General features: G+C 37.7%; 9 protein-coding genes across 10 annotated transcripts; 4 read left to right on the top strand and 5 right to left on the bottom strand.

Moving 5' to 3' along the window:
• Positions 1-377: 377 nt before the first annotated feature.
• Positions 378-6,616, bottom strand: LOC133522000 (CDP-diacylglycerol--glycerol-3-phosphate 3-phosphatidyltransferase, mitochondrial). The gene is made up of 7 exons (XM_061857169.1): positions 5,587-6,616; positions 5,069-5,227; positions 4,263-4,483; positions 3,762-3,832; positions 3,289-3,384; positions 3,024-3,150; positions 378-2,161 (listed from the first exon to the last, which is right to left on the bottom strand). Exons 1-7 carry the CDS (start codon positions 6,179-6,181, stop codon positions 2,036-2,038), a joined length of 1,395 nt encoding a protein of 464 aa, XP_061713153.1. The 5' UTR covers positions 6,182-6,616; the 3' UTR covers positions 378-2,035.
• Positions 6,617-7,608: 992 nt separating this feature from the next.
• On the bottom strand, positions 7,609-9,502 carry LOC133522001 (probable isoaspartyl peptidase/L-asparaginase GA20639). 2 transcript variants are annotated; one of them, XM_061857170.1, is made up of 6 exons: positions 8,938-9,502; positions 8,531-8,727; positions 8,330-8,443; positions 8,053-8,221; positions 7,882-7,983; positions 7,609-7,797 (listed from the first exon to the last, which is right to left on the bottom strand). In XM_061857170.1, the coding sequence occupies exons 1-6, from the start codon at positions 9,122-9,124 to the stop codon at positions 7,619-7,621; spliced, it is 948 nt and encodes a 315-aa protein (XP_061713154.1). In that variant the 5' UTR covers positions 9,125-9,502; the 3' UTR covers positions 7,609-7,618. The 2 variants fall into 2 exon arrangements, with proteins under 2 accessions (XP_061713154.1, XP_061713155.1); XM_061857171.1 differs by having other exon boundaries at positions 7,609-7,777.
• Positions 9,503-9,700: 198 nt separating this feature from the next.
• Positions 9,701-23,731, top strand: LOC133522002 (E3 ubiquitin-protein ligase SMURF2). Its single transcript, XM_061857172.1, has 12 exons — positions 9,701-9,890; positions 9,992-10,030; positions 10,294-10,435; positions 11,372-11,472; positions 11,923-12,166; positions 14,555-14,788; positions 15,188-15,306; positions 16,907-17,139; positions 17,478-17,642; positions 19,847-20,086; positions 20,475-20,662; positions 21,427-23,731. The coding sequence occupies exons 1-12, from the start codon at positions 9,836-9,838 to the stop codon at positions 22,073-22,075; spliced, it is 2,409 nt and encodes an 802-aa protein (XP_061713156.1). The 5' UTR covers positions 9,701-9,835; the 3' UTR covers positions 22,076-23,731.
• A 1,623-nt stretch (positions 23,732-25,354) lies between these two features.
• On the top strand, positions 25,355-55,414 carry LOC133522016 (uncharacterized). The gene is made up of 4 exons (XM_061857189.1): positions 25,355-25,802; positions 49,965-50,096; positions 51,922-52,108; positions 53,839-55,414. Exons 1-4 carry the CDS (start codon positions 25,628-25,630, stop codon positions 53,894-53,896), a joined length of 552 nt encoding a protein of 183 aa, XP_061713173.1. The 5' UTR covers positions 25,355-25,627; the 3' UTR covers positions 53,897-55,414.
• Positions 55,415-55,446: 32 nt separating this feature from the next.
• Positions 55,447-60,526, bottom strand: LOC133522015 (uncharacterized). The gene is made up of 7 exons (XM_061857188.1): positions 60,183-60,526; positions 59,908-60,109; positions 59,257-59,574; positions 58,944-59,049; positions 58,035-58,150; positions 56,965-57,026; positions 55,447-55,634 (listed from the first exon to the last, which is right to left on the bottom strand). Exons 2-7 carry the CDS (start codon positions 60,091-60,093, stop codon positions 55,562-55,564), a joined length of 861 nt encoding a protein of 286 aa, XP_061713172.1. The 5' UTR covers positions 60,094-60,109; positions 60,183-60,526; the 3' UTR covers positions 55,447-55,561.
• Positions 60,527-60,597: 71 nt separating this feature from the next.
• LOC133522009 (zinc finger CCCH domain-containing protein 10-like) lies at positions 60,598-63,620 on the top strand. The gene has a single exon (XM_061857183.1). It carries the CDS (start codon positions 60,865-60,867, stop codon positions 62,335-62,337), a length of 1,473 nt encoding a protein of 490 aa, XP_061713167.1. The 5' UTR covers positions 60,598-60,864; the 3' UTR covers positions 62,338-63,620.
• Positions 63,620-67,812, bottom strand: LOC133522014 (uncharacterized). The gene is made up of 2 exons (XM_061857186.1): positions 65,601-67,812; positions 63,620-64,800 (listed from the first exon to the last, which is right to left on the bottom strand). Exons 1-2 carry the CDS (start codon positions 65,857-65,859, stop codon positions 64,196-64,198), a joined length of 864 nt encoding a protein of 287 aa, XP_061713170.1. The 5' UTR covers positions 65,860-67,812; the 3' UTR covers positions 63,620-64,195.
• A 12,250-nt stretch (positions 67,813-80,062) lies between these two features.
• Positions 80,063-86,333, bottom strand: LOC133522013 (zinc finger protein 62 homolog). Its single transcript, XM_061857185.1, has 8 exons — positions 85,925-86,333; positions 85,695-85,833; positions 85,457-85,592; positions 84,923-85,095; positions 84,412-84,548; positions 83,501-83,702; positions 82,484-82,602; positions 80,063-80,653 (listed from the first exon to the last, which is right to left on the bottom strand). Exons 1-8 carry the CDS (start codon positions 86,017-86,019, stop codon positions 80,509-80,511), a joined length of 1,146 nt encoding a protein of 381 aa, XP_061713169.1. The 5' UTR covers positions 86,020-86,333; the 3' UTR covers positions 80,063-80,508.
• A 4-nt stretch (positions 86,334-86,337) lies between these two features.
• Positions 86,338-94,292, top strand: LOC133522012 (zinc finger protein 93-like). The gene is made up of 9 exons (XM_061857184.1): positions 86,338-86,597; positions 86,791-86,920; positions 87,046-87,372; positions 88,575-88,753; positions 89,316-89,511; positions 91,367-91,482; positions 92,560-92,825; positions 93,277-93,304; positions 94,035-94,292. The coding sequence occupies exons 1-9, from the start codon at positions 86,473-86,475 to the stop codon at positions 94,099-94,101; spliced, it is 1,434 nt and encodes a 477-aa protein (XP_061713168.1). The 5' UTR covers positions 86,338-86,472; the 3' UTR covers positions 94,102-94,292.
• The last annotated feature ends 27,604 nt before the right edge of the window (positions 94,293-121,896 follow it).

Raw genomic sequence — 121,896 nt, 5'->3', positions numbered from 1 at the left:
CATAAACAACGCCGGGTCTCAAAAACTGAGCATCACCATTGTCTGTCTGATGGTGATGCCGGACCCGGCATCGCATAAATCACGAAAACCCTTCGTAAACGTCACCGCGGACACAGGGTCGCCCGTATCATTAGCGAGGGCCCTGTGTCTTCAATCGACACTTATAAACCTTTCAAAAAAAAAGAAAAAAAATATGATCTAAGCACACCTTTATTGTTGGGAGAATAAGAGCTCCAGCAGATCATTTTGTATTCTTCGCCCGCTTAGCTAGTTCTACTGCCGACTTCCTACGACTTTTTTATAGACTAGGTACGCTGATAATAAAGTAATAACCGTTAAGTAAGCACAAACAAATCAAAGGGACATTGAAACAACAATTATATCATAACGAAGTCATTCATTTTCTCAACAAATACCACCATATTAAAGCTAAAATACTTTTCAAAACAATCTTAAAACGTAACAAAAACGACTCATTCTGAAAAATGTACAACAATTAAAAATATGAACTAATATATTATATGACTCATACTGACAATCGAGTAGATTTGTGTAAAGAAACACGAGATTTGCTCGTAATTCAATTATAGAATGATCTACCGTTAAATCGTGCCAAAGAGAATTTGAAATAGAGGTGGACTGTCAAAGAAAACTTTGTAGCCACAGTAAATTTACTGCCATCTTTTGACACATTATTAAAACTTTTAGAAAGTCATTTCACTTTGATTCTTATTATTTCACTGATATGTGCTAAATATCAAAAAGTGGCGCCATCTAATAGAAAGGCCCAAGGGAAGGCGGCATCGTTTCGAGCGGTGGCGCCACAACCTTTAGCCAATGCCCGGTAAGATGACGCCACTTTTGGATAAGTGAAAGAATAAGGATCAAAGTCAAATGGCGTTCTAAAAGTTTTAATCATGTGTCAAAAGACGGCAGTAAAATAACCGTGTCTAAAAAGTTTTCTTTGACAATCCGCCTCTATTTCAAATTAACTGTGATCGAGCTAACCTACATACCTATTTATAATTCTATCGTTTGGTTTCATATTTACTAATGCACGAATAATGCCGCCCGTTTCCCATTTTAGTTTAATCGATTCCTAATAGCTATTACACTGGGCACACCATCTCAGTATAACTACATAATTTATCTCAAACTCTTGACGACCGTTATTTGTCTATTCCAGCCGTATCCTCCTAAGGGTCACGGACTTAGCTATAGTACTTATTCAGTACGATGAAATGTAAATCAACTCTATTACCTACACCATAGGTTCAAATTTCAGTAGCTAATTTTGGATATTTCATTCGTGACCCACCATGCAACCCTGCGAAAGATACATAGATACTTAGGTCCTATGTGTGTGTGTAGTTTGAAGTCTAAAACCCAAACAAGTGCGGTCCAAAACAAGAAGAAAAAATCCCGTGTCAAAAGAGTTGAATGAGTAATATAAGTATGCCTGGTCCATTTCATGGATCTTAAAACAAAATTACTAAGCTTAGATGTTCGGCCAATAACATCATTCCATAGATGCAAAATATGAACATACCTCAATTGGCCAAATAAGTGAGTCACGATTTTTGTTTAGTTCTTTTAACATTCACTGCCAGCTGGCCGCTAGACGGGTTCTCTGTTCGTACCTAGTTACTTTTCGCTACATCGTTTTCCCATGCCCATGACGACAAAGACTACAGCGACATCTACCGTGAGTTGTAGGACGCGTGAGATATAGACGGAGCTCTTGCTCTGAATTAGGGTAAGTTGCGCCAAATTGTCTATAAATGTTAACACATTCACTGCCAACAACACTTTAGGTGTGTTAATTTTGTACTGGAAATGAGGCGCCTGGCACTGAGTGTTAAAGCGTTCACTAATAAATATTATTGTATGTAAAATTTCATAATTTTGCCCTTAAAATCTTGTCCAATGAGCGTGCGTTTCGTGGCAGAGTAAGTGTTCAGTTCAGAAGAATCTAGTGTGAGCTGTATAAAGTTTTGTAGTTGTTCTCTGTGAAAGAATGCCTGGCAACCTTAGTTCAGAAATAGGTCCGAAAGAGGCCGACAGTGGCGCGCACCCACAGCGGCGCCGAGCGCTCCTGTAGCTCGCGGCTGCATTCCGTCGCGTGTGCATGTAAGAGAGCGACTTCATTGTGCAGTTTTTCCTGTAGAAAGAGTAGAGAGGGTTATAAATTTGCGGAAGAAATAGCAAAACTATAGTTCGTTTTTTAGCATTAGAAAAAAGGTAAACAATTCTGACATGTCTTTTTATTAAAAACTATTTTTTTTAATCAGTAACTATTAGTTATAAAAGCAAAAGAATGTAAAATATCGTATATGATTTATGATTGATACATATTTGCAGTGACTTATTTTTCAAGTGTTTTTCAATAAAAAGACACGTCAATATTGCTTACCTTCCTTCTAATGGTAAAAAAATGGACTACAAATAACCCTATATGAGGCCGGAACGTCTGGTTGTGTATTAAGCAAGTATAGCTTTTATAGTGAAACTACAACCCCTGGAGTCTCGCGGACAAGATATCGTGTCGGCAGAAAAGGGTACCTTCAAGTCCTGTGCCCAATTGCCACGTCAAAACGGTAGACGTAGGTATCCTAGTAGTAGTAGGTAGGTAGGTTCCTTTCTAAGCTAGATACTGGGCAGCAATAAACCCGACCTAATTAATTAAGTAGGTTGTAAGTAAACACAGTAAACACTTTATTGTACGAGAAAAATTAATATTGATTACATCAGATAGAAAATAATTGGGTAGTACAAAGTTTTTGGTATGTTGTCAGGAATGATAAAACGTGTTTATAATTTCGTCGCATTACCTACGGGCGCACGCATGTGACAACTCGAGTCCTACGGATTTTTCATACAAATTGTATGAAATGCAAAAAAACCGCTGAGAGCGAGGGACTGAACTGTAGGGGAATATGAGTGCGTAGAGGGCAGCACCTACATTTTTTTTGACTCTGTTAGCCGTCAGACATTGAAACACTAACTAGGTAATCAATAATCACCTGTAGTTCCGACGAGACGGTGAAAATAGCAGCCTGCGCCTCGAGGTCGCGTTTAACCGAGCGCTCGCCGAGGTTCGCCGAGCCCACCAGCGTGCCCCACGGCACCCCGCTGCCGGGCGGGTAGTACCTGCGATTGTGTTCCCAGTTATTCGTGTAGTTAGTACTTATAGAAGCGTTCCGGTAGTCTGACGGAAAGCCATGCAATTTCCAAATCTTTCAGCCCTTTTATAGACACGCTAGTATGATGTAGATAATGAAAATTTACCATAAACCCTTTGCGTGGAATGTCCAGTCTGGTCGTTCATACTCCAACATTTGGACCCTGTTCGTTTGATTGGACGCCTCCACTCGGTTCCAGAATCTGAAATATACAGGTAATATTAATAATGTCAACGCAGGGCAGCTTCTGGCTGGCGAGTACCCAAATGATCCTGGGGAGCTCTGTCACTGTGTGGATGAGTGGGGCAGGTGACTCTGCCTTTGGCTTGCCTTAGTCGGCTGGCCAGAGTGGAGTCGCAAGAGCTGCGTTCTCGAGAGTAGATATTTTTAAAGTCCAGTGACACCTCTCTAGCTCTCTAGTCTCTCTACCCCCAGCCCTCACACAGGTGTTGCCCTTCTGCCATCCTGGATGTCGCTTTTTGTCGGCCCATCTTGTAGAGGCGAGTCACCGTCTGCAGGAAGTAAAATTGTGTGTACATCTTACTCGTACGTTTTATTTTAAAACTGTATGAAACTTACTTTCTCGCTATTAGGGAATATGCGTGAGGAATTCCCCCTGCGGGTCCCGCGGCTCCCATGAATCCATTTGCCTGAAAAGTACAAAGTAGATTTACGTTTAAAGATAAAGATAGTTTATTATGCAGTTTAGTAGCAAATGTATGAGCTCGCACTTAACACGAATCAATGTCTAATTCGGGCCCAATACGTACTATATACATATATTTGCAATTTACCTATTTATTTATTTATCATATGGCAAATTTACGCCTGTGTGTTTTTACATGCAAATCAACTAACTTAAATTGCTCATACTTATGCTTGTTATAAATAATTTGACCATTATTTTAGCTTTTATGTGAGAAATTCTGCTCTCACAACTGTGGCATGTGATACCTTTCACAACTTCTCTGTGAATTATAATATTATTAAAAAGCTCAGTAAGTACATCGTTTTAATTTAGAAATAAATATGATCTATAAGGGTAGAGTCGTGGTGAAAACGAATTTGTATGATACTCACATTAGGATGAGCCATCAACAAACTAATGTTTGCTTTACAATCCTTCAGCAGAGTGTCAGCATACTCTCCAGTCAAGTTGAAATAACCAGTGGCTAGTCTGATGAGCGAGTCAGACGGAGTGGAGCCCAGCAAGCCTTGTGTCACTCTTTCATCTTGCCGGATATCAAACTCACCCATTTGGATTAGCGGAAACACCCATGTATCCTTGTTGGGATCTGAAACTGAATATATTAGTGATTAAAACTAATTATAAATTAGACACTTACAGAATAATCTTGCTGTTAAACTAGGAATTCCCTAGTACCAGCTCTACTCAATCAGCACCTATCAGAAGCCTCAAGTTAGTGTGTTATAAAAATTGGTACCCACCTAAGACCTAACTCACTAACTCATCCTAATAAACAAAAATTATTTCCTTTTGTCTGGGTAATGTTTCAAAATGTCTACGAATTCTCTACTTAATACAGCTTTTTTCAGAACTATACATATAATAAACTACAAGTGACCATAACTTTATCTATTTATTAATATTTGTTAGTGGCACTATTACTTACACATTGTTACTTTACAAACTATCAAATCTGTAAAGCTATTTTGCATGATTGAGTAAAAAACACACTGACTTTTATAATATTAGTAAAACTAAACACTTGTCATTGCACCCACCCCACCTTGACATCCTTCCGTTTGTCTTTGTGGTGGTGGTAGAGAATGCCATGTGGCATTTAGTCTGCCCTTTTTGGCAAAAGGTATCTTTTTGATGTACAATAAAGTTTAAAATAAATAAATTAAGGTTTATTTCTTACCACTAGATAAAGTGCTTGAATCTTGTTTATCCTTCCATCTCTGGATGAAATGAATGATCTTCTCATTTACTTCCTGAGTCACTGCTTCTCTTGAAGCATGCTTATTTTCAACATAACCACCATCCTTTACACATCTTTTGCTGTAGTTACTCACTTCATCTGCAATAATTATTTATTTATTTATAGTAAATGGGAGAAAGGAATTGTTTCAATTTATTTTCTTGATTTATCATAACTAACAACTAAAAAAACATGTACCTACTTGAAGCATGACTATTTCCAATTTAAAAAAAACAATCCGACCCTTACTTCAACAGCATCCAAAATTCTGGACACACTTTTGACCCTCTTCTTGCACTTTTTTCGAAGTATTGAGTGCCGAGGAGGTTTGAATTCACACCTTCCGTCTTTTGTGTAGACTTAACGTTTAAATAATTCATAAAAACCATCCATACGCCAGCAAATTATAAGTTGGTAACTAAACAAAAGAAAAAAATAAACAACTTACATAATCATACCTATAAGTTCACAATAAAAATCAGCCAAGTCTGCATCCTGGATTTCAATATACCGGTCCTGTCTTCTCTCAAAGTAATCGTTAGAAAAGTTGGCCCCGCTTAACAGTACTGAGTCATCAGCAATATACAGTTTCATATGTTGTAGACCCACAATCTCATTATACCTGGCTGGCAGAGCTTTGGACCAAGAGCCATGAAGCCGAGGTGTTTGGTATAAAGAAATATTACACTGCTCTGGAATAGCTGTCAAGAATTCTTGTAATAAGCTCCGTGAGTTTACCTCACCTCGTGTTCCTCGCTGATAGTCCAGTAAAACACTAAGTTTCAGCGACTTATTCCCCATCATATTTTGCTTTGTCACTTTCAACAAATTCTTTTCCAGAGCCCCCGTTCCGATATATAAACTAGCCACCGATATCCGACGGTTAGCTGTTTTAAACCTTTCATATAATGATTCGTAGAACTTCCGCGGATCAGTAATTATATTAATTTTGGACGCGTTTACGGCAAAACATGGCGTCACACTATATAACCAGTTGAAGTAATGCAATTCAGCTGCTTTAAATCTTAAAGTTAAGTTACCGTTAACTAACATATTTGTTTAATTTCTTTTTAATATCATAAAGTGAAATAATATATAAAATAAGCAGAGAAAGAATCCTGCCATGAAAATTGAATCTGCTTGTCAAAAACATATGACTGTCACCTCTCTTGACAGCTACTCAATAGGGAGAAAACCGGCATTTAACGTAAAGTAGTATCGATACCTTGATAAATGTTCGGTGAGGTGAGTCATAATGAATGAGCGTATTACATCTTGTAAAATGCAAAATCTGATTTAAAACGTCTCAGTTATAAATGGTAAGATAATTTAACTTACTTCTCGAAGAGCATTTCAAGAAGTCAAGACAAACTATTACAATAAACAACCAAGTTTAAATTGTTATAAACCAAATGAATCAAAATATAAGTTCTCAAAATCAGGTACACTAATTTGAATATTCTGTTATGTAAATATATCAAAATGTATTGCACTTTTGTTTGTACCTACTTATAGAATCTAGAATCAGCAAAGTAAGTCAACATATCGGCCCCGAAGCGATGCTTCTGTGACACCACCGACGTCTCGGGCCTTCACGACACACAGTTTGAGAAGACATCTTAATATTAGGTCATTAGTCATTACCTATGAAATTGGCGTTTTGTATGGAGAACTTTAACGAAATTCGATTTTTCATACAATGAATTTTGCGGATTATTTTGTGATGGCATTTTCAAACCAAACAAATTTTTCCAGTTTTTTTTTATCTGTCCAGTCAGAAAAATATAAGTCATTCAAGTGATTATATGTTCTTTGGTCATTCAAATACTCGAGCCGGCAGCACATGAAAAGAACTGTTTTCAGGGCGGTATTCTGAATACATAAAACAATAAAAGTAGCAAATAATTGTATGTAAAATCGTTGTTATGTAGCGCACAAAGAAATTAAAAAAATACTTCGAAGTTACTATTAAAATAAATAAACTATGACATGACTAATACTTAAGAACAGAAACGCCAATTTCATAGGTAACGACCCAATATATAGTCATTCCACTAGGGCCATCAAATAATTTAAGACTGAGTGGTCCGTCCAGTGGCGCCCTCAGTGGGGGGTTTGTGTTTTCTGATAATTCTAATATACCAATCCATTTCTGTATAATCCAGTATATGAATGTTGTAGTATCTAGTATATTGTAGTATCTATTCCCCAACTTCTGGTCTTTGTCACATAGTTTTATTTAGCTAAATTATTGCTTTCTGGCCTAAGCGGCAAATGGTGGCCTCATTTTTCCGTTTAGGTGATTAAGTCAAAAGTAAGTAATATAAAACTATATTACATAGATCCAAGGAATAAGTAGGACAACAACAACACATTCCGTTATGCCTATTTAGATTACTTTGTGTCGGTACTCAGTAAGGTTGTAATAGAAAGTACAGATTTTTTCAATAATATATTTGAGAATTGTATGTAATATGTAGATATAGAAATTTATTTGCAATCTGGACAATATTTGTCTACAAGCACTTGTCCTGGTTCAATGCCATAATATATTGAATCATCTTTAATATATGCCCATGACATTCGATTTGACGAAAAGTGGACTCCAACATCTCCATTCTTGGACAAAGTTATTGCGCCAGCAGTATTCTTTAAACGAGCGGTCATTTCTGAAATAGGAATATACGCGGTTCATTTTTTTTCAGATACCACTGCCAAAAACAACAATTAATTAGTGTTCAATGAAGCGTTACCATTGACAGCATTCCGCGTTGCCACATCAGCTTGAGTTCCGTCTCTCATTTTGTTTATAATGCTATGAGCGAGGCAAAATTTAAGGATTGTCTCTCCATGTCCTAAAACAGAAAAAAAGTTAGATAGAATACTTTAATATAAACAGGTGTATTCAATATCTGAGTTAATACCTGTGGTGGATACGCCGCCTACGTTGTCGTCGGCGTAAGTTCCACTGCCGATTTGTGGCGTGTCACCAATTCGGCCAACGGCTTTTCCACTCATGCCTCCGGTGCTGGTAGCTACAGCTACGTGACCTTCAGCGTCAATCGCTACGGCTCCGACTGTTCCTACGCCGCCCTGTGAGTGACAAACACTAATTAAAGGAAGGCGCAAAAAAATAATTTTAAGTATAATTTCGGCCAGTTTCATGAAGCATTATAATCATATACAATTTACGGAATGTACCTCATCTGCGACTCCTATTTCTGTCCTGGTATAGTCTCCGTCTTTTAATATTTTCTGTAGAGCAGCTTTAGCATTTTCCGATATAAGAGACTCGGGTGGCACTGTTTCAAAACCCTAGAAAGATAATTCATTATTTAAATTCATAAACATCACGCACTGCGAATTGCTGTGTATATAATAAGATAAAAAATGTTTATTAACCTTCTCTAGAGCGAACAATTTAGCACCTTCAGCACCGAGTAAACTGTGAGGGGAATCCGTCAAAACCCTATGCGCAATGCTTATTGGGTGCAAAAAATCTTTAATCAGAGTAACTGCACCTACATCCAAGTTTTTACCGCACATTATGCTAGCTTCCATCTCCACCTCACCGCGAAGATTTAAAACAGAGCCGTAACCTGAAAAGTTTTTAGAATTATTTTTGTAATAAGATCTTTTTACAATAAAATAAATAGCTGTGTAAAAAAAAGGGTTTCCCGGAAAAGATCCCTTCGTAGTGTCGATCGCATGTTTTGTACGTACTTTGTTTATAACTGTAATCTTTGTTTTGGCGTAATTAAAGCTACTTATTATTAATAAAATAATTCATTATATCGGTTATACTATACCTGCATTAAAGTTCTCATCTAATTCCATAGAAACAACGGCAGCCTCTACGGCCTCAAGAGCGCTGCCACCCCTTTCCAAAACTTTGTGGCCGATTGTGACAGCTACTCTCATCCCGTCTAATTTACCTTGCACCCGATTTTGAGGAATATCCCCAGCTCCACCGTGAACAATGATGATTGGTTTCATTTTAAATATTGTTTTTAGCTAAGATTTAGTTGAGTATTTATTATTATCTTTTATTCTTTAGTATTACAAGTAGGTAGATAGAGGAACAATTTAACAAGATAAATTACACAGTGATATTATATACTCGGCCTATATTGTTATCAATATTGATAACATTAAAGCGCAGTATACAGATGATATTTGTATAAGATAGTAATTGTTGTTAAACAAATAACTATTGTTTACCCGGTTGCATCGATACTTAAGTAAATAAAGATACAGGAAATAGAATTCACTTAAATTGTAACTACTAAATACAAACTTATGGAAAACGTTTATTTATCCGGCGAAAACAACAACTTTCTATTATTTTTATGAATGTACGTACTACGTACTATTCGTGTCACTAATGCACACTAATGTTTGACAACTAAGGCAACTAAGCTTTCTAAACGAGAAACTACACTTTAGCACAACTATCGATATCTATATCTATCGATATTACCAAAATGGTATATATATTTACCGGTATTTTAGGCGTGTAAAAGCAGCTTATGATATAATGAATGAAAAGGTTGTAAACGAATGAATGGTAGTTTGACATAAACTGAATGAAATCTCAGAACAGGAAGAAAAATGGTGGCTTATGGTTTGTGAAACACTTATGCTGAAGTGGTAGAAATACAAAATTAAAATGTTTTAAGTGTTATTATTAGTTAAAATTATGGTAAAATGTCGACTCCTGCATCGGAACGAAAGTATGGAGCTCAAAAGATTCGCCTCACAAGTAAGAACATATTTAAATATTCGAATGACTTCCGCACGTCGGGACGGTGTGAATATTTTACTTTTCGTTACAATTCATCCATTGAATCGTTTTGTTTTCAGTTGTTTGTGCAAGGAATTTGGCGAGGAGAGATCTCTTTCGTAAGTGAAGATTCATATTCCGTCTATTGTTATCAGTATGTAAATGGAGGTCTTCCTCAAGGTCTGAGAAATAGGTGTCTGTGTGCTGTTTGGAGCATATTAACGCGAATTGACGTGCGAACATAATTTGTTCCCAAGAGACTGTCGGTGTTTGGATAAAATATTTCAATATGCTTCCTGCTGGATGCCGTCACTTTTTTATATTGATACTAAGTGTGTTGTTTTTGTTGTGAATACTCATTATGTTGTTGTGCGTATTGCAGGAATGCCAGATCCGTTTGCTAAAATATCAGTCAATGGAAGTGCTCAGGTATACACAACAAATGCTGTGAAAGCAACCCTGGATCCAAAATGGAATACACACTATGATTTGTATCTCACTAAAGCAGATGGAATTACAATCAGGTAACTTAATAAATTGTTCTCTTGTATGTTTATGCTTAATTTTTTATTGTAATCTCTTTGGTGATAGAAATAGAGATTTGGTTATCTTTGTGATAGAGATCTTTGGTGATGCTTAAATTAATTTTTATTTTATGAATTAATCTTTACAAAACCTTCTGTTATTGAATACTGCACTGTTATGGAAAAACAGTGTATTTAGAAAATACATGTTTTATTTTATTTACTTAAATGTAATAATAAAATACTGGTTACTATAATGGGAATGACATCTGATTGGTACCTGAAGTGGTAAAAATATATATAATAACAATGGAATATCTTTTGAATCAATATTGTTTTTGAATAAAGAGTTATTATCTCATAGTGGACTGGAGGATGCTGAAAGAGGGCAACTGCCTTTATAACTGCTTTTACTTTCATAAAACACTGTCATAGTCTCATATTTCTTTTAATAATAATTGATTTCAAAAACAATGATGTCATAGTCTCATATTTACTGTTTTAATAATAATTGATTTCAAAAACAAGTTCAAAAGGACTTCTATGTATCTCTCATATTTTTATCTTATTAAAAATGTTCTTCCTAACAATTTGGATGCTTATATGTACAGTCAAGTGCCAAAATATGTATTGCAAGAATCCTCTCATAAATATGGTACTACGCTCTTATTACACTGGAATAAGATGCTATGGGACATATTTTTGATCAAGATGTGTACACCCATATTTATACACTTGACTGTACTATATTTCAACACAATGTAACTTACTAGCAATTTGTTAAACCTTTACCGCTTACCAAATATGATATTCAACTCTATTGACACCTATTAAAGTTCAAATTTCGACAAATATTTTTTATTACATGCAGTAAGCAGGGGTGCTTTGCAGGACACTTAAAAAATTACTGTATTACTAAATGCTGGTACTTTTCAGTGTATGGAACCAGAGGAAAGTGCAGAAACGACAAGGATCTGGGTTCCTCGGCTGTGTCCGCATCCAGCCGTCAACAGTGCACAAGTTAAAGGACACTGGTTGTGAGTCACTACTTTATAATACTTGTGGTTGATAATTAATATTGTTTTGGTCTTGCTGACGAGTATACTTACATGGAATGCTAAGTTTCAGCTTATTGTTATACCTATTAGTCATGGTAAGTCACAGCTGAAACCAAATGCTTCTTTATTTCACTTATTTAATGTATATTACAATAAGTGCAATAATATTATGCTGTTCTAGTAGTGTTACTACTTAAGCTTTAAATCTTCCATTTTATATATTGTTGGTGGAAAACTAGTACATATGTAGTACAGTTGCTGCTAAGCGGTTATGGTAGCCTATGGAAGCTTACAACACCAGGAATGTGAAACTGAAGCCCTGAGCTCTGTCACCAACTACTGAAATTTACACAACTGAATAAATGTAATTTTCATCAGCATTTTTTGAAATTTGAGATTGAAATAATTATACTTTCGTTTTTATTTAAGATCAATGTCTCGAACTGTGCGAAGATGGATCTGGCGAGACATGTGGTGTCCGAGGTCAAGTGATAGTGTCCCTAATGTCCCGAGACGGGACAAGGGGCGAGCCCGCCTCAGCTGCGGGCGAGGGCTCTCCACTAGCGGTAGTCGGCCCAGCGGGAGATGTCAGAGCTCCAAGGGAACCTGCAGCACACAACACACAGAAGCCGTTGCCACAACATTGGGAGGAGAGGTTCACGGCTAGCGGCAGGTAATTACAAAATGAATGTGGATTCATTTAGTTGTTGAGGCTCATGTGCATGGGGCTTATAACTTGTTCCTGGTCTGCCAAGACGGGATGCAAGGGGAACCCACCTACGCCATGGGCGAGGGCTCTCTCCTGGCGGTCGTAGGCCCAGCAGGAGACATGAGAGTGTCTGAAAACAGGAAAATTCGGATTTGAATTGTAAATTAGATAAAAACTAGGCATTAAATCTGCCATATTTAAGTAGATTTTTGTATTTGGCGCAAAAAAGTTTAAATAAAAAAAATTGTAGGAAAATAGTTAAAGTAGAGGCAGGCAAGATCAAGACATCTATGAACCAAACTAAAGAGAAAGTTAATGTAGTATCATAAGACTGTGGAAGCAGTAATTTTAATTGCTTAATAGTGATTACTTCACAACTAGATCTAGATTCTTTGTTTTATTACAACCATTTTGTTTGATAATTTCATTGGCATACGCTTAATGGGCCTGAGATGGTCGCGCTTTTATTTTATCACGTGTCTTAGACATCGCTTACACGCCAATTCTGGCGTCAGTTCAGTCAAGTCTTATTAGAGTTTTGATTGATGCCAAAATGGTGGAAAATGGACATGGTTACACTATCAGTCAATTAACAACAGACTGATAAAAGTACGACACCGTCGCCGTTTGGGCACAGAACGCAACAGTCATTTAGTCATCTAGTCTAGCATGAATGTTATAACATTATAAAAAAGGGCCTGTGCTATGACAACTATCCTTTTACTGTTGCTACTATCTATCCTTTTTCCAGCCTGTCTTTTCTTTTATATTTATTGCAGTAATGACTATGCGTCTTGTCTCACAAAAGCGACAGTGCCTTCTAAAGTTGTAATGAACTCCTTTTCTGTTTCAATTGGTGGCAGCGGGGGCGGGGGAGGACATAGATAGGGAGGGCGGCAAATTTGCGACGCGTCTTGCTCCATTTTGGTGTGGACGGTGACTGACGCGAGAATGACATAAACAGGTTACACGATCAATCTTCCGTCAGTTTTCTGTCATTCAGAACGCACTGACGAATATAATATTTTAAAATATTTGATTTTCATCAGTCTGTCAGTCCAAGGGATACACGATAATTCTCTCATTCTGACCAGAATGATGGACTGAACCGATACCAGAATTAGTGTGTAACCAATATCATAATGAACACTATTTCGTAAGAAGAATGTGCAAGTATGTGATCCTAGGTCTAGGCTATAAATGTGCAACCATCATTCAACTATGTCTGGAAAGTAAGAGATGTGAGAAGCCTTTAGGGGTTTAACATTTAAAATGTCACACTGTCATTACTATGACATTGAGAAGATTGACGGCTACCAAAGCTAATTACAATTAGTATTCTCATTTTGTCTGACATACCCATTAGCATATCATGTTTGTAAAATGGCTATAAACAGATGCATGATGAAGATTATGCACAATGTAACAACGGTTGGTCACGCTTTTACTGTTATTATGCATAAAGTTACATTGTTATTTTAACTTGCAATCGAAAAATAAAGGTATTGTATTGAAGAAGGACCATGGTCATTGGTCATGCTTCAAGTAAGGTTATTGTTTTCTTCTTAGTCTATAGTCATTATAATAAATCAAGGTGAACGATGATACATAACATTTTAGTTTTGATATCCAAACATAAAATACGTTGTTCTGTAAATTATACACAGATCAATTTCTTCCTAGTCTAGATGGCGCATTTAACGACACGCTTTCATTACACATTGGTACTCCCATAATTTAGTATAATCGAGCAAAGCAATTCCACGTTTACTCATATAAATTACACATCAGCAAAAATTTCGTTCCAACAAATACCATAGACTTTTCTAGTGTAAAATGCTACTGAGTGGTGCGGCTTACGGCGTAGTATTTTACAGGTAAGAAAGCGCCCTTGTGCCGTAACCATGTGACTATAGATCACTATAAAAAGCTGAGCATGATGATAGTAAAAGTTACTTTTTTGTGAAAATTTACAAATCTAATAGCAACGCTAAGGGAACACCCATACTACGTGACTATTTTTTTTGCAATTTTTTATCCCTCTCCCACCCCTTGTTAATAGCCCTTAGTATATGCCGAGACACCAAAGATATCTGAGATGGTGAAATCTTCCACAGTGACGGCGTGTCGAATGTATCAATTATGAAAGCCAGAACTTGTTTGCAAGCTTTATACTAAAGATATGTATGTATGTATGTATATACTTTATTGTACATAGAAATAAAAACACGAAAAACATAGATTAAAGATTTCTTGGATAAAGCGCTCAGTCGTCTCGAAATGTGCCAGCCAGTAGGAAATGAGTTTTACGGACGCCCCGCAACTGATCTTTTACTTCTGTTCTGTTTGTAGGGCGTACTACGTGAACCACGCCCTCCGCCTGACGCAATGGGAGCGGCCCGCGCCCGACCCGCGCGCGCCGCAGTCCCCCGCCTCCCCCGCCCCCGCCCCCGGCCCCGGCTCGCCCCTCACCCCCGCGACGCCCCTCACGTCCCCGCTGGCGTCGCCCCTGACACCCGCCGCCTCCCCGGCCACCTCGCCTACGTCGGACACCGATGTCAACAATGCGACCTCTGTATCCATGAGGTGAGTAAATCTTTATTTCGGGTAAACCACGCACTCCGCCTGGCGCAGTTGAAGCAGTCCCCCCGCACCTGTTCACCCATCACTTCCGCGACTCCCATCACGCCGCTATTGGCGTCGCCTGTGATCGCGACCTCTATATAATGTCCTATGTAATTTTTGTTCCTCTAGAGCGATAGAATAGATAGATTTTTACGAAGGTACTGAATATCATTTTGACGAGTCCTAGATCGGTTCTAAGGTGGGAACCTTAGATGAACTGAGGGCACTTTTCTACAAAAAACTTTCATCTTCCGTTCGTACTATTTGAAGTGACTATACACGAAGTAGAATACATTTTGTAACTGCTTTGATATCCAAATTTTTCTATGCTAAGATTAATTATAATGAACTGTTCAACAGGCCCGAACCGCAGCCGCAGACTGCGACACGCAGGCCGCCGCCCGCGCCCGCGAGCTCCGCTCCGACGTCTCCGTCTACACCTGCAATACCCGTGGCCGCCGATTTACCTCCGGGATACGGTAATAACACTCACAAACTTATTAACAGTACTATTTATACAGCATTTTCACTGTACAAAAAGACATATTGGACAATGGAAGGTCACTTAACACACAACAGACAATTACGTTGTCCCTCCCCTTATACGAGTAGCATGTCATGTTCTCTAACTTAGTCCTCAATTAGATACTGCTCTTGCCAAAAATTATACGAACAATGGGTTAACTATTTTTAAGCATCTATTTAAACGAAAGGCGACGACGTCACATGACAAGCAAACATTCCTTTTTAAGAAGCAAACATTTGGAACATAGAAACATGAAAGTGGACCCGTAGTTAACCTTAAGACTTCGCTTTGTTTAGTCAACTCTAAGTGTAAGGCCTGAGTGGACGCTAAAGTTGTGCGTGCAGCGTGCATGTTAAGCAACGTATAGGAGCGGCCTTAGTGCACGCTCCTCAAATCACTTGCGCGCCCGACGCCACGCTGCACGCCCCGCCCAACGCTGCGCTTCGAGCGTCCACTCAGGCCTCAGTGTAAGGCTTGAGTGGACGCTCGAATTGGGCGTGCAGCGGGGCGGGGCATGCGGCGTGCATGTTAAACAAATGAAATTCATACTGGTGTCCTGAGTCGACGCTGCACAAAGCGAATGCCGGGCGGGCAATGCAGCGTCGAGCGGGGCGTCGCGGAGAGGTTCAAACCTGTGTGTGATTTGCAGCGGCGATAAAAGCGTGCAGTTATATCGTCGTAAACAAATAATTATTGAAATAAATAAATAAACCAGCATTTTGGCTATCATCTCACACTTTATACAAAAATAGACTGTATAAATAAATAGAAGGTAAATTAAAGCATTTAATTTCACTTTTAATCCATTGCATCTTAAGGTTTCGTATAAAGTGGGAAATTGTCCAAACCGTCTTATTTGCTTCACTACGACACTAGGACCTTGTTTTATAGAAAAAGTCACTTCTAAAAAGAAATCAAGAATGTCGTCCAACGTCGATGCCATGGTGAATGCGACTGATTCACACGAGCGGTGAGCATGCACTGAGGCCACTCGTTGGACGCTCTATCTCACACTGCACGCCCCGCTGAACGCTCTGCTCCGAGCGTCAACTCAGGCCTTACACTAAACGGTTAACACTACGTGAGCTGTATGCGCTCGCATATTCATTGCGTGGCCTCTGATGACTAAAATGCACGCAACTCCTATTTGGAGCAATACCTTTCACTCGAGCTGGGTGAACGCACTTTTACGTGTCATTCAGCTTTATCGCTAACGGCGATAACCACCCAATTTCTACAGTTGTCCTGTAGTCTAACCGCCCACCGAACAAAACTTGCCAAACAAATGCAATTTTTTTTAATACAATGGAATGGAAGGCCTTGTCATAAGCCTCTGGGTGTTGGAGTGGAGGAATCCATGACAGATCCTGGTTTCTAGACTTGGCAATAAAACACATGCGCGATGAGGGTAGATTCGGTGCGGACTCTCATTTTACTTGCCATAAATGTGGACGATTATGTCGTTCAAGAATCGGTTTATATGGCCACGAGTGGAAGATTGTCACCAAATATATACTTATTTATATTTAATTATTAGTTTCGTGTTTTCCCAGAAATGCGCACAACAGCCCAAGGGCAAGTGTACTTCTACAACAGCGGCACGGGCGCGTCGACGTGGCACGACCCGCGCGTGCCCTCGCACCTGCGCCACTGCGCCGTGGCGGCGGGCCCGCTGCCGCCCGGCTGGGAGATGCGGCACGCGCCCTCCGGCCGCGCGTACTTCGTGGACCACAACAACAAGACCACGCAGTTCACCGACCCGAGGCTCGCGCTGTCCGCCAGGCCGGTCGGTACCAATACATGTATTACTGATGTTGTTATACAGCCTTTATGTGTGTTATGTCAACTATGGAATTATATACATTTTCAAAAGCAGAGTTGAGACGAAACTTCTCGTTTTTTCATGACTGAAGGTCGAAACCACATAACGTCGTTCAATTGTTTGTGAAAGAGATAATTCGTCTAATACCTCTTTGTTATGTTTAGCATAGCCCTAAATGTAGTTTTCCAATTCCGATCGTAAGCTGATCGTTTTGCCACTATAACTTGAGCCGAAAAGGTGCAAATTAAACGGTTTATCCTTATCAAGCAGATCTTTTAAAGTTCATACACTGTCTCCTCCAGCCGGCACCGGCGCCCGAGCCCCTGGCGGCGCCGGCCGCGGGCGCGCCTCCGGGCGAGGCGGGCGACGAGCTGCCGCGCTACAAGCGCGACCTGGCCGCCAAGGCGCGCGTGCTGCGCGCCGAGCTGCAGGCGCTGCAGCCGCAGACCGGGCACTGCCGGATAGAGGTATTCATCTGTTGCTGTCTGTGTGGCTCACACACTGTCTCCTCCGGCCGGCACCGGCGCCCGAGCCCCTGGCGGCGCCGGCCGCGGGCGCGCCTCCGGGCGAGGCGGGCGACGAGCTGCCGCGCTACAAGCGCGACCTGGCCGCCAAGGCGCGCGTGCTGCGCGCCGAGCTGCAGGCGCTGCAGCCGCAGACCGGGCACTGCCGGATAGAGGTATTCATCTGTTGCTGTCTGTGTGGCTCACACACTGTCTCCTCCGGCCGGCACCGGCGCCCGAGCCCCTGGCGGCGCCGGCCGCGGGCGCGCCTCCGGGCGAGGCGGGCGACGAGCTGCCGCGCTACAAGCGCGACCTGGCCGCCAAGGCGCGCGTGCTGCGCGCCGAGCTGCAGGCGCTGCAGCCGCAGACCGGGCACTGCCGGATAGAGGTATTCATCTGTTGCTGTCTGTGTGGCTCACACACTGTCTCCTCCGGCCGGCACCGGCGCCCGAGCCCCTGGCGGCGCCGGCCGCGGGCGCGCCTCCGGGCGAGGCGGGCGACGAGCTGCCGCGCTACAAGCGCGACCTGGCCGCCAAGGCGCGCGTGCTGCGCGCCGAGCTGCAGGCGCTGCAGCCGCAGACCGGGCACTGCCGGATAGAGGTATTCATCTGTTGCTGTCTGTGTGGCTCACACACTGTCTCCTCCGGCCGGCACCGGCGCCCGAGCCCCTGGCGGCGCCGGCCGCGGGCGCGCCTCCGGGCGAGGCGGGCGACGAGCTGCCGCGCTACAAGCGCGACCTGGCCGCCAAGGCGCGCGTGTTGCGCGCCGAGCTGCAGGCGCTGCAGCCGCAGACCGGGCACTGCCGGATAGAGGTATTCATCTGTTGCTGTCTGTGTGGCTCACACACTGTCTCCTCCGGCCGGCACCGGCGCCCGAGCCCCTGGCGGCGCCGGCCGCGGGCGCGCCTCCGGGCGAGGCGGGCGACGAGCTGCCGCGCTACAAGCGCGACCTGGCCGCCAAGGCGCGCGTGTTGCGCGCCGAGCTGCAGGCGCTGCAGCCGCAGACCGGGCACTGCCGGATAGAGGTATTCATCTGTTGCTGTCTGTGTGGCTCACACACTGTCTCCTCCGGCCGGCACCGGCGCCCGAGCCCCTGGCGGCGCCGGCCGCGGGCGCGCCTCCGGGCGAGGCGGGCGACGAGCTGCCGCGCTACAAGCGCGACCTGGCCGCCAAGGCGCGCGTGTTGCGCGCCGAGCTGCAGGCGCTGCAGCCGCAGACCGGGCACTGCCGGATAGAGGTATTCATCTGTTGCTGTCTGTGTGGCTCACACACTGTCTCCTCCGGCCGGCACCGGCGCCCGAGCCCCTGGCGGCGCCGGCCGCGGGCGCGCCTCCGGGCGAGGCGGGCGACGAGCTGCCGCGCTACAAGCGCGACCTGGCCGCCAAGGCGCGCGTGTTGCGCGCCGAGCTGCAGGCGCTGCAGCCGCAGACCGGGCACTGCCGGATAGAGGTATTCATCTGTTGCTGTCTGTATGGCTCATACACTGATAGCGGTATTCATGTAGATCATTCACAAGGATATCCAAGCATGATAGTTATGGATAATGTTTTGCTAAAGTCCTCGGCAAGCGCCCAAGGAGACTTCGACAAGGTAGTTTGCCGATGATAGCCCAGTGCAGGGGACTCCAAACGTTTTTACCTGAGGGCCATATTGCACCTCAGAAACTTACACGCGGGCCACCATCATTACCACCACCATTTTTGAGGCAGGGGGGGGGGGGGGGGGAGGGGTCTAGTTGTTGTTTAATGGGAACGGAACGGACCGTGTCGGACGGCTGTCGCGTGGGTGTCCGCGGGCCGGATGACCCCTGGCCTAGTGTATAACCATAATTGCTAAAGATGGTATTCCACCTGTACAATTTCTTGGTCCAATGTGTATTTGCATTTCACATTTTGCTTAATGAGAGAGTGAGGTGCAATACACATTGGACAGGTGAAATATCATCCTAATCCGCGAAATCGTGCCAAACGATCAGTGCTAACCAGTTATGCTTCTTTGCGTATTTTTTACATGCCATTACCCTCCAACTGCGTTTCGCATCTACGAGGCATCATCAGGTGATTCTGGAGATCCGGGGTGGGATCCGTTACCAGACGCACATATTATGTATTTATTACAATAACTCTTAACTTACTATCTGTAAAATCTTCCAATAATTGTAATGTCCAGGTTTCACGCACTCAAGTCCTCGAAGAATCTTACCGATTGGTAATGAAGCTCAGAGGCAAGGAGCTCCGCAAACGGCTGCTAGTGAAGTTCCGAGACGAAGAGGGCCTGGACTACGGTGGTGTAGCCAGAGAGTGGCTCCACTTGTTGGGAGGAGAGCTGTTTAACCCCCACTACGGACTGTTCCAGTATGCTAACGCGGGCGATGACCGATACGCATTGCAAATAAATGCTGATTCTGGGGTGAGTAGCAATAGTCATATTAGAGCATAAAAAAATGAATACTAAGACACGTAGTACAAAACGTGGAGTTCTCCGCAAGGTGATGAAGCTCAGAGACAAGCAGCTTCGCAAACGGCTGCTAGTGAAGTTCCGAGACGAAGATGGCCTCGACTACGGCGGTGTAGCCAGAGAGTAGCTTCATTTATTGGGAGGCGAGCGGTTTAACCCTCAATACGGGTTGTTCCAGTACGCGAACACAAGTGATTCTGGGACGAGTTGGAGAGAAACATCTTCAATCGTCATCAGTCTCGTGGATGTAAACAACCTTGGTTATCTTGTGATACTTTTCGTTTCTAATTTGATCTCACATAGTAACTCCAAGCTAAATAAGCATCCCTTTATTTTCCAGGTGAATCCCGAGCATCTCTCCTATTTCCACTTCGCTGGCCGCATCCTCGGCGTAGCTCTGTTCCATGGCCACCAGCTCGACGCGGCCTTCACGGCGCCCTTCTACAAGCAGCTCCTCGGCCGGCCCATCACCCTCCGCGACATCCGGGACGTGGACCCGGAGCTACATCGCTCGCTGTCTTGGATGCTGTGAGTTACAGACACTATTGGCTCGAGCCTTTAGAGCGCTCTTCTACAAACAACTCCTCGACAGGCCCATTCCTCTCCATGACATTCGGGACGTGGACCCGGAGCTACATCGCTTGCTGTATTGAATGCTGTAACAGATTATTGCCTCGAGTCTTCACGGTGCGTACACACAAGCGGTTTCTTGGCCGTTATATCACGCTTCATAACCTAAAATGATGCGGTTTACAAGACTTGAACGAGCTGGATCCTCAGCTGGGATGCACGAGTTTAGTCTTTGAATGCAATTTTTCTATGCATAAAAATATACATAGTTTCTGATTTTAACGAAATACTCATTTGGGCATATTGCACAGACCTCGTAAAGTATAATAATCAATTCATAGTCATTAAATTCAATAGGTACTACTTGTCGATAGGTGACATTGAATATATACGTAATTGCTATCAGTTGACACCAGTTCTTTTAATAACATGATACTCAAAAAAAACTCACGCCTTATTATTAAAACATGAATAAATTGGAGCAATAACTATATACTTAGGTATGAATTGCGTTGAAAGTGCGTAATACTGGTAATACTAATTTTAAACGTAGCAACCTTTGTTTACATTTCAATGGATATTTTTTCGAATATAAAACATGTATTCATCTGTTGCTGTCTGTCACTTTGATTATAGATAATAATTAATTCATCGTCGACTTATCCACATTCGGACGCTGATTTTCACGATCTGTATAATAATATAGTATTAATAATTTCCAGGGAGAACAGCATCGCAGGCGTTATAGACACAACGTTCTCCGTGGAGTGCTCGTCGTTCGGCGCCGTGCGCAGCGTGGAGCTGCGGGCGGGCGGCGCCGCGGAGGCCGTGACGGACGCCAACAAGCGCGAGTACGTGCGCCTGTACGTGGCGCACCGCTTCACGCGCGGCGCCGAGCGCCAGTGGCTGGCGCTGCAGCGCGGGCTGGCCGACGTGGTGCCGCCGCAGCTGCTGCGGCCGCTGTCGCCGCGCGACCTGCAGCCGCTGCTGGCCGGCCGCGCCGACCTCGACCCGGCCGACTGGCGCCGCCACACGCGCCTCAAGCACGTGGCCGCCGACGCGCCCATCGTGGCCTGGTTCTGGGAGGTGGTGGAGCAGTTCGACGCCGAGATGCGCGCGCGCCTGCTCCAGTTCGTGACCGGCTCGCGGCGCGTCCCGCTGGCCGGCTTCCGCGCGCTGCAGGGCTCCACGGGCGCCGCGGCGCCGCGCCTCTTCACGCTGCACCTGGTGGCCGACGCCTCGCCCGACTCGCTGCCCAAGGCCCACACGTGCTTCAACCGCCTCGATCTCCCGCCCTACCCTACGAAGGAGAAGCTTCACGATAAGTTGAAGCAGGCCGTTTTGGAGACGGCCGGTTTTGCTGTCGAGTGACGGCGCAAGCGATATTATTAGTGGCTTGTATATATCGCCGACTCTATAATGAGTCGGGCCCGGGAAAGGCAACGTTAGTGCGGCAGGCGCTCACGTCGTGAAACACTTTAGTGTTGAAGTGCGGATATTGTGAGCGCCCGCCGCACTGACATCCCTTATATTCTTAAAAACGACACATTATTGTAGCCTCTCGAGTCCTAAGCTGTTGCGACTAGTCTGAGTTGTGTTGAATAGAGGATGAGACTGACTGAATTTCTAAATTAGTAAACATGACAAAGATGATATTCCCATAAATTAGATTATTATTATACAAATTTGGGATCGAAAAAAATATGGATAGTTTACAATTGTTACAGATTACCCTAAGCTTCTCATGTGTAAATTTCGAATAATTTTTGCTACAAACTAACCGCGACGTATATTTATTTGCTTTTTGGCCTTGTGATAAAGTCTGTACTTTGACATTTGTACATTTTTACCATCTTTTCAAAATGGCGGACATGTAAGGATTGGCTTTTTACCTTTTGTTATAAAAAGTCTTGGTGGTCACTTATGATTATGACAAGAAGGAAAAAGACATATTCAAGACAACTGAGTTAGTGCTTTAATTTTATAGATTTACTACTATAGGTACTCAATATTATTTTGCTTATTTCTGTTATGATTTTTTTTAGATTAATTTAGTCTAAATTTTATACCCAGTAGGTGTCGGTTGCACAAATTATAACATGTGAGTATATTAGAGTCAGACCAAGGTAAGTTGGCAGCGATTTTGACAGCCCAGACAGTGCATGTGTTATTTTAAACGTCAAACTTCTATGAAATTATGACGTTTACTTAACACTTGCACAGGCTGGGCTATCAAAATCGTTGCCAACTTAGCTTGGTCTGTCTCTAACTGACGAGAAACTTTCATTTCAATAATTGATTATGCTCAAAATCAGTGTATTATCATAAGTTGTATTGCCATATGTGAATGAGAAACATTGTGTTTTTCTAGCGAGTGGGCTTCCACGTGCTTTTATTGACTTTCCGTTATTGTAAATGTAGAATAAATAACCGCACAACGTAATATAGTTTTATGTACGATTTATTTATTTATGTATTCTATGTTATGTTTACAATTCTATTGACTAAGTAGCCCCTGCTGATATGTACAAAGATGTGTGAATTACTAAGTACCTATGTATTTTTGTAAACTATATTATGTATCATATTTACAAGCCAGTACAAATGTAACGACGCGTCTATAGTAATTTAATTGTGTTCATTCATTGCCAGGTATTTATGCTGAAGCTCTGCTGATGCCTTGATTTAGAACACAAATCTTAAACGAACTTAAGGGCGCGCTTACACTAGGTCTTCTATTATCAACAAGCATGTTTTTGCCCATTGAAAGCGACAGTCGACCTAATGTAAATACGATCTTATTTTCAAATGACGGCAACAAAATTTTGTCAATTATTTTAACACAATGATTATTCGAGTATATTTATACAATTCGCATATTTGTAAATATTTAGAGGTAACGTTGTCAAGGATCAGTGCCTTTAACTTAAGAAGCTTAAGAAAATATAGTGTTTACTTTTAAATTGATATGAAATGATTTATTATTAGTATTTAAAAGCATATTATTAAAGTATTTTTGCACAATAATGAGTTTATTTCCTAATTTACAAAAACCTCTTGAGTTGTAAGTTACAACTTGTAACGTTAAGTACTTGCTTTTATTTCTACTTGATTTTATTTTTATTTATTTATTTAAAGTTTATTGCACAATATAACAAATAAAGTACAAATGGCGAACTTAATGCCTAAAGGCATTCTCTACTAGTCAACCATCAGGCTAAACAGAAACAGTAGTACGTGCAGGCATTAAACAAAAAAAAAACAATACTTTGAACACACGGCTGGCTAAGGGCAAGTCCCGGCATTTCGATATTTTAAAAGTGAACAATCAAAAGATAGTTTGTTACGCAACATAGAGAGCTAAGGAAAGAAATTTAGATTTTTGCCGTAAACTCTAACTACCTAGAGTATAAAAAAATAAACAAAACTGCTGAACTACAACTGTACTTCAGTTCAAATTTCGAAAATAAATCCACTCGGTTTGATTCAAGCACTCATTATGCTGCGTACACATGAACGTGGTATAACTTGACCAGACATGAGCGGCGGTTGGGGGGATGACCGAACGACCAATAGTCTTATGTATCTTTCAGTAGAGAAAGCGTTATTATTGTTTGTCCTTGTCACATGTTTTTTACAAGCTTTCACTTTTTTCACTTGCCTTACTATGTTCACTCTGATAAACGACTTAGTCAGTAGAAAAAGGCACGAAATACAAATTTTCTATGGGACAATAACCCTTCGAACTGACATTTTTTAAATTTGCCGCTTTTTTCGACTGACGGAAATGGCTTCATAGACTATAAATGTATGTTAGTCTGGATCAAATCTTGGAAGCTAAATTTGATCCGATTTAGCTGTGAAATTTTGCATACATATGTAAATTGAATAACAATGCTATGATAACATAGAGCTCATCTGATGATGGTATGGAGACAGGAGGTGGCCATGGAAACTCCGTGATAAAACAACGATAATTAGTCGCGATGAGTGATGAGACAACGATAATTAGTTGCCTGTGGAAAGTAAAGTACAGTTAGCGATAAAAGCTTGTACCAAATAAATATCGGCCAAGTGCGAGTCGGACTCGCGCACGAAGGGTTCCGTACCATTATATAAAAATCACTTTTTTGTATGGGAGCCCCCTTAAACATTTATTTATCCTGTTTTTAGTATTTGTTGTTATAGCGGCAACAAAGATACATAATCTGAATAAATTAATCTTTCATCAAAGTCGCGGTCCGGTGCGGCTGTCTGTACTCACCATTAGAAGAAAAGTATCAAACAATAACGGGCGGACTTCTGGCCGAAAGGTGTGATATTTCGGCGGTTTCGTGGGAATCTGCCGAATCCCGCAAACAGGTGGCGCAACCGATAACTGCGTCGTCAAAATGATATTTATATTTTACGATTTTTATTATTGAATGTATGTTAGTCTGTAAGGTATATATGGGCCATAGTTGCCGGAAAATAAATGATATTTAATTTAATAACAAAGGCCGCAGCTATGTTAGAGTGAGACCATAGGAATAGGATGCGTTTGAGATGTCTGTGAGTGATACTTGGTGTGTGCGCACCATAATCATACAATTCCACTCGGTCAGTAGTCACTACATCACTGTGACATCACTACTAGTTCCAATCATTCGATAGTTCCCATTCACTCAATTCACTTCATTGCTGTCAAATTTGCGAACGCGTTATGCGCGTCGGTCCGCACTCGATTAATTAATTATCTTATAAGCATAAAAGAAAATACAAACCAGCGTCTTGTTTTCATTTTTATTTGAATTTTATTTTCATGTGTAAGTTTGAAGCTGCGTGAATTCCGAATTTGGTGTTAAAACATTGTGTGAGGTAGTGATTCTGCAGTGTGATCGGGGATTGTTTTCATTGTGAAGAGTTGAAGTCTTATTGGATATCATGCCGACGAGTGCGGTGTACCAACCAACGACGGTGACGTACGAGCAGCAGCCTAACGACCAGCGATGGAACTGCCCGATCAGCTACTTCTCACGACGGGTGACAAGTAGCCTGAATAGGGCAGTTTGTGTGCGCCTTGGACTGTGTTTGCTGGGGAGCACGCTTTTCATTATTGGTGAGTCATAAGTGCTCTTGATTACTGTTTTAAACAATAGTGCAATAGTGTATTTTGCAACCAGACCTGCTTCCATTATGTTATGTGTCAAGTAAAGTAAAAGCATAGGATTAAATAACATCGCAATAACAACAACCGTCTGAGAGGTCATCAGTATAATCTGGTGTCTCGCAGGTCCTGCAATAATCCTCATAGACACTTCTTTAGCAACAGAGTGGTCAAACCTGGGAACAAACTCCCAGAGGATATAGTATCAGCCCAAAGTGTTAATGACTTTAAGAATAATTAGATAAGCACAATTTAAATCCTACTCAACACTGAAAACATTATCGATAACTCTGGATACAGGCATTATCAGTTACTTCAACTGCCTGCCTGCTTTACAAATAATAAATGGGGAGGCATCAATTACTCTAATCAGAAGAGGGTTTGCCATAAGGCCACAGTAGGCCTAGGGTGGCAAGAGATTAGGGATGGCAGCAAGGCGGCAGTCTATATAATGGGTTCTGAGAAAGGGGCGGTTAGTAGTTACTACAGGGCCTGGGGCCTAGCTTGGCCAACACTGCAAATACTTTCATAAAAATCTTGTTTTCCAAAAACTAAAGTTACTTTTGGACCATGTTGGCATGATTCAGCAGTTGTTTTTTCATCTTTTTTAAAACAAATAGGTATTAGATATATCAGATATATGTAGGTATCTGTTTTAGTAAGGTTACCTTAAATCTTGTCAACTATACTTATTTAATCTTTATTGCACAAAAGAAAAATGTCATACAAAAGGCAGACTTAATGTCATAAGACATTCTCTACCAGTCAACAGTATATTTTTTGTTAATTAAATGGTATTACTGCAATAGGGCAATATTACTGCAATAATACAGGAGTGTTGGGTAAACATTGTGTTGTGTATTATAATTGGTATTTAATTTTCATAAGAAATCAAAGATTTTTTAGGAATGTACCTTTTTTTTTTCATTTGACAGACCTGTACATACAATAATATTATAAATATAAAATTAATGGATGTATAATACATGCTGAGAAGAACATATGGATCCCTAACACATTAAAGTGGAGCTGTAGATTGCAGCAAAATTTTCATACAGAAGTTTCTGTACATTTTGGGAGTATCTTGGAAATTTGTTGCTTCACCCACTTTGTTGCTTGCCGTAAGGACGCCTTGGCAGGTTATTTGTATAAAGATACAAGCAAATCTCATCCTTATGGCAACCAACAAAGTGGGACGTTTTGCCGGCCACTGTCACATTTTTTTTCATATTTGGTCAAGCATTGTATATTCTTTATTTGCTCAAATACAATAACAAACCGTAATGTTCTCCTAATGATTTAAATTTCATTGTAGTTAATAGGACTAGTATTTACATGGTGGGACCCTAGATATACTTGCTGGAGGGCACAAAAACATGCATTTTTTCACATTAAATTTACTAATTCAACTGTTTGATATGATATGTACAATTCAGACCCATTAACCATATAACATGTTTTTGTTAAGTGCACATTATACAATCAGATGAAAGGTCACTTAATGGTTGAATCTCATGTTGTGTAACTGAGGTAGAGTGTACAGCACTGTGAAAGGAATTCATTCAACTTTTTATATCAGTTTTTTTACCAGAACTTTCTGGTAAAAACTTAATTGGTATTACATAACAATGGAGTGCTGTAAAACCCTCATAAAACTAGTTTATTACCTGAATAAGTACCTAAAGCAGAATACGGCTTCCATGTTGAAGGGTGATAAATGTGTTTTTTTTACCATTCCTAATTTAGAATGATGAGTATGAAGTGTATGAACCCATCTCCTCAATCTGTCACATGGTCACCTTTTTGTAGGTATCTTATACCTTCCTATGACAGTTCCTTCAATTATATTTTGGTTAGGCGTAATCTAAAAAAATAATTGTTAGATTTCTAAATAAATGAATGTGTTATATTCATAAAAAAATCTACAAACATTTGACATTGCAAGCTACTCCATACAAAAATGGACTGTCACAGGGATCATCATTTGATGCCCTAGGTATAGGGTTCCACAGTTTATTAACCTTTTCAACGCTTTTCCACACGTGTCAAGAAATGCCATGGACGCCAAAAAGTTAACTGGTGAAGAGCAAATATGAATCTTAACTGACAGTAGGAAAGTCGTTTTGACAATGTCCGCCATAGCCTTTTTAATGGTCATTGGTGTCGCGGGCACGACAGACGATGACCGTTTTAGTGGTCTTTGGCGTTGAAAAGGTTAAAACAAATGCAGATTCTTCACCCTCTAAAAAGTTCATCTTCAGACTCTCTAGTAACCTTACCACTTGCTTTACTAACTTTGAGTAGGTATTAGGGGTATGGAGTATATTTATATCTTGAACTGTATCAAACTAACCTATATAATGAATAAGTAATTACATGATAGTAAAATATGCGCTAGACCTCGAATTACGGAAACCTACCCGGTACTACAATACAATACATAATAAGTAAAATATTGTCAAAATTACTTTACAGGGTATACAGGGTGGAAAAAATTTATGGGCCCTAGAGGGAAAGTGCTTTAAAAACTTTAGTTACCTAGCTCATTTTACTTAAAGGAAACATTGTTTTTCCACCCTGCATATTGGTCACGTAATAAACTCGTACAAATAGGTATAATTTTCTCCACAGCCGGGCTAGCACACGGCACGCCACTGCGACTGTATCTCGGCTGCGAGATAAGACAACCCGTCCCTCTTTCATTTCTACAGTTAGAAGAAGGAGCGAGCGAGATACTGTCGCGCCCCTCCTGTGCTAAAAACCTACAGATAATAATTCGATACCCCATATCGCCAGCGGCTATAATTTAATCTCGACAGTCGTGTGACAACGCGACGGCGTGAAATTATGTGGAGTCACGACGTAGTACAAAAGCATTGTACATAGTAGTATATCCTCCCGAGTGCCCGTGTGGTTGTGAATGACAGACTATTTCCGGACTTAAAGCATAAATGGCGTAGGTTGCGTTGCTTGAGAACGGTCAAAGTAATCAGTAGAGTGACTTCGCAACTTCTTATCATTGTGATGACCTACCTAGCAGTCCTGCTGGTGCTGAATTGCTAGTTCATTGCTAGAATGCTGCAAGAGTTATACAGGGTTCGGTTAGGTTAGCTGGTTTGCTGTTTGTCTTCTTTGACTATCCAATTTTGGTTTTATTGCTAAGTGTTATGCGAGCGAGCGAGTTATTTAAAGTAACACATGGATAGATACTATCAGGTTTGGTCTGAAAGATTGACCCAAACAGTGTCATATGTCCATCACAATAAGTCAAATTTGCGTGAGACTGGTAATAAGCTAGGTAGGTACTTAATTGATGAAGGGACGCTTCAGGTTGTGTTTTTGTACGTTTGGCCGGATGTAATAGTACTAGAGGTATAAAGTATTGCATCCTGTTAATAGAAAACAGAATATTCGATTCAGCATCGTATAAGTTATTTTTGCACCTCACCAACGATTGTTTACTTCGGCCTCACACGCAGTCAAATTACTGATGATACGTATTTTGCGGCTTGCTTATTTTATGTCTCCTTGAAGCGATGTGTTATGCCTTGATAATTTCCCGTAGCTCGGGTACTGGTGACAACAAGTTTCTAAAGTCATTATGCTAATTAGACTATTCATTTACTCATTCTCAAACAGATTTGTGGTGAAATAACTTCCGCTATTAATTACGTACTAACTTGGAATGCCAGCTCGTACATCACGTTGAAACTTACAAATGTTTCTACTTCGAAATGACGAATCCATTTTCACGTTGCATAATTTGTTCCGCTCTGTTTCGTTTATCTCTGAACCACCTAATCACAAAACATTTTACCTCGGCTATGAACTCATCCTTGGTACAGCCTGATCTTAAGATCCGTAACAACTATGCCTGATCGGAGATCACACTTGTTTTGGATATCTGAGACGACGTTTCATATTGCAACATCAACCAAGAACGTAGGAGGAGCATCTGCCCCAAATGTAGGGAAGGCATGACTATCTTCAATCGTATAAGTATGTACAATTACCATTTAGGTTCTATGTATTGCGCAGTCTATCTTCCGGCTATTATAGTCTCTATTGATGCCTTATAAAGAATTAATGACCCATTCGAGCATGCATGCCCTTAGGTTAGTGGCAGGTCCAGATATGGTTGTAGCTACGATGCACATTATACTTAGTTGAAGCTACCTAGTCTACCTGTTTTATTTCTTGTGAACTAGCTAAATGTTCAAGTAAAGCCACTGCCAGATCAGTATTTTGTGTTCGTAAAATGTAAAAGTCCTCCCTTAACTCTGGCAACGTTTCTAAAATAGCTAAGTCTAATGGACATTTCTGTTAGCGAACAGTAATTTACTAGCATTAATCAGCATTCACAGCACTTATTATCTATCAGATTCAGATTAAGTGCAAATCTCACCAACCATAAATTGTGATCATAAGGATCAGCATTACCAGCAACTATTCCTATCTATATTCAAAAACCGCTATATTATACTCTATTAAGGTAGGTTGTACAAATTGGGACGAATCGAAAGCTAGGTACCTTATATGTTAAAGTTAAACCGTCAAACAGTTTAGGTTTAAAATCGTGCCGAAGACGTAAAGATCCGATCAGGATAAGCTTGGCCGTGCATTGGACAACACAAATGGCTACTGGGAGTTCGGTAGCAGAGATAAGCTTCGATTGTGCGTATCGCATACAATGCTTGTTGTGGTCGTAAATGGAGTCGATGTCGGCGCTTGCGCTAGCTCGGCTCGGTGACGGTGAGTCATCGGCGGCTGCGTGATCACAGACCACAGACTGATGAAACCTTAGAGGGAAAACTGTACAGATGTTTTATGTTTAGCTTAGGTACTTAGTTCAAAGTCATGATTAGATTAATTGTAGTTTTTGACGTTTTATCTTCTTATTTGATATTTGTTGTTCTTTATACATAAATAAATACATACTTTTAGTAGATTTTTACGCTTTGAAAGGAAAACAACACATTTTGAAAGGTTCTGTCATTCTCCGTGTCATAATTTTATTCTCATGTCGGTTTAGGCTTAAACGTCTGGATTTAGATAACCTAAGTGCAGTCTGCGACAGCTGGCAAAAGTCCAAGCGAAACGTCTAGCGGAGTCAGTCTGTTTTGTTTGTGTTCGTTTCAATGCTTTCGTGTCCTATACTTGTATTTATGAGTCATGAGATAATGTTGTTGATTAAAAGCTTTTTTGTTTGATGAATCAATAGGTCACACACAAGTGGCGCAACGGTCGTCCAAATACATACTTACTTACATACATGTATTAATGATTCCGACGAAGAAATAAAAAGAGTTTTAGAGTCCGAGCTAGGCCTACTCTCTCTCGTTAAATCTTAACGTTTGTCCTTGTTTGTATCATTAAATACCGTCTGGTCCGGAGTCTAATGTCCTCTTTTGGAATAAAATGTGTCCAATATATTAAACAAAATTTCACTCAATTCAATTGTTTTTACTTGAGTGAGTAACGATCATCCATATCTAAACCAAACAAAACTTTACATAAATATTTCAGGAAAATCTTACGCAAATCGACCTATTAGTCCCTCCGTATATATATATACTTAAGTTATACTTTAAACTATACTTTATTATGTATATTTTAAACTTTAAACTATATATTATATGAATACTTATATACATAGAAAACATCCATAACTTAGGAAAAAATATTTATGATAAACACAAATTCGAACCCCGGTATTCGAACCCGGGACTCCAGCTTTGTAGTAATTTTTAAATTTACATGATTTTAACATCAGTTTTAACGATTTGAAAGTAACCCCATTGTGTAGTAACTACCCACCAAGCTAGGAGGCTGTTCTTATTGAAAATATAAGTACAATAAACAACGTTCAGAAATACTAATACCCCCTTTGTGCCAAGTGCCAGTTCTAAAAGATTCAAGTGTCAAATAATGGAGCAGGCGAGCGAAGGTCGTCAAACTCCGCCACCCCACCACCGCCAACGCTTCCGTACCACCGATCACTTCTTATTTCCTCTGACTCGGACACGACTTGCAATCCAATTCGCTTTGAGTAGTCACTGGTCGGCGAAGGATTGGAACTTGACGGAAGCACGTCCGGAAAACAACGTTACTAGGCACCTTTAAGAAAAAATATATAATCAATAATCATATTACGTGGAACGTGTAAAAGACCCTTGGATTAAAACATCGGCTGTCGATAGCGTTCTCCAAGAGCCATAACGAAGAAAACATGCCAATACGAAACCACCCTGACAGGGAAAACTTTATAATGTCTCGTGCATTTCATTTGTTCAGTATTTGTTTATCGAGGCATGAAGATTACTAGGTATCAATTTTATTTATTCAGCCATTTCTCTTGCAGTTGTGCACGCTGATGCCACCTAAACGCAACGCCCACACAAGTAACGATGACTTGTCATAGTCGTCAAAACCAGACATCGTTTTTGTACAAGGGCTTCTAATCCTTCATTGCAAGTCGAGGGTTGAAACCAAAAGAAAATGTAAACCCGCAATGAGCACGTGACCTCGTAAGCCGAGATTCTCATGTTACATTGGTTAACTTCGGTTACAAGATAACGCTATATGCCGTTGATTACCTACACTTATTGATACCCTCGTGGATATCGTCATGTAACAGCGTAATTTGAAATAGGGACCGACATTTATGCCACACCGGTTTCGACGGTCGTTGTGTTGTGTGGGCCGACTCGTTCTTTCTGCAATATTGACCGGCTGTTTCGTATGCTTCGATATCCGATAGATACGACGATAATATTAATTTAATGAGCAGTTTGATATATTCCAGATGCAAATCGTATGCGGCTGTTTCAACAAAATTAGTTGAATGGTGAGTAGTTTTTAGTAACCTTGAATAATAACCAAGGTTAGGTTAGGTTATCTCAAATCAAGTTTTACCAAACTCCATAATTCATCATATGTTCATAATTTTTAGCGAATTTAAAATTAATTTAATCTAACCACATAAGAACATAACCACATGAATGCCATATGGCACTAAGTGATTATGGTTTTTAGCAGTTATTTGTCTTTTCCTTAAGTTCTAATTGAATTATACCACAAAATACGCTTCCACAATAAATAAAATAATCATCAATCAAGGCTTTCCGAAAACTGTCTGGTTAGCAGTTGTTCCACGGTTTATGACTCTTTCTTTAGGTATAGTAGCGGATGAAACAACTAGGGAATGCAAACCGGTTTTAGCCGAAACCGAAAAAACCGGTTGAAACCGGCTTTTTGACGGAAACCCAAAACCGGGTTTTTAGAATTTGAAAAAACCGGTTTCGGTTTTATTCGGTTTTTTTTATATACCTAAGTTGCATGTTTTATTCATTATAAGGGTATAAATCGGTCCTAAACCGGTTGAATCGACATCAAATCAAATAATGTGGTGTTGTGTTAGTTTGATCATTTGTAACGCTAAATGAATTTTTACGATACAAAATACAAAAATACGAAAGATTTAAATAATATAAAGTACTGGCAGTGGCAGGACATCCGTGCTGGTGTACGAATTGGTATAAAAGGTCTTACTTATAATTTTATTATGCGATGCGCTGTAGAAAAATTCTACGTAATCAATTATATCAATGGCAGCTTTAGAGTCTTTTGTTGGTTCGGTGGTTGGTTTTTGTCTCTTTCGCACTAATAGGAAAGGGTAGTTCAAACCCTAAAAAATGGAATTACTTGACTACCTATGTTTGCCCAGTTTAAGCTAACACCGTCAGTTTCTAATCGACTTTTCGAGAAGAAACACGTGACGTGAATTGTTGTATTAGCTTATTTCATTTATTTCCTACTTTACAAATCCATAATAACTTAGCAAATATTTTATAAAGGAAGGTAGTAACAGTAAACGAATTAACTACTTGAATATTTACTAGAAGACAGCGAAAAACTTAGAGCAAGATTTTGGATTGGGCCATTTGATTTAAGACAAATAACATTAAATTATAAATTGATATTGTCATATATTTAAGAAAAAAATAATTTAATAAAATTGTTTTGTTCCTATTCCTAGTTACAAATAACATTAAGTTATTTGACAATTCCCATACAATACAATAAAATAGTCAGCTATTCTGTCTTTAATTTCGTGATAAAATCGTGTATATACTATACTAGCATTCGTTTTTACACGTGAAGCAATCTTTTCTTTATTCCATGGCGATGAATTTAAGAATTTTTGATTCTAAAAACCGAAACCGGTGTTAACCGGTTTCGGTTTTTTTTGGTAAAACCGAAGAAAAGACCGGTTACCAGATAAATTTTCTTAATACAGATAGATTTCTAAAATTCACGTTCAAAAGTATATCTTTTACAGTCTTAGTTGTTCTATTTATATTAAAAACATCACTTTTTGTTAAGCTGTTACAGAAAGGTTTTTTATGTTACTTATGAAACGTTATTTGATCCGCTACTTTTGATGCTGACTGTACACCCTCAGTGAACTATAGGCTAAAAACGTTGAACATTGTTGTACAGCTGAAATAAATACCTGGCGCGGTGTATTTGAGGACCCAGCTGTTACCACACAACCAGGTGTTCAAATCAACAGTCAAAAGTGCTCCTCAATAACTTTAACGTTACGTCTAGTTCTAGTAGATTATCTATGAGTATGCTATGTGCCTGCTTTTATGTGGGTGGATTGGGTGGTTATTGTCCCACACTTGTTGTCCCAGTAGCAGTGAAACCGTCTAATGAATAAATAACTAATGCAGTCTGCCTACTGGCTTTAACCTGGCGTTTCCGTTGCGCTGCCCTATTTTCGCAATAGGCAAAGGTTGTCGACGCTTCAGTTTTCAAAGAACTTGCCTTAATGATGGTGCACGTTTTGCTTTGACTAGCGAGGCCTTAGTTTTAAGCTGCAATGCAAAAAGTTCTGTTTTATCCCGGGCCTAGGGGCCCAGACAACCTTGCAATGGTTTTGAGATGGAGAAGGGGGCCTCCCTAAATTCTAAGTGCCATACCACGTGCCTAGGGGTTCTAGGTCTCTGAATCCGGGCCTGGTTTTAGCGTCACTGATACGTCATGACGATCGACCAATAGTTGTCATTTACTGTACAGAAAAATATAGCCATGCATCCTTCCGCAGCGACACTACAAAGCAATAGCTCGTCCTCAATCGTCTATGTGTCTTTTGTGTGGGTGGTTATTGTTCCAGCCGCAGTGAAAGCGGCCTAATGAATCACTAATGCGTTCTGCCCACTGCCTTAACCCGGCGTTTCCGCTGCAATGCCCTATTTTCGCAATACTCCAGGGCCGACTGCCGACGGCACTTCAACTCTCAAAGGATTTGTCTTTATTAATACAAACTGCAAACTAGCGAAGACCGCAACAATGTCCACGTATAACTCGTTGACAGCCACTCTTTCATTCTAACTTTTACCCCTTTTGATCACCTTTAGGGGATTCACACCTATGTCTGTATAGTCTGTATGCTTAATTCTTGTCGTCTGTTTTTGCATCCAAATTGATTTATTAACTTTCACATGTGTAGGGGCTTGGAATGGGCATGGGCGTATGATGTAGTTCCACATATTTAGATAGATAGTTTTGGCTCTGCGTATATTGCTTAGTCAGTCAGGTCAGGACGTACACATATGACTGTTGTTTGTTTGTATGTATGGTATGTACGCGAGTAAGCCGAGGGTCGTTTTCATGCCAGAACTAGAAACTACACAATTTGCTGAAAGGTACCTGAACTAACAAAAGAAAAACTTATTAAATTTAATAACTCAGTATTTCAGTCAGACATTCGAGAATGCCGAGTACATTGAACTGTGAACTTTAAATGTATACATTACTGCACTTTGCTTTGAAGGCAACTCACAATGCTCCCAGCAGAGCAGTCTAAAATAAGGCGCACTTCGTCTCTCCGCGCCGGGCTTGAGTGTCATTACAATAGCTTGCCGCGGAAGAGTGTCCAAATGCATATAAATGTATTGACACTGCAATATGACAAGACGGAGAGGAGATAAACGATTGCCCTCCAGAATTTGACTTCCACAGACATTCAAATTTGAAGTTCCTTTATTTTTCTCTGTTATTCTAACAACGCATTAGTGATAGAGACAGATAAGAGATCTTTATCTAGTTTGAATTGGTGAACTCCCATATATTTGCGGATCTCGTGGTCACGGTACTCACGTTAAGGAGGGATTCCACCAGTGTGCGGCACAAGCATTTTTGTACTGAATATGCTTGTGCCGTACCGTACAGTGCCGCACACTGGTGGAATCCCGCCTTAACATTAGGTCAGGTCAGCAGAGGCCGAGATCCCGACTCGCCTCGCTCGTGAAGTATTGGCAATGCTCGGGCTGCAATGACTATGAGTAATGCTTGTTTATTCATGGATCAGCCGAGTGCTTTGTTGATCAACACGTCGTTGCCCCGCAACGCACTATCTTTTATCACTACCAGATGTTCCGCACTCGCCTTGTGTGAAAACAATATTGAGAGTAATTGGCTAATTGGGGTTTATTTTTTGTAGTAAATAGTTTGAAAATATCATCTCATTTTAGGATTTTAAACTTTTGAGTATCTATTAGGGAATGCAAACCGGTTTTAACCGAAACCGAAAAAACCGGTTAAAACCGGTTTTTTTACTGAAACCCAAAACCGGGTTTTTAGAATTTGAAAAAACCGGTTTCGGTTTTATTCGGTTTTTTTATTTATTTAACTAAGTTGCATGTTTTATTCATTATAAGGGTGTAAATCGGTCCTAAACCGGTTGAATCGACATCAAATCAAATAATGTGGTGTTGTGTTAGTTTGATCAACAAACCAAAAAAATAATTTAATATAATTGGTTTGTTCCTATTCCTAGTTACAAATAACATTAAGTCATTTGACAATTCCCATACAATACAATAAAATAGTCAGATATTCTGTCTTTAATTTCGTGATAAAATCGTGTATATACGAGGGCTGCTATTTATATATCCGGGAACCGGGATTACAATCTTCATAAATAGTATATTTGACCTCCATGGTAAAATTTGAACTTGTTTAAGTACTGGCCGGTATATTTTTTCTTTCTTATTAACGCTGGTGTTTTGTTTTTGACGGGTTTTAAATGTCATCTCGCTGCAAGAATGGAACTCACTCCTGAAAATATTCGTGCTATGATTTATTATGATTTTCGGCGTGGTTTAACGCAACAACAGTGCATAGATCAACTAACTTCAACTTTTGGTGATGAAGCTCCATCTAAAACTACTGTGTATCACTGGTTTAGTGAGTTCAATCGCGGACGTAGTATGCTTACGGACGAAGTTAAGGCAGGTCGCCCGAAATCGGTCGTTGTACCACAAAATATTGAGGCTGTGCGAAAACTTATAATGGACGACCGACATGTTACGTACCGCGAGATAGAGTCGACTCTGGGTATTTCTATGGCTAGCAGTAATAAGCGTACATGATCATTTAGCTGTAAAAAAAAATTGTTCGCGTTGGATACCACACAACTTAACTAAGGAGCAAAAAGATACTCGCGTTGAATGGTGCAATAAAATGTTAAAAAAATATAACCGTGGTGACTCAAAGGCCGTTTATAACATCTATACAGGTGACGAATCCTGGATCTGCATGCGATCCCGAAACGAAGCAACAATCAACGGTATGGGTGTTTCAAAATGAGCCGAACCCTACGAAAGTTACTCGTGCAAAAAGTACATTGAAACAAATGGTGGCCTGCTTCTTCGGTATTAATAGCCATGTAGCTACAGTGCCACTAGAAAACCGTAAAACGGTTAATTCAGATTGGTACACGACCATTTGCTTACCGGAAGTATTTGAACAAATTCGTAAAACTAACCAGCGACGAAGAATCATTCTTCATCATGACAATGCCAGCTGTCATACGTCACGCGAAACAACTCTATTTTTGGAAGGTCAAAATGTGGAATTAACGGGTCATCCGCCGTACAGCCCTGACTTGGCACCCAATGATTTTTATTTATTTCCCAATATAAAAAATAAATTACGCGGTCAACGATTTTCGACCGCTGAAGATGCTGTCGACGCATTCAAACAACACGTTATGGAGGTACCTCTGGCGGAGTGGTAGAAGTGCTTCAAAAATTGGTTCACACGAATGCAAAAGTGCATAGATCATCAAGGGGAATACTTTGAAAAACAATATAACCATTTTCAGCCGTGTACGTTTGTTTTTTTGTTTCCGGATATATAAGTAGCAACCCTCGTACTATACTAGCATTCGTTTTTACACGTGAAGCAATCTTTTCTTTATTCCATGGCGATGAATTTAAGAATTGTTGATTCTAAAAACCGGTTTTAACCGGTTTCGGTTTTTTTGTGGTAAAACCGAAGAAAAAACCGGTTTTGAAAAACCTCCGGATTTTGCATTCCCTAGTATCTATGATGTGTCCATCAGATCTGTCGGTAATTGTGACTGGCGGGCATATTGGCGGTGTAGACCTGTGCCAAAACCCTCCCGCCATATATTGACAGATCACACGTCACACACACGTCAATATGTCTTCCTGCCAGACAGGTCTGACGGACACATGTGTACGTAAGTACGTATATCCTTATCTAAACACATTTTGAGATTTTGACCCTTTTCAAGGGTCTTGTGAAATTGGGCTTCAGTTTATATTTTATACCATACTTTCAGACTCCCCCTTCCGCTTACATAATACACTTATTATTTGTAACATGGCATTTAGTTATAGATAGTTAACATTATGGCATTATGGCATTAAGTTAGTTAAAAAGTTTAGTTATAGATAGTTAACATTATGGCATTAAGTTAGTTAAAAAGTTTAGTTATAGCTTCACATCATAATATTGCACAAAGTCATGCTCTCCCGTCCATAACACCCTACATATAAAATGACGTCCTACCCATGCAAAGAGCTCACAATAAAACGGGAAATGGGAAAATTACAGCCAATTATCTTAATTACACTACAACCGGTCTCATTCATAAATATTATCATGATGTTATCCCACGGGTTCTATAGGAGTACGTACGTCCCGCGAATGACCTAGTTAGTACTAAATGATTTTTCCTATGCTATGCGCATGTACTTTATATGTTGTGATGGTTCGTGAATGTAATGTTTGAATTCGGGTCGTCAACCTTAAGGTCTATTTCCATCTATTTTACATCTTTCACAATTAATTAAATGCAATCTAGTAGGGTTCAGGCACGGTCAAGAATTTATGTCGAACGTCAATGCACTGGGTTATTATTATATATCAATCTCGATTATAACGTATAATTTAGCGTTTTAGTAGAACCCTGGTTACATTAAGATCTCTTTAATGACTCTATTAATGGAGTTTATCATTTAATGATAATATTGATACGAGTAACTCTAAAATAGCATTTGAGGAATCACGAGATTAAAAGCGCATGGCAAGTAACAGCCATGCGCTTTTAATAAATGTCTACTTTTCATTAATTTGTAGGTGGCATAAAACTATTGCAGTATGTAAAGTGTAAGTACATCAAGTTGTGTAATGATTCATATTTATAATTCATATCTACTACGCGATGTACACATAAGTAGGTACATACACTTGCTTTCTTGATATTCCAGTTTGTCCGAGTACATAGGTTGAACGACTCGTTGATGAGTCAGACGCCCAGTTTTTGTGCACGTTACTAACCGAGATAGATCTGCAGACAGGAATGTACCTACGGCCATTTTAATTGTTCGAAACGCGTACAATCGCGTCCATATGTACTGAAGATTAATCTTACTTAATCGTATTTGAAAGAGTGTCTATTATTTTTGATTTATTTTGCACTGTAAAACACCAATGATGAAACGATGTAGATCATGTAGGCGCAATCGCGGAAAGATTATATTGTTTGACCTTCATGGTATTGTGTCGAAAATTAACCATCTTTTACTCTCGGATTTGTAACACATTGACTTGATTTCGATTTCGTTCCAAACAATGTTCCTTCATTAACATGCTTTTGCTTAATTATGGTTGGTTGTTTGTTACGCAGATAGAGCAGCAAAATCTAATCATGATACTTGTGATAATAAATAATGAGAGTCCCGCTTCGGCTTGGCTAAACTACTCTGAGGCAATTGCGCCTAGGTTTTTTTTTTTTGTTTTTATGGTAGAGGAGGCAAACGAGCAGACGGATCACCTGATGGTAAGCGATTACCGCCGCCCATGGACACCTGCAACACCAGAGGGGTTGTAAGTGCGTTGCCGGCATTTAAGATGGGAGGACGCTCTTTTCTTGAAGGTTTGAAGGTCGTATCGGTCCGGAAATACCGCAGGCGATAGTTCATTCCACAGTTTAGCTTTGCGAGGCAGAAAGTTCCTGGAAAAACGCACAGTTGAGGACTGCCAACCATCTAAGTGGTGAGGATGGAAATGTTGTCGCGTAGGGCGATGGCGAAAAGAAGCGGCAGGGATTAATCCGAACAATTCCTCGGAGCACTCCCCGTTGTACATGCGATAGAAAATGCAGAGCGAGGCTACATCTCTACGCAGCGCCAAGGAGTCAAGCCGATCCGAAATGTACTGGCAGTCGACAATTCGAGTCGCTCTTCGTTGGATGCGGTCCAGAGGGAGAAGCTGGTACTGGGGTGCCCCTGCCCATAGATGAGAACAGTATTCCATGTGCGGGCGCACCTGCGCCTTATAAAGCTGTAGGCGTTGGGCCGGTGTGAAATACTGTCTCGATCTGTTGAGCACACCGAGCTTTTTTGAGGCTAATTTAGCCTTACCCTCGAGATGGCCGCGGAACTGGACTTCACTCGAGATGTCGACGCCAAGGATTCCGATACCGGGTGTGGCAGTCAGGGGAGTGCTCTCAAAACGAGGTGATACGACAAACTCTAACTTTTTTGCGGTAAACGCGCAAACTTGTGTCTTGGTAGGGTTGAAACGGACTAAGTTAAGTCGACCCCATTCAGAGACTTCTTTTAGGGAAGTCTCAATTTCAGACACAAGTTTGTTCCGGCTCTCTATGACGTTTTCCCGAGAGATATTGGTGCGGCCGGTGTAAGACGCATCACCCGTACTATCATCAGCATAACAATGAATTACGCTGATTTGCAGCATGTCATTGATATGAAGAAGGAATAGGGTGGGTGATAGCACACAGCCTTGGGGGACACCAGCATTCACAGACATGGAGTCTGAGCATTTACCGTCAACTACGGCCTTTATGCTTCTGTCTGCTAGAAAGCTCCTGACCCATACACATAATCTCTCGGGAAGCCCATAAGATGGTAGCTTCGAAAGAAGTGCTTTATGCCAAACGCGATCGAAGGCCTTCGCTATATCCAAACTAACAGCCAATGCTTCACCCTTTGTCTCGATCGCCTGTGCCCAACGATGTGTCAGGTAAACTAGAAGATCACCAGCTGAGCGGCCTCTACGGAATCCGTATTGTCGGTCACTAAGCAACTGGTGGTCCTTTATAATAGGTATTTTATCATTACTGTCATTAGTAATCTCTAAATTTAACTTCATGCAGCTTAGTTCAAAAGGTCGCGTCGTGCATTTTTACCCTCATCAAAAGTTACTTTTTTAGCCCTCGCCTGCCACGAACGGTCTTAAATCGATTTACATTAACAATACATCCACCGTTGTTGTAAGTGGGTCAATGTTGAACTTAAATCCATTTTTGTCACAACTTTTGAAGTTACCGTTTGTTCGTTTATCGTTTCTTTCCGTCCTAGGGCGTAAAAAATTGCTTGCTATTCGTGTGATTCGTGTCCAATGCGATGATGTCATTTGAGGCTGCATACCATAGGCCGATGCATATTTTACGCGTCGCAGGAAAAATTGATATCCTACGTTGTTCGTCAAGGTGAATTGGTTCGTTACCGTTGACACTTGAGCTAAAATTAATCTAGGCTACAAGAAAACTAGCCTGGCTTCCCAAACAATTATTCACAACCTGATCGCCAAAGACCAGTAAAAGTGTGATCACCGACAACCCATAGATTTTACGAATCTAGAGCTCAAGTTATATACAGCCGAGACAACATGTTTTGTAAATTTGAGCCGCAAGAGTCGTATTTCTGGTTTTCGCAACTGACCACAAGATGCCATATTTAACGCACATTATACTTTGTTCCCACCGACGCGACGGATAAAAGGTTGTTCCAACTTGGGCGGAAACCTTATTTGGAAACAGCCCATTAGGGCCCATGTACCTGCTTCACACTGGAGTACAGTCAAGCCTTAGTATCTAATTATCTATTTGTCGACTTTAGTTTCACTTCCATTATACATAGTTCTGATTTGATATATTTAACTACAACATCATCTTTCCAGCCACCTTGTGTAGCGCAATCTGTCATTAATGATCTATGCAATTGAGCATCATGACGTTATTCTAAAATGTAAATTTTGAACAGGTATAATATTAATTTCCAAGGAGATATCTCTGATTCGGATATTTGAAAGTAGACTCAATGGCTAACATTTTTAAATTTGCGCTCCTATTCCGTAGTTCGATTATTATGACTTTTTTATAACATTCAATTTAGCAATTATAGCATACATGGAAACGAACAAGACGGCAACAGATATCTAAACATGACATGCTAGAATAGGCGTATGAAATAAAGAAGGTTCATAATATAATTTAAGTGCGTTAGTTAAGAATCACTTCATGGGTACATCGCCCTTAGAGTTGCATCTCGCTCGTACTGATATATCAGTGCTGTCCGTGACTCGTGGCACGGGTACTTGTTACAACGAGAAAAGATCTATCAATAGTTAAGTGTGCGGGGTAAGTTGATGGCTGTGAGTGAACACTTGTGGCCACGACTGTTCCTGTTAAAGTTGTTAAACGTTCAAACAAAAAACTATATACACTTGGACTTGAGTTATTTAAAGCTATGAAAATAAATGTTAATTGTTTCTCAATATAGACCACTGTCATCAGCACTGCAACGTTCAGACTAGAACGAAACAACTACGAAGTTACTGGCCCAGTTTCTTTACTAGTACGGTCAAATTAACTCAAATTTCACTAAAGTCAGGAACTAATTCTAAGGACTAATAAAATCACTACGGATTGTTTTGTATGGGCTAAAAATCGAACTTTATACAATCGTTACTAAATTCACCCCCCCGGAAAGTGGTGAAATCGGCTGAAAATAATGTAATGGTTATAACTAAGAAGAGAAAAAAGGTGTACTCGGTGTAATTTGGCGTACGTTTTACAACACTTATATCTAAATTCGCACGTGTTATTTATGTTAATTAAAACTACGGAACAGGTAAAAAAAAAATACAACATTAAAAAAATCTATTTTGGCCATTGCGGGTCTGGGGAAAGTAATGTACTCGGTGCAAATTGAGTAAATAATTAGAAAAAATATCTAAATCCAATGTCAAATTCGCACCATGGTGCGACACCCGGAAAGTAGTTTTTCATGTTTTACTGTCGTTGTACTTCGGGGGAAATTTTAATACTATTGGAAATTGATGCAATCATATTCATTTGATTTTGTTTACATTCGCACTCCATAAAAAATTGGCATTTTTATACGGAACATGCAGTTTTGTAATCAAGTACCAAAAACGTAGAGCAATAAATACACAGAAGCGACAAGCGCGTGATTAGTGGCAAGAGAAGGAACGCGCGTAGATGCACCGACGAAGCACGGCTCTTGAGGCACGAGTAGTGGCATGTACTGCAAAAATAGTAGGGTTTCTGAGTATGCAGACAGACAGTCAACAAATTAAATACAGGTACGCTCAATGTTTGTTAAATTCGAAAAATCGCGTTTTTCCATATACTTACGAAAACGTTAGACTACTTAGTTCACTCAATGATTGTTTAAAACAATAGTTCCGTTTTAATGCCAGAAGAAAGATTTGTGCTCGTTGCCCGTCAAAAGTGTCAAACAAATTGTCTCGGAACAATCGCTGCGCGTAGGATTTGAGATCCGGATATCCGAAATATCCGGATATCGGGTCATAAGATCCGGATATTACGGATCCGTTAAATATGGTTATTGACCTATAACCGGAACAATTTTCTAATGAAATTTATGAATAATTTCATACCATTTTGTCATTTAAATATAGTATTTTCATATATTTAATCAATTCAAATACTAACAGCACATCAATTTTGATAGGTACATACAGGTGTCACGCAGTAACTTTATACAATGAATGCGAATGTTGCTTAATGCAAACATTAGATCATTGGATATCCTGATGACTTGGGGCTATAGGCTCAAAACAAAAGCAACCTGAAGGCCAAGGCTAGGATAGTAGAGTAGGAAGGAGAGAAAATTGGTCTGATAATCAACCACTAGAATATCTCCAAATGAATAGGGCTAAGATGGTCGGCTCTTTATCATTTGTCATGAAGGGCATAGTGACAAGTGATAAAAATAGAACCATGCTGCCACCGCAGATTGAAAAGAAAAGACCTACCTAAAGTAATCGGGAAGAGGAGATAGATGTTCGAATCCAAAATGCCCTAAGATGCTCAGCAGCGCTTCGCCGAGTTCTAGTGTCCAAGCTGATCAGTAGACTGTCCATGATTCAAGTCTATAAGACAATAATTAGATTTTGATGAATGACATCGGTAAGTATTACACTTGGACTCTGAATCAGAAAAAAAAGAACAAGTTCTTAGTGAAGAAGACGAAATTCTGGCGGAATATTCTGGGACCTATCAGAGATGAAGATAGAGAAGATGAAAGCGTAGGAAAAATAGGGAGCTAGAGTAGCTAGTTGCGGCACCCAATATAATTAGCGAGATTATAGCCGCACGACTTCGCAGGCTTGGTCACTTGGAGTGGACGGGAGAGAATCGGGCTGTGAAAAGATATACCGCAGGAGCGATGTAGCCCTAAAACGCCCTCGGAGTATCCAATTAGCGTGGAGTGGTGCAGAATAGAGCAGAGTGACGTTGTTCTTGTATCAAAGGCCAAGATTCTTTTTGGGTCACTGATCCAGTGAAGTAAGTAAGTATTGCTTTCATAGTTAGTATTACATGACGAATGAACACGAGGTGAGGCATTGGATGTATTTCCAACTATGCACCAGCTAATCCAGATATAAACCCTCCTTATTAAGTACGGTTTTAGAGATAACATTATGTTAGCTATTATAGTAATCAAGTAATCATTTAAAATTAGTTGGGGTGATATCATTGTATTAAAACATAGTTAAAAACGTTATTTCTGTGTTATCTAAATCAGTTTATTCGGATATTTATTTTGGTGGATATTCGAATAATTAGAATATCACAATATTCTAATTGCAAACCCTACATATAACTTCCCAGTAGGGACACAAATAGGTAATGTAAATACTGCGAGGAGGATCTTGTTTAGGAAAAACCAGAGCGATCGAGTATATTCCTTCAACAGGATGCTCTCCTACAGCATATAAAAAGGGCTTAACAGACCCACATTGGGACCAATTTACCTGAATAGCGACCCACAAATGCTAGATTCTTGCAACTAGGCTTGGCGAAAGAAAAATGATGGACCAGCGTACACCTCTGCAAGGAGCTATTGTCTTGCAAGTGCAAAGAACGCTGTACAGGGTGTGGGGGAGTAAAACACGGATTTAAATACACTATGCTTTGCGCATGCGAAGGTGGCATGCTCTGGGACAAAATAATACGTAAAAAAATAAATATTTTTGTTTAATTAGTGTGTTACTTTAATTAGCTAGATCCGGAGTAAATTACAATAAAACGATCTCAGTATTCTTAATTTTGATAATAATACTTTTATCGAAAATATTACTTTACTATAAATATCGTTCAGCAAGTTACCTTTACTTAAACATCATTTGCCTTGCAAATTGTATTGAAACAGCCATCCGACTCTTGGTGGTGTCATCCGGTATGGAACAAAAATTATGTAATTTGCTTGTTTATAAACCGATTTTAAAAATTTTAATGGAATTTTATAGCTTATTAATATAGCATTCATATCTTGATACAATGTCTTCCTGTAAAGTTACTAGTAAAGTTGATGAAAACAAAAAACGGATTTTTTTTCGGAAATATTTAAATAAAACTTAAAATTTCTCGCAAACTATGGTATTTACAAGGTATGTATTAACCATATGTATAAACCATTATTGTAGCGCATTTAATTTTGCTTTGTATGACACCTTACACAAGCTTACATGTGATAAGCTTGCTGTGGTATACGCAATATTCTGAACACGGCACCGGCCATTTTGATGACGTCATAACTGGTGACTTAACCACGTTAGAAACTGTCTCCCGATGGTTTTTTAGTCAGAATAACATGCTTAACAACATACTAAAACATGATGCTGGTTTCATAGGCACCTTTTGGGCCCTATATGACCATAAGGGAAGCGACTTCATACCTACTCGTATAACATTTTTTTATACAATCAAACACATTTGAATAAGTAGTCGATAAAGCAGTCAAACACCGATAGATTATTAATATGTTGTAACATGACATCACTATTTTTGATCTCACATAGACAATTTACGCACAAACTTGCATTTCATTTTTGGTCGCACTTTTGAAGTTTGACAGTCGTTCTTGATATCCTATTTCTATGTATCCGGATCCGAAAAATTGTCGGATATTGCAAACCCTAGCTGCGCGCTGCGCTATCTCCCCGCCCCGCGCGCCCCGCGCCACGTGCTGCCAACCACCTTCGCTTGCAGTTCGTTGCAATTAATTCTATTTACTTTTTGACAAACTTCCGGTGAAAAAATTCTATTTTTTATTTAGTGCAAATGTAGTGTATTTAGATAAGTACCGTTTTTAAAATTTTCACGTCTCTCTTAATTTCCCCCGAAGCACAATGTACAAAATAATTAAAAATACATGTTCCATAATTTGCCCAGGCGTGCAAAGTTAACTGAATGTTTATAATGCTTTAAAAAGCTTAACTTGAGATTGCACCAACCGACTGACTTATCCTCGAGCCGCAATCGAAAAAAAATTTTTTTTTAGGGTATCATACATTGCACATCTTTTTAATTAAGATATACTATGCACCAAGGTGTTCTCTATACACTACTTAGCTTGAACCTAATAGCTTTTATTTTACTCCAAAATTACGGCACTTTATAGTTTATACCTAAAATTTAACGGTCTTCCGTACATAATAGAAACGGTGCAACTCGGGGGAATCAATCTAGTTGCGCCATCTAACAAATCCAAAAAAAGCACGACTACACGACTTACTTCCATACTTTTTCTTAACTTGACTATACTATACACAATTTTGAAGCAATTAACATAGAATAGCGTTTAGTCATTGTTTAACGGCAACTGTAACTACGTCACGCGTATATTGGCGCCTGTATCTAGTGAGTAATAACACATACTTAAACGATTTCCCTAAACATTATGGTTACATAATTGTATAACAGCAGTTTTCCTTATTATCGGCAGATCGGCACCCCGCATTCATTTAAACAATTAAGGATAAAGTGAGAAAAGTTGACATAATCAAAAATCAAAGCATCTTTTGTGACAATAGAATAAGAACTCTATTTCAAAGAAAAAACCTTATTAACATTTAATAAATATCTTGCGGCCCCACATCAGGCCCTCACAATTATATAAGATTTAATTTAGTCTGACCCGTGTTTTTAACACATCTCGCTAAAGTCGCTCGGTTTAGAATTGACGTATTTTGGTATTTTCCGAATGATTATTATATTTATTATTTTTTTGATTCACTATATTACGATCGATGCATTCGTCGAGGAGCTAGCTCATTCATTTCATGTATGTTGTTGGATTCTTGTTCATCGTAAAAGGAGGAAAAAAATCCGGTTTTGAATTGGGATCAATTTGTCAAGTGCTAAATTTGAGAAAACCTGCTCGAATGTACTTACTGGCCACGAGTGAGTCTCTTTCACGCTCGGTGTTGTTACTCTTAATACGTTCTTGAGTCATAAAAATACTCATACAGAAACAACTTATCGTAACTTGTAACAATATAGGTATCGTGTGGTAGGTATATTATAAGTAAGTACCTAAATCTACAACTACAAAGATGAATGTGAAAATTTTCTAATACCTTTATCCACTGACAAAACATATACTTATTTCAGAGGTATATGTTTTTATGTTTTACAAGGGGCAAAGTTGTTGTTTAACCACTCGTGCTAATAGGTATTGATACCTTTGCAAACGAAATATTCCAAAATTGAACCGCGAGCGTAGCGAGTACTAATACTTTTATTTCTTAAATGTATTGCAATACCCTCACAGGGCTGTGAGACATGTAATGATTTATACATAAGACCTTTTGTACACACATAAAGCAATGAATAAATGAAATGAAATCTTGAGTGTTGCGAGGGTTTCAAGACACGAGGGTTAAACAAATTTTTCACCACTCCAACACGAAGAAAATACTAACCGTAAAACATCAAACAAAATCAAATCCAATTAAACAAAATATTTATCATTAAAAATGATAATTTAAGTCAATTCTATCAGCCAACATAAGGAACCAACTAAAAATTTGCATCAAGTTAATTCGCCACTCTTGTGGATAAATGCAACTTTCTGGTCAGTTTCTGAACAATTAAGAGATCCTTTACCAGAGGGTGTGTTGTAAAGTAACTTGTTTGGTTACGTTCATTTTATGTAAATAATATAAGCTTTTGTTTCAGCACAAAAATAATTACCGATCAGAATTAGCCAAGGCAAACATCGTTAGGTTAAAATGTGCAAATTAATGAGTTTTCATTTCGATGCCAAGAACGCATAATATTGATAGGTAGGTGCTATATGTACATATCTACTAAACGTATATCACGTATACAGTACATTTTCATATGTTGGTACTGTTGGTAGTCTCCTATCTGTAGGTAGACCATTAGCAGAATAGAAAACACACCGAAAACAGTGTCAGCCCTACAGACGCCAAATGATGAAGAAATTGGCATGAAAATAGAACGAAGATATTGATGATCATTGCCACGTTCCCACCTAGTGCGCAATATGGCCAGTAAGTAATACGCTATAGGAACAGAAAAGAAAAAGCTGCTCTTTTTACCGTGTGGTTCTTCCTGTAAGATCTGCCCAGCAATATGAGCCAATTTATTGTTTCCATAAGTTCATGGGAGATATTTACCACGAAATAAACTGTATCTATATTGGTACAGACGCACGCCATCGCCAGTATCGCAAGCCGATAACAATGTGATATTTTGGGACCGAATTAACGGCTGAGGACCACCCAACGAGAGCAATCGGCGTGACGAGTCTCGTAAACAAGGCAGTAAAGTGTTGCCGTTCTATTCGAAAAACGTATCGTACCTACTTTTGAGTACGATACGTTTACTCATCCTAAGTACCCTTCGAGAAAAAACTGGGTTATGTTATGTGGTATATTTTCTCACCATGAACTCCACTCATTCTGTGCTTTTGTTCGTATAACTGAAGGACCTCATTGAGTTCTCTTCGCACTTTGCCACGACAATGGCTTATTCTAGGTCGTCTTTAACGTCTTCTCTGCACAACAATGCATTATCTGAAAACCGGCTTACACAAGTCCATATGTATTAGCGAAGTAATAAGCTTTATGAATCGTGGGCCTTGTGTTGAACGTGAGACTGTCAATTTACTTAAGATTTATATTCCGTGTGTAGAATACATCTGGAATACATGTGTTACGTTGACAGACAAATCTCGTAAAAGCTGTCTGAAGCCTCGTCTAGCTTACGAGTATTTATGACTCATGAACAATTCTCAATGATACAAGCAATAATAGACGATTTAGAAAAGTCATTCCCTAGATTAACTAACCCGATAGGAAATCATAAAAATGTATTTAGCTTGTCGAGTACCATCGGAGAAACATTTAACTGCATGGCCATTCTTAAACAGTACAATAAATGGTATGGTAATTGTACTTCCGTGGTTACGGTACGTAATACCCTATGGCCTATATGAATTCTTAGCTGTATTTCCGAGTGCTGTCCGCGATCGAACAAAATAATTACGTTAGATCATACGTATCTCATCCTTTTAATTTGGTATTCTCGTTTATACAATGCGTCTCATCATTTGCATACCCTAAGGCATAGTCTAGAATGCCTAAATAGATAATTGTAAGTATGCTAAATTTATTTTTTGTTCGCAGGACTGGCGCTGGTGATAGCGGGCGGTGTGCAGTACTCCAACACGCCAGCGTCGGCGACGCCGGACGTCGACAGCGGTGTTGGCACGCTCATCGCGGGCGGCGTTATCTTGTGCCTCGGCCTACTCTTCGCCGGTAAGTTTACATTCTTTGAGTCTTTAACATCACACTGAGGCCGGCCGCGGGCTGGAGTATTAGCCAGGAGTGGATATCCAGCTTAAGCCTTGGTCTCCTCTTGAAGTCCAACGCTGCTTAGATATTTTTTTTTATATAAATGTTGCTGTATTCATGTGTGATCAATCCCATATCATGCTCGCTACATGGCTCGTGGCGTGCAGACTGATCCGATTCAATTAAGACCTTGAGGCCCAGGCGGGCGACCGATTTACACTTTTTTCCTATTTTTTATACACGTTACATAATTAAGTATAGCAAAGCATAGATAGGTACATCGTCGCTGACTCTGTCGATTGTCGATTGATAAACCCATGACTATAGAAGATATTCATATTCCTAAGTGTAATAAAAAAGTTTATATGTCAAAAAACATCAAAAACTACTACATTGACACAGTTTAATATCGCCCGTATAATATAATATTAAGCACAGTATAATATTAAGGTACGTTTATTTAGTAAACAAAGCAGCGCCAAAGGTTAAACGGTAGCGTTAATGCATTCATGACCTTAACCCGAAAGATTGCGCGCCGATACGCCGTCCATTATCGTTTCCTCGTCGACCACCTTTCTTTCATTTACTATGTTACTCACCCGTAGATAGAATCCCCATTCGTTGTTGAACGTTACAAATTGTAGGGAATCACAATAGTGACCTGTTACTGTCATGCCACTGCTGCCGCCACTGGGGCTGTAACAATGCGCATTCATACCTCTACCTTAATATTTGTGTAGTAAGTTTTTAAGGCCTGGTTCAGTATTTATTTTCCGTGACTTCTGAAAGTATGTTACTGTTACTGACTTTACTATTTTATTAACTTACTAGAATTACTTTTCGGGACATGAAGGAAAAAGTTGGATTGAGTTCTTGAACATCTTCTCTGATATACTTACTGGCAAAGGTTTCGTAGCCGCATTCGGCGCTGGAAATGTCGTGTTTTCTAGAAAACGTGCATTCTAGAAAATTCGAAGCAAGGGTTTCAATAATAATATATGTAATATGCCCTTATACACTCAGTTCACTCTTGGTTGCTTAATATTATATTTCATCATATACTCGTATCATTCATATGAATGTGTTAATACCAAAGTTTACAGATAAATATACGGAAAATCTTTAGGTGTAGGTATTATGCTCCTAAGACCCTGAGTACGCAATTCTTGTACATATTCCAAAATCTATTTTGAACTTTTATTATGTAACTAAGGGTTCCAAATTCAAAACAATTGCTTCTGGGTCTCAGGAGACTATACATACTTACTTAGCTTTCATTCAGAAACATCCTTGGCATTGGCACGCAAGCGGCGATGGAACGAATTGTGTAATGTGAAAATGTACCTTGTTTGCTTCTCTAGGCAATTCCGTTATTTTACAGGTTGTTATATGCTGTAGGATGACTGTAACTTTCTTCGAATTTATTAGTTTTTGTCGGTAGTCGCCGTGTTACACAATGAATTAATTTTTATTATAATCACAAACTTTTTAGGCATACATATACTTAGTGATTTTTGTATTTTCATCAACAAATCAAACATTTATACATTTAAAAAAGTGACATTTGATGAAGTGGAACTGCTGATACTGATCAGAATGGAACTCTTCAACGAAGCATAGGTCACGTTTGGCGATTTGTCCTCTTCGCTGTGTTTGTTAAGCAAATTAAATTTCAAGACAATTTTTGTTAATTTCATTGTATGAAATCCTAAATCAACAACAATCTGTCTTTCACCAGTCTCCCTCATTGAAGTCGGTTTTTTTTTCTTAAAAAATATTATAACTACAGGTGTCGGCGGCTGGGCCTGGTCAGCAAGATGGGGCGGCGGCAAGGAGATGCCATCAAGCGGTGCAGCCGGACTGACCGCTCTGAACCCGTCCACCGACCCGCTGGTCGCCGAGCAGTACGCGCCCGTGCGCGACGCGCCGCCCGCGCCCGACGACGAGATGCGCAACCTCATGGACAACAAGGACTGGTGAGTTACTAGTTAGAGGCGATGTTGTCTCAGCCGTCCCGCTATACAATTAGATACCTACTACTACGCGTCACTGTTAGGAAGTGACAGGTGACTTCAACATAATTAATTATATAGTACGATACAAGTACTGTGATTGCGTGTTGCGTACTCAAATATTACAAAAACAAAAGTAACTAGGTATTGAATTGTTTACATAAGAGCACGTCGTTGGAATAGTAATATTACAATATTGGACACGTGAATGGATAATAATTGATGGCCTCACGCACTTCAGAGTTGTTTACTGAAGCCCGCAACAAAGGTACATTACGTCTATTGTCAGACACGGCAGGTGCGAAGTGTTAAAGTTCAAGCGGTTTGCACTTCATCCATTGTCGTATGAAATAAACCAAAACACGCGATGTGCAAACAAAGTTCCATATAGTCACTTACTTATACTCGCACAGTACCTGAGGTATTATTTTAGTTGAGACCGGAAATTGCGAGATCATAAATGTGATTTTTCTGTGATGAAAAATCTTTTTTCATCTCCCCTATTCGGAAAGTTCACCTTTCATAGGATGATAGCGGGGTGGAAAATTGCATTTCCCACGATACAAGTGCGAAAAATAGGAAATTCGAAACGAGTGGCGATAAATTAAAACACGACCGAAGGGGAAAGTGTTCTAATTCGACACGAGTTGCGAATTACTTATTCGCACATGTATCGTACAACGTTTTACAGTACATATGGCTCTTTAAATGTTCGACACAGTAACGTATTATGCTAATTTTCGCACTAGTGCGGTAAAGTAGCACCATATGTACTGTAAAGTATTTATATTTGTACTTCGCACTTCTAGCAATGGATAACGCATTTTCAGACCGAGTATTATCGAAATTAAATGTCAATTGTACTGCACTATTAAAAAATATATACTATATACTTGTATTTATTATTTAAATGTATGAAATCAACAAATATTTTTGAATAAATCCTTAGATGTAAATGACGATGACATTCAGTTTAACTTTTTTTAAGGCGCGTATACATTAAGGCCGTTTCAGACACATCCCAATTTAAGATCGGATTGTCTATGGGTTTAGTTTTTATATGTAATGGCGCCATTTACATTTTGATCGAAAAAAAATCTAAATTCTAGGCATAACCTACATTTCCTGTGTTTGAATTTCGTCATAGTCGAAATGATAAGTAGAGTGTTTAACTCAAATAAAAACCATCTCAACCTTGGTTAACAAACTAATATTCTTATTCATTATTACATTAATTACGTCTGAATCACTGCAATACACATCCGTCGAACTGTTACTTACGATTAATGACGCACGCTGCGTGTTTTCTCTCTTCTATTATGATTGTATAACATTAAATTGTTTTGAAAACCGGTCCTGAATAGCTGCTTAGCTAAGCTCGCAAACGCTGATATTTATGGTACAGTCAGCGTCAAATACTTCGTAGCAATCAAAGTAGCCAAATAGTTCGGTACACCATATATTTAGTATGGTGTACCGAACTATTTGGCCACTTTGACTGCTACGAAGTATTTGACGCTGACTGTACAGTAACCCCCTTATTCATAAACGTTTACTAAAGTTACGAAGCCGCTAATAATCGTTTGTCCCTTTCCGACGTATTGGTAAGATGGAAAGGGACAAACTATTATTAGCGGCTTCGTAACTTTAGTAGACGTTTATGAATAAGGGGGTAATGTTTATCTTATTTTCAGCCTAAGCAGCGCGGAGGAGAGCGACAAAATGTTGGACGGGCGCCCTTCTATCGCGTAAAGCCACGCCTCCGCACCCGCCGAAGCGACCCTGCGACTCTTAGGGCGCTCTGAGATACAATTTAGCCCCCTTACATAAAATCGAGTGGTATTATTGATACATTATATTTAGACTTACTTGATGTAAGCTACATTAGATTCATAAGAAAATTATTTTACAAAGGTGACGAATGAGTAACAATATCGTAGAATAGTGTTTCTAGTAATGCCACTCGAGAAATTGTGACCATGGCATGATGTGCATTTCGAGGTACAAAGTGTTGATTGATTACCCAACAGAGATAAAATGTCAAATGTGTGCTTGTTTGTGTGATAGTATTTTTTTAAGCACTTGCGTTTGTACTATTCACTACCAAGATATGGTAAGTACAGTCGACGTCAAAGATATGTTTAGATTTTTTGCCTAATTACAAAGGATGAATTTAGATGCAAAAGTGTAAACATCTATTTGACGTCGACTGTCCTAGAAATCAGTTAACAACGATGTACAATGGTACAAACGTTGATAGTTTCGAATCCCATGATGGGCTAGATTTTTAGAATCAATAAATTTAGCCAGTCCAAGTGTTGTGCCGAAGGCAAATTTATAATTATAATCGTATCTCAAAAATTCGCCTTCAGATTACTTCTATGCATTTAATTAATCAAGTTGTAAGTAATTACTGTAAGCGAAATTACTTAGTCGAAACACGTTTGGTGAGGATTGTCTTAATTAATACGAGTAATTAGTGAAAGACAAGTGGCCAAATTTACGTCCAGAGTAATGTATAGATATAGACATCTATATTTACTACCTATTTATTGTATCTTAGAAAGACATTGTCTTGAAATTATCTGCTTATTTTTAATTGCAACTTATCAAAATAAAATATGTATCTCAAAGTATTAAACGACTTTAAAAATTAATTTTATATCTCATACGAAATGAATAACTAAGAGCGTGTTCATCAAGCTGTTCAATATTTATAGATCTATAATTATTTATATTTTTTTTTTCGTTTAATTTGTCGTCTCGAATATTGAAATGATTTGTGTTAAGTTAGGGCCGTCCTGTGTAGATGTAAGCGCTAATTGCTGGTTAAACATGGTCGTGTTTAGAGGTTGTTTTGTGTTGTATAGGAGTTAGTTTAATTTATATGAAACTGATATTATGTTAAGCTCTCTTGAAAATCATTCAATAGTTTTTGAATATTTAGACATAAAGAAACTAATGTACAAGTATAACTTCAGAAACAGTTGCAATTTTTATAAATCGTGTAAATATATGTGGAGAAATAATTATAGAAAGATTACTTATGTAAAATGTAAGTTCACACTTAACTCTATGTACTTGTTTAACTGTACTATAATTCACTTACTGCAGTGAATTATGTTGAATATATTTGGACATTTTTATTTACAATAAATATGTACCTATCTAAAGTACCTACATATTTTTTTTTTTTTTGCATGTACTTAATTTTGATGATTTTATAGATGTTCACTGATGATACTTGAATATATCTCATATTCTTAATTACTTATGCTGTTTTATTTCATAAAAAGAAAATGTGAGGTGAGATTTATGGTTTTATTATTTGATTTCAATGTCATTCCAACATTATTAGCATTAATGTTACACAAAATATAATTTCATATACACTAAGGTAAATAAACTTAAACCTATTCAGTCTCTTGTAGTTCTGCGCCACCAGGGAATTCCAGTCACATCTTCTTCTTGGCAAAGAATGGCAGTTGGTCTGAAATTGTATTATATAATTATGTTTCATTTTTGTACAAACCCGAAACACGCACAGAGAAAGCAACTTCACCCTTTGCTTCCTTTTCACCTTTCAACAGTCGAATAAGAAATTAAATGAATGCCAGACAAATATGCTACTGCCATTCTAAAACTCGGTTGATTATACACACGTGTTCAGTTATGTCCACAATACTGGCCCCTCTTAACCCTTTTCCAGGGGCCCATTTCTCGAACGGTATTAGGCTAATATTTTTAGTGTGTTGTCATAGTAACTCTATGCTTATGCTTTCTGGGCATCCACTGTTTAGGGGAACCTCGACACGAGAGAAGAATAGTAACTCTTACGAATTGACAGTTCGTGGAATAATAATATTACTCTACTGCCCGACCAGAAATATATGATCATTGTCATGGGGGCGCTGTTATTCTCATGTATAAGGTGACGAGTTTAGTATGAAAAATTTAGTTCCAAAGAAATTCCGCGATATGGCGCGTGATCATGTATTACTGGTCAGGCTTTAACCCTTTTCCAGGCATAGTACGATTTATCGACCACAAACGCGCCATTAGAATTTTAACTTTAGCATTCCGATTTAAGGTTTAAATTAGATTACACTTTCAGGAAATGTTACTTGTCTTCAAATGAATCATCAAAGCTGTATTAATTGGAATATATTTGGATTTTTTGGGAAAACCTTGTAGATTGGTGCGGCCTGGAAAAGGGTTAATACTGTTCGAGAAATGGGCCCCTGGCCGCACCAATCTACAAGGTTTTCCCAAACAATCCAAATATATTCCACTTAATCCAGCTTTGATGATGCATTTGAAAACAAATCATTTCCCGAAACTAATCTAATTTGAACCTTATTAAATCAGTTTCAGGGTTGAAATTCTATTGACGCGTATGTGGTATATTAATCATACTATTCCTGGAATAGGGTTAACACGTTCACTGTCCCTATTCAAAATTATGTACATATATGACAATTTGTTATTGACAAAGTCACACGTCCAAGTTGAAGTTGAGAACCAATAGTGGAAGCAAGGACTCCTGAAAAAAAGCTTCATGACCCCACATTGTGGGCACCCGGACAGGGAATGTGTTAATAGGGTTGTCTCCATCTACAAATCTTAGGGCAGAATTGTATCCCAATAAATTTATTTAGATTATAAGAACATGTTAACAAGGCAACGTCATAAAACCAACGTTTGGTTAATATAGAACGTAATACAAGCGTAATTCAAAAAATTGGAAACAACCCTATTCTCATAGTTCAAAAACACCAACACAATCTTCATTAAACTACTTAAACACGAAATAAACTTACCTATATACTTGGCTATGAGGTAGTGTGGACGAAAATAATGGACAAGCCGGTGCTGGCGCTTCCTGTAACATTTTTTGCAAGTTATAGCTTGAAGAAATTAAGAGTTAGGTACTCTAAATTTATTTAATATATAAAAAATATTTTAAACTTATGCACATGCAAAAATGGCTGTACCCATTACGCCTTGATTTCAACTTCAACATTTATTCAGCAAATAGGCCACAAGGGCACATTTACACGTCAACATGGAATTTACATACAAGCAAAAACAAGCACAACAACAATTATTATAAAATACAATTCATTGAAAATATTAATGCAAACTACAGTATTATTGTTTAAAGAAAAAGTAAGTAAAATATTATTATTACTACTTAGATATGTATAAAGTCTCTAAATGTCGAATTACAAATAAAAACTAAAATATTAATAATAAAAAACACAAACAGATACAAAAAAAATCTAAAATTAGTTAATGGTGTAAATATCTCTATATGTCAGAACTAAATGATTTTAACCAAATTATCCTTAGAGATGTATAGAATCTCAAAGAGTCAAAATTCCGTATAATTAAAACATTCATTAGGATAAAAGAAACATACGAGAACCGAATGAGGTGTCTCACTGTTATTATACTCAAAAATAAAGTTAGCTTAAACAGATCAGCCTCCACAAACAGCACCCGTTCACGAGTATGACCGTAAACCTTAAGCAAAGACTTTTAAGCGAGCATGACATGAATGATTTCATTTTAATAAAGAATGGTAACTCGCAGGTAAAATGGTAACCACATGTTACACCTATCGAATATAACATCATGTCAACTAATATTAAAATTGGAGTCAAACCAAATAATTTAGTTTTCAGAGATGCTCGAAAATTGTATGTAATAAAAAACTCTTAGGCTATTTATTATTAAGCAACAACATTTAAATAGGTTTTTTTAACTCTTCTTCTTTAAGTGCCTTCTCCATCCCGAAGGATGGCGACCTTATGTCTATATGTCATTCTATCTGAAGTCATGCGAATTTTTAACTCTATCTGTTAAAATAAAGTATTTGTATAGTAACCTGTATGGGCTGCAAGGGTATGTGCATGTTGGCGCGCAGCTTACGTTGTCGGATCTCGCGCCGAACGCAGCACTGCACGCCGAGCAGCACACAGCACACACAGGAAGACAGGCATCCTGCAAAAAAAAAAAACAAATTTAAATCTTATACCTAAAGGTAAAACTGACCCATACTGCAAGTATTAAAACCTAATCTGCTATCATTCATCTTCTTGAAGCTATGAATGATTTGTAGCTACTGGAGAACTCCGTACACCAGATGGTGGATACCATCAACTTCTCCAGCATACTACCAAATTTACACCAAATATATCTATGTATATGTAAGAGCACCCTAAACCGATGAGCGTGTATGAGGAATGTCATGAAAGTGAAGGAAGCGAAAGAGGTATGTCAGGATCGTAGCAAGTGGAAATCCGTGGCCTCTGCCTACCCCTCCAGGAAATAGGCGTGATTATATGTATGTATGTATATCTATGTAGTACATATTCCTAAAGTTGCAGTTTGTCAGCGCTTGATGGAAAGAAGTCTATTACATTTAAGGAAAATACACAAAGTAAGAAACAAAGATATAAAAAAGAGAACCATTGAGACTCAAATGGAAATGGGCAGGCCACATTGCTAGACTTAATGATAAAAGATGGACACTTAAAACAAAAACATGGTCAGGGCCTATAGCACAAGGAAACAGGAAATCAGGCAAGCCACAAAGGCATTGGGCAGAAGACATTTATAAGCTGGATGGAGTCAGCCAAAGACCGAGAAAAATGGCATGGGTTGGAGGAGGCTTTTACCCAAACGGGGTCCATTTAAACTTTCATTCATGTCAAATAATATATATAAAACTGTTAAAAAATTATGGAATAAATATAGCTTTAATAATAATACTAACATATTTCTAAATTCTTACCTATATAAACTAGGACTCCTAAGTCCCCATTTCTGTTGGTACGCCTTAACACAATTCCAGCAATACATAATGAGATCCCAGTTAATATCCCTACAACAAATATCACCTGAAAAAAAAAATATGATTAATACTTATACTTTAAAGATCTTAATATTCAGTGCCAGCGGCAGGTTGCCGGCAGTGAATGCATTAATGAATCAAAGTGAAAGTCCAAGCGGAGAAACTGAAATTTCAATATTTCATTTCCTAATTATTTTGTTTATCCAAAATCTTTATTAATTTGATAATGGCATGGTAAATTATCGAAAATTACCTGTAAAATGTAATAGCACACATATTCAAAGCCAGGACAGTGGCCGCCACAGGCACCAATCAAGGGTTCAGGGCTCGCTGAAGGTATAGGAGGCACTGGTGACCTCCCTGGAGGTTTCATACGGTTTTCCATATCACATATTGGCAGTGAAAATGCAGAAGCACACTCGGGAAACGTGTATGCTTGTGAGGCTGCATTGTGCATGGGGAGCTTCTCCCCTTTCTTGTAGCTCCTCCATGTACCAGCCCCATATGGTGACTGGTAGACAGGCGATGGGGGACCATACTCTCTTACATCTTCATTATAGTAGTGGGGAACCTGAAATAGAAATAAAACCTTTGGTCAGTTACTACTTAATGGGTCATGCATATATTATTCTTCCTTTTCGGAAATTTACCGTGAGCACCAAATTCAAACAATAAAATCGTTTTCATTATAATATTTGAAGGCAAAACCTGCATTTCTAAACGTGTGTATGTAATTTTATAAAGGAAAATGCCATAATTTTATTCAAAAACGTTTATAAATTGTGCAGGGTTTACAACACAGAAACATAGGTCAGACAGGTGTTATAATTAACATGTAAAAAAACACCACATTGAAAAGTGCAAGTTAAATATAACTCGAAACATAAGTAAAATAAAAACTTACATGATAAGCGGTTTCTGAGGTGGAGCTGTCCGTCCCCGGGACTTGGTATACGGGCGGGTTGATATCTTCCGCCCAAGGAAACTTGGCCCTTTGTTGAGCTGCAGAAACGAACTGCTGTTCGCTTCGCGGCACCATCGTCGTCTGGTACGGATGGACGCTCCGCGGCGACACTTGTTGTTTAAACATTTCACTATAATCTTATCTGAAAGAAACGCACTTTAATGACACTGAAAAACAACATGTGGAGCTTTTATTGATCATAAAATTTGACTTACTCCATTGTATTGGTTCTGAATTACGATGCTATAAATCGGCATCGTACGTATATTTGAAGTATGTTATATTTATTTTAATTAAATACAGATGCTATAGCCTGAATATCATTTATCAAATTATCACTATCACACATTCGACATATCGGCTACTACTTCGTATAGTATTAGTACCACCACGCCGCCATATTTATTTTTGAATGATTGGATTGGATTTGTTTGGTTTAATTGGCGAATCGGCGTACTGAGATAGTGTTGTACTATGGTTGTGAGTTGCACTCAAGAGCAAAAGAGTGGCATGTTCATTTAAAAGTTCATTCCTTAATTTTTCGTATTTTGAGTCGAGTCGAGTCGGATCGGATCTGTGGTTGTAATGCCAAACGAAAACCAAAATCGTCAAATGCAGTGCAGCATAGAACGTAGTGATTATATGCTCTTTGTATCGTATCATTGGTCATAATCATAATGTCATAGTAAAAATGTAATAATATTACAGTTTTTTCGTGATTTATGTAGAATGTTTTTTGGAAAATATGTGGTGTGATTTTCATTACGACACATGTGGTGGAAGCAGGAGAAATAAATACGAACTAGTCCTGTACGTTCCAAGGCATCAAATAGCTGTGCTGAAGGCAGACGATAAAACAATTTAAACAGTGATCTTTTAATTTTGGTAAGAGGCGTAATGGTGCTTAATGATGGAACAATGATTTCCGACGACGAAAAAGTAGCTCTGGCGAATATCTGCCGCGATTATGTCCGAGGTTGCTGCGTGCGTGAAAATTGTCGATATACTCACGAAAAGCCACCTATGAATCGTTTAAAAGAATTGTTCCGGTTTTGTCACGACTATCAGAATAAAGGTTGTTTCAGAAATAATTGCAAGTTTCTGCATTTCACTCTGGAAGAGGAAGCGCATTTTTATTCCACGGGCAACTTTCCTCAGACAGATCCTAGGGAACGTGGAATGATCCCAGTATGCCAGGCGTATTTACATGGCTCCTGCTCCAACCCTGAATGCAAGTTGATTCACCCTCTTCATCTAGCCACTAATGAACACCACCCTGAGATAAACATGCCACCACCACATTTCAATCGTCCACCACCTATGCTAAGAGATGAAGACTCACCCCCTGAATGCAAAGTAAGGCGCTACACTTATGAAGACGTGGCTATAGAGAATCAAATACCTGCACCAAATATATGCCAAAACTGTGACTCCTTAGACCATAAAGTAAAACTATTACATGATAACATAAGTGTTTTGCTGAAGAAAGTAGCAGACTTGACAGAGAAAAATGTTCAATTGACTTCTATGAATGAGTTTTTACTGGAGCAGGCAGCTGCTAATAGGGGTGAACAGTCATGTATTATTACATCCCGCCATGGATCTTCAGCTCCTGTGTCCTTAGCTACAGTTAGCATGACACCTGTAGTGAGCCTCTCTGGTGCATTGCCTGCTTTAGTTCCTGCTGCTGCAACTCCAAATCTAGCTCTGGCACCAGCGGCATCCAGAGCTCAGTTGCTAACTCCAGCCCCACAATTGTTGACAGTAAGTACAACACAACAGTTGATGGGTAATTCGGGAGCACTCATAGTGACTAGTGCGGGTGCTCAGCAGTTAATGCAAGTGAGTGATTCAGGGACTTTGATGGGAGGTGGACAGACAGTAGTGGCAGTGACACCAGCACAGTTGACACTGGCACCCCCACCGCAACAGCTCATGGGGAATGCATCTCAAACAACAGTTCAGCAGCTTGTACAGCAGACGGCACTGCCGCCACAGCTAGCGGCGCAGCAACAGCAATTTACGGCACAGCAGTCCGTGCAGCACCTTGCTGCTGCCCAGCAGAACGCCCAACACCTAGCTGCGCAACAGTCAGCACAGCATTTGGCAGCGGCGCAGCAGTCCGCACAACAACACTTGGCGGCTCAACAATCGGCACAGCACCTAGCTGCACAGCAGTCACAGCAATTAGCCCAGCAATCTGCTCAGCAGCTAGCTGCTCAACAGGTCCCATCAGCCCAGCAGCTTGTTCACCAAACTTCCACTCAACAGATTACCATCTCCAGCACTAGCCAGCCAATGGCTCTTTCGAATTCTCAAAACCAACCCTTAACATTTCCAATTATATCACAGAGCATATTGCCCCACTGATTTTATAACATTCTGAATTAAATTACCTATGTAGGCCATGGGTCTCCAAACTACGGCCTACTACACCAAAGGAAGAGGGACAGACAAATTTAGCTATATGGAACTTGGTTAAAAAGTTTGGATTATGGCACTTGCTGGTGATTAAACTGTTACAATAATGTTTGAATTTACTTTTAGTGAATCATGTGAACACCAGTGGATTATGAATGACCATTTTATTGTTTTAATTTTGCAGTATTTTGTTGTAAATCCTGTAATTATATTTAATTTTATATCCTACTATATCACACATAGGGGAAAATCTCAGTTTTGTAGCTTGAATATCTTGAATCTTGAATAAGGCACTTTACAGTACCTAAGAATATGAAGCTGTACATGAATATATATAGGAATATGTTAATCATGCAATGTATTTTCTATAAATAAATATGATATTAATGATTACATAGGTTTGCGATCGAAACCTCTTTTTGCATTGTAGTAATAACACTGTTATGACATTCTTTTTATGTCATCACATGCCAGTCTTTCCTATAAGTAAAATAAAAATATTATTACTAGAAACCTTAACACTTAAAGAGTCTGTTTTCACTGGCAATTCTAAAAATCTTATGAAAATCTAGTGGTATCTCCCACAAATAGACAATGAATCCTCAGTTTGAAATGCTGGCGTGCACACTACACAGCTCTTTCTAACACTTGTTAAATGTTGCTATATTGTATACGATTGTGTATAGGATCAATACATATTAGTTATTTATTTATGAGTCCCTGGTTTTGTAGTTAAATATGGCAAAGGCTCACAAGTAAAATCCATCTTTAATAGTTCTGCCAGGCTGTTCTCACTGGTATATGTATTGCTGCATTTTATTAAGTGTAATCAGCCCCTTATATTTAAGTTAGCATTTTACTGTATTATTAAACCAAAACTTGTCCATTCATTGGATGCTAAATAGCCCCAAATTAGTGTCTTGAATAAATTTTAATAAAATACGTTTTCTTTACTGTGAACTGTAAAATAGGGTAAAACCACAAATGAATGATAAGGCAGTGCCCAGTGGTGCCCATAAAATTAAATAAGGTTGAACATGCCAATAACTGAAGGGGAGACTACAACAGAATACAGATATTGTTCTGGATTTACCCTGTTTTACCATTTTCTAATCTAAACGAAATGTCATGTACTTTTACGTGGCTTGGTGATATTGAGCTATGTTAAGCAATTGGTGTAATTATAGGTAATAATTTAAACTATTAAAATAAAACGAATTGTTCCATACAAATTGTTATAATTGTAGCATCTATACATGTAGGTTAAACTAATCTTTAATACACAAATTGTTATAAAAATGGCGCCTAAAAGAGAGCATTGCAGTACCCCTAGTGTAAATAAATTCGATTTCGAAACGTGACGTACGCGTTTGCGTTTAGTCTCATTTTGTATTGGATTTAGAAAGAGCGCGCCAAGCGGGACGTTTTGGAAACTCAAAATCCTATACAAAATAAGACTTAACGCAAACGCGTTCATCACGTTATGATGTCGATCAAATTTACACTAGGGGTACTGATCAATCAATTAAAGTATTTTTCACATATCTTGCCTACAGTGACAGCTGTCATCTCAATACATTTTTGTTTATAAACCCAGTATACTGTGTAATTACACAGTTAGTTGCCAAAAATGAGAAGATTGTTCTTTCAGAAAGATGGATATTTTATGGAACATAAATATTGCAGTGATATAAAAACGTACTACAAACTATTGTCCTATTAGCAAACTTTCCTATTTCGTTTATTACTGAAGTAAAATGTGAAGTCTGTTTGTCTTATATAAACAGAGCGGTTTTCATAGCTAATTTCATACAGAGTCGTTAGTTTTCCTAATGTAACACTCATTCTTTTTATACTTCAACAATTTACCGCGAGTACCGAGCACAAAATCACCCGTCCTATCAAAAGCTATTGACGTAACTTGATCTGGAACGTTTGAGATTAATTTCATCTGGCCAGTCTCGTTCTCATGGAAATAAACCAAATGGTCACTGGCGACGAATACGTTATCCTTGTGAAACGAGATTTGCCCCGCACCGGTGTATGTCACGTTGCCAATGTGCAAGGGCATCGATTGCGTTGATTTCAAGACAAACAGCTGTTCATGTTTGATGAAATAAAAGTTATTATTATCATCGATTGCCAACTCGTTTAACGCCTCTAAAGTATTAAAACGAATTTTCTTTTCGCCATCAAGTAAATATAGCTCTTCTACGCCATTATTGCTGTTAGTTATGTATTTATTACCGTTTTTGTCGACGAAAATCATGTTTATTTTCAGTAAGGAGTCCGATACTTGAGTAGCATTATGAGTTTCATAGTCGTAGCGGAACATTCCCTTTTCGGTGCCGAAGTATACCTTGGCATCCTTCTTGTCTATCGCTACTGAGTAGCTTAGCCTTTCCGGCAAACCTTTTAAAAATACAAATAAATTATTTAATGGCGCAAAAGTTAAACATATCACCGTATAATAAAAAATCCACATTTAAAAGGGTATTGGCATAGAGAAATAAGAAGTAATAGAGTGCTCACGATTTTCCGCTAATATTATAACTAGAGTAACCGAAACTCTATTTTCAACTCCTACACTTACTCCGGTTATAATATTAGCTGAAAATCGTTGAGCATTAGACTTTATGTTTGCCGCGATATCTATTGTCGAGTAGCAGTACTGAGAGTTCCGCTACTTGATGCTAGATGTCGACTGCGAATATAATAATCATTTTGGTACCAAAACTGATGTATGGAGTGAGCACTATTACTTCTTATTTCTCTATGGTATTGGCTATACCTACCAGCCAACTGGACAGATACAGGCACTAGGCATTTTACCCTAGGTACGGTTTTATTTATTTCATAGGTCACTGGTTCATATCCGGCTCAAAGGATCATAAGCAGTATTAAAGCGCCACGGCCTCGATCGAACCTGCTCACAAAATTCAACTAGAATCGGTTGAGAGATGCAACCTGCAGAGGAGTACCGGACATACGAAAGCATTTTTGCCCAAGCTGAAACGGAGACTTTCGCTACAAAGTAGACAAGCTACGGATATTGTTTATGATAGTTGTTAAACACAACTTATTATTTCGCAACAACGGTGAATGAAGGCGAGCATAAAACTAGTTTAAGGTATTAAGGGGGTAGTTAAGGAATACTCAACTTGTACAGGCATTTAGAAAAAGGAGAGAATCATCTAAAAACTAGATCTTACCCTTGATTTTCTGAGCAGTTGTAGTCTTAAACTTGACAACATAGATGTCATAGTAATAACCATCATCGTTGCTTCCGGATTTGACATAGAATAAGTTTCCGTAGACATCATAATGGGCGTCCGTAGGCACCGCATCTCCTATGTGATACGTGTCAGATACTGTATATTGATCCTTGTCGATATTTAGGTCTGGTTTGCACCGAGGTAAATCGAATGCAACACAACTTCTCAAAGCAAGTAATAAGACAAGAAATTTCATGTTTAATTCAAACAAAAGGGACGCGTTTAACTCTGTAAGACTTTATTTCTAGTGCGATGATAGCAGCTCATTATTTTTATCGACCAATATAAGCGTATCGTAATTAATAAATTACCTATAATGGCGCATAAAATAATCGCAATTTCTCAGCGCATATTATAAATAAAATGGAATATGTACCTATATTGCACTCGGATTCCGTAGGTATTTACATAAATATACTGAATGTAAAAATAACTTGTTTTAATGTAAAATTTTAATTTAGGAAGCACCAAACAAACAGTATAAATATTATCATGTTATTCGTGTTGTACAAAGGAGTATTATAAATACAATTATTAAATACAGCAGGTTAACTTAATAGAATAGTTTCATTTTTTTTTATCATATCAACTCGTTCATTTAACAAAACATGGATCACTTAACATAAATCATGATGCTGACTAGGTATCCGAATAAAGCAGACTATTTTAAACAAAATTGTAATTTACAACATGAAACTACGATTAGGTAAACAAACCTATATTTTTTTACGTGATAATATTGAGGATCCGTATGGAGGGTTAGCCAAATTGGACTACCTGGCCCATAGAAATCGTGTAATTTTTTTTTCTTGTAGTTTTTTTAAACCAGAACATGATACCGAATATTTCGACTATTTTTGTAATGAAATCAAATACCCTGTATACTTACACGTTTTTACTGTTTAATGGCCAGTATCAAGGTTACCATCAAGTACACACACTACACAAAAATAAGTTGTTTTTAACATTTGTCTTCTATTGCACTATTTACGCTTTATAACAATGAAATAAAACGGGAACGGCTGTCCACTCCTAATGGAATCTTAAAATGTATGAGTTTATAACTATATATTTTAAATACTATAATGTCGGTTTGAAATAAGAGTATGTTTTTGCTTCCGTCTCAGTTTCAATGTATTGTTTGGCCGATGACACGAAACAAAACCTCTTTAAACGGCGCTCTTTAGGCGGCGGCCTAAAGTTAGACCAAGATAACTCTGCGACGATTATGATAGCATAGGCTGTGCAAGAATAAGAATTCGTTTATTGTTTACTGTGTCAAACAAGATGTTAAAATGATACAAAGGCACAACTGTCGCGGCGTTCTCATTATGTATACCTCGTGTGTTCATAAGTTTTGAGACAAAATGAATACTCGAATTATATAAATGAAAAGAATTTATTTTTATGATACAGTCATAGGGTTAATAAAACAACATTGTCTTAGTAAAATAAAAATAGAATTCACTCGAAATGTCCACCTTTTTTTTTAATACAGGCTCTTAAGCGTGGTTTCCACTCTTCAATTGCTTCACGTACTTTTTCAATAGGGATACGCTTCGCTTCTCTCACTAATGCCCGTTTCAGGGCCTGAAGGTTTGGATGGGACTTTCGACATACCCTTAGCTCCAATTCCGTCCACAAAGAGTAATCCAAAGGATTTAAGTCTGGGCTTGAAGAAGGCCATTCCTCAGTACTAATAAATCTGGGCAAATTTTCTTTTAGCCACTTTTGTGTAGATTTCGCTTTATGTGATGGTGCAGAATCTTGCTGGAAAATCCAATCCTTGCCAGCGAATAGAGTGGTAGATAGGGGTTTTACAACGTTCTCTAGAATGTCACTCTGATAATTTTGAGCTTTGACTTTGACACCTTGGTGACAAAAGTGGAGTGGCGTAACGCCTTCATATGAAACCCCCCCACCATACCATAACGCTAGCCGGATGATGTGTGCGTTGGATATTTCGCACGTTAGACGGAATGTCCTTTGAGCTTTTGGCATAGATTTTATCATTCTGCCTGTTAAATTTTTCCTCGACGGTAAATATCTTCTCATCCGTGAACAAAAATTTTCTAGGATCGTGCTTCTTAAGCAGCATCCGACATCGTTGGAGCCGCAATTTCCGTAGACGATCATTTAGATAATGCACTTTTCTCTTACTATACGCCTTTAATTTAAGATCATATTTAAGTATTCTATTTACCGATATACGCGAAATGCCAGTCTGAAGAGCCATCTTCTTCTGCGTGCGGCACGGATTTCGACGAATTCGTTCTTTGACCATCTTTATGTTAGCAGGAGTCCTTACAGATCGCGGACGGCCAGTTCTTGGACGGTCGTCAATCTTTTGTGTCTCCTTGTACCTCTTTATAGTATAATATACAAAATTGCGACTAGCTCCAATACTCTTTAATTCGTTAAAAAATTCCATTGGTTTTTTCCCCGCCTTATACAATGAAATTACAGTACAGCGCAATTGTTTCTTCGCCGCCATTTTGACAAACAATGACAACAAAAAGAAAATAAAATTTTTTCTTAATTAAAACGTTCCAATTTCAAATTCTGAAACAGCCACGGCAAGCTACCAGTACGTTTTTGTTTAAAATTTAAGGTTTGAAATGCGTCTCAAAACTTATGAACACACGAGGTACTATATAGACAAATAAATGTACTAGACTACGACAATAGTCTACAGACTATAGAACGCCGCGACAATAGAAATAATGGTAGCGTGTGTATGTGGGTGTAGGAGTGGTTAGTCCTACCTTATTGTCCCGTCGTAGTCTCGTCTATCTGCTTCGCTCTTTTGCCTCTCATGCACCATCTGTGGTTAAAGGTATTATATGATTACAACGATCACCAAGTGTTTACAGCTAAGTATGGTATTTTTTCATATATCTATTTCCAAAGGTGATGGCCTCATCCATCAATACACAAGAGTTACATATATATCTATCAGTTAACTCTAGTACACATGAGCACCATCTTACCCGGCCGGATGAAGAGTACAAGTTGCCAACTACCTATGTAGCTGTATAGTCAAGGGGGCGTACCGCAGCCGAAGCTGCCCCTTGCGTGCTGATAAAGGAGTAACTAGCGGCCGAAGCCACCTTACTCCTACACGGGGATAAAGGAGAACCTAGCAGCCGAAGCCACAGAACTCCTAACGCCTTTCTCTGGATTCAAGGGGGCGTACCGCAGCCGAAGCTGCCCCTTGCGTGCTGATAAAGGAGTAACTAGCGGCCGAAGCCACCTTACTCCTACACGGGGATAAAGGAGAACCTAGCAGCCGAAGCCACAGAACTCCTAACGCCTTTCTCTTACACATTGATATAGGAGGATCTGCAGCCGAAGCCGCAGACTCCTACACATGCATAAAACACCCTAGTCCGCCTTAACTAAGATGGCCTCTAAACAGCCTCCACGACGTAAATCGTGGCAAGCTCAACTCATACAAACTTACTGCTTCCACGGCAAAGTCACGTGGCAAGCCAAAAGATTAATTAGTTAAATGTATAAGATATAAGTATATAACAAAGCGGTAAACACTTAGCTTTCTGGTAAACCAGCTCATGTGGTCACCGACTCCACGCGTCGCCTTTGTTCCCTTTACTAACACTTGTTATCACAGTTCTAACCACTTGAAGCTCTAACGACAAAATGGCTGTCCGTTAGCGACCGCAGCGTATTTAAATCTTCATCTACCTACATGAGTATCTATAAATGTAGTAGAAGTTGTCAGAGCTGTCAGACTAGATTTGAACCTTCGCGATACGATCCGATTCGACTTAACTCGATCGGATCGATCGTCGCGACACTCCCTACACACGGAAAGTGACTATTTGTCGACATACAATTTTGACTATGTCATTTCTCTCTATCTACAGTCTTTAACCTTCTCATCATCAAAGTTTCCATCCACTCCAAACCCTTTCTGGGTGTAATCTGGTGTAGTAACGTCGAGATAATTTTCAGCCGTTAAACTCGTTATACTCATTTAAATAAGTTAAAAATATTTAAGAATGAAGGTATTTTAGTTTAATTAGTATCGATATCTATCATTGTACCACAAAATAAATCTGATTAAGCTCAGTCTTTAATTTACTGTGCCATATGACTAATAAATTGTGTCGTCAGTTACTTTAAATCTCTTAGATATTTGCTCCAGATCAGTCGAATCAATACCTCTTCTGATATGTACCTATAATCATCATGAACATCTTGAAGATATCACATTGCTAACAACTTAAGCGAACCCAATTTCAAATTTCTTTGTCTTGAAATTGAAACTTGTATTATGTGCTTTAAAATCGTATTTCCATCTATCCAAATACTATCTCTGTATTGTGGGGACTTCTAACCCTGTTTAACTTTATGAACTCAAATCATATTCTAAATCTACTATTCGCTTTATATGATTACAAATCGTACTCGGATATCTTTATGGGCAATACAAACATCGATGCTACAGCAGGCCTTACACGATGCATAGAAATTGCATTTATCGCTTCATGCGTGATCGTGAATGTAAACATCAATGCCACAGCGGGCCTTACACGATATATAGAAAGTTGAATTCACAGCCTCATGCGTGAATATAAACACCAATGCCACAGCGGGCCTTACTCTATACCACAACAAAGTAGGGATTGTTAAAACTAGCAGCGATTGCCTGTACCTGCAGGTGCCTGAACCTGCCTTCTGTCTTTCCTGTTGTCTGACTTAGTCTGTCAACCTTCATTATTACTGTATGGACTTGTCCTGGTTGACAGCCCTCCCCAATAAAGGGTAAAAAAGGGGGGCGACTTATGGTACATTCAAGTCGTAATTGTTTAACATTGATAACGGAAATATTTAACAGTCTGTATACCAACAAGACTACACGCACCGTGTTATTCAAACACCTATCATATTTTATTCGTATAGGTTATCAAAACTTATTTATTTACTGAGTTACATCCCCTAGAGATGCCTTTCTATTCAATATAGAAACTACTGTCTTTAGGCGTAATCTGGATGAGGTGGCTTTAATTTTAATTGAATATTAACTTAGACTTCGATTTAATTAATCGAATAATTATAAAATATTTCAGCCTCTATACGTCCCACTACAGGGTACAGGTCTCTTCTAATAGACTAGAGGGCTTGGGCTATAGTCCCCGCTCTTAAACAAGGCTTAAATAAATTAAATTTATACCCGTGCAACCTAGGCTACCAGTGTAGCCAAAGCAAAATTCGAAAGGTTTAGAACCATATATCTCAATAGTTGAATTATGTAATCACTGTTCAATTCAGTATCTAATACAGCGATTTCATTTTATAACAATGCAACCATGTCATATATCAAACATTGGATATAATTAAATACATTTTATTCAGGACGCTAGAACAACAAAAAATAATAATCATAGTCATAAAACGGGTTAAAACGTCACTCGTCACTGATAAGGTTTCCACTCAGCTTGATGTCAAGGTACCCTTTGCATACCTTGACGCTAGTCTTACGTGGAAGTCGTTCCAAAAAACGCGATATAAGTTACTTGCTCTCTTTCGTACACGAGACTAAAATCTCAGATAAGTTATTCAGTGACAACCTTATTTGCCTGTAAGCAGTATGTAGGTCTCGAAAGTCTAATTTGATTTAATCACAAAGACTGTCTCTGTCATACATCAAATTTTCATTAATTTATAACGTTGTGTAGTACTACTTCATATTTACACTCGTTTGACTACTCTCTAAGTCGTGTACCAATTTCGTCATTAATTTTCCAATATGATACGTTACAAATCTACATAAACTCTTTGTTTATTGAATAACGTTTCCGGAACACAAAGTCAACTATATATCTTCTATCTGTGACTGCTAACCAACGTATGTGTAGTAGTAGTAGGAGATATAGCAAGATCTATTCTGCCCAAGTTTTGATACTTTTCACTGTTTCGTAGCAAATAAATTATTAAAGAACGGCATTCATAACCTAAACGGTCAACATTTTAGCTCAAGATTGGTTTTCATTGCTGTGAAACGTTGATTGCTTTATCATCCGCGTGTCCAACTAGCTATTATTACATTTCTCTTATTCACAAACTATATAACAAGAAACCTCACGTGCGTCGGAGATGTAGACACATAAGAATCATGAGATGTAAACGGAAAGTAAAGAAAGTTTATAAGCAATGCATATGACTGTATCAATAAGATATATACTTGTTGCACCTTAAAGTAAGGTAAATCGCTATTTTTAATTTATTTCGCGGAACGCACAGTGTCTGTCACATACATCTGATAGTAACACTTCTATCTAGTAACACATAACTAACTAGAACCACATTTTCCGATTCTTCAAAATAAGAATTCTGATGCTATGTGATGAGCATGATCATGAATTGCTAGTAATTTTTATGGTAACGTATTTCCAATGTTCTCTTTGAAACTTTAAAAACCACAATATACTTTATAGCTTAGCTCATCGACTATGTAGTTGTACGTTCGTTCTGACTAACATCACTAAAGTCGATGCTATCTATTGCGATTGATTACTAAACATCACTGACTAGTAAAGTAAGGTTTCAACCAGATAATGACCTTTCATCTCTAAGTCAAATTCTCTCATTAATTCTCCAATGACTCATACATTTTGTTATTTAAACTTCTAAACCTATTCAATAGTTACATAAATTTGTTTATTTGAATTATCCAACTAATATAACGGATGAGCAGGATTCATAGGTATTGTATACCTACTAGAAGATCCTTACTAACCTAAATTAACATGAATGTTTTAACAGAAAAACATTATTCATTTTTTGATTTATTTCTTCATTATCGAAATCTGTCTCTGCTTTGTATGCTCAACAAAGCATCTAGGCCACTGGCCATCTTTCTATCAAACAAATTTGATTTCAAGATAAAATTTTAGTCAGATGTGTGATGATGATGATGATTACAAAGTACCGTAAAACGCTGCAACTTTGCCTGGATTTTGACGTTTTTTTTTTTTTTCTTATATCTGTGAACCTATTTTTCATTATGAGTTTCATGAGTATTAGTCGGAAAACATACCCTATGCCTTACCAGATAAGACTCAAATCTTAATACCTAATCATACTGTATTTCCGATTTACAAGCAATCAAAGTGGCAGGCAAAGTTGTAGGCCTAAGACGTAACTTTGCCTAGACGGATATCTCCATAAATAATGTGTTGCTATTTGCAATAATATTTACTCTTGTGCATGAGACATTATGCTTGTCCCTGGCAGTCAAATTATGGCCATAAGCTTAATACTTTTTTTTTTTTTTTTTTTTTTTCACATGCAATAGGTAAAGTTGTAGCAGGTTCCACAAACTATCTATACAAAAATATCGTTAACTGTAGGGTTGTGCCAAAAAAATATTGTTATTAAAAAAATCTATTTATATTGTTAGTTACAAAATAATCAACAAACAAATGTAATATAATGTTGTTTGATTTCTTTTTCTTTTAGTATTTAATAATTTGAACTTATTTTAATTTTTTTTATTACAAGTACATTGCAGATACACTATTTTGCTAATTTTCAGTGCATTATTATAGTGTAAAGTTCTATTTCATTGTAAAGTTCTAATCACCCATCACCTTTGAACTCCAATTGTAATCGACCTGACACCTCACAACCCAGATTTCGATAAGAAAGATAACTGCAAGACAAATCAAATTTACTTGATGTATTACTCATTCAAAGGTTTTTTCGCAAACATTTGCTTTTAGTGGCCCATAAAAGTTACTATTTTAATGCGTACCTAAGTATATGCTTGTACGCACTTGCTCATAATGAGCACTACACGAAGACCTAACAGTCGGTTTAATTATTTCTAGCACGTGCCTAACGACTCAAGGAACTAAAATTTTCAATTATTCACTTAATTGTAGTAATTAGGTAAACATCTATCTTTATTGTATTTCGAATTAAAGGAACTTTGTAATATGTTTATGTCTCATAGGAGTCATAGGCAATACTTTCAATATTTGTTTTACTAACAACTCATGAACAACATGAGCCCGCTAATTGCCAACCGCGACAGTAACAAGTTAGGCTTTAGAATTTCAACTATACCCCAGATTTATTATTTCTTGAAAGTAATATCTTCCTTTATACAGCAACAATTTTTGACTGGACATGAAATTAATACTTTAATTTTCCAAGTAAAGCCGATTCAACGGGTATCGCTTATCCTTTTAAACTTTACCGCGCTAATTAAATTAGATACTTTCTTTATACTGTAAAGATGGAACAATTATTTTCCTTTATTATTCTCTACTTAACCAGAGTTGCATTAAATTATCAACAACTGCATTTTTATGCAAGCGTAGAAACCCGTTACTCAAACGAACCTCTTGTTTTAGTGTTCGCGCGCGAAATCAGTTTGGCAGATTGTCAGTGACAAAAGGTCATTGACCTTCTTGGTGGCTTGATCAATTATAAAGTTTGGACTTCTCTCATTTAATTAATATGTACTGTGCGCGATATAGGTAATAAACTAAAGATGTACGCTGCGTACCTACGTCTATGAAGAAGCAGTGATTTGTGTGCTAAACCCCTTTTACGGAGCGTAAAACCACGGAGCACGGAATGATAATACGTGCGACTACCTGTTTTACTTCGTCAAGACAAAAGTAACTCAAAACCTTTAATTTACTCAACAAGAGCAATGCGATTGAACTTTATGCTTTAAGTGCACAAATATAACTGACTTTCTATTTAAACAACACTTGAAATAAGTCTAACCTTCACGAGTAAGTTTCTACGTGTAATCGTCTGTGCGAACATAGTACGCACTTGTATGGGCATAAGGGAGCTGCACTGTACTTATTATGCCTTAGACAAACATCAAAATTGTAAATGTTCACTTCAAGATAACAATCAATTTGCTTTTCATTACTTGATAGCACATTATTTTATGGGTAAGCAAAATGTTAACAATTAACATCTTTCACTTGAAATTTACTCATTTCTCATAAAAGCCTTACTGTAATAGATTGATATTAAACTACATTGTCATTGCTATGTTTTGTTTTCTTTTTATCCACAAGTATATCACTTTCCTCATGATGTCAAAACAAAGAAATAACCACTTTATTAGTCTTATACTTGTAACCTAATATAAGCTATGCATGGAATAGCTTTGAACAGAAGCAAATGGATTGAGTTGGAGGAGGCCTTCACCTAAAGAGGAGTTCACCACTAAGCAAAATAAATAAATTAAATGTAAACTAAGAAATGTGAATCAAACTTAGTGTGAATAAATGGCTTATTTATTTTATTATACTTATAACCTCTTAATTAACATCTTGGTTGATATTTATACTTTGCCATTCTGAATTCTTTGAGGGTATCAATACGCTATTAGTCTTGAATAAGAATACACTATGCCTTATTAACATGTAAGTATATGTTAAACGCACGCAACTAAGCAACCAATCTAGAAATTTGAAGTGGTATGTATGAAGTGGGTAATTTCTCTGATATATGCCTTTAAACTCAAGTACATACACCAAAGTGTAATAATTTAGGTCATCATTCCATTTCAACAGTGTTCAAACTGAATTTAAGCTTTACTCAACTTTGTAAGTGAAAGTAATCATAAAACTGTATTGACAAATATTCTAACAACTGTTCAGTGAATGTATTGTGTTGTCGAATTCGAATATGAACAACTTTCTAGTGATATTGTAAATAATCTGAATGCAGTTACTACCTTTTTTTTTATCATCCTTTTATTTGCAACAATCATAGTAAAATGTAAATTGGCTGTCCAAACAAAAGCACATAGAATCAAATTTCAACTAAAAGAGTCTCTTTGGTTTACCTTTCTAAGTAGGTACATTTCTGTTTAATACCTTTATATTGAACTGTATTTATCATACTCCGACTAATATATACCAACTATGGGCCTACCCAACAACAAACATTATGGGTTGAATACAACTGCTACTAGCAAGTAAAGAAATATAATAATGTACGTATCCTATATGCGTGTATGTGCTTCTCCTTTTAAGGAAAATAAACTGGAATAAGCTAGATAGTACATTATTTTAGCAACCAAGTAATGTTCCCTTTTTGGTAGATAGTATAAATATATTTTGAACTGTACTGGTAGGTATTTCATTCTCTGTGTACATTTAACTTTATGTGTACAACAAAGAATACTTATTTATTTACTTAATACAGCAGGTAAGTATTGTGTACGGTCAGCAAAACTATAGATTCTCACACTAAGTGTTCCTTCAAACTCCTGATGACTCCTGAACTCTAGTAAATAAATTAACTGAATTTATAGTATGGCAGGTACTAAGGTAAGGTAAATTAGATACTTTATAGCCTACCTGCCCACAACTTAAGCTATGCAACCAAAGGACTACTTTGAACTCAAAAGTCAGGAAAAAAAATGTGATCAGACTTGATGATCATTACTTTTGGCATATGATCTCAACAAGTACAATTTTATTTATTTTGTGTAATCAAATAATAAAGGTATTTGCAATGGATTTGTATTTGTTTACCATTGACTTAACATTTATTCATAATTCTTATGGATGGTCACATATGTACATTTCAGTACTACAGATACTAAAGGTGCAAAAGGTCTCAAATCTAAGCTCCCATTTTCTAGTAATATTTTCATTTGCGAACAAGTTTTTGTACAAGTAACTATAATTACTTGCCATCTGATATATTATTGAACTCATATCTAACTAGTAAGCCTCTACAATCCTATCTGTAATGGTCAACACAACACAGCTTTCTTGGGTAAGAGTATACTGGGTATGGCTCCAAAAATTATATCCCAATAATATCCCAAATTATATAAAGCGCCTGCAACCTGACCAGTTTAAAATACGACTAAAGTCATACTTAATAAACAAATGCTATTACTCATATCTGAAATAGTTATAACTTGTCCATTTTATATAGATACTAGTTTAACATGTAAGCACTTCATCATTACGAGTATATTCTAGATTTGCGAAATGTTGCTATTTTATTATATTATAAATGTTTTTATTGCTGTAATATTACTGATTCAATTTAGGCACTATAAGACCTTAAATGTAACATCTGTGTTCCACAAATAAAATTTAATTTACTCCACTATTGTGGTTGGTATTGTAGATAGATCTGGAAATGAAGCGCTAGACATTGTAACTGTAAGTGTTAAACTCTATCTTGCTCCACAGTGATAAACCCAAGCTTTATTTATTAATTTTTCTTGGAGAAACTAATGTTGATGAGATATTTGACTTCGCATAAGCATTGATCTATCAGACCACAACAATCAGCATGTGTATAGCCAGTGAATGTCTACTTTCTAATCTATCAAGGAACTAATTTAATTCAATGTTTATTTGCACATTATTTTATCATAACATAATTTAATTGGGTACAATGGTAAGTAGGTAAAGTTCCAAGTCATACCGCACTAGTAGAGACTAGAGAACAAGTAATTCACTCATAGTCATCATAACTCATATTAATATGTCATAGTCTATGTGGTATCCCTGTTTTTCCAATAATTTGTAGATCTTATGTCGCTCTAGACAAAATGCTATTTATTCAGTGTCAGTGTCTGTCAGACTCTATAAAACAGCTTTTTTATCAGTCTCTCAGTAATATCAAGAGAACTTTAGGGCAATTTAAAAACTAAGCACTTATTAGTTTCGTTATTTAGTTACTAATTTAAATCAAACATTTGATTTAACAACAAAGATTCATTTAACCATTTACTATATATTACTTTGTTATCGGATTCTGTAAATTATATCCCTAATACATGAAACATTGATCACGAACACCGCCAAGTCCCGGCCGCAGACCAGACGATGCCGCCATGAATGCTTCATACCTAAACTAATACTTCAAAATAAATACCAATAAAACAAGCGTTCAAATAGAACTTTACTCGAATTTATCATTAACTTTTAGCCCTTCCAGCTATAGTGAGATTAAATTGTAGGTATAGCCAGCGAGTATCAAGGGTGAATTTACTCAATGCTACAAGTATCTGCACCTGTTCAGTTTTGACAGACTTGAAACTAAAGCAAACCTGCGACGCTCAATACGTTTAAAGTAATAAAACCTGTCTCTCATCTCAACAATCACAAATGGTTCGGATCCAACCAATCCTCAGCACATCTTCACCATTTTGTCGCGGCGTTCTCATTATGTATACTATATAGACAAATAAATGTACTAGACTACGACAATAGTCTACAGACTATAGAACGCCGCGACAATAGAAATAATGGTAGCGTGTGTATGTGGGTGTAGGAGTGGTTAGTCCTACCTTATTGTCCCGTCGTAGTCTCGTCTATCTGCTTCGCTCTTTTGCCTCTCATGCACCATCTGTGGTTAAAGGTATTATATGATTACAACGATCACCAAGTGTTTACAGCTAAGTATGGTATTTTTTCATATATCTATTTCCAAAGGTGATGGCCTCATCCATCAATACACAAGAGTTACATATATATCTATCAGTTAACTCTAGTACACATGAGCACCATCTTACCCGGCCGGATGAAGAGTACAAGTTGCCAACTACCTATGTAGCTGTATAGTCAAGGGGGCGTACCGCAGCCGAAGCTGCCCCTTGCGTGCTGATAAAGGAGTAACTAGCGGCCGAAGCCACCTTACTCCTACACGGGGATAAAGGAGAACCTAGCAGCCGAAGCCACAGAACTCCTAACGCCTTTCTCTGGATTCAAGGGGGCGTACCGCAGCCGAAGCTGCCCCTTGCGTGCTGATAAAGGAGTAACTAGCGGCCGAAGCCACCTTACTCCTACACGGGGATAAAGGAGAACCTAGCAGCCGAAGCCACAGAACTCCTAACGCCTTTCTCTTACACATTGATATAGGAGGATCTGCAGCCGAAGCCGCAGACTCCTACACATGCATAAAACACCCTAGTCCGCCTTAACTAAGATGGCCTCTAAACAGCCTCCACGACGTAAATCGTGGCAAGCTCAACTCATACAAACTTACTGCTTCCACGGCAAAGTCACGTGGCAAGCCAAAAGATTAATTAGTTAAATGTATAAGATATAAGTATATAACAAAGCGGTAAACACTTAGCTTTCTGGTAAACCAGCTCATGTGGTCACCGACTCCACGCGTCGCCTTTGTTCCCTTTACTAACACTTGTTATCACAGTTCTAACCACTTGAAGCTCTAACGACAAAATGGCTGTCCGTTAGCGACCGCAGCGTATTTAAATCTTCATCTACCTACATGAGTATCTATAAATGTAGTAGAAGTTGTCAGAGCTGTCAGACTAGATTTGAACCTTCGCGATACGATCCGATTCGACTTAACTCGATCGGATCGATCGTCGCGACAACAACGGCTACCCTTTTCGGGCTACCTTTTACCCAAGTGTTATTTATACGTCACAATTTCATAGAAATTTGACGTTTAAAATAACACTTGCGCGGCCTGGGCTATAAAAATCGCTGCAGACTTATCTTGGACTAACTCTAAACGTAGAAGCTTTTGGAACGCCTTCATTTACCCTCAATTTTATTTCAAGCCAATAGTGGGAAAATCTCATATAAACTGAGTACCTACAGCTGTCATGTTGGGTGCCGATTAATGGTGTTTTACCCTTAGAGCATTTGACCAACCGGAGTCGCCTTTGAGAGCTTACTCCTCTGTCGAAAACTTCGGCCAATGGTCTTACTCACGTCACACTTATTGTATGGATTGACGTTTATTTGACATGGCTATTTGTACGTTACGTAGAAACGGTTTCATTAAGTAAATTAATAATCCCGCAAATATTAAGAGAGAAACATACGATTACATGCATTGTTCAAATTTGATTATTTTCATGACGACAACGATGACGTTTTAATCGTTAAAAATAATCGGACAGACAGACGGACATGACGAATCTATAAGGGTTCCGTTTTTTTTGCCATTTGGCTACGGAACCCTAAAAAGGACGTTAGATAATATGCCAAAACCAAAAAAACATAAATCACAGACTACAGACTTTTGTTAGCTTCCTGATAGTTGGAACCACTTATAATCTGTGGGTTTTAACTTTGTTTTGACAGCTCTTTATAGCATCATAGTACAGATATCGCGGCCATATTTAACGTCCGTCCGCCAAATAATAGGGGGTATTACGCAAAACTCTGCGTAGGGGCGTCTCTAGCACATGTTGATATATATAATGATATGTCTCTTGCATATTCGAGCGATAAAGAGGCAGATAACGAAATTACGATTTTCGTGTTTCGCGGTAGGCTTCTGTAAACAAACCGCCCTGATGCATAAATGTCATAGTGAAAACTTTGTTTAAGGCATAGTATGTATAAGTTACTCTATAGGTTACGATATGTGATAGTGCTGCTCTCTGGCGGCAGACCATATATTGCACTAATACTACCTATTATCAAAGAGAGTTTGAAATAGAGGTGTATTGTCATTGAAAACTTTGTAGCCACGTAAATTTACTGCTATCTTTCAACACATGATTAAAACTTTTACAATGCCATTTGACTTTGATCCTTATTATTTCACTGATATGTGTTAAATATCAAAAAGTGGCGCCATCTTATCGGGCACAACCTAAAGGCTACGACGCCATCGCTCGAAACGATGTTGCCATAGCTTTGGCCTTTGATCTATTAGATGGCGCCATTTTTTGATATGTAACATGGCAGTAAATTGACTGTGGCTACAAAGTTTTATTCGACCATCCGCCTCTATTTAAAATTTTCTTTGCTATTGTAGGTACCTACTACTAGTACATACTGTCCTTATTAGGTATTGAATATCCCGGCTAGTAGATGTTTTATGAATATCAGTAGGGCTGCTCAATATGTCCTATGGCGATTTGCTCGTGGTGGTCTTGTTCCTCCATTCGATATTGCAAGTACGACGGTAGGCGTCCTTGCCGTTCCCCTTTGATTTTGTGAATTTTCCATCGGTGACCTTGTAGTATTTTCCTGCAATGATAAAAAATGATTAAGCAATTAAATTAATATCGACCCCACGGCGTAAATTATATTATGTGGCTTTCCCTTCTCAGGGCCCATATGCTTCATTTGCCACGTAGCCACGTATTGTTAGCATTTTTTATTCTGTACTTTATATAGTATAATACTATTAGCTTAACAACGTAACGGCTTAATAAAACAATATGGCTAATATAGTGTAATTTGAAGATTGTGAAAATGTGCGATAACTTTATTCGTCAGATAAGTTGCAAGTAGCTTATTCAGGACTTTACTTGGACATATGAAACAGGCCCTAAGAATCAAGTCGTTTTTTTATAAAATTCTATTTATATTTTAAAAGGTTCGTTTCTTGCATTTATTTGCTTGCTTCTACTAGAAGGTCTCAACCCCTTGTATTATTGTATTATTTTAGATTGAATGAAATAAATTTATTATTATTATTATTTGCCTACTGTTTGTAACGCCCCTTCATTTATTTTATCAGCTCATATAATTAACAATAAATTTTAACCTTATAATTTATTCAGAGGTAACTTTTTATTGCGATACTTAATAACAACAGACGACTTGATAACTAATTAACTACTATATTGCACTCTCTCAAGCGGACTTAATATTAGATATGATACGGTACGGTCGACGTCAAAGATATCATTGCATTTTTCCCATTTTAAAGTGTAAACATATCTATGATGTCTACTGTACAAGGAAAGGTGTTCTAGGTAGGTACGCAACTTTAAAATAGAGAATAAGTATTCAAATTCAACGTCGCCTCTTCTTTAGATAAAGCTCGTTTCATGTTGTTCAAAGAAAACACCTAGTATGTAAAATAGTGGAGGTATATTCCTGTAAAGTACTGTCGGGATATCGCAATTTTTTTAATACAGTTGCTTATACTTTACGCAGCTATTTAGCATTTACAAAGTTGTTTTTTACGAACTAGTGCTTTTTACTTTTCCAATTATTATTTTCTGCCCGTAATCTATATGTCCACACCAAAGAGTTTGGGTGTCCAAAATCACACGTTTATTGCATCCAGAAACTATTATTACAAGATATAAATCAAATATTTATTTGTTGTTTTTATTTTTTATTCGCCTATTTGTGTGTCCCACTGCTGGGCAAAGGCCACCCCTCTCGCTTTCCAATCCTCCCTGAGCTGAGCAAGATCCCGCCAATTATTTCTTATTATATAAATAAAATGTTATATAATAGGATTCTTCACTAAAACATTTTTATTATTATTGGCTGAATGAAACTACGAGTAGGTATGATTGCCACGTTGGTTGTCGTTAACAGAAAAAATGAAAATTTAAAAAGTAAAACCGGCGTCCGCTACTGTACCAAGCAGAAACGTCATTGCCACAATGCTTAGAAATAAAGGAAAAGTTGAAAAACTCTCTGCCTCGGGTGAGAAACGAATTCGCTACTCCGGGATACCCGCCCGCCGCTATACCGACTGAGCTACCGAGACTTACTCATTGACAGTGAAACGTAACGTTACGATAGATGTAAAGGAGACCCCTAAGACGCAAATGAATTCTCAAAAAAAAAAAAAAATAACAATGACTTTATTAGAATTTATGTACGAAATATCATTTGACATTCTTCTTTGGTTACTTTTCGGTGAAAGAAAATATATCGCTATAAAAACAGGTTTTATTGGAAACATTGCTTAGTTACTAATGTTTCTATTAGAACCTAGATTTTCCTTTATAGGCTGGAAGGTGACATGGCAGGCGCTTTCGTGGCAACTATTATCTGCGCCAATTTTTGGGATTAGGTCCCTAAAATGTAGGGTGGGAAAGTAGAACTTACTTAGTGTTGAATTTCTTGTAGCAGACGTCGCACTCGACAGTGCCCTGCCTCAGGTGGATGTCCTTGATGTGTCGCTTCATGTCGTGTTGGTACGAGAATGCCTTGTCGCAGTATGTACACTGAAACGGAACTTGGTATGATTTTTTTAAACCTGTAGCAAGGCTATAGTGGCAATAATTTCGTAAAAAATGCTGGTTGGATGCTTTTTCATTTAGCCTGAACCCTGTGTCTGAACTTATTTCAGAAATCCTGACTTAATTTGTGGATAAAAAATGTTTAGGCACGCAGTAAGATATGTTAGTTAAAATAATATATTGTGTTGCCGTTGCCACACCAAGACAGAAGACACACTTATTTTAGCGAAAAGAAAGAGTCAGTGAAAACTCTTTGTACATGGCGTATCGAGGGTTTTGGACCTTTTTATGCAGTGAACTCGATAAGTCCATAAGCATAACCTCTAGGTTATCCATTCTCAACCTTTTTTGAGTTGATTGGAGTCAAATAACTATTTTCGTCAACAACAAATGAAATTATTTTATGACATATTTTTTCCTAGTCATCTATCAAAGATGGCAGCACAATCTCTCGCTATACTGTAAACCAGTAAAGGATTCGTATTGGAGGTGCAAGCTCACATTGCTTGCCCTTAGAGTTGGTCAAAGGCACCTAGCCTTTCGAAGATAGTATATACCAGTGAATTTGGGACGGCCGCTGTGGCCAGGTGGTGTAGTGGTCAGGACGTTCGCCGAAGCAGAAGACGCGAGTTCGATTCCCGCCTTGGCCACCAGTGGATTTGGTCACTTTTTCTTTAGTGTATGATATCTATTTTTGCGGCATTGTTAACGCAATTTGCAATCATTTGCTAAAATTCCTTGCCATTTGCAAATTTACAGTTGCCAACATATTAACTTGACAAAAGTGAACATTCCGCCCACCAAAATAAAGTTAACTACGCTTAGTATAACTATTTTACATTGGATGTCTGTAATGTATGTATGGGTGTGTGTATGTAGATACCTTGAAAGGTCTCTGCGTGCTATGCACATGGCGCATGTGCTTTGCGAGATTACTGGACGTGGTGGTGGCCTTGGGGCACTGCGTACATTTGAACGGCTTGTCGGCCATGTGAGATCTCTTGTGCACCTTCAGCAGGTCCATGGTGCGGCCTTGGTATGGACACACGTCGCATTTGAAAGGAAATATGTTTTCATGGATACCCCTGAAACAGACATGTACCTATCTTAATTGTTTGTAACAGACCTAATTGTAACACATAGTAGGTATAAATAGTTATTTTTTATTCAATAAAACCTTTAACCTGCATTTATTTACTTATATTTATCGAATACAATTCAATTTTTTCTTAATAACAATGTTATCATTATTAACATACCATACACACAACACAACATAATTATTAACATTGTTGTATACAATTCAATTTGTTCTTGTTAAAAATGTTATCATTATTAACAAGAACAAATCATTGGATATAAAGAAAGATTGTATAAAAAATAAATGAAATTCAAAATATTATACTAACAATATTAATCTGTCTAAAAATAGGACAGTAATAAACAGTGCAATTTGTTTTAGTAACAATCAGGTCAGGTATTGGTTGCCAGCATGCTGTTAGTGAAACTAAACATGATGCAATTGCTGGCAGTACACATTTGGCACTGTGACTCTATACATTATAGGTCATAGGTACTCCAACTGTGTGCCATGGCGCCCTCAGGCGCCAGAGGGCGCCATAGACAGTAAAGAGTATTCACTTCGAATAGCATAGCTAGGTTTGCCACAAACAAGTTATAAAGTGACACCCTGTATGGGCACCTGTAGGTACTTCTTCTTGGTTTATCTTACTTTCTATCAGGTTTGATCCTATTAAAATATGTTCTATTTAAATTTACATAAGGATTACTTACATATGCACTAGCAGACTAGCATTGGATGAGCATGTTTTACCACATATATCACAAAGAAATTTTCTCTTTGTTAGTTCTTCTGGTGGTTTAGGCGCACTGTCTCCAGGACAACGCGATAGATGGTCACTATAGGAATCCTAGAAAGGAATTACACCATTATGTTTTGTGAGAAATACTATTGTATCGGTATGCCACAGTATCTTATATTTTTAACCCCACTAAACTAACTGAACAAAGAAATTTAAACATACTATCTTAGTAAATAGACTCCTGAAGAATGTTACGTTATGTTTGTACTTATTTAGTAGTGATGATGCATACATATCCCATAGAAGTGTTATATTTGACATAGCACTTGGCATCATAAAAAGTCTGAATTTGAGGCTTTCTCCAAAAATCAATGGAAGAAAAAAAATGCAACTCTTGTTTCATTTTGCTAAAGTTAAAATTTTGCAAAAATACACTATAATTAGGTTTCACTGCATTACACATACTCTCCATTGGTACTCACCATATCAAAGAAGTCTTTTCCACATGTATTACAACCCCAAATAGCTGCATCATCAGAAAAAGTAGGCGAGGGCATGTTGTAAGAATCATTACTGTCTTCATTGTGTTCGTCTGGCAGGTCATTAGGCTCTTGATCATCATCATTTTGATCGTTACTTTCACATTTTATATATTCTGTAAAATAAGTATATTAATATATGGTTATGTATGTATCAAACTATACAAATACAGCTGAAGAAGCTGAAGCTGTTCTAACTGGGCCACCAGTTAGAACAGCTTCTACGGTAAAAACTAGATGATATCAAATGACAAAGGGAAATAACAATTATATTTTCCATCTCTAACACTATAGCTACTTCTTATTCCACACTGCAAAGAATAAATATGATGTAATTTAACCCTATCCTTCATAATGTATCCTAGACTTTTATGGAACTTTAAAGGATTAAAGTAGTGAAGGGTAAGTTTTTTTTTAATGTTATAGTATAGTCAGCAAACGAATAGAGCAGTATATTGTTTCAAACTATTAATTCACCTTCTTTCACAGATAACTCTTCTAACTCTTGAAATCTTTTGTTATTCTTTTGGCACATATCCCTGAACATGATACACCCATTGAGTAGATCAAGGCAGTTTTGACACATCTGTGTCATGGTATCAGTCTTGCTGATCTGGAAACAATTATTAATAATTAAATAAAACAAATTTATATATTATATTACAGGAATATCAGAGCATGTAAATTTTTTTTAATACAAATTCTAAAATCTTACCGTAACACCGGAAAAATGTTTTATTTCTTCCGCAATATTGGGTTGTACAAAGTTGTTGAAAATGGGAACATCCCCATTTTCTGAAGCACATATTCTGCACATGCCTGGAGCTATTTTAAAGCTTGCTATACTATTATACCTGAAATATTTTTCCGTGCAGAAGAATTATTATTTGAAACACTCAAAACTAAGGTAGGCAGAGTAGGCAGTAGTCTAGTTTGAATACTTACGATTTAGATTTCTTACGCTTTTTTTGTTTCTTTTTCTTGGATTTGTGTAAAGCGTTGGCATACAACATAGACCTAAGTAAAAGCAGCGATGCCATTAGTTATACGTAGCTTAAATTTTCTGCAAAAACTTTTAGTATTCGTTAGAAGTCTATTTTTTAAGAAGAATAAAGCCGAATTTTGTAAATAAATAATGTAATCGAGCATTTGACAACCACTGAACCACAGACAAGACAACTCAAAGTACTGAAGAGAAGTGGAAAACTGAAATGAATGAATGAAAAATACCGGTTTTTCTCATTCGTTTATATACGACATGTTGCTATGTTGGCGAAAGTGGTGCAGGCTGCATTTGGACATCACTACATCTCTCAAAAAAATAAAAAATACAACATCCGGCCATAATTGTTAAAAAAAAAGACTACAACAACATTCTCTATCTTTACTATGCCTTATGTTTTTTTATTCAGTTTAGATTTATTTTTATTGTGATGAGTGCATTTAGTTGTAATAAAATTGTGAATATATATTTTTAAACGTATCTTTATATAATGGCGGTATACATAACTAAATCAATGCTCTCTAAGTTCAACAAAGCCAAATATCCCTCGACTTTCAGTAATGAAGACGATGGCAGTAACAACAGTGAGCACTGGCAAAAACTTGTAGCTGACTGGTAATGAACATTTATTTCATTTAATGGTGGATAATATATAGACATAAACTCTGTTTTACCTTCATATATCTTGTAACTTAGCTTATAAAATTTTGCTGCCCTTCGAATTTCTGGCTAACTACAGTACCTGGCTTAGTACCTGAATAGTCGCATTGCTAGAGAACGCTGATGATTTTATACGTACCTATTTCAGTAAGAAAACTGTGCGCCTGGAAAAAGATATGATATGTCGAATCTGTGCCAAAGGTGGCTGTACACCACTGACTGAAAAGGTCTTCGATTACGACATCATGAGTGCCATAAGAAGTATAACTAATGTCTCAGTAAGTCTTATTTTATGCTTACGTCCTGTCTGCTACCAGTGCTACCTAATTTTTAACTGACTGCCAACTATAGCTTCCTTGATTCAGAAGCTAGTTTAAAAATAAATAATTATTATTATTTACAGGTTTCAGCTGATGATGCCTTGCCTAAATACATATGCTCTGTATGTCTGTACAACTTAAAGACAGCATTAACATTCAAAAAGAATTGTGAGGCTTCTGACCGAAAGTTCCGTAAGATTTTACACCCCATGGGTGACCCGACATTCCACTCATATCCATATTCTAAACATGACTTCCAACTGATCCTCCATGATATGAAAAAGAAAAGAATGAAGATTGAAGAAGCAAAAAACAGGGAGCTAAAGAAACGGGAGAAGATTTCTATGAAGAAAGCTCCAAGGATCAAACAATTTAAATGTTCACCATGTGACATGTCTTTTCCTGATAAGGTAAGTATCTATTTAATTATATAAATAATTAAAAGAAACAGCATCAAAGTTATATATAAATGGGGAAAAGCGTATTCACAAATTATTTTCTTGCTGAAAGTTAAAGTTAAAATTTCCATAATTAGAGCTGTCTCCATAAGAGTCAGAGGCACAAGACGAAACATTAAAGCTTTTGAGTGTGAAGATGCCGGAATCATATACTGAAAGTCCTCCAAGACCCTTCTCTTCTACTACCTCTTCATATCACTACTGAAGGCAGCAGCTTTTTTTTTTGTATACTCTTTACCGTCTCCATGTTTATGTATATTGTATCTTATAAATAATAATGCAATGGGAAAAAAACTATATCACCTCTTAGAATGCACTAGGGACTTATAAAACTCCCATGAGACTCCAACATTTGAAATTATTTTAAATGAGACACACATAATATTAAAGAAGCCGTGAAGAAGATCATCAAAAATTTGATTGAAACATGTTGAGTGTTTAGTCAACTGAATAATATGTGAGTAACATGTCTAACATAGTTTTAAAACTAGGGACATGTGATATATCAATACCTCTGGATTCAATTGTCATAAAGAACATTAACTGTTAATGTCCTTTATGAAAATTGAACCCAAAGATTTCACACAGTTTTTACAACCTGACTGTCCTTGTCTAGTAAGTCCTACCTTTGAAGCACGCATTGTAAAATATAATAATAATAAATATTATAGGACATTATTACACAAATTGACTAAGTCCCACAGTAAGCTCAATAAGGCTTGTGTTGAGGGTACTTAGACAACGATATATATAATATATAAATATTTATAAATACTTAAATACATAGAAAACACCCATGACTCAGGAACAAATATCCATGCTCATCACACGAATAAATGCCCTTACCAGGATTTGAACCCGGGACCATCGGCTTCATAGGCAGGGTCACTACCCACTAGGCCAGACCGGTCGTCGAAATATGGAATATGAATTCTCATAAGACCTGTCACACAGCACACACTTGCGTAACGTACGCGTACCGCGTGCACAGGCCTTGCTGGTACCGAATGGCCAAGCCTTTATTTACAAAAAACCAAAAAATATTACAAAAATGTCTTTGACATTATAAAAAACTTATTTATGTATATTTTTTCGATACTTTCTATAGCCCTATAGTATCCAGGATTTACACTACATAAAACATTAAATTTCAGGACAAGTTAATGGAGCATCGACGCGAACGCCAATGCATGCGGCGCGCGTGTGAGCTTTGCGGCCAACTAGTCCTGTCCATAACTCAGCATATGCGGCACATTCACAAGCAGACCGTGCCGCATAAATGCAATACTTGCGGCAAGGAGTTCCCGATCATTGCACGCCTCAAGAATCACATGTGAGTTGCCATTTCGGCCACCAAAATTTATGATTACTGGACTGTATCTGGCCCGCCAGCTGCCCCTTGAAAATACTTTAATTCCATACAATCTGGCCAGTGGGTCTAAAAGGTTGGAGACCTTGGTTCTAGATAATCATGTTCAGGACAACAGGTACAATATGCCCTGTAGTCAATGATTATTTATAATTTCTGTTAATAACAGTAATTTCATTATTTTAATCATAAATAACACAGACAAAAGTTAAGGCAAGTTTTTAAAACGCCTGTAACCTATGCCACAAAAAGCTTATTCATTCCATTTGTTAGATAGACACTTCCGCTTGTATTGTAGCAGGCATTCATATTACGGCAGTGTATGTGTATATCACAACTATCACAATTTAGGAAAATTTCAGGCAGCTTATATATAGCATAAGTGTTACTAATATAGTTCTTCTGTAGACAGTTAAAACGTTTCATGGTGTTCTCCGATGGAAAATATAATTATCCAGATATAGTTGTTAGTTTTCTCCGGAGAAAATCATCCATTCAACGAATTCAGAAACAATTATTTTTCTAGGATGGTCCACACAGACACATTCAACTTCTTCTGCGACTTGTGCCCATACAAATGCAAGCACAAGTACTACCTGGTCATGCACATGCGTACACACACAGGCGAGAAGCCGTATAAGTGCACGCAGTGCCCCGCCACCTTCGTCAACCCGTCGAACCTCAACAAGCACAAGCTCACGCACCAGGAGAAGCAGTTCAAGGTCTTTAACATTAAATTAATCCAGTAGAAGGGTCTGTTTTTTTTGTTTTAATTAAGTTAATTGGCGTGCCACTGCTAAGCGTAAGGGGAGATAGGTCAACTTTTTTACTGCAAAATTTGGCAATGCATAGTAAGGTATATTTATAATAATACGAGTAGACTTACACAATACACACAATATAGATTCATATATATTGACATTAATGTAATTTGTAATGCAATCATATGTTTTTTTTTCTATTTATTATTTAGGGATTTTAATCAGTTACATGATTATGCTAGCCCCATCGTACCTTATTCTAGTATTCGTACATGTCTACTTATGGGACTTGTACCATTCAAAATAATCTATAACATATAAAAATATCTTTACAGTACATATGGGGCTACTTTATAGCACTAGTGCGAGAAGTAGCATATTATGTTACTGTGTCGAACATTTAAAGGGCCATATGTACTGTAAAACGTTGTACGATACATGTGCGAATAGGTAATTCGCAACTCGTGTCGATTTAAAACACTCCCTTCGGTCGTGTTTTAATTTATCGCCACTCGTTTCGAATTTCCTATTTTTCGCACTTGTATCGTAATGTACTATTTTAGCCTCTTCTGATGTTGGTACAGTTAAGATGCTCTAAAAATCAACTATATCCAATCTATTTACCTTGAGGACACTTAGTAACGCTTGTCTATCGCTTTCATTCTGTGCACATTCCTTCAAAATATGTTGCACATCTTCCATAGAACCGCAAACTTCGCAATTTGGGGATGGTTCGTTTTTCACCAAGTAAGCAAACTTTTTTGACGGAATATGCCCGGAACGCAATCTCAAACCTATCTTAATTAACTGTCTACTTAAATTACTGTTAGTAAACCAAGGTTTATGAGGAGGTTCCGATTGCATTGTCTTGTAAGTACCACACCTCCTTTTCTTTGCAACGTTCATCAAAGTGTTTTTTTCAGACATAATATGTTGTGTAATAAATAAATCTGAATCTGAATCTTACACTATTAAAAATAATTAAGTAATTAATTTAAAGCATTGTCAAATCAAAACGCCACTGGGTCAATTCAGTTGATAGACAGGTGGTATTTAAAGCACAAAAAAGATGTATTAGATCATTATGTAGAATACAGCAACTTGATTCATGTAAACCATACTTTAAATATGCTATACTGATATTATGAAGTATTCAGACTTACCCTTACCGCGTTTATTATCATACAGTAAATTGGGTCGTCATTATTAGCTACTACGAGTAGAACTAGGTAATAGAAGACTTGAGGTCACCACACATTGGCGCTGCCATAGCAACTTTGTTTATCAGCGACACCGCTAATTATAAGTGCGTCCATAAAGTTAAAAAGTATTTACAGTACATATGGGGCTACTTTCCCGCACACGTGCGGGAATGAGCACTTTCCGTGCATATGACGAAACTTTAAAGAGCCATATGTACTGTAAAACGTTGTAAACGTGCGAATAGGTAACTCGCAACTCCTAATTCCCTTCGGTCGTGTTTAAATGTATCACGGCTCGTTGCGAATTTACTATACTGTAAATAACTATTACAGTACATATGGTGTTTCTTTACCGCACTAGTGCGAAAATTAGCATATTACGTTACTGTGTCGAACATTTAAAGGGCCATATGTACTGTATAACGTTGTACGATACATGTGCGAATAGGTAATTCGCAACTCGTGTCGATTTAAAACACTCCCTTCGGTCGTGTTTTAATTTATCGCCACTCTTTTCGAATTTCCTATTTTTCGCACTTGTATCGTAATGTACTATTGTGATCACATTTTACAAGGGTCGAGGCGCAATTTAATTCATATTCTTTTTTCCGTAGTGCATGCTGTGTGAGAAGGCGTTCCGTACCAACGCGGCGCTGCGCGAGCACCACGAGGCGGCGCACATGAACATCAAGCACACCTGCAACTACTGCGGCCGGGAGTTCTGCTACAAGTGAGTTATTTAAAGGGTTACAGATATGTTATTTACCTGGAGATAGCATACAGTGTGCTGCGAAAGGATAGATCTAATAACTCCTTTGGTTTGGTACATTCCGTTACATTTGGGGGCGGTTGCACAAAACAACGGTAATCAGGAAATATATTTATAACGGGACACTTAATACCTGCGTAATTTAGGTCGAATTTCATTAGCCGTGTTTTCTTTTCATTCGTTATGAAGATCCTCGATAGGAGCACCAAGAAATTCATCCACCGTAAGTCTTAAGTGAGTGACCCAGTTATAAATGTCTTAGTCTCACGGGATTTATTAAAATTTAGTTGTTTATTTCAATAAAACCAGGTCCCTTGTTAATCAAAATAATATTACCTACATATCGTTACGTTATATCCTGTTGGAATAGGGAACCGACGTTCGACGGATGATGTCGAACAAAAGCCAGCGGTGCTTTGTGTCGGCGCGGCTTATATTACTATAAGTACTTTCAATTCCTCAGTGCTCTCAGCAAACAAAGTGGCCTTTTTAATAAAAGGCTTTATTTTATGTATTTCCTCTATTTTGTAGTATGAGTTAAGTATCATGCTAATGCTACAACTTAATGATCTTTGTATTCTTTTAAACAGAGTTACCAGGAGCGAATACAACAAAAGATATCTGAACACAATCAGCAATCAAATAAGTCGGAATTTGTCAAATTAAACTATAAAGTGGTCGATTGGTTTTTGTGGCGATTTCATACCATATATTTACGCTTCTGATTTTTTTTTAAATTTGAATCAGGCAACAGGGCCTATATTACAAATACCTCAATGACAAAAATATATTCCGTACATTATACATGTATTTTATAAACTTAAATTAAACACTATTTAGGCGACAAAATAGCGTGGTTCCGTTGAATCGTCAGGCCTTGTGTGTAGGTACTTCCGAGACACCCCTCCTTCCATACGTTTATGCCATGCGATTAGGAGAAAGCCAGAGATTTTGGAAGACCAAATTGGTATTCTATACATACAGAATGTAAACTTATTGACAGATAAAAGCGTGCTAATAATATATTTGATTGTCTAGATCAGACCTCCGCAAGCACGAGATACGCAACCACAACCGCACCAAGCGCGACTACATCGGCGGCGAGCCCTCCTACAAGCAAGTCGAGCGCATGCAGAAGATCCAAGAAAGTGCCGACGAGATGGGGCATTGGCGGCCTGAAATCGTGGGCCAGCCCACCACGATCGTGCAGGCTACTTACATAGACCCGGCCACGGAGCTACAGAACAATCACCATCTGTACTTCGCCGACGTCACTGGGATGATACAACAGCAGCCTACTATGGGTAAGTTACAAACAAAGCGCGGTACATGGCGCAGTGGCGGGCTGAAATCGTGGCCCGAACCACCAATTGTGGCCCGGCCTAAACCAATTGTGCAGGCTACTTACATGGAACCGGCCACGAAGCTACAAAACAATCACCATAATTTATATAAAATACAACAAGTGACGTCATAGTCAAATCCGCTACTTTCTTTAGTTCTGTCCGATTTATAAATTGTGTCAAAAATAACTGCTGTGCTGTCTACCTTTTTTCTAGTATTTTTTTGGTGCTTTATATCATACATGGTGTGAAATTATAAACATCTCTATTGAATTGCATGTAGTTGTTTCACTTGCCCGCTCAGCAAGTAATACATAAAAAAAATACTATACTTTGTATCAAATTGTAAGTCTTTACTCAAGCATATAGAAATAAGTCCATTGTGTATTTTAATACTTAATGTTTGTTTCAGTGCAACAACAAACCGTGCAGCTGGCCTTGTAAGTATACAATAGTTATTTACGATACAAGTGCAGAAAATAGGATCTCCCTTCGGTCGTGTTTTAATTTATCGCTACTCGTTTCGAATTTCCTATTTTTCGCACTTGTATCGTAATGTACTATAGGGAGCGTGCATGAACTGTAGGCTCCTGCGCTGCCTAGGAGCCGTCAGATTTTTGGCGCGAGGCGTAAATGTGATGTTTACTGTTCCGATGTAGCCCACAAGATGGCAGAACCTACTATGTGCAAGAAAACACGTGACGTGTAAATGTACATGTTTATGGTTCCGATTCGGGCCACAAGATGGCAGACCCTCCAACGCGCACGGCCCCTATATAACGTAATAGTTATTTTCACCACACCAGCTGGTAAAGGCTAACTTGATTGTTGAAAAACTGTTGAGAAAGTTGCATTTTATGTTGTTTGGTGGAATTGACTTAAATGCATGATGTTTTTGAATGATAAATATTTAACTTGTTTTGATTTTGTTTGATATTTTACCGATAGTATTTACCACGCGTTGGTGCGGTGAAAAACTTTGTCTTTCACTCGGTGGCAACCCTCGCAACGCTCAAGATTCCACATTTCGAATTCAATTTTGGAATCTTTCGCTTGCTCGTGTATGAATATTAGCACGAGCGGTTTTAAACAACGTTGTCCCCTTGTAAAAGAAGGTAACTATTATAAAAGATGCTAAACTGTAACTATGACTTGATTTTTTCTTTTCAGGCCTGATTTGGAAATGAAAAAGGGTGAAGTGAAAATATATGAAGCACAAGGAATGGCATATTACTAGTAACAAACTGTATTTAGTGAAATATATATTGGTATAATAGAATTAGACGTAGTGTAGAAGACATACCCCATATTTAACCTTTTTCTCGCCATTTTATTTACTTTTGTATTGATTTTAATGAATATGATTGATTGTAATGTAATACGAGTATTATGTAATTTATATAGTTAATAAAAATAGAATTTGTATGAGTAGATTGTTTCATTTAATCAAAACATACAATACTGCTATTAGAAGAATAGTTTGCGAACTGTATTAATCATGGTTCAGTTAAATATAACGTAAATTAAATTTATCCGTTCATGGGCACAGGCAGGTAGGAGCAGAGGCTTCTGCCCACCCCTAGGCCTGCGGCGATATCAACTTGCCCCCCTAGGCCTTCCGGGCCTCCGGCGATATCCACTCCCCGCCTTTCCACTGTTCAAGTTCACTGGCTGAATGTCCTAAGGTACGTACACGGAAAAGTACCAAACATGTACAATATCTTAATGTATGGGCTAGAAGGTTCTGTATGGGCTTAGATATTTTGGCACTTTGTCCTTGACAATAACAAACAATGTCTAACGACCGACATCGAACCAAGGAAAGCAAAGTAAGATAGTCCTTGATTTAGCTCCAGATATTAAAATTCTCGTGGTCGTTTCCGGGGACGAGCAAACTTCTTTTGATGTTCTGTTTGTACGTGAGCAATTTCGCTGAGGCCAGTCATGCGATATAATTTATGATCCCTTTAAATTAAAATCTTATTTAATTTTTAATTAAGGTATACTTCGGTTTTTTAAAGCATTAGAAAAAAGGTAAACGATCTTGACATGTCTTTTTATTGAAAAAAGCTTTTTAAAAATCAGTAATTATTACTTTTTTCTAAGTAATAATTACTGATGTAAATGATCATTTACTAATGAATGTAAATGATCGTAAGTATATAATTTATAATTTGTTACATATTTGACGTGAATTATTCTTCAAAGGTGTTTTTCAATAAAAAAGATACGTCAAAATCACTTACCTTTTTCTAATGTTAAAAAACATACTACCTATATACATTTAACAAATAACAATTTTATGGGTAAACTTATCTAAATTACCTAGTATTTTTTAACTATGTCGTTTCGTGACTCGCGACGCTTATAAGTGTAGGTAATACGTTAATATTCTCAAACTGTTGTTAGATTGTACTATGTTAAACAGTTTTATGGATAAGCTTACGTTTAAGTATTAAAAACCTTTTTAAGTATGTCGAGTAAACTAATAATTATGAGACGGAGTTTGGTTTACCTGATTGTAACGCGATTAATAGGTATAAGAAAACAATTCAAAACATTCTCCGGGACCTCTTACAGCTATTTCAATAAAGCGAATAAAATAGTTATTTTCAACACATTTGCTTAAAACGACGTTTTTATTCCACCGATTTTTGGCTCATAATCCTAGATATTAAACACGCGTGCTTTTTCAGTATATTATAACACTCGTGCTTTTTCATTATATTATCCAACTGAGTTAAGAAGGTAACTGATTGCTAATAATATGCATGGAAACGGAGCCTTGGTCGATAATTTTTTTTTTTACCAGCTATTAGGTTTCAAATGTTAGTTCAAAGAGGTTTTATCACACCAAACATACTTTATAGATTAAATTATCTCGTAAATTACATTAATGAATAAACATAACATTATATCGGTTTGATCTCCATCCGTCGAATAGAAATACGAAAATATTAGCTTTTTACATTTTTTTCATTGGCTGTTTGTCGATTTCGTACTCGCCTTTACCTTGCGCGCGCATTGGTATCGTGCGAAAAAAAAATAACACGCCAGCGATTTTCCGTATTTGACATAAAATTGGAATAAGTAGTTTTGCATGTTTTTAGGGTTCCGTAGCCAAATGGCAAAAAACGGAACCCTTATAGATTCGTCATGTCCGTCTGTCTGTCCGATTCTGTCACAGCCACTTTTTTCCGAAACTATAAGAGCTGTACTGTTCAAACTTAGTAAGTGGATGTATTCTATGAACCGCATTAAGATTTTCACACAAAAATAGAAAAAAAACAATAAATTTTGGGGGTTCCCCATACTTAGAACTGAAACTCAAAAAATCTTTTTTCATCAAACCCATACGTGTGGGGTATCTATGGATAGGTCTTCAAAAATGATATTGAGGTTTCTAATATCATTTTTTTCTAAAATGAATAGTTTGCGCGAGAGACACTTCCAAAGTGGTAAAATGTGTGTCCCCCCCCCCGTAACTTCTAAAATAACAGAATGAAAAATCTAAAAAAAATATATGATATACATTGCCATGTAAACTTCCACCGAAAATTGGTTTGAACGAGATCTAGTAAGTAGTTTTTTTTTTAATACGTCATGAAATTAAAAAAAAAAAATTTTTTTCAACATACCCATACATGTGGGGTATCTATGGATAGGTCTTCAAAAATGATATTAAGGTTTCTAATATCATTTTTTTCTAAACTGAATAGTTTGCGCGAGAGAACCTCCCAAAGTGAAAAAAAGTGTGTCCCCCCCCCTGTAACTTCTAAAATAACAGAATGAAAAATCTAAAAAAAATATATGATATACATTACGATGCAAACTTCTAACGAAAATTGGTTTGAACGAGATCTAGTGAGTAGTTTTTTTTAATACGTCATAAAATTAAAAAAAAAAAATTTTTTCGTCAAACCCATACGTGTGGGGTATCTATGGATAGGTCTTCAAAAATGATATTTAGGTTCCTAATATATTTTTTTTCTAAAGTGATAAGTTTGCGCGAGAGACACTACCAAAGTGGTAAAATGTGTGTCCAAAGTGGTAAAATGTTGAACGAGATCTAGTAGTTTAAGTAGTTTTTTTTAATACGTCATAAAGGAACCCTTCTTGGGCGAGTCCGACTCGCACTTGGCCGCTTTTTTTTATTAGGGTTCCGTAGCCAAATGGCAAAAAACGGAACCCTTATAGATTCGTCATGTCCGTCTGTCTGTCCGATTCTGTCACAGCCACTTTTTTCCGAAACTATAAGAGCTGTACTGTTCAAACTTAGTAAGTGGATGTATTCTATGAACCGCATTAAGATTTTCACACAAAAATAGAAAAAAAACAATAAATTTTGGGGGTTCCCCATACTTAGAACTGAAACTCAAAAAATCTTTTTTCATCAAACCCATACGTGTGGGGTATCTATGGATAGGTCTTCAAAAATGATATTGAGGTTTCTAATATCATTTTTTTCTAAAATGAATAGTTTGCGCGAGAGACACTTCCAAAGTGGTAAAATGTGTGTCCCCCCCCCCGTAACTTCTAAAATAACAGAATGAAAAATCTAAAAAAAATATATGATATACATTGCCATGTAAACTTCCACCGAAAATTGGTTTGAACGAGATCTAGTAAGTAGTTTTTTTTTAATACGTCATGAAATTAAAAAAAAAAATTTTTTTTCAACATACCCATACATGTGGGGTATCTATGGATAGGTCTTCAAAAATGATATTAAGGTTTCTAATATCATTTTTTTCTAAACTGAATAGTTTGCGCGAGAGAACCTCCCAAAGTGAAAAAAAGTGTGTCCCCCCCCCTGTAACTTCTAAAATAACAGAATGAAAAATCTAAAAAAAATATATGATATACATTACGATGCAAACTTCTAACGAAAATTGGTTTGAACGAGATCTAGTGAGTAGTTTTTTTTAATACGTCATAAAATTAAAAAAAAAAAAATTTTTTCGTCAAACCCATACGTGTGGGGTATCTATGGATAGGTCTTCAAAAATGATATTTAGGTTCCTAATATATTTTTTTTCTAAAGTGATAAGTTTGCGCGAGAGACACTACCAAAGTGGTAAAATGTGTGTCCAAAGTGGTAAAATGTTGAACGAGATCTAGTAGTTTAAGTAGTTTTTTTTAATACGTCATAAAGGAACCCTTCTTGGGCGAGTCCGACTCGCACTTGGCCGCTTTTTTTTAGTTTATATATTGACGAAAATGTCATTTTCAAGCATTGAAAATGAGGAACACATAAAATTGACGCTGCTAGTAATACTAATAGAGGCAAGAGCCGAGAACGATAGCCTTTTACCATCAAAATCGGGTGAAAAATAGGTAATTGGCGGCATATGAAACTTTTATTCAATGGACAATCAGCAAAAACGCCCAGTCTTTCTTGAAAAAAGTGTTCGTAGCTTACTTTAATGAACTGGCGATAAGTGCCTACAAGCTCAGCACGCTTTGGTGTACTTATTCGATGTTAAAACTGTAAGGCACCATTTTGAAAATTGTACTTTTGACAAAAACAAACTAATTTATAAGTCTTGTTTTTTCTTGCAAGTGTGTTGAAAAACGTCGTATGAAACGCGTGTGCATTGGTCATTACCCACATCGGCTTTCTTATTGCGCGCTCGCTTACAGCTCGCGCGCACAATATCGCCTCGTGTGTAATGACCAACTTAGCACACTTGTATCATAATGTACTATTACGATACAAGTGTGAAAAATAGGATATTCGTAACGAGTGGCGATAAATTATTACACGACCGAAGGGAGTGTTTTAAACCGACACGAGTTGCGAATTACCTATTCGCACGTGTATTATAGCTCTTTAAAGTATGTACGGAAAGTGCTCATTCCCGCACGCGTGCGGGAAAGAAGCACCATATGTACTGTAAAAGGTTTTTATTAGCTTCTTCACATTGGAGAATCTGGCCAGTGAAAAAAATACCGTATAGAAGAAGTTATGTAAGAATTGATTTTTCACCACATCAGCTGGTAAAGGCTTTCTTGATTGTTCAAAAACTGATGAGAAAGTAGCAAATATCCACATGTGCGGCAAACTAGTTTTATCCAAAAGTACCCATGACGCTCGCCGCGTTGCCATGTTGAACGGCTATGGATAACCTTTGCATCAGGAGGATCCAACCCTCTCCCTCGCATGCGTCTCCCTGCTTCCTCGAAAAAGGCATTGGCCTCGGCACACCAGCACCCAGCGGTTTCTACAGCAAGCGGGACAAATAAATAGTTCGCCGCCAACTCGGCCGCTGCTCCTGCCGCCCTCACCGTACGGTCAATATGCGACGCCCGTGCGGCTAATATGCTACGCATTATAACGTTCATTTGGATTTGATTTGACTTTGATATTTCACAGTTAGTATTTTTTCAAGTTGGTGTGGTGAAAATTATGTGTTTCACTCAGTGGCAATATTTGTTTAACCCTCATGCCTTGACACCCTCGCAACGATTCTATTTTCGAATGTCAATTAGAATTGAAAATACACACGGACATGGACGGTTACAGTTTACGGTTCAATTTGTAATGGTTAATTTTCAATATTTTCAATTCTAATTAACGTTCGGCCAACACTGCCACTCGCTCGTGGTTCAATTTTGGAATCTTTTCCTTGCTCGGACATCTATTATTAGCACGAGGCACATGCGGTTAAACAACAACTTTCTCCCCTTGTAGAATAGAAAACTAATTACAGTTATGATTTTTTACGTTAAGTACTCCCCACTTCCCAACTACAGCGCACAAGAGGCGTTTTAAAGGAAGAAAAATAGTCAGAAAAAACAATTTGTCAAGGAGAATAGATACGATTTTCCTCATTACCATTCGTCGACTGTTACTTGTTCTCGTAATGGAGTCTGGTTGCTGGCCCCCGGCACGGCAGGTTAATTAAAAACTCCGACTGGCATTTGTCACTGTAAAGACCCGTTTAAGGCTTTCTTTGTAGTTAACGTTTAAAGACTTATTGGCTATGTCACTGCTATGTGTGAAGTTGGTGAGGGGGGGGGGGGGGGGGGGAGGGGGAGAATACAAGCTACCCCGACGCAAAATGTGGTGAACTTTATTGGGAAAACATCTTCATACAGTTCAGCAATAATGATAAAGCTTCGCTATAGGGAATCCTGTCAACCCTTATTCCCTAAGTAGGGATTGCAATCCGGTCCGGCGGATCCGGTAATCCGGCCGGATCCGGCACTTTTCAGGTAAAAATCACCGGGTCCGGACCGGATCCGGTAAAATAAAAAGACGCCTAAATACAGCACGCGCTGAGGAAAAAGCGACGAATGAGAGATATAAAGTTGGATAGAACAAAAAACTAGTGAATAAGTTTAAATATAGTGAGATAAAAATATATTTATTATGACGATAACTGGGAACAGGAGAGAATTTCTTCTTCTTTCATGTTGGTGGCATGATATGACGATTACATAAATACTGTAATAGAAGGAAAAATTAAAGGATGGAGATGCCATGGAAGGCATTTGTAATTTATGCTAGAGAGAAGGTTAATGTTATGTCATAATGTTGTGATAGAAGATTAAAACTAAACAAATGAACAGGATTAAGTCGCCGGTACTCAACCGACTTGAGTTGAGCTCATCATATATATGTATATCGATAATCTTTAGTACATCTAGATTCTTTTCTATTCAAATTTAAGAAGGAATCTTTTGTCTTCACAATTTCATCCAATTTTATGCAATTTCCTACATCTTCGTACGTACGTGCTACTCTACGTCTAGCCAATTCTTTACTTGATCCATGTAACTTTTCTTAGGGAGTCCCTTTCCGCGATGGTTTTAATCCTACACTCTATTATTTTTGCACGAGATCGCTGCACGTATTTCGTTCCCTATAATTTGCCCTTATATCCCTAAACAACATTTTTTTAAATCATACATTCCACTACTTTCACGTACAAAAAAATTAGAGCAAGATAATATTGTAGCGCATTTAATATCACTTTGGTTAAAAGTAAAATATATATCTTCTTTTGTTACTAGAATGGATGTCAACGTTACAAAGAATTCAATCAAAGAACAGTTACGAAAACTTGTCCTTTCAAGAACTTCCATTTCCCACCCCAAATCCCATCATCAGGCTTTGTAAACTACTCAAATTCATAAATATAATCGAAAATTTGAGTACTTGTGAATAGTTAAATATAATAAAAAACCGATTTCATATTTTGTTTTTAAAGTGATATTGACATTGTAACACTTTTTACTACTAAGTTCTATTTTATTTTTAAGAAGTTATTTATTAACTTTAAATTATAGATTTAAGAATACGTATTACGCAAAAAACTAGAAAAATATGTCACTTAATTAACTTTAATATCCCTATACCAATCCGGATCCGGATCATGGCCAAAATCCGGCCGGATCCGGCCGGATTGAAAATCAATCCGGTTTGCAATCCCTATCCCTAAGCTAAATATACTTACATTGCCCTGCCTTTACATATACGAGGTTTCCCTGTTTGTTAAGAAAAACCCAGAACTCTTTCCCATACCGGGAAACGTTTCCAACAGGTCCATAAGACAATACCGCCACATATTCTAGTAGTCAGAAAAAAGAGTGCATACATTATGTGCATCAGAATCTTTAATAAAATTCCTGTGTCATTTAAAACTTTATCAACTCCGGAATTCAATCTCCAAAAGCCACACGCACTCGGTTACAACATTCTTCAATGGTAAAAATTTTTCATCTGTAAATAGTATATTTCGGTGGCCATTTTGTGCGTACCGCTTCAATAGCACGCGACTTCTCTCTAGCCTCATAGTCTTTAATCGTCCATTAAGCAAATGATATTTTTGTCTGCGTTAAGCGTGTAGTCCAAGGTCTTCATTGATAACTTTTTTTAGGGAGCTTCTCTTCACAGACATCTGTATTGCCAACAACTTTTGCTTCCGGACAGGGTTTCTTGCAATTATCGCCTTCACTGCCTTGCTTAGAGCTGGGCTCCGAACGGTGTGTGGTCTTCCAGACCTCTTGCGGTCATCGAAGTTCTTGAGTACTATTGTATCTATTAATTGTGCGATAAACAAATTGTTTGTTGATTTTTAGGTTTTCAAGCAACTTCAAAATCATGTTTGGCGGGTGCCCACATTTGTGCAACGCAATTACTGCGATCTCTCTTTCAGGCCCCGATTCATTATAGATACGACGAGATAAGCGTTATGTGTGGTATATAATTATAGCTCACAAATCCACCACATTATGTCCTTTTTTATTTTTCGGTAGCATTTGTTTTAACGGAAATAAAGACGGTTGCAAATCGAGTAACAGAACTTATTAACCAACTAGGTATATTATCCTACCCTACCTATAATAAGTAGTTGCAGCTATTTTAGGGCCTAACAAGAAAAACGAGTAATTCACCGAGACGTCCTGTTTGAAGCAACTTGAATAAGGATCTGTACTTATCGGGGCTTATAAAATATCTCATATTACTTTACGCCCTACGGTTCTTTACATTGATCTTGTTGTGTATTATACCTAAAGTTTATTTTTAATGTAGACCGAAGTAAGGTTCTGAATATTTCCAGCTGCCCTGGGTCTACATATATGCATTGTGAGATTGCTCAGGTATATTTCAGTAATGCAGGCCAACCGTACCTTAACCGAAAAGATTTATGTGCGTATTATGCACACATGTATCATATATGACTGTATGTGTTCTAAATAAATTAATAAAAACATATATGTATATATATACGAAATATTAAGTGTATTTACGGGGCACATTCATTTTGATTTCATTCATATTAGTTGTTTGTATGCATCTGGATATTTCTGTGTATTTACCATATCTTTATTATGAAATGTGTCCAAGATAATAGTAGTCCTGTCGAGTCAGCGGCACACAAAGCTCGGACATGTCACATCACAGATCTCGTGGGACGCCGCTAACCTATTTCTCTCACTGTTCCATTATTACCTACCCCGATAACGGAAACTTACTTAGGAAAACACTGAGAGCGTGTTCTTGGCAAAGAACACTGTTTAAATAGAATTGTGTGAACAGTGCGATTTTGTACTCGTATATATGTATATAAACGAAGATACTTAATGGGTGAAAAGTGAACGCCTCCAGGATTGTCAATTTCCCACAAAACTGGATGGATATATAAAATGCTACTAATTAGTGCTAAGACGGAGCTAATCAAAGCTCATTTCCTCGCTAAACCACCAGGGATCTGCTTTCTTTACTTTTACAGCCTTTTATTACTTGTCTTTGGTCATTTAAAACAATAAAAAATGTAAATAATCCAGAACGACTTTACATAGTAAACTTAAATCGTCTATAAAATTAGAAAGATCTCAGTCGTCGCTTGCAGATCCAATAGAGGGTCATTTTTACGACATGTCGCCTTTAATGCTACTGAATATTTTACAACGTACCCCTTTTATCACAAGACTGACAAAGTTTATGAGGCTGTTCGTTGCTCAAGTACCAATTCACGGGCCCATCGACTATTACGTTCTCCAATCCTCCTTTTGCCCGAAAATTACCAATCAACCGAACCCAAGACATGAAAAACGTATGCAATAAAACGGGCGCTTCTGTTATCGCTTGTTATAAATGGAGGTAAATTGGACCTTTCATGGTTTCGTTGTAAAAAGTCGATTTTTTAGGGTTCTGTAGTCAACTAGGAACCCTTATAGTTTCACCATGTCTGCCTGTCTGTCTGTCCAAGGCTTTGCTCCGTGGTTAGTACTAGAAAGTTTAGTTTAAATTTGACCTGGATATATAAATAAATAAAGCTGACTAAGTCGTACAATAAAATAAAATATTTTTTTTAGGGTACTTTTTTGACCCCCTCCCCCTTGGTGATATTTGGTGAAGTACTTGGCTAACCTATATCTATAAGTATAGCAATCTAAATGTTTTTCGCTATGGATATTTATCTTTAGACATGCAAAGTGTCCAATTGCAAGTAAGTTCTAAGGAAAAAATCATGGCTATAGGTCTATTACTTTAATTAGGTACTGATTATGCAAATTTGCCTATTTGATTAATTCGGGTAAAAGGTACCGTTTTATCCCTTGGTTAACAATCTACTACCTACACTAATAGCTACAGATTAGCTTATTGTGACGGAAGAATAACTACGGAACCATGCACTGAGAATGCTCTTGGCCGGTTTTTTAATTGTTTGCACTTCACTATCTAACATACAACATGGTACTAATATGATTGCAATGTTAAGTGCATGGCGCTCGCTCACACATTGTATATATGTAACACATACATTGAGGAATCATTTCAAATGTGTAGGTATACTTTTTCATGATAATACTTATGATACAAAATTTAAGGGGTTTTCGCATGTCACTTACGCAGAACAAAAAAATATTTCAGAAACGTTATGGCGTAAATTTAATTTTATGTATATATGCGACTGCAAAAGATTTTTATTGTAACGTTTTTTTTGTCTCTAACGGCTCGATTCGAAGAATGATTAAGATCTTTAAAAGATCGATAGCTTAACGACATGTCAAAATTGACGTTTATTTCGATTCCACTGTGGTCCCAATAATATCTATCTACGATATTTCTAACGTCAAAGTGCCATTGGTTGCCCGAATCGAGTTGCTTCTGTCAATTATATCTAAACCAGAACTTATCGTTATCCTATCTCATTCTTTGAATCAGGCCGTAAGATTAAGTTCATACCTGTTTGAGAAAATTACTTTTTCATCGCACTTACTCCAAAAATATTTTATTTCATGCATGCGTACTGAAGGACAAAGGCCTATATTGTTCCCCCGGGAGTTATGGATCGTGAAAAAAAGCTATAACCCCTACTAAAATTTTACTTGTCCCCCTCGTTGCATAATGTACTAATCTATGATCGGCAGAAGTCGGTAGATTTGGCTTTTTATACCTGAAGTTGTTGTGAGTTGTTGTTGCTAGTGTTGCTACTATCAATTAAAAAAAAGTAATTTATATCAGTTTAAACATTTCATTTCAGCTGTATATGATGAAATTAACAGTGCAGTTATAGGTGCGAAAGCGACACAACATGATATAAATCAATTTAGCAATGTATTTTACCGTTCTGAATGCGCTATCAGTTGTTAGAGATATTACAGACAGGCACTTGAGGAGAATGGGAAACTATGGTCAGGCTCATGAAAGTTTCTCGAACATGGGGCAAAGGACAGCGCTAGACGTCGCCGTTATCTAACGGGAAATGAAAAAAGTTGGTGGAATATTTATAGCGAGATTAGATAACTACCTAGAGGCCTTCTGTTTCAACAAATTGATATGACTTTCATCTGATTTTGATACGTCATTGTCGTGAGCACCTAACAACGATAGCAGCTCACGCTGTTGGGCCTGTTGGTGCTGACGAAATGCAATCAGAAAACGTCTTATTAGGCATCTCGCTTGGACTTATTGGTGCGCGTGAATCAAGGTCTGAACAAAATAAGACGAAGACCATATCAAAATGTTGAAACAGAATCGGCCTCGTGTCTACTTCCTCTATTGCGATCTGTTATCGAGTGCTTCACTTATGGTTAAGGTATAAATACACCGTGTTTTTTTTGATTTGCTTTAATTTCGAGGGTGCATTCCTGAGCTTAAATTAAGTAACTTTCTCAAAGACACCGATATTCTAATTAACTCCATTTCGGAGATAATCAATCATTAATTTTTATCTTATTATGCCCTTACGAGCATGTATACTTGCCTTAGGGCCTGTTTACTTATTGATTAGTGTTTAGTGCGAGTTCATACATTTGCTACTAAACGTAAGTACTATCTCGGACGATCGATATTCGAAATGACATTGATATGTCACAGTTTTCAATTGTTTGGTTGAGTTAAATGTAATGCCCGTGTTACAACAACGCTATATGCAACATTTAGTTACTTTTTATAAAAATAAAAATAGTAAAAAAAACATTATTTACATTTTTTTTTTGAAAATTAACTATGCCATTTAGTTTCCTTCAACGTACCAACGTACTAACCGATACCCCGAAGTTAACGAAATTCAATAAAAACACGGTGTATAAGAATACTTTTTTAAAGTCCGAACGAGGTTGCTTTTTTTTTGTCTCGGACGAGAACGAGACCGAGATTCAATTGAATTTTCGGCTGAGACGGAGACGGGTAATATAAAATTTTTTAAGCACGAATTTTGCACTAAGTGTTTTAATAATCAAAATTCGACGATTTATCAGAAAAAAGTTATTATAATTTATTCGTAGCGATAATATATATATATATTAAGTATATCGGAGAGATATATTGGAGCTTGACGTGTCAGGGTTTGAGAGGTTAGGGGGTTGAAGGGGCGGTGAGTTGATGGGTCAGGGACTGAAGGGCTGGGAGTTGAGCGGTCAGGCGTTGGAAGTTGAGGGATTATGGGTTAGGATTAGGAGTTAAAGGGTTGAGGGGTCGGGGAATGGCGGTTGGAGGTTTGGTGGTTCAGGGTCGAGGGGTTCAGTGATCAGGGTTTGATGTGCTATGAGGTTGAGTGATCGGAGGGTTGAGGGACTGGGTCAGTGGCGGGGCGTAGGATAGATTTAGAGTAGTGGCAGGAATGATTTCCCAGGCGTACTCGAGGAAAATCCTGATTATTGATTAAAGTTAATGAATTTACTGTTAAACATGATTGGGTTTTTCAGTCATGAGTCACGCGTCACTCATAAGCTCTTAACAATGACTTAAAACTAAAAATGGAAATATAAAAAAATACAAAAAAGAAACCGACTTCAAAAAGAATAAAATAAAATATTATCCTTTATTAAGTATATGCGTTACCAATTGATATGTTTGAAGTCGGCGCCAAGCCAAATTTTGAAGCATACCATGATTTTGGTGCGATTCGATAAGGATGCGGCTATATAAGTATGTACAATACGTTGGATTGCCTTACACGACAGCAATGAACATACTTTCTGTAAGTAGGTTCGTAAGAACACACATACATAAAGCTAATTTGCATGTTCACACGGTTCTACCGCTACATGATTTTACAACATTTTTTTTTTGGAAAATTGAAAACAGGAAATTAATAACTTTAGTCCTAGCTAGCTATAAGAATACTTGCAATACCCTTTTCAGGGTGCCATGTGTTTCTATAATTTAAATGTAATAACTATGTACCATGGCTCGCAATAAACGATTTCTGATTTCTGAAATGAGGGTTATTATTCGTTAATACTTCGAGGGCTGGGAGATCAAACCCTATAAATCTAAAATATAACACTTCAAACTTTGGCGTTTTGAACACATTTTAAACCATATTTAATAACCGGGTCTATCGCCAATAATGTTACCTTTATTCGACGAAGATTCGATGCTGGTTGGATGGTTTCACTGGTCGTGGTCGCGGATAACTGATGTCCCAGCAAAATGTCAAAACAGAGATTTGTGTAAACTAAAAAGCGAAAAGTGTATGAAAACTTTTTGAGTTGGCATCACAATTTTAAAGCACTCACCACACATGTGTTAATTATTGCCAGTAGTCCATCACGCAACTTTCACTATATCCGCACACGCAACCGAAGTTTCGCGATAGACACAGTTTTAAATATGTTTTAAAATCAAAATATTTTTTCATTCAAATTAGAACTCCACGTGTCACATATAGTTCCAATTTCAAGAACCCTTTTGCTCGAGTTATTGGGTTTGACCACCCACCCTTTGACCTTATGTACCTTTACGTAAACGAGGCAATAACAAAAACTGTGCATTCTTTACAAAAATTAAACCATGTGGAAAATCCTCCAAAACGTAATGAGAGTTAACAATTTTCTCGATTCTCTAACAACCGCTGCGCTTTCCTCGTTCAATTACCATAATCCCGTCTGGCTAAAAGTTAAGACAAAAGCGTCATGGCTAACTGAAATAAAAACAAAAGATAAAACCTTTTTGTCAACATGGCAGGCAACAGTAAATTGCATTAGAGGCGCGCACTCGTAGAGGTTTGTAAGACGAGATTGTAATAAAAACAGACGCATGGGATATCTTTTATTAGCATCATTTATTATTTTGTGACCTTTTCTATTCCGTACCTTAAATAGGTATGTACTTACCTACAGATTGATCAGCATTTCATGTAATGTGCGTGTCCACGATAAAAAGGGATGATCGCAGCCAAAGTGACAAACATGTGAACTCTCTTCTCGCACACTGTCAATATAGATACGTAGTTCTGATACAAAAATAATAATTCAAAATGTTCAACCTATATAACACAGCGTGTGTTTATACTGTTTAGTGATATCAATAATTTGAGGTTGATCACAATAACTAGTATCTCTGTGAAATAAGAAAAAAAAATCAATATGTCTATTATACTTACATGGGAATGCTGGGTTACGTCTACACTCGTAAATATAACTATTACTCTAGTGAATCGTAAAATTCTGAATAACCCCTTACAGAAAGAGTATGGCACATCTCTAGCCGTTGAAATAACTCTTGAAATATTATGTATCATTTGTTGGTGTGATCTTGGAGCTGTCGATGTCGATTTACAGTGGATTGTATGGAGTAGATGAAATGCAATAAATTTACAAAATAACATTTTTCGGGGTCTGTAAACGTAGATATACATAAAGTATTTATACGTAATTTACAAAATATTTGACGTACCTATTCTGTAAGCTTACAATTTACTTATGCGATGTGGTTAAATTACTGTAAACAGTATAAAATTGCTAATCACTCTTTCATTGCTAATCATATTCTAGAATATTGTAATACTAAGTACCTACAATTTTAATGTTCTGTAGATAACTTTGTTCACAGAGCACTTATAGGATCATTTCGGTCTTGCAAATCGGTTATATCTGTTTTATGTTAAAAATGATATAACTCGTAATCATAAACTTGTAAAAATACTTAATATTCATACTTGTTGCGACAAATTAAAACTGAAGGTCTATTTTTCTGACGTCCGGAGCACATTAGTAAGGCAAGCAGATTCCATTTCCGCGCACGGAAATCGTTACGTTCCACGCCTTTTGCAAATATTTCTCTCCGGAACATCACAACTTAGAGCTGCCGGAGTGCAAATGTGACATTATCTATGAAAAGGGACCTTATTGTCGGTGGCGCTTACGCCATTATCAACGATGATCCCATATTATAAACAACGCCGCGCTACGCAGTGCGGCGTAAGCGCCATCGACAATAAGGTCCCTTTTCATAGATAATGTCACAAATAAAGTTAAGCAATAAGCCAGTGGCAGTTGGTTTATCTAATTTAATATTAAGGAGGTTGATTCAATTTTCTTGCTCGAATACCGTTGATATTGCAGTACAGAACTCATGTAAATTTCTGATAATTTATAGAGGGTGCCCTGACCGCGTAGCCAACATTACAATCGTTCACGCTCCGTAGCGTATCGTAGCTATCTCTCTCTATCACTCTTCCATATTAGTGCGACTGTGACCGTTGCGTTTCGTTCGCCACGGAGCGTGAACGATATACACGTTGGGTACGCGGCCAGTTATAAGATACAGGATCGTCAGGGCAGATGGTCTTATTTGTGGAATAAGAAGCCAAAGTTGGTTTTTACCGCGTGTGCGGATTTTTAATTACAGGTAGGGAGGTAATTTTTTTTTCTGCCCTCCGGGCGGAAAGCGTCAACTTTTCTCCCGTTGCGCTTAACGAAGTTGCCGCTTGCCGCCTCTGTCGAGCAGAAAAATAGTATGCGCACCACGGGAGGAAACGTAGGACATTCCATCCCGCGTATTTGCCACCCAACAATTTTACACGCGGCACGCAATTTCCTACTTTTCCTCCCTTGGGACACAACTAAATATATGTTAACGACACTATTACGAGATATTTAGCAGTAGCGGCGGTACTCCATACCTACCTACCCATAAGGCTATAGCCTCTAAAATTTCCTGTCTTAGTTATAATTGTGCCTGAAGCCAGGAAGGGATTTTATCGCCACAAATCAACTCAAGTGCTCCCAAACAATGCTTGACCGGGTTTACAGGATGCCTATAAAGGGAACCCTCTTCAGAATATTTCGATTTCGTGTCAAAGGACCCTGGTACGGATTACAGAGAAAAGCTGGCACAATACAAACAAACGAGAAAACATAACACAATGAATAATTATTTAAATCAACACGTTACATTTCCAGTTTTATATTCTTCAATATTTTTCACATTGCTTGGGTACGATGATAGCTGTCATCTACATACAATTTATAACCATAAAACCATACAAATTATCCTATTTGTATAGAACGACTGTCAAACTTCGAAAGTGTGACCAAAAATGAAATGCAAGTGTGTGCGTAAATTGTCTATGTGCGAACAAAAATAGTGATGTCATGTTACAACATATTAATAATCTATCGATGTTTAACTGCTTTATCGACTACTTTTTCAATGTGTTTGAAAAAGTTGAAGTTGTTTGAAAATGTGTTCGCAAAGAGTTGACTTACCAAAGAAAATTTGAATTTCGCGCCTTTTCCTACTGACAAGTTGGGTTGGGTGTATACGCTGTGTACAAGTATACGCTGTCATGTGTTTCCTTGTGTTGGCGGCAAAGCCGTGGAAAAGTGGTTAAAATGTAAGTACTGTGTTGGAAAGTGAAGTTTAAATTTATCGCTAAACATGTGCACCTTCAAAAAAGGTATTATAACAATCGTTATTATTTTAAGTCGGTTATAAAGGTAGGTAATATCTTAATGATGTCTTGTGAACAACTAATTCCATACCTACTAATATACCGACAAGTTATCGATATAGTCATATGAACATTTTGTCAAGATCTACCGTAAAGTAACAGTTTAGGTTTTTACACAAAATATTCTAAATTATTGGCTAATATGATGAAATATTAACACACAATTGAAGAAAAACTTATAATGAACTATATAAATTGGTTTTTTACACTTTTTATGCTGTTAATTTGATAAAATATCGTTACGAAAACTTCGCTAGGAATATCATAATTACCTGTGAAATGAGTATTTTCCTGGGTTTTTTGGCCCTGAAACACTACAACCCGGCACACAACATGACACCATCGTCACTAAATGACTTAATATATATTTTTCTTTTTGATTCTCTTATATTTTTCACGTCAAAAAATACGGCAATATGATCTTGGCCGCCTCGGCCGACATCGAACTCAAAAAAATGGTTACGTTTTCTCATATGTAGTCTGCCTCTTTCGCACTCATGGCTTGTTCATATACGTGATGGCTTCCCTTTCGCACACTTCATCTGTCTGTCAAGCGAAGCGTTTGACATGTCACTGCATAAAACGCAAACTATGTATTGAGATGACAACTGTCACTGTACCGAAGCTACGTGAAAAATACAATATTAAGAAATCTTCGAGTCGATTGCCCGTTGAAAGTTTTACGAATACCTGTATTGAGATTACATTAAAAACGAAGTCAACATTAATGAGTTTTTCACACGAATCGGTTTTGTGTAAGAATACGCATTGGACATTAGATTACTTCATTGGTTTGTTAATGAATGGAGCCAATGGAGGGCGGTTTTATAATTTAAATTTTTCCATGTTTACAGTACTCGATGCGATAATTGTCCTGTGCTCGGTCTATTTTTTTCGCATATGAATATGTTATTTAGGTACGGAAAAGACACTGCACTGCTCCGTGTTCTAGTAAATATAAAAATACCATCTAATAAACCTACTAAATATAAACGTGCTATGCCACCGCTTGCGTACAATTTAGATTCAGTCATTTTTATTTGTTCTATAGTAACCGATTTTTATTCAGTTCTCTATCACAAGACAAAGTGAAAGGATACAAAACAAATTAAATACCATTCATGCTTCAGTGGACCCATCGTAAATCTATTTAAAAGGGTTCCTTCTCAGAAATAAGTATTATAAAACCGATCAAGTGCGAGTTGGACTCGCGTCTTCATTTCTACTTTAATTGTTGAATTAGTGGTTGAAAAAAGAAAAAATGAGAAAATTTATATTATCTAAATATAACGACTCGTGAGATAGAGCCCGGGGGTTGATTGTCGCCCTTCCGGTAGGGAACACTAGATTCCAATTTAGATTTAGTTCGGAAAGATTAGTTTACAATGAACACGATGTGGTTTCCTCGCAGTCCAAATTTTATTTTGGAAAATTAGAAAAGTTTTCGCTGCGCCACTATCGTGCCAGTTCACTACGAACTTTCAATACTAATTTATGTGATCGCTTAAACTTGTTTTCTAGTCAGTAAAAATATTTTTTCTTATTATAATAAACCGGCCCAGTTACAGATGTATAAAGGTTTTTAGGAAATAATTATGTAGCAATAAGATAGTCTTTTATTACGTATATTGTACTCGTAATTAATAAAATTAGAAAAAAATAGTCTGAAATTTTTCGGCAAGTATTTTAGCAGCCTATAAATCTTCGATTAAATGTCGATTACATAAAATATTATGTATCAAAACATAATAATGTTAATGACATTAAAGTCGGTACCATCATAAATTTTTCGGAAATGATAATTTAAAACTCAAATCCTTAAGCGATAAGTTTTCGATCATTTTTTCATATTAACTGTTTCAGATGCAATTAAAAAGGAAATATCTTGTTCTCGATTAACGACGGATGACTTCGATATACGTTTTCATCACTAATTACGAGTATTAACCTAATTACGCACCTATTATATTGTCACTATATATCTATATCTCACCTATTATCTCTCGGTCGTTTTGCAAAGAGATTGAACATTGTAACATATATTAATTATATTATGATTAGTGAACCGGTAAAAATCTGTTACCATGCTGACCGTGTTTATACTTTTGAAGGTTTCATTATCAAACGAATACTTATCAGAAAAAAATCTGACTATATTACGAAGTGCCTCTTGACTTAGCCAATAGAGATTTGAAGAAAGCCAAATTCAGCTCCAAATTAACTCTTGGGCCTATTTCAATAAAACTTTAGGAATTAGGCGAAGGGTAAAAACCGCAATCGGTCGAATTTAGGGCCGAACAGTTAATTGGACGTCTTATTTAAACTATAACGGTTTTACGAAGACGGTGCGCTGATGGCCTAGCGGTAATGGCTCCTCTTCACGATGGCCCAGCGCTGGCCCAGCGAGATGGCCATGCGATGGCTGACACGCCACTACACGATGGCGACATTCAGTTGCGATCTATTCGTCTTCCAAGATGGACGTGGGAGCATTAGCCGCTGCAGCAATTTATTTATACGCCACGTACCAACACCAACCTTTTCTTAATCTGCACAATAATAAAGTAATTAAAAAGAAATGACGTAGAAGATTATGGTGGATGTTATCTATCCATCGCAATAAATAAATAAACTACTTATTATGGGACAGTATTACACAAATTGACTAAGTCCCACGGAAAGCGCAATAAGGCTTGTGTTGTGGGTACTTGGACAACGATATGCATATTATATACATTTTTTTTTTATACTACGTCGGTGGCAAACAAGCATACGGCCTGCCTGATGGTAAGCAGTCTCCGTAGCCTATGTACACCTGCAACTCCAGAGGAGTTACATGCGCGTTGCCGACCCTAACCCCACCCCCCCTCGTTGAGCTCTAAACACATAGAACTAACAAAAATACTTAAATACACAGAAATACTTAAATACATAGAAGACATCCATGACTCCGGAACGAATATCCATGCTCATCACACGAATAAATGTCCTTACCAGGATTTGAACCCGGGACCATCGGCTTCATAGGCAGGGTCACTACCCACTAGGCCAGACAGGTTGTCACCTAAGTCAATTTAAATTTGTGCAATAAACTCTTCAAAGCTTTGAAACCTTACTAAAAATCATTACTTGTCTCTTCCTTAATGTGCCGCTGTGTTGGTATATATTGTGTATATATATAATTTATGTATGTATATTTATATATGTAGGTATCTAATATTAATTTCTTTTATTATTGGTATATTTATTTATTTAAATTGTGAATGTACTGTATATACAGATGTCTGCGTAATGTATAAGTAATTTTCCTAATCCTCTAATTAATTCGTGCACTATTTGTTATAAAAACTTGTTTTTTTAATATCCTGCTACCTTTTTTCTATAGTTTTGGTCTTTATGTTTGGGGTTCCATGTTACGCTTTCTCCCCGATATAACTCTAAAAACTTTATTCTTTCGTGATGCGGCCACATACTCGTCATTTTTAATCAAAATAATACACAGCACGAACGTCCTCACTCGACCGCGTTCGAGCACGCACTGAGGGATGGGCCACGTGTAGATGCGGACAGCCATCGCTGGTCCACTGCCTTTGATGTGCGGACGAGAAACCGACACCGCGGCCATCCCACCGCCATCCCGCGCGCCATAAGCCATCCGACACCACTACCCTCTCTACACGCTGGCCCAGCTTAGTGGGCCACTATGATGGTCCATCGTGTAGAGGAGCCATAAGAGCGTGCGACTTTCAATCCGGAGGTCGTGGGTTCAAACCCCGGCTTGTACCAATGAGTTTGTCGGGACTTATGTACGAAATAAATAATAATAATATAATAATCATTCAGCCTATATACGTCCCACTGCTGGGCACAGGCTTCCTCTCGTGCGCGAGAGGGCTCGGGCGATAGTCCCCACGCTAGCCCAATGCGGATTGGGGACTTCACATACACCTTTGAATTTCTTCGCAGATGTATGCAGGTTTCCTCACGATGTTTTCCTTCACCGAAAAGCTAGTGGTAAATATCGTACATAAGTTCTAAAAAACTCATCGGTACGAGCCAGGATTTGAACCCGCGATCTCCGGATTGAAAGTCGGACGTCATATCCACTCGGCCACCACCGCTTCATTCTATGTATTTTCTATGTACGAAATATCATTTCATATTTACCAGTCGCTTTTTGGTGAAGGAAAGAGGCCTAATAGTTTGTTCTTTGGGTTGAAAGGTCAGATGGCAGTCTTATTCGTAAAAACTAGTGCCTACGCAAATTCTAGGGTTTAGTTGCCAAGCGGACCCCAGACTCCCATGAGCCGTGGCAAAATTGCCGGGACAACGTGAGGAAGAAGAAGAAGGTTTAACGAAGACGATACAAGTATAATGGCCAGTTGAGATGTGATCGCGCAGTTAAATATGAATGCCTGTTGTATCTATCTCTATCCTATTTATTTTGTAACAAAATATGAGTATTTCCATCCTTTTTATTAACTTGTACCTGTAAAGTTTGATAGACAAAATAATGATAAATCCATTTACACATAAAGTACACAAAAACCTTTTCAAGACTTCTCCCTTGGTGAATAAAAATATTTACGATAGAACGAAATCTTTGAACTAAAACGATCTAACTTTTTTTGCCATTAGGAGTCTCGCAAGTTTAGAGGCACCTTTGTTGCTCGATGAGGTAGGTTTTTATACTCTCGCACAGCGTTGTTTTTCAATTCAGACCTTAGATTACAACGTTATTTTTTTAGTAGGTAAATAATTCAAAGATGCTTTATTCGTGTTCCTAGTCCGAGCAAAACGACAATTTTTAACAACTGCTTAGGTACCTACTTCTTCTCGAGTTTTTACTAAGTGTATTACTTAATAAATCATTTTCCAGCCAGGACAGATTTCCATAACCAATTCAGTTCAAATATACTTTATTCATGTAGGCCTAGCAACAAGCACTTATGAATAGTAAGACAGTATTACATATTATTATCTTAAGCTAATTATCAGAGCAATTTATTGATCAAATTTAATACTAAGAATTTCACAACATATCGTCAAAAAAAACAATTGTATAAAAAATACTAGTCTAGAATGTTTCTAGAATAAATTCTAAACGTCAAACAAATAAAAAATAAAAACAACAAAAGAAGTAGGTACATATATTGGAATATCCATTTCATCATCATTATTCATATATAATAAATAATTAATCATTTCGAATCACAATTAATCCCACGTTGTTTTATCATTCATGTAGTCTTGCGTGGTATAATAAGCTTTAGTAATAAGTTTACGCTTTACATGATTCTTAAATTCATTACTTGATAATTCAGTAATATGGTTTGTTAGTTTATTATAAAATCTTACACAATTACCCATGAATGATTTTTTAATTTTATGGAGCCGAGTGAAGGGCACTGCGAGCTTATGTTTATTTCTAGTATTAATATTATGAATGTCACAATTTTTCTTAAAATCGGCAATATTTTTATGTACATACAGAATATTCTCATAAATGTATTAACAGTGCACTGTCATTATGTCCATTTCCTTAAAACCAATCGCCACCCGGGCAATAACTTGTATAGTAGTTAACGGCTATGTATGATGAGCCCACGTGGATGCCAGCTGCCGTTCCGTTGGTGAGTTGTAGAATGGCAGCCACCGAAACACGCAAATTTAGTCATCGCCTCCCCTTTGATACTTTGTCAGACGATAGTTTAGATGCTATTGTTAATTTAAAAAATCGTCAGCCGGTTGTATCGCGGTGGGAAAAACGTCAGCTGGTCGCATGAACATGTAAAAAATAAGCGCTTTACCTTTTTATTATACTAATAACGGATCACGCATTAGTCGCATTACGCATACTTTTCGAACATAAGTGGTAATGCGCGTATTTTTTACATGGCATGGGTCCTTCCACCGCGGTCCAACCGGCTGACTATTTTTTAAATTTATGATAGCCTCTAAACTATCGTCTGAAAAAGTTTTAGTCTGGAAGCGATGACTGACGATACATGCTCCTGGCCCGCAGTCCATTACCTAAATTTGTGCAAATAAAGTTTAGTAACCAATCTACCCATAGCGTGACTAAAAAAGGTGAATTCAGTAGATTAGTCTTTAAATAATAAAAAATCGTAAAAATCTGCTAGAAAACTTTGTCCACGGTGAATACAATTACCATAATTTAAAAAACTCTTTTAGTAGGTAGCGCTGGCCTCAAAAACTTGTAAAGGCTTGATTTTACTTTGCTGATTTTTTATGAGTCCACAAAAATCTGCTTTGTACTTTGTGCGTCATTACAAAATGTACAGGCATTGTTTCCATTCTAGCCTGCAAATCCCTTCATTCTCGTAAATGATATTCTGTTTCTTTCCATTCAAAGAAACAAGTTAGAATTTGAAGTGAATTGTTGAAAAATATGTCCATTGGAAAATAAATTTTAAAATAAATTCATTCGTCTACCTAATAATGGGAGTGCTTTCAAGATTCATTTTCATTATTCACAACATTTTTTATTCAAATAGACCGAAGCACTTTTGAATCGTCAGAGTTGAAGACTTGGGCAGATCCATCTATGTAGGTACAATAAAGTACATTTTACTACCCCCTTAGCCAACTCATAAGAAATCGACTTTGCAAGATGAAAAATACTACAAAAGTGCACGTTCGCTTACGAGTAAGTCTCCTTTATCTAAATGATTACTACCACCACCATTATAAGGCACTTATAAAAATATCTTCGCTACTATATCTTATCTTCTTCTTATTGGATATATTATATCATATTCATCTTTTGCGACTAACGATAACAGGAAACATCAAGGTCCGTAGAAATTCTGCCCTACATATAAGAACTCGCTTGAAAATATTCGTAGGTCTGTTATAGGCTTACTTACGTTTGAGCAAATATTTTTCATGATCCTCACTACTGAAAGATCGATTGAGAAGGCAATATTGTGAATGTGCAATGAATAGTAAACGCTTCTAAGATAGGAAAGGTATCGTTCCGTATAAAAAATGCCGGTCAAGTGAGAGTTCGCTTAACTGACACACCGAGGGTCATGTAACCTTTTTTTTTACGCCTTTGTACGCCTACAACTCCAGAGGAGTTACATGCCGACCCTAACCCCCCCCCCGTTGAGCTCTAGCAACCTTACTCACCGGCAGGAACACAACACTATGAGTAGGGTCTAGTGTTATTTAGCTGTGGAGGTACTTCCCCAGTTGGGCTTTGCTCTACATCTGGAATGACATCCGCTGCGCTGTGCCCTACCACACAAAGCGAGATGACATTCACAATGTCCATACTCTTTTGGACGTAGTTTAAGGACGTACCCGGGTCCATAAACTATAAACATGAAAGACTTGTGCCGAAGGCCGAAGTATACTAAGCATAATTGTACACAGCGCCCAAAAATCTACGAGAAAATGAAGATGGTATTTTAGTCGGAACTTCGTAACTTTTTCTAATTTTCAGAGTTACAAAAAACCGCATCCAAAATATATTAAAATATATCTTTAAAATTGGTATCGTGACTAATATCAGAAACTTAAGTTACTTATTCGCTGTGTGCACTACAGTGGCGTCCATCTTGCTATTATAGGATACATTAATTAACTATAAGTACTTAAGGGGCTTCCCGCGGTTTTCATCGGTTTTTGACAAGTTTTGAGTCGTTACTCCTACATTTGCACTACAGATAGAATTATAAGACAAACGGCTATCGGTTCTTCAATCTTTTATCTCCATTCTGGTCTGCCGGATTTTGAAAGTAAAGAATTCTTATTTATTTTATGATGTTTTAAACATTGTGTTAAAAACACTTTTTTCATTACTAGATTGCTGTGAAGGATCTTACATATACGTAATCTACATATTTGGGTTCGTCTTTGGCGTCTTTAAAAACTGGTCAGAGATTTTAATTTTAAACTAATTGATATAAAACTTATGCCCCAGAAAACGAGTTTTTTTGCCTAAGATTTTTCAACTTTGATGCTAAATATTTCGAAGACAATGAACTTTGAAGTAAATTTGGGATACTATATTGCTTAAAGCCGTTGCTGTTAATATGATAAGTTACAAAAAACATTAGAAAACTAAGGGATTCAGATCGAAGTAGGGAATGCTAACCGGTTAACCGGTTAACCGGTTACCCGGTAATTTGACCAATATTACAGTCGGTAAAATACCGGTAATTTCCAGCCGTAACCGGGAATTTACCGAACGTTGTATAGGCAAATAAAAATGTAACAACCTGTTGAATTAGACCATCTATGTCTTCGTACTTACAAAAAAAACAATTACTACGGTTTACGATTACGAAGAGACACTTAAAATACTTACTTTTCTGCATCTTATGATCTCGTCGGAGTAGGAACTAGGAAGCAATGTTTTGTGACAAATGAGTGGTCGCTAATCCCTCGCCCTTTCCCTTCTCGCCACACCTACCCGATCCGCCTTACTATGTTCAGTGTCCTTTGTTTTAGTCTGTAGTGACAGACAAGTGTGGAATGCGAAAGAACATTTTCTACCGCTGGTTACTTATGTTCAAGATATCGTTAACGAATGTCTAAGCAACGTTCTATATTTTATATATAATTAACAGAATGATCTGATGATGACATGTTCCTGATTCCAATCCAACTCCTATCTTAAAAGCCCGGTAACGATTTTAGAGCAAAAAATTTAAATTGAAAGATTTAGTCGTTGTAATTGGACACCTTTTGTTACGTAATATCTAAATAACAAGTATTGGTTTCTATTAGCACGTTTTTTCATCTTGCCTTTTAATAATGAGGTCGCAAGCGTGCGTCCCCGGTAATAGGTGACGAGAAGGGATAGTTTTTAAAAATTCATATAAATTATGGTAGTAAATTATACAAAATGATGTATAAGAACAGTTTCGGCAAATGTTGTAGATTGTTTAAGTATCAAAATTACGTTGAAATTAAGTCAATTTTCAGAGAAATGCTCACTTGTTTTGAAGTAATTTCTGGAGAAAATTGATTTCGTCTAACTTTCATTTACACTACTTCAAATTTATAGTAACAAAAATGTAGTTTATTAAAGTTGAAGTACAGGATATGTGTAATACAAAATTACCATTTTTAGCAGTCCAAACTTAACGAAATTTACAAATAAGATCGACAAAATCACTGCTTTTCGCGCGTTTACCTAAACGTCCATCAGAAAAAAAATCATTACTAATTAAGTGAGTCTGTTTAAAAAAAAATATATATATATATAATGAAAGATAACAAGACGTGCTAATAGATAGAAACCAGTACTTGTTATTTTTAATAGTTAACAAAAGGTGTACAATTTCATGCGCTTAATCTATCAATTTGACATTTTTGCGACTAAAATCGATAACGGCCTCTTAAAGTGCAATTTTAAAATAACTAGTGTTAAAATGATATGAAACTAATCTTGCTGTTAAATATTTTTTTTCTTATATTTACTAGATTTTAATGAATGTTGATTACGGTTTTAGTTACTTTAATAACAATATTATATTGATAGATGTGTAAATGCAAACGTGTATGACATTTAATTGACGACTGTCACTTTTTTGTTACCCTTTGATTACTGCGATTTTTAAAGAATTAATAAAGTTAATGTTGCTTATTTAATGTACAAGATCATTTTGCTTTGAAATAATACATGTTTGATTTTTTATTTAATATGATTAGTAAATATATCTTGTTTAATGTTTATAGTTTATTTTCATTATTTTGTTTTGTCGATGTTTCTATAACGTGCTGTTGATTACTTTTAAAGGTTACTGACGAAAATAAGGACACAATCAATAATAATGCAAAATCAATGTTTTTTATTTCATAAACGTATAACCGGTAATTTACCGGTTAACCGGTTAGTGGAACCTCGCGTCGGTAAATTACCGGTAATGAAAAACGCCCGGTTATTGCATTCCCTAGATCGAAGGTCATTGGTGCCAGGGATCCCCTTAACAGTTGCGAGATCGCCACGCCATGTCGAGGGTGATCAGCGGTTTTGGTACCCCCACCACGAATTTTGCAAACAGTCAGTACGTACGTATACTCGTACGTATAACGTATAACGCCCTAAAGCTGTCAAAACTAAGTTGCAGCCAAGCAACTAAGCTAAGTTGCAAGTATGTAGCAAAGTAGCTCTTTGACACTCAATTCAACTACAACTTGTTACTTGGGTGTACAAAGTGCATACAATACTTCTCGTTTCGTAGTTGTTTACTTACTTGAAAAAATTGCCACTATAAAACTGGTTTCCTAATTGACTAAATAATTCTCATTTGGTAGCTGGTTACGACTTTACGACAGTCAGTTGCGAGGGTCTAAATGCAAAGTATAAAGTTCTTTTTAAATATATATTATTTATTTAATATTTTTTCTCTTATAAGTGCCGCGCAAGTCCTGGGTACAGATATTATTTATCACGCTGGCAGGTGGTTTGGACTTTCTTCTATAGTTTATTTATTAAACACGTTTCCAGATCGTTCATTTTGGATATAAAGGTTATTATTTCTAATATTTTTTTAGTTTGTGGCCTTATATATTACTTATATGACGTGTGACGATTCATGAGTAGGTTTCACTAATGTAAATGTTTGTGTAGGACCTGAAGCCAAGCAGGTTTTATGTCAATTTACTATGTGAGCGAACCGATATAATGCAAAGCTGTTTTCCCATGCATACGAATCAAAAATATTCTGTAGAAATACATTTTGTGTGAAGGAAATGGAAAATATTTTCCTGACCTGCTTGGTAGGTTTGTGTGCTTAGAGGTTCGTCAAAATTTGGGCCAGTAGACATATATTATGCAGATGAATTTGTATGAATCTGATAACTGATAAGGTTTATACGTCGCCTAATGTATATATGTCAAAAATAAATATTAGTATCAGCGAAACTGTTTAGTACATTTCCGGAGTATCATCTTACAACCTTCTCAATCTTAATTTGTACGTGATTTATTGAATGAATGTGATTTAGTCAATAAACTTGTCTACAATGTATATTTACGTTAAGTAAATATGTATATCGAAACACTCATAATACAAGCTATTGATAGCTACGAGTATACCTACACAATTGAACTTTAATACAACACATAATAATATTATATTTATATATATTGATTGATGCCACAATATTAGCTTTATACAAACAGGCAATTCGCAAAACTCACAGGACAATTTTATTATCTAAGGACGCTTCGCAACTACTAATGAATTAAACAGTTGGGGTCTCACCACGTTAACGTTCGTCGTTGTTAGTACACTATATTACAACAATGGTTTATCATTGAGTATATTGAAGATATTACCAAAAACCACCCA

Source organism: Cydia pomonella, chromosome 10 (genome assembly GCF_033807575.1).
Source record: "Cydia pomonella isolate Wapato2018A chromosome 10, ilCydPomo1, whole genome shotgun sequence".
Taxonomy (NCBI): domain Eukaryota; kingdom Metazoa; phylum Arthropoda; class Insecta; order Lepidoptera; family Tortricidae; genus Cydia; species Cydia pomonella.
This window is presented reverse-complemented; position numbering and strand designations above follow the sequence as displayed.

What these genes read in the sequence shown, in the direction of transcription:
- LOC133522001 (XM_061857170.1), bottom strand. Translation starts at nt 9,124, where the DNA reads ATGAAACCAATCATCATTGTTCACGGTGGAGCTGGGGATATTCCTCAA. An exon ending in AGGCGGCGTATCCACCACAG is followed by an intron (nt 7,984 to 8,052) that starts GTATTAACTCAG and finishes TTTCTGTTTTAG; the next exon opens with GACATGGAGAGACAATCCTT. An exon ending in AACGCGGAATGCTGTCAATG is followed by an intron (nt 7,798 to 7,881) that starts GTAACGCTTCAT and finishes TTCCTATTTCAG; the next exon opens with AAATGACCGCTCGTTTAAAG.
- LOC133522000 (XM_061857169.1), bottom strand. Translation starts at nt 6,181, where the DNA reads ATGTTAGTTAACGGTAACTTAACTTTAAGATTTAAAGCAGCTGAATTG. An exon ending in TTTTTATTGTGAACTTATAG is followed by an intron (nt 5,228 to 5,586) that starts GTATGATTATGT and finishes TAATTATTGCAG; the next exon opens with ATGAAGTGAGTAACTACAGC. An exon ending in TTCAAGCACTTTATCTAGTG is followed by an intron (nt 4,484 to 5,068) that starts GTAAGAAATAAA and finishes TAATATATTCAG; the next exon opens with TTTCAGATCCCAACAAGGAT.
- LOC133522013 (XM_061857185.1), bottom strand. Translation starts at nt 86,019, where the DNA reads ATGGCATCGCTGCTTTTACTTAGGTCTATGTTGTATGCCAACGCTTTA. An exon ending in AACATTTTTCCGGTGTTACG is followed by an intron (nt 85,593 to 85,694) that starts GTAAGATTTTAG and finishes AATTGTTTCCAG; the next exon opens with ATCAGCAAGACTGATACCAT. An exon ending in GCACGCAGAGACCTTTCAAG is followed by an intron (nt 82,603 to 83,500) that starts GTATCTACATAC and finishes GTTCCGTTTCAG; the next exon opens with TGTACATACTGCGACAAGGC.
- LOC133522016 (XM_061857189.1), top strand. Translation starts at nt 25,628, where the DNA reads ATGCCGACGAGTGCGGTGTACCAACCAACGACGGTGACGTACGAGCAG. An exon ending in GAGCACGCTTTTCATTATTG is followed by an intron (nt 25,803 to 49,964) that starts GTGAGTCATAAG and finishes TTTTGTTCGCAG; the next exon opens with GACTGGCGCTGGTGATAGCG. An exon ending in CCTCGGCCTACTCTTCGCCG is followed by an intron (nt 50,097 to 51,921) that starts GTAAGTTTACAT and finishes TTATAACTACAG; the next exon opens with GTGTCGGCGGCTGGGCCTGG.
- LOC133522014 (XM_061857186.1), bottom strand. Translation starts at nt 65,859, where the DNA reads ATGAAATTTCTTGTCTTATTACTTGCTTTGAGAAGTTGTGTTGCATTC. An exon ending in AACTGCTCAGAAAATCAAGG is followed by an intron (nt 64,801 to 65,600) that starts GTAAGATCTAGT and finishes TATTTTTAAAAG; the next exon opens with GTTTGCCGGAAAGGCTAAGC.
- LOC133522012 (XM_061857184.1), top strand. Translation starts at nt 86,473, where the DNA reads ATGGCGGTATACATAACTAAATCAATGCTCTCTAAGTTCAACAAAGCC. An exon ending in GAAGTATAACTAATGTCTCA is followed by an intron (nt 86,921 to 87,045) that starts GTAAGTCTTATT and finishes TATTATTTACAG; the next exon opens with GTTTCAGCTGATGATGCCTT. An exon ending in ACCAGGAGAAGCAGTTCAAG is followed by an intron (nt 89,512 to 91,366) that starts GTCTTTAACATT and finishes TTTTTTCCGTAG; the next exon opens with TGCATGCTGTGTGAGAAGGC.
- LOC133522009 (XM_061857183.1), top strand. Translation starts at nt 60,865, where the DNA reads ATGGTGCTTAATGATGGAACAATGATTTCCGACGACGAAAAAGTAGCT.
- LOC133522015 (XM_061857188.1), bottom strand. Translation starts at nt 60,093, where the DNA reads ATGTTTAAACAACAAGTGTCGCCGCGGAGCGTCCATCCGTACCAGACG. An exon ending in CCTCAGAAACCGCTTATCAT is followed by an intron (nt 59,575 to 59,907) that starts GTAAGTTTTTAT and finishes TTTCTATTTCAG; the next exon opens with GTTCCCCACTACTATAATGA. An exon ending in TGTGCTATTACATTTTACAG is followed by an intron (nt 59,050 to 59,256) that starts GTAATTTTCGAT and finishes TTTTTTTTTCAG; the next exon opens with GTGATATTTGTTGTAGGGAT.
- LOC133522002 (XM_061857172.1), top strand. Translation starts at nt 9,836, where the DNA reads ATGTCGACTCCTGCATCGGAACGAAAGTATGGAGCTCAAAAGATTCGC. An exon ending in GGCGAGGAGAGATCTCTTTC is followed by an intron (nt 10,031 to 10,293) that starts GTAAGTGAAGAT and finishes TGCGTATTGCAG; the next exon opens with GAATGCCAGATCCGTTTGCT. An exon ending in CGCTCGCTGTCTTGGATGCT is followed by an intron (nt 20,663 to 21,426) that starts GTGAGTTACAGA and finishes AATAATTTCCAG; the next exon opens with GGAGAACAGCATCGCAGGCG.